The 144,179-nt window shown below is 38.6% G+C and overlaps 2 protein-coding genes across 4 annotated transcripts; both read right to left on the bottom strand.

Annotated features, from left to right (window-relative positions):
• Positions 1-23,206: 23,206 nt before the first annotated feature.
• On the bottom strand, positions 23,207-44,938 carry prrx1b (paired related homeobox 1b). Of its 3 annotated transcripts, XM_048539970.2 has the most exons (6): positions 44,476-44,938; positions 43,238-44,224; positions 38,922-39,097; positions 35,154-35,329; positions 27,679-27,782; positions 23,912-24,020 (listed from the first exon to the last, which is right to left on the bottom strand). In XM_048539970.2, exons 2-5 carry the CDS (start codon positions 43,485-43,487, stop codon positions 27,710-27,712), a joined length of 675 nt encoding a protein of 224 aa, XP_048395927.1. In that variant the 5' UTR covers positions 43,488-44,224; positions 44,476-44,938; the 3' UTR covers positions 23,912-24,020; positions 27,679-27,709. The 3 variants fall into 3 exon arrangements, with proteins under 3 accessions (XP_048395926.1, XP_048395928.1, XP_048395927.1); XM_048539969.2 differs by lacking the exon at positions 27,679-27,782 and having other exon boundaries at positions 23,207-24,020; positions 44,476-44,927; XM_048539971.2 differs by lacking the exon at positions 27,679-27,782 and having other exon boundaries at positions 23,910-24,020; positions 35,140-35,329; positions 44,476-44,936.
• Positions 44,939-61,735: 16,797 nt separating this feature from the next.
• Positions 61,736-97,749, bottom strand: gorab (golgin, rab6-interacting). Its single transcript, XM_048539929.1, has 5 exons — positions 97,571-97,749; positions 77,792-78,143; positions 74,279-74,380; positions 73,251-73,391; positions 61,736-66,233 (listed from the first exon to the last, which is right to left on the bottom strand). The coding sequence occupies exons 1-5, from the start codon at positions 97,626-97,628 to the stop codon at positions 65,813-65,815; spliced, it is 1,074 nt and encodes a 357-aa protein (XP_048395886.1). The 5' UTR covers positions 97,629-97,749; the 3' UTR covers positions 61,736-65,812.
• Positions 97,750-144,179: the final 46,430 nt, after the last annotated feature.

The following is a 144,179-nucleotide window of genomic DNA, read 5'->3' as shown; positions in this document are numbered from 1 at the left end:
CAATGTTCCCCACCCACCAACACACCCACAATCAAAATAACATCAATAAGGAGGAATCTAAATGAAAATCAAAATTACATGGAATCACTACAGTACAATTTTCACGATCTTAACACCTAAATAATACTGTTCTTTTGTTTATGTCTACGACCCACAAGCAGTCAATCAGCAATTCTTCTCTATTCTTTTTTGTAATCTTTTGATGTTGGATCTTCCTATCATTGTGATGCATAGTTCATTAAATATTATAGACATTTGTACAGAATTTGAATGTTACTGAACTAGGCATCTTTGTTGAAGCTTCACAATTTTGCAATCATCAGGACACCAACATTTATACTGCATAGGAGTAGAGAGTTGATTGGTTGGCATTCTTATACAGTATAAATCATGGTTTTCCCCTTTAAATTGATATTTTTGCAAATTGTCCTGAGGACTGCAAGATAAAAAGCATCAAGAAAATGGATTTTTTTTTCAGCAACGACTACACATTCATTCATTCGGGAACATAAGCTGCATTTAGATTTTCATGAGCTTTATTAGTTTCACTCTTAATTGCAGAGAGGACAGATAAGAGTCAATATCATAGTTGTGGATGCATATGTAGGCCAAATCATGTAAAATGTCCCTCACTCAAGAGCATTAGTGAACCAGAGTTTTTTCATGACAATTGACAATAGTTACTATTAATTAAACTAGTTTATAAGCATACAGTTATAATAAAATTTTCACAACAAAAATCACGTATTCAGAACAAAATTACCTCTTTGAATATTCAGTGGTATACTTCATCATTTTATGTAGTCGCCTATTTTTGAATTTAAATTCCAGTTGAAATAAAAAGACTTTAACTTAAATTTTCAATCTTTTGAATGAGGAAAATAAATCTATTTCTGCTAAATGTGTTATTGCCAATTTGAAGGGAAGAGGAAGAACAGAGCAACTACTAATCAAATTAATTAAATGACTGAGCACTTCAAAACCAAACATAACAACTTATATGTGTATACTTAAACTAATAAAGCATTCCATTTGTTTCACGGGAGTATTATCAAATAATATTTGACAATGAGGCATGTAATACAAGTATTGCAAGATGAGAAATCCAGCAAACTGAGAGGATGGGATTATATAACCTACATATCCTCCTTTTGAGACTAAAATTCCAGTCATTGCCCAGACATTTGAAGCTCACTCTGATCTGGCAAAAACAAAAATCTTACTTTGGTGGGCTTTAAGTAATAGTTTGTTTAAAAAAAATTAAAGACTTTTCTTTCCAAAAATGATGGAGAATGCAGTAGAATGAAATGTAATCAACAACACAAGTATAATATTTGCAGAAAGGGTTTTCTATATAAGATTTTCATTGCATTATAAATTAAGTTTCTAATCTTCCTTATGCTCCAGAAAGAAAAAACAGAATTGAGCTAGAAATATCAGAAAAACAATATGGGTTCACTGAAAGAAACATTGAAAAATTGCAACAATTGTTAAGAACTATCTTTGAGAGCAGTAGAAATCCAAACTGTATAACTCTGCTTCATAGATTTTACCAAAACATTTAAGTGTGAGGCAGGACCAAATGTTTGAAATGTTGCTTAACTTGGACATGGTAAAGAAATATTTACTTCAAAACCCTTCCTGGGACCGAATAACATTTTTCAGTATAGACAATGAATATGGAGTATGGATGTAAAAGATATGAAAAGAGGAATGTGAAGAGATTGGCTCCTGTCTCCAATTTCTTTCTGGGCTCCTGTCTCCAATTTCTTTCTGTTGTTGCAGTGAAAAGATTACATTAACATCAGAGTTGTCAGGAATTTCAGTAGTTAGTGTAAAAAAATGTTATGTGACACTTGCAGATAGCAGAGTATTTATGGCAGATACAGAGAAAAGTCTGCAAAGATTCTGAGACAAAATTGTAATAGGTATTGATTATCATAAAACTGCAGCAACACAAAATTCACAGTATTATCAATGAAAAGGATAACATCTACATACAAAATAACAGCAGAATCAACGGAAATAAAGCCTGTGCTATCATCATCTTATCTGGGAAAACAACTAAAATCTGATGGGGAAAGGTGATCAAGACATCAGGCAACATATAACGTTTGCAAACAAAATCCTTCATAGAAAGGACTGATCTCTTTAGAAATATGAACACTCCTGTGTAATGCAGAATATGATTACCAAAATACTCCATCTTTTCAAGGTTATTAAATAGATGCAACAGTTAAAATGTAGGCAAGATATTGTAAGATAAAACAAGGCTGCAAATATGTAGTTTATGTGATGTATGATGAGAATTAGTTGCACAGCACATAGACTAATAAGAAAGTTTTGTGGAAAGCAGACACACAAGAACTTCTGCAAATGACTGCCAAGAGACAACTGCAATTCTTTAGACATGTACTTTGGAAAGATAAACAGGAACATTAGTTAGTGACTGGTAAAATCAACAGTAGCAGAGTAAGAGAGGGAGAGAGACAAAGCATGAAGTGTACTGATGGCTTGGAAAACAAGCGATGCAAGATTTGAGAACAACACCAAAATATTGACTATTGTCAAGAACTGTAAAGATTGCTTGGCCATGACCACTGATATTGCAAAACATGAAAGCAAAAAAAAAGTTGAATTCCTGTGAAATTGCATCGGGTAAAGTGAGATCATTTAGTGTATTAGGGTGGAAAAGAATTAGACGGCAAGATCAGTAGTTATATTAAGGGAAGTGAGGGAAGGAGGCAAGGTGAAATAGTGAACAAACAGGGAGGGGTTTGGTGAAGGTTAAGAAAATAGGAATGAAGGAGAGCGAAGATAGGGAAGGAAGAGAGGAGTGAACTTGTGCAGTGAGAAAAAACAGGACATGGTGAAAGAGAAGGATGAAGAGTAGGGAGAAAGGTTGAGATGGAAAGAGGAAGGTGAGGGAAGGAATGGGTAGCAGGTGAGAAAAATTGTGGAGTAAAGGAGTGAATATTGTTAAATGAGAATGAGAGAAAAAGAGGATAGTAATTTGGTAGCAAACTGCCTTGTTGGAGTGGCATAACGTATGAGACAAGCAAAGAGATGTCACCATGATTCAAGTGTATCATAGCTGCAGCAATCCCTCAAAACAAGGCACCCAACATACGGTAAGACTTTGCCTATAGGTATTTTAGTCTGAGGAAACTGTGTTCTTGCAGCTACCACAGGAGAACAGGAGATTCTCGTACTCTTGCCACCTGCCATAGGCATATTAGAAAGATTTTGCAGGTTGGTAATGAACCTGTTTGGCCACATCATGAACACACTTTCTATAGCCATGAAGTTCCAGAGTGAACTCGAACCCAAAGCTTCTGGTTTAAAGACAGTGATGCTGCCTGCTGCACACAATACTTCACTCTCAATAAAAACAGAGAGAACTGCAAATGCTGTAAATCAGGAACCAAAACAGAAGTTGCTGGAAAAGCTCATCAGGTCTGGCAGCATCTGTGTAGAAAATCTCAGTAAACATTCCAGGCCTGGTGACCCTTCCTCAGAACTGACCATCCTTCTGAGGAAGGGTCACCGGACCTGATATGTTTACTTTGATTTTTTTTCTACACAGATGCTGTCAGACCTGCTGAGCTTTTCCAGTAACTTCTGTTTTTGTACCTCACTCATAATGGTAGAAAGCAAAAGAATGAAAGGCTTTTCAATATATATGTGGAAACCAAAACCAATTGGAGGAAATGCAGCCTGAAGGGTGTCTCTATGGGCTACAAAAGAAAAGTGAACATGGATGAATAATAATGGCCATGAGGAGAATGGTAGTCAGGAAATAGTGACTATGTGGCAGTGAGCAGAAAATGTCTGACATGGCAAATGTTGACACATGGCATCAAGAAATGTAAAACAAAAATGTCAAAGTTAAATGTTCATTTGCCAAAGAACTACTTTTTCTGCTGAGTCAGGGATGGTAGGATATCAGGGACTTCTACTGCATGATATTGTTGTGGGGGGGAAAAATGTCAGCATGGGCTTTACACAGAACACTCTGTGGATGTAGACTGAGCATTTAGAACAAAGAGCAAAGAAAACTACGTCACAGGAACAGGTCTTTCGGCCTTGCAAGCCTGTGCCAATCCAGATCCTTTATCTAAACCTGTCACCTATTTTCCAAGGATCTGTATCCCTCTGCTGCCTGCCCATTCATGTGTCTGTCTAGGTACATCTTAAATGATGCTATTGTACCCGCCTCTACCACCTCCACTGGCAATGACTTCCAGGCACATACCACCCTCTGCATAAAGAACTTTCCACACATATCTCCCTTAAACTTTTTCCCCTCACCTTGAAATCATGACCCCTGGTAATTGAGTCCCCCACTCTGGGAAAAAGTTTCTTGCTATCCACCCTGTTTATACCTCTCATGATTTTGTACATCTTAATCAGGTCCCCCCTCAAACTCCATCTATCTAATGTAAATAATCCTAATCTACTCAACCTCTCTTCATAGCTAGCACCCTCCATACTGTGAGCCAGCTAGTGGACATATTGTACTGTTGGTCACCTCAAACCTGCCTGCAGTCAAAGTCTACTTCAATGACTGATTACAATATTTGATACCTGCAGATGATAATTATTGTCACATTGTGTGATATATTAAATAAAGAGGCATCATGCTGAAGTTAACCAACAACTCCACTATACTGGCTGACATAAATAGAGTTTCACTGACCTCTGGTCAACTAGTTCTACACTTCTCTCCCTTTGTTTTATGCTCTTGCTGACAATAATTTCCGCAAAATGAGCCAAATATTATTGCACAGACTGGACACAACATCCTGGTGAACCTTCTCTGTGCACTTTCCAAAGCATCCACATCCTTTTGGTAATGTGGCGACAGAACTGTACGCAGTATTCCAAATGTGGTCGAACCAAAGTCCTATACAACTGTAACATGACCTGCCAACTCTTGTACTCAATACCCTGTCTGATGAGTGAAAGCATGCTGTATGCCTTCTTGACCACTCTGTTGACCTGTGTTGCCACCTTTAGGGAACAATGAACCTGAACACCCAAATCTCACTGTGCATCAATTTTACCCCGGGGTTTTCCATTTACTGTATGGTTCACTCTTGAATTGGATCTTCCAAAATGCATCATCTCGCACATACCTGGATTGAACTCCATCTGCCATTTCTCCATCCAACCCTCCAATCTATCTACATTCTGCTGCATTCTCTGACAGTCCCCTTCACTATCTGCTACTCCACGAATCTTAGTGTCACCTGCAAACTTGCTAATCAGACCATCTATACCGAACTCCAGATCATTTGTATATCACAACCAATATACATTTGTGTCCAGTCTGTGCATTAATAATTGGCTCATTTTGCAGAAATTATTGTCAGCAACAGCATAAAACAAAGGGGGAGAAGTGTAGAACAAGCTGACCAGAGGTCAGTGAAACTCCATTTATGTCAGCCAGTATAGTGGAGTTGTTTAACTTCAGCATGATGCCTCTTTATTTAATATATCACACAATGTGACAATAATTATCATCTGCAGGTATCAAATATTGTAATCAGTCATTGATGTAGACTTTGACTGCAGGCAGGTTTGAGGTGACCAACAGCACAATATGCCCACTAGCTGGCTCACAGTCTCAAAAAAGAGCCATCAGGCCTTGCAAGAAAGAAAACAAGACAGTCTTGGTAGCCTGGCCATTGAATAGACTGGAAGAACATAGTTTTTTGGGGGGGCTGGTGGGTATTCTTGAATTGTTGTCACTCCAGATGGTTTTATGGAGCTTGAGCAAGTCTGCATTCCCCCAAACTTACAAAAATGAGCAAGAACTTGCTTGCTTGGCTCCTGTTTGGTTGAACTGCCAATTGATGCTATAATAAGTGTGCACAGTGCATGTTATGTCCAGAAGTCTAAAATGGAAGCCAGGACGCTACGCAGATTATAGAATTGAAAATATTTAATGACTAACTCAAGCAAAAGTGTGCTTGTCCAAAAGGGCATTTCCGATAAGTTGCTGTGTGAATTTGGGGAAAAATGAGTTCACATGCTTTTCCTCAGTACAACAGGAATGCTACCATCCTGTTTCAACCCATGAAGGTGAATAAAAGTCTATCTCACTAGTTTTACTAATATATAGCTATATGGAAATTTTTAATAATGATGTTTACGGTTTTATTTGTAATAACTTACCAGACAATGTTTGTTGAGTTCCATAATACATCAAAACCTAAAATGGTGTCTTGGCACAGCAGGGTGCTCAAAAAGATTGGTTAATTTTGGATGTGATCCCTTTATTTGAATTGGTATCTTGATATCCTGGGTTTAGCTGTAAATCATGCCAGAATTAGCTGATATAAATCTTTGAGAATTTGAATCCCCTGATGCTTTGTATTGACATTTGTAGACATCATACTTTTGTGTCATATGGAGCATTTATTTATATCTGATGCAGTACTGTACAATATAACCTGCACGCCTGTGAGCTAGTATTGCTTCTGATCATGTCTTTATTTTTGTTTGTGAATAGGTTCTGATGAAAGGTCATCAGTTTGAGATATAAATGCTATTGCTCTTTTCACAGTTTTCTGTCTGACCTGATGAGTATTTACAGCATTTTCTGTTTATACTTGCACCAAAATGTAAGTATTTATTTATGTCACCCTCTTCTCTACAACAAACAGCTAGTTTATTAGGCTGTCATGTATCAAATGATTTGTTTACTTTCGAAAATGTAATTGAAGAAACTAAAATAGTTTGCATAAAATATAAGCTTTGCTAAACTGTGCAGACAGATGGCAGTGCAATTTGGGATGGATGTCAAGGCCTTGCAAAGGGTGCGAAGGAGATTTAGGAGACTGGTAGCAAAGATATGGGACTTCAGTTATGTAATAAAACTAGTAAAAATGTGATTGTTATGGAAGAGAAGGATAATAAGGGCAGTTTAACAGAACTGTTGAAAGTTCTGAGTTTAAAATAGTGTCTAATGACAGCTGTTTCCACTGGCAGGAGAGCTGGTAACCAGAGACAATTCATTTAAGATAATTTGAAAAATAAATCAAAGGAAAAGGAAGAAGGATTCCTTTGCACAGTAATTTATTATGATTTGGAATGCATGTCTGAAAAGATGATGGAAAAAGATTTAGGAGTGATGTTCAAAAAGTAATTGGATATATATTAGAAAATTTAAAAACAACAACCAGGGCCATGGGAAAGAGCAGAGGAGTAATACATTTGGTGGGAAGACTGAAGAGAGTTAATGTAAAATAAAGGATACCACACAACGGGTGCAGGAGCATTGTGATATAGGTTGACAAGACAAATGGCAATTGTAACCCATAGCTTCATAAATAGAGGCGTTGAAAACAAAAGGAAATTTTGGTGAACCTTCATAATGTTCTGGTTCAGCCTCAACTGGAGTTTTGGTGGAATTCAATAACTTCTCCCCTCCACTACCCACCCCAGATGTCACTGATTTGTTGATGGGACTCAGCTTGTGATCATGCTGGAGAGTGCAGGGTGGGGAGCCACTGCCTTCCTGCCTCCCTCCAAATAATTCTGTTTTGGGAAGGCATGTGGGAGGCCTTCTTGCCTAGAGACAATTGGCATTCAACTTGTGGCAAGCAGGGCCATTTGGGAAGGCTACTCAGAACACCCTGTTGAATTTGCAACAGTTTCCTTATTCTCAAGCACTCTGTGACTGTTTAACCAGGTAAAGAAAATTCAACCCCTGCCTTGGAGCTAATTCCCTTTCTTCCCCTCATCTTTCAACCCCCTCCACCAAGCCAGTACCCTAAGAGCCCCATTCCACTCAATTTACCTCATTACAGAAGGTGGTCTGATGACTGACTGACTGATGCTCTGTAAATGCCAGTGCAATACCAGCAGTGGCCATCACTTCCAGTGGGTGCTAGGGAGCAGTCAATCTCTGGTGGACCAAAGCTCATGGGGCAAGGATTTCACTCTCCTGGAGCCTGAATTTGCGAGAGTCCAAATGTATTATCCAAGTAAATGATGTATTGCACTGACTATACCTGGAAAGGTGACACAGGGTTCCTATCTGTTCTCCCACCAGTGGATGATACTCCTGTTGGCTCAATTAAATTCCATCCGTTGGACTGAAATTTTACTTTTTTGCTAAGTCTGAGTTGCATTGAGTTTTTAATGGGTTTTTCGCCACTAGACCTCAAGTATTCTCACCATATCTTATCAAACTTATCTCATGAATTACATACACCCCTACCATGTCTGATTCTGGCCCTAACTTAGCACGTGCTATTTCATGAAAAATTTATCACTCAGGTAATGTCCCAGAATCCACCAGCATCCCTTGTGCCCATGCCATCTTTAAAGGTCCCTTGTGCATTGGACACATGCTGTTAGTGCAGAGGTTCCTGACATTTGCCCTGGACAATGCAGACAGTTTAAAATCAGCACCCTGCTGTGTAGGATGGATCCTACTGGACAGCATGGTGCCAAGGCATGACTTCCTCCTCTCCCAGGACCAGCTGTGAAGGCCATATCACCACAGCAGGCCAGCAAAGGTCTGAGGTTGCCATCCAGGGTAAAGCAGTTGCAGCTCTCTGGCAAAATGCCCAGCAGTGTAGAAAGAAAGTCAATGTCCTTCCTCACTCTGTAAGGGGTGTTCCATCAAGGCTTATGCTCTACCACTTTCCCTCCTGCCTGCAACATCTTACCCAGCCATTTCCACTCACCCCAACCTCCAATAATCCTACATGATCAGTGCACTGTCAACTCACTAACTCTGGATCTCCCCATCTGCCACCCTTTCTCTGGCAGCAGGGGTTAAGCACAAAAAGATAAGGCAAGGTAATGCAAAGCAGGCATACTGTCAGAATCCAGATAAGGTTAGAATGAATGAGTGGTATGAAAACAAGCAAAGAGCCTGGAGATGCTGCTTGACCCAATAACTGAGTTGGGTCTGTGTCCCCTGAGCACTCAATGTCCCTGCTACACAATTACAATAATAGTTTTTGGTGCAGCCAAAGGTTGAAGTGCAAAAACATCCTGAATCGGAGTTGCAGCATAAGGATTCTGACAGGCTGGCACTTGTAAGATGCCAATATCTGTGGAAGTGGTGCGCTTGTGGCTGATGTCAGTGGAGAGTGCCCTGCAACATGATGCCCAGTTTCTAACATAGGATCATTCCAAGCAAGTGGCAAGAGAATCTGCCAGCTACTTGATCTGGTTCATCTCCTTGTCTAGTTTTATCAATGCTTAGAGATAATGGGAACTGCAGATGCTGGAGAATTCCAAGATAATAAAATGTGAGGCTGGATGAACACAGCAGGCCAAGCAGCATCTCAGGAGCACAAAAGCTGACGTTTCGGGCCTAGACCCTTCATCAGAGAGCTTAGTTTGTTTGAGTGTGGTAAGATGGGTGACTGATGTTAATGAGGCATTTAGCATGCAATGGTCACCATCAATTAGCAACTCATGAATCACACCATGCAATTTGTTAAGAGCATAAAGGATGATGCAAATTGCTCCTGACACTGAGATGGGCCTGCTGGACTTGTCACTCAATTCTGCCATCCACCTGTCCATAATTCATGTCATTCAACCCCCTATAAGATCCCACCCACCATGTCCAATTCTGGCCATCGTACTTTAAGAAAGCTGTGAATGCATTGGAGAGGATGTCAGAATGATTTATAAGAATAGCTCCAAGGATGATATACTCCAATGAATGGCTTAACATTTTGGCAAAATTCAGACAGTCAATTTGCATATAACGTAGTCAATGTCCAAAATGTTTCGAGTCTGGTGATCCTTCCTCAGAACGGTCACCAGATGCAAAATGTTAACTTTGATTTCTCTTAGATACTGCCAGACCTGCTGAGCCTTTCCAGCAACTTCTGTTTGTGCTTATGATTTACAGCATCTGCAGTTCTTTGGGTTTTACTTCAAAATTTTAAGTCTCATTAGCAGTGAATTGTGGATTGAATGCGGACAACAATAGGTTGCTGAATCAGGAAACATTACAAACTTGGATCAGTATTACAGGTTTAAAATTTATGCTTAGATGTGAAATTCAGTAGAATGGGATATGGCTCAGATCGGCAGAATTCTAACTGTGGTTTAGATTTTTTTTCCTGGATCAAGTTTGTGAAGCAGAAGAGAAGTACAAATTCTATTCTTGATAGCATCAGTTGTTTATTAGTTTTAAGAGTATGGCATTCTATTCAAGGAAAATATTATTAATGTAACATGTTTTGTTTCCATCAGGGTCTTGTAAAATATTTAGAGGATTTCTTTCCTAGGAGAGAGATTTCTATTTGTGTCATTCTAATTACATTCCGATAGACTATTGCTCAGAGCAGGTATTTTTGCCAGAAGCTGATGCTTAGTTTGGGACCCAGCAGAGCCACTCAGTTCCAGACTTCATTACAGCTGTAGTCTAAACATGGCAAAAGAGCTGAATTCCATTGGTCAGGTGAGAGTGACTGTCCTTGATAGCAAGGCCATATTTGACTAAAAGTAATAGCAACATGTACAATAATATTGAAGTCAGTGACATTCGGGTGCATAAAAGTCTAGTGGTTGGAGTCATACCGAGGGCAGAAAGATGGTTCTGGCTTGGTGAGCCAATTGCCTCAACCCAAGAGCATTGCTGATATCTTAGGCCCAATCATCTTCTGGTGCTTCATTAATGACCTTCTCGCAATCATAAGGTCAGAGGTGGGGGTGCTCATTGATGGTTGCACAGTTCCATTTTCACTCTCCAATCATGAACCAATTCATGCCTGCGGATATCAAGACCTGGACAGCATTATGGTTTAGGTTGCTAAGTACCAAGTATAATGTTTCACAAGTTTCAGGCAATGACTACGTCCAACAAAGGAGAGCCTAACCATCTTCCTCTTATGTTCAACAGCATTATTAATGCTGTGTCTCCTACTATTAATGTTCAGGGGTATTGTGCGCCACTATTGTTCAGATAGGTAAGTGATCCAACTATTGTGGCTGCCAGAACAGATCAGTGGATGGATATTTTGCTGCATGAAGAACCCCCTGACTCCCAAAACTTTTCACTATCTACAAGGTGCAATTCAGTGTGTGCTTTTTTTAAAAAAAAATTCCAGGGTGTGGGCATCACTGGCTGGACTGCATTTCTTGACCTTACCTAATTGCCAGTTAAGTGTCAACCACCTTGCCATCTGGAGTCACATGTAAATCAGACCAGATAAAGATGGTAGTTTCCTTTCCTAAAGGGCATTTAATTGAACTGGTGGGTTTTCTCCGTGACAATCCAAAACAGGTTCACCGTCATCGTTAGACTGTTAATTCTAAATATTGATTGAATTCAAATTTCACCATCTGTAATGGTGGGATTTAAGACAGGGTTCCCCCCCCCCCAACATTTTACCTGGCCTTTGGATTAAGGCCACTAGACCATCGCTTTCCCTGATGGAATACTTTCCACTTGCCTGGACGAGTGCAATTTGACAAAACTCCAAGAAACTCAATACTATTCAAGCAAAAGCAACTACTGGATTGGATCTCCATCCACCAAGGTAACCATTCACTTCCTCCAAGACAAGCTACTAGATGCACTGTAGCTACTCACCCAAGCTTCTTTAATAGCATCTCTGCAACCTCGAGGTGGTGGTATGTAAGCTGTTCACCTCCACCAAACAGAACACTATCCTGTAACAAACGCATATAATTCTGAAGTAATTGAACAGGTCTGGCAGCATTTTTCTGTCCACAGATGCTACCAGATTTGCTGAGTTTCTCTAACATTCTGTGTTTGTTTCCAATTTCCAGTATCCACAGTAATTGCTTCTACACGTCATGCTGATTTGGAAATATGTTGATGTTCCTGCAGCATCATTGGATCAAAATCTTGGGCATTCCTACTGAACTACACTGCAAGAGTATTTTTTACCATACAGACACTAGCTCTACAAGAATATAGCTGAACGTTAATCACTCCTGGTCAATTTGGTCTGGACGATAAATGCTGGCCTTTTCAATGATTAAAGTCAAGTGGAAATTTCCATCCTATTAACTCTTGATGTCAATCCTAGTACAACAACCGACTCAAATGCAACTGAGAGAAGAAAATCGAATTAAAACTTAGATTTCAACCTACACCAAATTACTCAAAGCACATTAGTGTTCAGCAACAGCTGCAAAAAGTACCAGACAGTCAAGACCTTTTTTTTCTGTATGCCAACACAACTAGGTGACCAACAAAATATCTCAGAAAATGTTTTTATTAGAACAGGAATGATGCACCAACATAGGAAAAACTGCCTAAAGTATAATGATTCAAATCAACACCACCTCAAGAAATGTCAAGCCCTTAAATGGCTTAAATGGCACTGCCTCCCCCTCAATCATGTAATGCATTATAAGTGCCATCAAATTCAATATATCCTGAAAATAGTGTGTAAAATGTAATGAAGTAAACTGATGTAATTGCTTTCTACTGGATTGACATTGCAGCTTCTGTTAGGCTGCTAATGCCAGGTGGGTGAGAAATCTGCTTCTTGCTATTTATAGCCATCAATCTTAGCAGGAAAGTAAGAAGTGGAAATGTCAGTAAAGTTACATTTATGCTCACTTTACTACTGCAGATATTCAAATGTCTGCTGATACATTTGTTTTGTGTCTGAGCCTTGACAAGTCACCTGAGCAAGGTACTGACGTGATAGTACCAGTGGATTTCCACACCAGCAAGTGGGATAGGGTGATAGGGCAGGCAGGAAGAAAAGATTCCATTTAATAATAAAACAATACTACAAATAAAGAGAGCAAAGTGTCATGGTTGTATTTAATGCTTATTTACTCAATTGAGTCACCTTCATTAATCTACAGCATTAACCGGGCATTGATTTAGAATATTGGACTGGTGCGCCATATTAGATAATGCAGTACCTACTTGAAGACTGCTTGATGCCATATTTGGGAAAAGAAAATATTTTGTGTTTTAAATTGTTTCAATAATAAAAATATTACAGTGTCTGATGTAAAACTGAATGAGAATGCTTTATATAACAGGATAAAAGCCTGTGATTTTATCAGTAAATAACATCAGTAAATACAAAAAAATTCAAAACACATTGGAATGCAAGAACAAACATGCTTGGTAAATCTTCATGAATTTAATTGGTTTTTTTGTGATGGGAAGACTGTATCTCGTGGATTCCTGAAGGCTCAATGCTGGGTCCCTTGTTGTCCATGATATATATCAATGACATACATTCAAGTATAAGTGGCATAATTAAGATGTTTGCAGATGATATAAAATTGGCCCTATTATGAGTAAGAAAGCTGTATATTTCAGGAAAATATCATCAGACTAGCAGAAAAATGGTATGGGGAATTCAAAGAGAGAAGTGTTAGGAAATACATTTGGGAAGGGAAACAAAGCAAAAAGAATTACAATAAATGCTAAAATCCTGAGAAGTGTAGAAGACCCCGGGGTTCTTAAAATGTTTGTCTATAGATTCTTTTAGGTTTCAGAAGTTAGATAAGAGTCAAGAAGGCAAATGGTACCTTTTACTAATTGACTCCAAGAGCAGTAAGGGTGCATTTGAAATGTATAAGTTATTATTTAGACCACAGCTGGGGGATAAAAAAGAGACTAATGCAGATGTTACCAATAAAAGAGAATTTTAAGTTTGAGGAAAGATCGGATGGGGGGGGGATATTTTTAAAACAAGAGGTCGAGGGGAGATTTAGAGATAACAAGGTGTAGAGATGGATGAACATAGCAAGCAGCATCAGAGGAGCAGGAAGGCTGGTGTTTTGGGCCTAGACCCTTTTTCAGAAAGGAATTGTAACATATAAAACTGACGAGGGTGTTTAGCTCAGTTGGTTGGTCAGCTGGTTTACGAGGCACAGTAACACCTACAATTTGGGTTTGATTCTTGCACTGGCTTAAGTTACAATAAAGGCTTTTCCTCTTAAAGTCTCCCTTTCACCTTAGGTTTGGTAACTCTCTACCAGTTGTTTCACTCTAATGAGACAGCAGCTTATGGTCTGGTAAGTCAATGGTGATTTTTACCTGTCATTGATGGAATGACTTCAGGAATTTCTTTTTCATCTAGAGGATAGTAGGGGTCTTGAACTGGCTTCCTAAAAGGGTGGCACAAGCAGGAACCCTCATAACATTGAACAAACACTTGATTATGAACTTAAAGTGACATAATCTGTTAGGCCTGTAGGATAAGATTGGGTGGTTCTTTTGAACATGCGTGAACACAATATACCTTCCATACATCTGTCTATATTTCTAACAAAGCAGAAATGAAAGACTCACATTTATCTTGTGCCTCTGTAACCTCAGGATACCTCAAAATACTTTCTTAGTCAATTTATTACTTTGGAAGTTTATAGTAATGTAATACAGCATATAGTCTATTTGCACTATCCGACCATCAGTAAAGTTACGATACTAAACAGTTATGTTTTGGAACTGTGGAATAAAAATTGGCTAAGACACTGCTAGAACTCCTCATTCTTTTTTTCTTGATCTAGTATCTGAGAGGGCCCTTTTTATACTTTTTCACATAAATACAACACTTCCTGCAATGCAGCACTCCTTCAGTATTGCAATGAGGAGATGAATGTTATAAAGGGCTTTAATACCTTCATGCCAGAACGAAAAGCAGAAGTTCATTTTCAGTTTTACCATAGGCATCTTCCTAATGAAGTGCCTGTGGATCCGCTGTCTGACAGAGCCAGCAGCCCTGAAGCCAGAACAACATCACTGGGAGTACTGATCACTCCTGAAAGTTGCAACAGAGCCAGGAAGGCATTGCCAAAAAGCCAACATCAATATAAAATTGCATGTGAATTATTTTAATCAGCTACCTATCACACAGTTGTGGGGGCGTGTGGTGGGGTTGGCGGTTGCTGATCCGGCCTGGCTTTTCACAGTATTATTGGTATCTGTCACCCATCTCTACCTGCCCAGTTCCAGTAAAATCCTACCAATGTGTCAGCCTGGATTCAGTACCCCAATCCATAGCATTTTACAAAGAAATTGGAGTGTGACTACTCAGCTAAGTGATACTTACATGAAGTAAGAACAATTTTGAGAATGATATGAATTAGTCTGTCAATTTGTCTTTTTTTAAAGGTTGGATTTGCAACTTCCAACTCCATCTTATGAACATTTTAGCATTGTTTTCTGGGCACTGACAACATGAACAGCAGAATCTACAATTTGCTGGAACAGGTCTCATCTGAGTTGCATTCTTGGGTTCTGGACACCTCATAAGTAAATATCAGTAAAATTAAAATTTATACCAAAGCTAGCCATGCAAAGCAATATATTTGTACTTGAAGAAATAAGAGGTGTACCAGATGTTGATGCTGTCGTAGAAAGAAATGGTGTAAGTCTATTAAAATGAAAATATAAAAGTCATTATCACGGACTTTGTCTTTGTAGGTCAGTAAGTCTATCACTATACTCTTTAGTGTACACAAGACAATTTCCACATTAATTTATTGACATAATATAAACAATGTTTTGGGATAATTGTAAGATTTCTTCTTTTCCATTATTGAACAAGAGAAGATCAACAAACTTGCCAAATTAGTGACATAATGTGTACGGACTTGAAGGTGAAATACATGCAATCTATGTTCAAGTCTGGAGACTTCTGTTCCTACTCAATGGAAGTAAGTATTGTCATGTAGTAGTGGGTCCAAGATTCATTCAACCTTTGTTTGTTTGTTTTATGTTATCATGATGTAATGTGGTCAAATGGTACAGTTTCAAAGCAAACTCTCCCTGAGGCTGTTTGTTCCAATACATTCTGCTTAGATCTTCAAGTGCTGTTATCCATTCAAATCTGTCAATAGTCTGTGTTTAAGCGGGACATTCAAGTGGGTGGGTATAACAAGTTAGATAGCACAGAAGGATGGTGACAGAGTATTGAAACAGAAACAAATAGACAAATAAAACTGAGGGAAGATAGAGGTAAGAGGGAGGATTTGGAATCTGATGCAGAATTGATTTGGGTTAGAAGCTGAAAAAGGGACTGAAATGGTAAAGAAGAGGGAAGATCAAGGTGGAGATAGAGGAATAAAAACAAAGAAACAGAGGCAGGTAAAGAAAGAAGGTGCAACAGAGAGTGTGTGAGGCAGAACGTAGGATAGAATAAGAAATAGGGAAAGAGGAGTACAGGAAAGGACAGAAAGAGATAATAGAAAAGGAAATAGTACGTATAAAAAAATACAGGAACAAAAGTGGAAAAGCGAAAGAGGCCCAGCCAGAGGCACAGAGGGACAGAGAGCAGTGGAAGATATAGGTTGTGGAAGAAATAATTTAATTCAGAAAATAAAGGCATAACAAACATGAGCACAAATAGACCAAACAGGCCTTCTTTGTTATTCAATAAAATCATGGCTAATTATATATTTCAATTCTGCTTTCTTGTACGTTCTCTATGTATTCCCTGAAATAATCTATCACTTGGTATTGAATATGCTCAGTGCTGGAACATCCATTTCCTCCAGTAGAGACAATTCCAAAGATTCACAATGCTGTTAATGAAGAAACTTCTCCTTATGCAAATTCTGAACAATCAATACCATATCCTGAGACTGTGTCTCATGTTCTATATTGTCCAGCCAATAAAAAGAAATCTCATCCTCATCAATTTCCTTCAAAATCTTCTGTGTCTCAATTATATCACTTCTCATTCTTTTTAAATCCTAATTTAATTAGATCCTCAGCATATGACAACTTTCATCCAAAAGAGACCCAAGCTAGTAAACATTCATTGTACTGCCTCCAAGGCAAATATAACCTTCACTGAGTACGGAAACCAAAACTGCACATAATACGCAAGGTCTGATTTCATCAAAGCTCTAAATAATTGCAGCAAGATCTCTTTTTTTATTCTTGAATCATCTGCAATAATATGAACATATCTTATTTGTCCAGGAGAACACCCAAAATACTCTGCCTCCAGTTAAACTTTTCAAGCCTATTAAAAAGTATCCTTTTCTATTTCCTTGGTTTTTTTCCGCCAAAATAAATAACCTCACACTTCGTCAAATTATACTCTATCTGCTATTTTGTTAACATTATTACTTAACATGATTATATCTGTTTCAGTTTTAATTTCAATTTACAGTTCCAATTAACTTTGTATCATCTACAAAGTTGATCACATTATTATAAAACAAAGAACTGTAGATGCTAGAAATCTAACAAAAACAGGGGAAACTCAACAGGACTGGAGGCATCTATATAGAAAAAGAATCAATGTTTCAAGTTCAGTGACCTTTTGTTAGAAATTTGGGCTATAGACTGTTCTGGCGAAGAGTCACTGGAATTCAAAACATTAATTCTGCTTCTCTCTCTACAGGTACAACCAGAGTTTCTCTAGCATTTTCGATTTTTAGTCACATTATTTGTTGTCTCTGCATCTAAGTCATTGTTATAAATTTCTGTGTGCCCCAGCATTGATCTCTATGATACCCATTTGTCATAGCCTGCCAACTTGTAAATGCCCTTTTCATGTTCCATATCTTGTGTCAATTAATCAATCCTGCAACTATGTTAATGTAGTTGCAACTCCATGAGTCCTTATTTTGTGTATTTACCTTTTGACTGGCATTTTATTGAGTGCCTTTTGGAAAACTAAGTATGCTACATCTATTAGTTGTCTCTTGTTAGTTACTAGTTACCTTCCAGTTATAGCCTGAAAACATCTCTAACACATTTTTAATCATGATTCCTTTCTGCAAAGCTGTGGAGACTTTGTCTGATTATACAACTGTTTTCTAAGTACATTGTTAAGACTTCCTTCATCATAGATTCCAGCTTTTCTCTGATTTGAGCACTGACTAATTGGCCGGTTTCCTCTTTTCTCTCTTCCTCCTTTCTTGATTGGTAGTGTTGTATTTTTTTCAAAACTTCCAATTCACAAAAACAATGCTAAACCGTAGAAAAGTTTAGAAAACCATAACTAATGCATCCTCCATCTCTGCAGCCGTCTCTTTCGGAACCCTGAGCTTTCAGTCTTGTGATTTGTTCCCTTTTAATCTTTTAGGTTCTTTAATGCAGTTGCCCTTCTGATATTAATCACCATAAATTCCTCACTCTTATTAGGCCCTTAATTATCTATTCTTCATTGTAAGCTTTTTCATAAATTGCATACAATCTGTTTTTGTATTCCTGGTTAATTTATTCTCATTTCTTTTTTGTATGTTCTTCCTAGTAGCAATTTTCTAGTCCCCCTTTGCAGGTCTTTGAAACACTTCCAATTCTCAGGTTTACTGTTAACATTTGCAATATTATTAGCTCCTTTCATTCTTATTGCTTTGCAGTAGTAGAGGCTTAGGTAGATAAAGAAAAAGAGGTGAGAGCTAATGAAATTAAGGAATGATTGCAGAGAGGTAGATGAAATAGATTTCAAAGACAGAGACTGAAGTGTAATCACCATGAAACACAACAATCATTTTTCACACAAGGTTGTATAAACAACAGAGTTAATAAACAGGTAATCTATTTTTGTGTTGATGCAGGAATAAATGTTTCCCAGGAAACAGTTAAGAACTCCTAGTCTTCTTGCAATAGTGTTATAGGACCACTTACATCTACCAGAAAGAGTGTGCAGCCACAATATATTGTCTCATTCAAAGAAACTGCACCTCCAATATACATAGCTCCATCAAGACTGCAGCGAATGATCAGCCTAATACTCAGACCCCTGGAGTGCAAGAAGAACCTACAGCCTTCGGACACAAAAGCTGTCCACTGAGCTAAAGTGAACCATGTAGATGAAGGAAAACAAGGTAGAAGAACAAATGATAATATAAGTAGGAAGAGAGAAAATACTAGGACATAGAAAGAAAATGGGCGATACAAAGGAGAATGAAAAGAGGCAAAGAGAAGGGGTTAAAAGCAGAAAGAGGTGGTAAAGGCAAAAACATAGGAGTGGATTAATGGAAAAAAGAGACAAACATAATCCTTCGAATAAATCCATGTAAATTAAGCTATTGCACCTCCAAGGGTGAATTGTATGGAAAATAGATATTGTATTCTATTTGTTTCTCTCCACAGGTGTTGCCTGATCTGAATATTTCTCACATTTTTAATTTTTACTGAAAATTTCTGGCACCTGCAGCAATTTGTTTTATACTGCTGTTGAAATGTCATTGACCTGAAATTTTAATTTAATTTCTACAGATGCTGGCTGACCTGAATATTTCTGTCACTTTTTTGTTGTTATAACTGTATTTACAGGATTGACAATAACAGGAGTGTCTGCAAGCAGCCAGAGGAATTTGTAAAATTCATTTTTTTCTTAAAATTAATGGATCAATGTCGTCTTAAAGAGTATACTATATAGGTTGCCAATTTATTGGGTAAATGAGTGAAGGCCTGATTTAACTGCAAGATATATGGTATTATAAAATATTACATTACAATATGGCATTGTTTGTGTATAAAGCGCAACTATAAATTCAGAAATAGTTATTAAAGACAGATAATGGTAAATGGCAACTAAAACTAGAGGGTTATATAAAGGGATAGAGATAGTAACAGACAGAATGCTGAGTTGAATAAATGCAGATTATTATTTTCAGGATAAAAGATAAACTTAAATATGATCATAGGTGGATAAATGAGAAGCATCCCAGAGATATATGGAAATAAACTATAGAGACAGTAAATGATAAAATGATAAAAGCCAAGGCGAACAAATAAAGAAAAAGTATGCAGGTTAACATAAACTGATAAATATATTTACATAGTATCTTGCATGATTTCAGAATGTCAATAAGCTTCTTTTGAACTCTAGTCACCTTTGTAATGCAGTAAACATTGCAGGACTATTTATGCACAGCAGGTTCTTATAGGCAGCAATTTGATAATGACCAGATAACCATTATTGTGATATTCCTTGAGGGGTAAATAACAAGTAAGCCAGTGAAAACTCCTCTCCCTTTCCATATAGTGTAAATAAATATCTTATATCCATTTGACAGAAAAGACTCGAGTTATTTTAATACCTGATAATATCTGTTGGCACTGAATTTGTCATTGAAATGAATTGAAATAATTATTTGTTAGTACAGAACTTAAGTGTTTGTGGAAAGGGACAAATGTTGCCAAGGAGTTTCATCTTGCAATCATCAGGCCAATTCACAAGAATACCAACGTAAAGGGAAAACCCTTGAAAATGAACCACCAAACAGTTGTCACCTATTTTGTTGAGATAAAGCAGACACAATGCAATGCCCTGAACTATCAGTCTCGTGCCTGCTTTTAAAATGTTCGCAAAGTCTGATAAGTTAACTCCAAACAGACATTAATTCGTGCATTCTCCATCACAATGCTCTACCAAGCTGTATAAATGTTGGTTTTCCCCTTGAATTGGTATTCTTGTGACCCTGATGGATGCAAAATAAAAAGCCTGAACAAAATGTACCTTTTTTTAAGCAATATTCAAAAGATAAGCAAAGTTAAGCAAATGAACATACTTAAGACAGTGTTACAGTCCTTCAAGAATGAACTCAAGTATCACCAAGGATTTTTATGCTTAGGTCTCTGAATCCACAAGCTGCGAGCTATACTCATTGAAACACAGTTGAATACTTCAAATGAACAACCAAGTAGACATACTGTAAGCAAATGTGCATATTGAAAGCTAAGTAGAATTTCTAGCTTTATGCAAAAGTAAACAATTAGTCATATTTTGTGGTCATCATTAGAATAAATGATATTTTAATAAGTCAGCACGAAGGACCCAAGCACTTCCGTGAAAATACGCCCTATAATTTCTGGTGAGTATCGCAAGCAGAGAGTTCTGAAGAAACTCAGCAAGTCTGGCAGCATCTGGGTGAGAGAGAGAGAGAGAAACAGAGTTCACTTTCTGGTCCAGTTTAGTTCTGATGCTTGATCGCTGGATCGAAAACATTAAATCTGTCCCTCTCACACGCACAGATGCTGCCAGACCTACTGTGTTTCTCCAGCACTTTTTTTTCCCGTTTCAGATAGCCAGAATCCGTAGTAATTTGTTGGCATATTACTCCTATTGTGTTCCCATTTTGAATGTTCCTGACCTGGACATTTTCCCCTCCCTGTCCACCGACAAAGCTGCTGCTACAACTGCCCTCGACCCTGGCCTCTCGGTTTACATTGGTTCCACATTGCACACAGCAATCAAGAGGAGGCCACGTGGTTCTGAGTGCCTCTGATAAATTCTCCAAACTTTTCAATATTATATCAAGAAGCAACTTCGATCATGATTATGCGCATTTAAAATAACGTAACAACGCGTTAAAGCCACAGTTTCAACATAAAAGAGATAATGGGAACTGCAGATGCTGGAGAATTCCAAGATAATAAAATGTGAGGCTGGATGAACACAGCAGGCCAAGCAGCATTTCAGGAGCACAAAAGCTTTTGTGCTCCTGAGATGCTGCTTGGCCTGCTGTGTTCATCCAGCCTCACATTTTATTATCTTAGTTTCAACATAAATCTCCTTTTTGCAACGTTGAAAATAACCATTTTGTCATAATAAAATTCATGTGAAAACAAAACGTGTCGAGACTAGTTAAGTTCAAAGAGTCTGCCACACTTTTCATCAATTTATAATTGTGAATGGTCATCGAGGAAGAAAACCTTAAACCAAACTCCACTCTGCTCAAATTGTCCCTCCCGCTTTCTGCTTATTTAGCTATACAAAGATTTTTTTAAAGAAGACAGCCGCTTTAAAAATTGAATGAAAGAAACACAGGAGCAGCCGAGTTGTTCTTAGGCAAGTTGGGAATTAAGGCAGGCAGATAGGCTTTGGGAAATATCTACCCAAAGAAATCCGAGGGTCAATGCCTTTTCTCTTTTCAACATGCCAACACATTCTGAATGGTGGACGTGTCGGGGTAAACCTCTTGGGATATTTTCTGAGAGATCGCAAGGGTCAAAGTACTGCGTGGAACAACTTTACAGCGGGTTCCACTTCGTTGTTCGGTGTCTATTCTAGAGTAACAAACATTAAAGCAATGACCTGTCAAACAACCCCTCCCAGGTTTGACTTCAAGAAATGTGGCGTTATTTTCAGTTTTCCTGGTAACTTCCCTCGATCTTGTAAGAACACGTGTCTCAAGCACAGACCCGATTCTTAAGAGAAATTGGCCTGCTGTCCCTTCCCAGTCTCCCAGGCAATCTCTTAGCCACTAACTGGTATTTTGTACTTTGAGACTCTCCATATATTTGGTGTTTAACACCTTGCATTCGTCTTCAAAACTTATTCGAAACATTAATTATTAACAGTAGACAGAAAACTCGCTCATGCAAAGTGAATTGGCATAGATGCATAAAGAGAAGCCAGAGGGAAATGAAATTAGAGAGATTTGATTACAGATTTAGATTAAGTAGTTGACGGAGGCAAATAACATAGGAAACATTAACAGAAACTACTGGAGAATCTCAGCAGATCTGGCAACATTTGTAGGGAAAAAGCAGAGTTAACGTTTTCTATATTAACTATGCTTCCTCTCCACAGATGCAGCTAGGCCTGCCGAATTTCTCCAGCAATTCCTATTTTTGTTTCAGATCTTCATCATCCCCAGATCTTTGTTTCAATATAGAATACAGTATCAGTTGCGCTGGATGGCCTATTTCTGTTCAAGAGATGACTTTTCCGTTCAATTTTTCCCACTTCCGATTCGATTCTTATATTCCCTGAAAAGACTATATTTAGAGGGGCACTTTCAATTAGGGGCACTGTGCCTTTGGTTGGTATATACCAGTCATTATATTAGGACTTTTTACACGCATTTCAAATTCTGCTTTAATAACATAAATGTTGGGCTGATGTATAACTTTACATTTCCCAGACAAACAAGCCTCAGTTGAAATCGCCCTGCAGTAAGCCAAGCGAGGAGCGTTTGTAGAATTACTTTTGGCTTTCTTTTAAATGGCCAATAAGAGATTTGACATGGGGTGCATGTGCACTGGGAGAGAGTTGGGAAAGGATAGAGTGTGGGAAAGGATGGCCGCCCTGCTCATTTTGTGTAATTATCTTCATATACGCTGCAGAACTTTAAAAACCTGCCATCAAAAAGCAAACAAGCAATTTGAGTCTCTGTATGTATAAAATCAAAATAGTTTTAAATGCCCAGTGTATCTTGTGTGCTTGACTCGTGTATATCGCATTATTATTAAAAAAGAAAATAAAGCAATCAGTTTTAAAAAAGACCCATTTGGCACCAACAATACTTTCGTAATAATTTATTGATGCATTTCTAGTCAGATATAAACCCACGTCTTTTGAGTGCTTGTTCCTTTATTGTACACAACAGAATCGTTTTTCCTTTAAGAATCGGTAAAGGCTGTTACAGACGTAGACAGAACAGGAAATCAGATTTGCCTTATTTCAAAAATAGTTTGGTCAACAAAAAGATTGCCTTATCAAGCTTGCCTCTATAGAAAAAAAGATGCATTGCTAACAATAACCTTGTCATGAGATACAAAATGTAAAATCTGTATAGAAACAATACAATATAACTTTAATACAACACAGTTGGAAACCTAATAAAAGCCCATTTAAAACATACACACAACAAAAAAAAATCTTGCAATTGGTCTAGCCAAAGTTTGACAGTTGTGTCCCAGTATCTTAAATCCAGGGTGGAAAAGATTTTGACAAAACTGGAATATATACTTACTCTTGTCGTTATTAAAAATCCACAGGGATGAAACGCATCAGCAATTCTGGCTCTATACAGGTCAAGTATTTGTGCGTGTCCTTGTTTTTGTTTGCCTGTTGTACTGGGATATTTGTTGCTGTTTATAGTTTTGTGTCCTTGTCCTTCCGTGAGATAATTTGCTGATGCTGTCTGGCTGCAGGGAATAGAAGGACCCGTGGTTGCTTCAGTCCATGAAAGACGCTCAGTTTACGGTGGGCACCTGATTTCTTTGTAAGCTGTATTCTTTGGCCTTGAGGCGAAGGTTTGCAATACTGTTGGCCATGTTCATTCCTTGAGTAGGGTTAGTGGTAGCACAAGAGGAGGAGTACGTGGCCATAGCACTGCGGGACAAACACACGGATGTTAACTAGCCATCATAAATATTTTCCTTTGTAAGATTTTATTTTACAGTATTTTTGTATATGTGCTAAAGTTTAACAACTTTTTCACATTACTGGTGGAATTACAAGCGTTATCAACAGTCTGCCTTAAGAAATTTTTAGATCAGGGATTTTTATATCAGGGTAAATAGAGAATGTGTTAGGTTCAGGTAGGCAACACTTATTGATAAAACAAATACCACAGCTATTTTGTAAAATATGTCACCCATTGGCAACGAACGTATTTTTAATACTTTCCACTTCCGACAATGATTTGCTAGTCTAAAACATTTCGAGTAAATAAGGGTCTCCGTTTGCTGTGCAAAGCAATATCCCACTTAAGCTGCAGTAACAATAAATTAACGATATGAAATAAACGACTTCTGGTGGTTGAATTCTTTAGAAACAGGTTGGTGTTCGCAGTGGTTCCAATCGCTTCTACTATTACATCGGGTCCGAGGGTGAAAAGAAGAGGCGGAAGCTCAGAATAAAACTGTAACAAAGCGACCTATTAACAATTTCTGGCGCTTAGCTGAATTAAGACCTGAAATGAGAAGAGCTCCAGAGAATGAATATACAGTGTACCCTCAATATTTTGGGAGCGGTATGTAAGAGATAGTAGAACTGCTGGAACAGCAAAGGGTGTTGGCCAAGGCCAAGTGAACAGAGTTTTGCTCTGCATTTCACGGTTTCTTAATCTCAGTTCAAATTCTGTGGTTGAGAGAACTACTCACCGTTATATCTAATTATATAGGCTCCTAAAATATTAAAATCTCATGCATACTCCCTGTAAGGTATTGTAGGAGTTAAATCCGCAGGTTACGCATTTTTTTTGAGCGTCCGGTGCCATCCGATCGGTAGGGGAATTTCTTTCTGCTCTTCCTAACTGTCCTCTGTAACCTTTCACTTATTGTCACCTATTAAGCCAGGACCATGGCATATTACTGCGGTTAGCATACGCATGGATCTTAGTCTCTCGAAATTTGTATATCCAGTATTTCACTACTTGTAATTTTAAAATGCACCCCATTCCAGCTCAGAGTTTTATGAAAAGGATGGGAGAAATTAGGAAAAGGTTTGGACTTCCGAGAGACACTGTCCAACTGTGTTTTTTTATATACAGATGAGCGATCTGATCGTTTGAAACTTTAGTTTTGAAACCAAATTTCAGCCGCCTTTAATCATTTAATTTTAATTCGTAGGTAAATTCCACATCAAACGCCTACACTTGCCTTATGGGTCATGTTGCATGTAGCCCTTTCAGCAATTTAAAACACTATGAAGGTCCCTGTGAAGCCCAGGCTCTCATATCATATCCCGTACACTTACAAAAGGACGGCCTTTGCACTTCAAAGAGACTTCAGTATGCTTATGGCACAAAAGACACAATACAAACTTAGCGTGGCTTATTGTTCGTCACACTCTTGAAAGGGTAACATTTTCTCTAAAGAAAACCGCCCCGTTTGGAACAGTGAAATTATGTACTTCACTGCATTAACTTTTACTTTAGTTATTCATTCTTTAATACCAGGAATCCTCATGAAGTTTTACACCGTTACAGGCATTTGCTTTAGATTGATGTGCGCTAGCATTATTTAGTTATATTTTCGTCTCTGCCCTGCCTACCGTAAACATATGTGCTCAAGTTGCATTGTAATATGGCAAAACCTTCACCATTCAGAGGTCGTTAAAGAAAATATATCATTTACTGAAGAGCTGACTGATCTGTTAGCGTATAAATAACATTAACATTATAGTGGACTACATTAATCATTTTAAATGTTATTGTTACTGTTTAAAACATAGATACCCAGTCAAGCCTATATGAATTAAGTACAAGTCATGCAAATTAAAACCACTACCATGTATAGATAGCTCTGCCTGAGTGATACATTACCCAAGGCACAAACAATCGCTTGCACGAGGGGACATCTTATTATCAACTATTTTGTGCCTGTGGGGAGAGGCTACCTACAAACCAAAATTAAATAATCAACAAATTACTAATCTATTATATTATAGTTTGCATTGAAGAAATGGAGGAGTCAATGTATCAATGCTGAGACTGTCATACATTTAACATTGAAGAGGACACATTTCAACACAACCAGTCAATACAAATGAAAGACATGATGTATAAACTGACAGGCACAGCTCCTAATCCAGAGTTCAGTGCAATATTTTACTTATTTATGCATTGCTCAAAATACTAGTAACTTCCTAGTTACCCAGATATAGCATTCATACCTTTGCACTTATCTTTTCCCTTTCTTTTACTACACAAATAAAATGTTCAGACAGGCTATTAGGTTGACTGACAGTGTTCTAAGTGATTCACAAATGACTCCAGGACATTTAAATGTTCATTGGATCTTAATAGCTTTTGTATGATACTTGACCCCAAGGTGAGTTTCTGACCACAAATTTATTCAATTACTGAGACAGGAGATTTCATCATCATAACATCTCCCAGCTTCATCCCTGTCTCAATTCATTCATTCCTTTGTTACCTCTAGCCTTAATTATTGCAATGAGGTTCTGGCTGGTCTTCCATACTTGGGCCTGCATAAACTTGAATTCATCCAAAATTTTGTTAACTATTTCCTAGTCTGCAGCCAGCCTTGCTCATCAACCACTCATGTGCTCACTTAGCTCCAGTCAAAAAAAACCAATACCTTGATTTTAAAATTCATTTCTTTGTTCTCACCCCTCCCAATCTCTGTAATCTTCTCCTACCCAGGAACCTGTAAGATAAATGTGCTTATCTAATTCTCTTCTGCTGAGCACCCCCAATTTTAAATCAGCAGCTCCCCTCATTTAGGTAGATCCTAAGCCCTGGAATTCCCTCTCTTCATGTCTCTGTCTGTCTAGCTCACTTTCCTCCTTTAAGATATTACCTTAAAACCTACCTGTTAGACTGAGTTTTTGGTCATCTGACCTTAAATCCACTTATGTGATTTGATGTCATATTTTGTTCTTTAAAGTGCCTGCTGAGCAGTTTGGGGGACACTTTATTACATTAAAGGTGCTATAAAATATATGCTGATGATGGTTATCAGATAGTAAAAATAATCATAAATAAACATGATTTGAAATGTCATGAAGGAAAAGAGACCTTAACTAAACATTTTAAATTCAACACATTTTTTCCAATTATAAGCCTATTTCAGCTGTTACAATTAAAATATCCTGTAGTAAACAATGGAGTATGATATATATCACCCAGCTAGCAATGATATTTCCTGTGCCTTTTCTTGTACTGTAGTAGCATATTTTTGTTCTCATTTGTTACTTCCCTTCAAGTTTATTAAATACTTCTATATTATTTTCTTGGAGGTAGCTGTGAGAAGCAGAAAGAAGATCTGCATATGAGAAAAATGAAGATTTTTTTGTGTGTAATTAAATATGTGTGTGAGTGGGAAAGAGAGAAAGAAATAGAAAAATCAAGGACAAACAAAATTTCAGCAGATGTGTTAGTCCCTGGTAACATATCCTCCTTGACAAATCTGAGCTACAGCCCTTATAAAATAAGTGATGTACATTGCTTGAGTGTTACTGATCAGTGCTATTTATATCTAGGCATATGGGTACATTGTATATGAATGTGATTGATACATACCCATTGTGTACAGAGGAATTGTGGATGGGACTTATGGAGTCCAATAGGATGTACGGCCAAAGAGACTAGCAGTAGGGTAAGGTTGATCCTCAAGTGTATAGAGTCTGTTTAGAAAGGTTGTGCACAGAAAATGTGGAAATTACCCTTGATGTACTGGTTATTGATAAGGTTCTATTGACATCAGATTATTGACATAGCAATCATTCCAAATGAATAACGTCAATTTCAAGTGAATAAATACATTTCAGATTGTGTTGCATAAAGTTAACATTAAAACAAAGTGCTTGTGTATGTATGTGTGCTGTGTGTGTTGTGTGCATGTGTTTTAATTATCAACATAAATCATTACTCCACATGTTATAGAGCTTAACTAAATTTATAAAGATTTAAGATCTATAAAGTCTGCAGTTTCACCAGATACCTTGCACAGTGCTGTGGATGCTGGGATAACACTGCCACCGATGTGTTTTTTTAAAATCTCTGACTAGAGAACAGGAGACGAAATATAAAACCTGCATGTGTGAATTACTAATACACATTCAGGTGGGGCAAAAGGTTTATTGTCATCGAAATGCCTGAGAACAAATCAATGTTGTTCCCAATAGCAATGACAGTAGAAGTGGCAATAATAGTAAGCAATAGTAATAGATTATTACTTTTCATGCTATTCTATTTATCACAGAGTCTGTATATAAATTATATATACACATATTAATAAGTGTGCTGAGATGAAGTCACATGAAATGTGTTGTGCATGACTAAAACACATCCTGCACTAAGTGATTATTTACACAGGAACATTTCCATTTTTATGGCTATGTTAGTAAATTGGTGGGTTAAAACAATTGCTCCTTTGTAACACCAAAATAAAGATGAGAACGCCACACGATTCATCCCTGGACAGTGTTCTTGCAATTGATATTGAGACATTGCTGTTGGCATTGAAACAAATGGCCTCAGCATCTCTAGACTTATGAAGGAGAAATTTGCTAGTGTTCACACGCTAATCACAATCACTACCTAAATGTCCATTGCTGTAGTTCTGTTAGGTATTCACTAATTCCTGCTACAAATTGTGTATGTTTGAGTGTCAAGTGAAGTCAAAAGCCAACTTGGCTGTGATGATTTTTACAGTTAAATTTTATGCCCAACATTCACTATGTAGATTCACGTCGGGATAACAGTTATTTGAGTGAAATGTTGGAGGTAGCATAAGTTGGTTGAAGGAAAGTACAGTGCAATAATTGGAAAAGAAAGAGAAAACAAACAGGCATGATAAAAATATACCAAATCAGACATCAAGTGTTTTCAGAACTTTGGTGTATAAATTTGTGTTCACAATTTTTCAAATGGTAGCTGCAGTATATATTCACACCATCAGAGTGAGGGCTAAATGGGGGCAGTGGTTTGTTTAAAAGGAGAGAAACCAGCAATCTAGTGTCTCATTCATTGCAGCAGCTGACTGGTGAAATATGGCGTGGAAATAGATCTCCAGTGTTCTTGGTTGTCAGGGATTATGGTTCATGGGGCCCATGTGAGCAAATAAGCCATAAGAAAAACTACAAAGACAATTGTGAAAGTTAGCTGGCAGGACAGATGGAGTGAAATAAATAAATGAAAATACAAATCCATTTGCTGTTATGGTACACTTAGAGGTGTAGAATGATTACTATTTAGTGTCACTTGTGTCTCATATAGGGAGCAACAATGGATTGGTTAAACTGAGCCATGAAAAGATTCATTTTACTGGGTCTAGCCTTAGAAAATCAAATAGATTTACTCTGGCATTGCCATTAGCTGCGGCACAGTCAGTGGAACTTCACACGTTGCTTAAAGCACTGTAAAAGCAAATTGTTGATTAAGTCACTGTGGGCACAAAATTTCTTCTCTCCATCCCAATCATACTCATAACACTAGTGGTAAAATAATCAGTGGTAGGAATGTCTGACAGAAATGTGAACTGTGAAATGGGTCTCACTAGTAGCGGTGGTGACCAGACTGATTAGTGAATGACATTTATGTGAAAAATAGCCATGGATAGGCTGGGCATATGATTAATGTCTTACAGGCAAATTATTAGCTGATATTTGAAATTAGATCTGAAACTATGACTGCTTCCTAATGATTAGAAAATAGATTATTAGGAATTTGCATTAGTTAGGTTAAGTCACAAAAAAGCTCATACTCCAAGACTCTGCCAAAGTTGAAATGAGTGGAAAAGAAAATAGAATAAGTGTAGAAGTACAGGTTAGAAATGTTGAATTTTGAAGCATGTTAGTTGTAGGAAAAGAAAACTGAAGAAAGTAAGGATTTTCACAAGTTAATTTCCAGGTGTATTTTAGTTAAACACTAAGACCAAGTAAGATACATGTACAATGACTGTATGGATCATGTCAGTCTATATAGAAGGATCAGTAATGAAGTATTAGCAATGATTATACACAATGAAATCCCATTCCATAGGTCAGATAGCATATGTTCAGGATTAGAGATGTACGGCTTTGGCCTGCTCTGGAAGTTTATACATTAAGCATTAATAAGGTGGAATGTAAACTGTTTACATAAAAATGACTGATGAATAGTTATCTAAAATTAATTTTGTCAGATTACATATCATTGCAATAATTTGATACAAATTTGTTTGTTCTAGAAGGGGAGCTAACATTTCATGACATTAATTCTATGGTCTAGGAGATAACTTTGGGATGTGTGAACACTTATGAAAATAACCTTGAAATTAATTATCTGTTCTGTATCACTGAACAGTGGAAAATGGTTATGTTTTCAAAGCCCTGTGGGCTAAGTTATGAATTTCAGCTGCAATACTGGAATGAACAATTGTTGCCCAAAGTGATTTTACCATCATCCAGTTACTAGTTTCAAAGCTATATTGTCAGAGGTGTAGAAGATATTAACTCAAATAGATATGACACATCATTGGAAAGTTCAAGCAGAGAAAGAAAAAAAGGGAAAAAATTAAAAGACACTATATATCGCATTTAAAGAAAATTAAGTAGGAATGTTTCTTTGGCAATGCTGCTCACAGGATTGTCCTCCCAATTCATAATAATATTTCCAAGTGAGTTAGATAATTAGAATCAGTGGTTTTCACAAAGTATGACAGATATTAGAGCCAAACAATTTTGAGAATGCTTAGTAATCATACTAAGCAAATTGTATTCTTAAGACACATGATCATTGCAGTGCCCTTAAATAGATCAATTTTCTGCTTTAAAGCTTGGCTAGCCAAATTAGTAATTATTTATGTAAAATCTATCCACAAAAGGTCATTATATACTGAAGTACTGCCTGGGGTAATAATAGGAACATGGCTTTCAGGTAGTAATGATTTCTGTTATAATTCACGTGTAAAGTGGGAAGAAATATTCAATGTGCATATAGCAAGATTCTGTTTTCTAAGTGTACTAAATGCTATATAATGATCAAGCAGCTTTGTTAGTTGAGTTTTGAAGATGGCACATTGTTTACTTTGATAAATTTTACAAACTATAATAATAGATCACAAAAATTTCACCTTTCAACCTGGTTTAAACTACCTTGCCCTTGTACATTTCAACTCAGTAGCTTGTTCAGTGGGCTTTCTTATTCTGTGTTAAATATACAAATTTCAAAAATATTAAAATAAAAATGTTTGCTGCACTGTATTTCCTATATTACACCATAGCCTAGAAATAATTTTACTTAATATTTAATAGTAAATGTCCCTTTCAATGTGCAGTTCTAAGTTGTCATAGATGTAAATACTTAAGGAAGATCTGTTAATTTGAGTCTTGTGCTTCCTAATTGTCAGATACTACTGGGCCAAATGTTTTGCGTAAAGAGTCCTTCTCGTGACATTTTCATGTTTCAATTCAGGAAAATAAATGTGAGAAACATTGTGACTGTAATAAGGCCAGTGAACTGATGAGGCTACTTTCCTGTAGCTTCATGATGGCCTAATAGATAACTCTAAATAAAATTTCTTCTTGCTGTCCTTTTCTGATTACTTTAAAGTATAAATCATAGCAAAGAACAGGACAGTGAGAGATTGTATTTAAATATAGAATTTTTATAATTAAGTGACATTTCCTTTTTAAAAACAGGACTTATTCCATATCTTCATTAACTCTAAAGTCATGAATACTGTCAACAGGGTAAAGGCCATGAAGTTTTAAATAAAATTGAAATATATTTACTATAACTAAAGTAAGATACTAAAAGAAGTTAGATATAATTTCAATAATGAATCTGATCTGGCTCTAAATTCCAACACTCCACAACAATACTTCTATTGCTTTCTATTTATATGGAACTATGACCGCCATGAGGAACACAGTCGGGAAGGATCTCTTTACTGAATCCACTAATTAGCAAAGGACAAACTATTTTAACAAGTAGCAGCTGGTCCCTGGCCAACATGAGATGAACCATCAAAAAGTTAACCACCTAATTACGGAATCTAATTACAACTGAAAAGACCTCTAGGAACTGGGATGTGTAATTAATAGCCAGTAATGATTGTTTTAAACGCAGTCTCTTGGATGCTATAAATAATAAAGGTCGAAATGTAATGCATCTAGTCCCAGTTTATTTACAATTATTTAACATAGTATGAAGGGTATAGTAATAAGTTGGAACAATGGTGAAGCAGGGGAAACTATTCTGAGTTGTGGAATGCTTTTCAATATTTTACCTCAGAAAGTGTTGCAAAGGCTCAGATAAATGCTTCCACATAAAAGCAAATGTATAACTTATATTTAAATAGTACTTTTCACAAGCACCAGACATTTCAAAACCCTTTGTAGCCAATGTTGGAGTGGTAGAAACACAATACCCAATTTGCACACAGCAAATTCTCAGAGCTGCTATAAGATAATGACCAGATAATCATTATTCGTGGTGTTGATGGAGTGATAAGTATTGGCCAGGACACCTGGGATGACTCCCTGCTCTTCTTTGAAATAGTGCCTTTGGATCTTTTGTGTCCACTTGAGTAGACTCTTGTCTAAAAGATGATGCCTTCCGCAATACCAATCTAGAATATCAGCCTTAGTTTTGTGTGGAGTCAATACTAAATTCAGAATCTTGTGACCCATAGACAAATCTACCAACTGAGGGACAGTTGATACACAAGAAGTGTTAAGGGTGTTTTTTTAATTGAAATTAAGTAAGACTTTAGGGAATATATTCTTAATAAAGGGCATTGTTTTAGGATCAGCTGAACTTCACAATAACCAAATCCAATCATATTGGAAGAAACCTTAAGTGTGAATTCAAAATACGTTTGCCTTATGAACAGTCATTGTTCCTTACAGAATATTTCAGTGCTCCACTTACTGCTGGCTATGCATTTGTAGAACAAAAAAAACAAGATCAATAATTTATTTAGTAATAAATACTGGAGGTGAATTAATGGACACAATTTAAATGTAAGATTCCAGTGATATCTATAATCTGAAATCTTATAAAGTAAAGGTAAGTCACCATAGTCTTACTAGGCCATTGAGCTGCTCTATCATTAGAGAGAGATAGCTGGTGCCAGTTTAACGCCCCAAGCAGGGGAAAGGTTAAGAAGGAGAGTACTTCATGATAATCTCAGCCAGTGTAGGAATTGAACCCACGTTGTTGGCATCACTCTCATCACAAACCAAACATCCAGCTAAATGAGCCAAGAGTGGGTGGTGTACAGTGATTATGTTACTGGACTAATAATCCGGAGACCCAGGCAAGTGTTTAGGCCCGAAACGTCACCTTAGGTGCTCCTAAGATGCTGCTTGGCCTGCTGTGTTCATCCAGCTCCACACATTGTTATCCCAGTGTTCTGGGGACTTGGCTTTGCATCTCACCATGGCAGATGGTGTAATATGAATTCAATAAAAAATAAGGAATTAAAAGCCTAATGGGGACCATGTAACAATTGTCATAAAAAATCCATCTGCTTCACGAATGTCCTTTAGGGAAGGACATCTGCCATTCTTTCCTGTCTGACCCACAAGTAACTCCAGACAATAGCTATGTAGTTGTCTGTTCACCGGCCTTTGAAATGGTCTTGCAAGCCACTCAGTTAAAGGCTAGTTAAGGATTAGCAATAAATGCTGGCTTGGCAAGCGATGCCCACATCCCATGAATAAATAAAGAAAGAGTTTTATATGACCCTGCTGGCCTTTAAATCTGTTGAGTAATGACTTAGCACTTGGATATTGCCTGTGGGTGCTCATTAGTGCCATGCCCAATGGAAACTTAACCCATGTTGATTTCATCTTCTGATTACTACAAAGAATAATGTAATTCCTTAAGTCCTCACTTTCTTGTTTCTCTTTCACAATTCTAAAGCCATGAATTTGTTTTATTATCCTGCCATTATAGACTGTAAATTTACCATTGACGTTTTGCTGCTAATAGGCATAGCTACTGAACTCCAATTGTCCACTGCAAGTACTGACCATCTGAAATAAATAAATTTTTTAAGTAGCTGGCTGACTACTGACAAGTCCAGACAGACAAAAAGAAAACGACACAGGTACAATTCTTTGTCATTTTAAATTTGTTCAAACACTCCAGTATTGAGGCCTCAATACTTACACATTGTGATGGGACTTCATATTACTGAAGAAGTAGTTGTATTGGGTTTGGGCCTATTTGGGGATGCTATAGATTTCAGTTGCTGGAGTTTCTTACTAAATCTTCTCAACAGTGTGAACAGGTAAAAATCTAAATGCACAGGATTACTTCCCAACTGTACTTAGATGAAACTGCCAATTCACACCAAAGTCATGGAAATCACTGCAACAGCTATGAGAACCTGCAAGGTTTATTAGGTAATGACCACAAAGCAGAAGTTCAAGGTTATTATCTTACTGTGGAATTCTAATTATGCTAATAAACTGATAATACTTTGCTCTCTTTATATCAGCCAGGTCTCAATTAAATTTCTTCCAATTGTTCATGTCTCTGTTTTTCTGCCATAACAAGATAATTTGCACTTAGATAACACCTTTCAGGTCCACTGATGTCCCAGAAAGGTTCAGAACTAATGGACTATTGGAACATTGTCATTGTTATAATGTCGGTAAATGTGAAATTTAATGAGATTTTCTCTTTCAGATATCCATTATTCTGTGTCTATCACCCTTTTCCATAAACTATTGCATTCAAATACCTTTATACATTACATTTGTACTTAGCATTAACCAAAAGGATATACCAGGACAATTACAGGTGACTTTATTGTCATTATGGCTTTTGTATTTCCCACATAGCCAGTTAATTTGGGCTGTGTGAGTTGAAATCCAAAGTTGCACAGTTCCCTGTAGCATTGTATGAGATTGTAGATAATATTATCTATGAAATCATGTTAGAAAAATTTTTGTTTGCCTTGGAGAATGCATTGAAGAGGACATTGTTGCATCTACATTGTGGCAAATTTTCTTGCATTGCAGTTAAAGATGACATTTATATTACCAATAAGAGATTACCCATATGGAGATGTCGTTCCCCAGGACAGGTAATCCTGGGCTCTGGGTGCTGGGCGTGGAGCCATGGGCTGCTCCACTGCCTCCCCGCTGTATGATTTGAGGATAGAAGCATTTTTACTGGCCAACAGGGCTCTCTCATTCCGTCGGAATTTTGCTCTTCTATTCTGAAACCAAACCTGAGAGAGAAGTGAGAATGAATAATAAATCCAGAACATTTGGTGTTCCATCTAATCTTAGTAACTGCTTCCTAATATAACTGGTATGCTGTCCAGCAACACCCAAGGTACATGACTCATTTGGTTATAATTATTTTTAATCGCAAGCTTTTCAACAAGATGGATTCAATGTTAAAGCAATCATCCCAGTAAAAAGACAGAAGGATTGCAACCAAAAACTTGATCAATGTTGTCATGGGCCCTCTGACATAGAAAGAACCTACACTTTGAATTCTTAGGTTTAACTGAAATGCAAATAATCTAGACTTTTACTGTTTATGCTATAAAGTTATGGACAGTCTCCCTTCTTTGGTTTAGTCAATTATAAATGTGCAGATTCCATTGGATTAGGTTCCACAAATAAACAGATTCAAATTTAAACACAGATGTTAAATTGAGATTCAACACCTACTAATACTTTAAAATGTTCATTTGAAAGATGTACAATCTACCAGATTTCCCAGGTAGTCCACAGTTAAATCAGGTCTTTTCACGTATTGACCACTTTCACTAAGGGTTCGTTACATGGTAGTAATGTAATGCCTGCTCAGAAAGGGAACACTGTAAGCATCTTGTTCACAATTAGGGACAGAAGTAAGGGGGAGTATCTACATAATGTGGCTAGATGAATGTCATAAGACTGAAAGGCCACTTGATAAATAATTTAGGAGTGATGTTCTTGGATTTTAAAGTAATAAATTTTGTAGCAATTTTTTAGTACCAATGGTAATTCTATTCATGGACCCTTCTGGGTCTGTGAAACGTTATAGTTTTGATAATGAAAGGTGAAAAGTTGTCAACTATTTATGGGCAGTGCAGTGTATAATAATCCATAAGCTCCCCTCCAAACAAACTAATAACAACCTCAATAAATAAGCTGGCATTACCCAATTTCTCCAATATGCAAAGCCATTCTTACACATTCTGGGCTTGATGAGTAGTTTTCTTTCCAAATTAAAATAAAATCACCCTATATTCTCACATGTGGACAGTTAACTGCACATATAAATAATGGCTTATTTTCAATTTTTCATCACTTTCTGAGTCAAATCCGTACCTTGTGAACTGCAATGGGACACAGATTTGGAATGTTATAGCATGTTGAAATTACTGTTTAGAGTCTAGTCTCTGATAAGATCAAAATGGCTTTGCCAAACTAAACTCAATGCCATAAACAAACGATGTCATGAATTACAGATTTTTTCTGGCAGCAAGGAATGCACTGAAGAGCCTCCTGTATAATGGCGATGATAGTGTACAGTACAAGTAGATAGAGCAGAAGTTATAGCTTTCGAGTTTGCTGAAGATACAGAGATAGCCTGGGGTCAGACAGCATTCTATGAAATGTGCTGATGAAAAATGACAGACCTGAAATGCCAATTTTTCCCACTCTTCAGATGCTGGCTGATCCGCTAAAAATGTACAAAATGTTCTACTTTTATTTCAAATTCCCAGAATCCCCAGACTTTTGCTGCTATATTCTACCAAAACAGTGTGCTTTGGACTCCTCTCACCTGTATGATATGGCAAAAATCACTTCTACCAAAAACCTGCTGATAGTTATTTTTTGCAAAAAAGCAATCTGAATATCTGTCAAACACACTGCGGGTTTGATGGCATGTTTTATACGAGGCCTTCCAAAGAACATGACACAATTGACCACAGTGGTGGAAATGGATCATACTATGGATGGGAGTGTTTCAATTTGTCGTGCATTTGTTGTTTTGATTCACTTAAAATCTTTTCCCATGTGGCTTGGAGGCACAGTTCTCAGTCTGAAAGTTCCCATTGTTCCAGGGACTACTCTTCCCTTACAGTTTTCTTACGTTTACACTGTAAATAAGGGTCAAAGTACCTCCAGTCCAACTATAAACTTTAATATTTAATTGTTTTCTCTCTGGCCCGAAACAATTAGCTACTCAGTCTTACTTTGCATTTTGTTACGTGCTGTGTTTGTGTTATGTGTACTGCCTGGGAACTGCATATTAACGTTTTGCATTTTCTGTTCGTACGCCACACGTATGCTATATGTGGGTTGTGTATTTTGGTCATGTGTTACATATCTACTCACAAGGAAAATGGGGGAGAAAGTTTCAAGTTTCGCTGATAACCGCACAGCAGAATGGTGAACAGTTTGGGGCTCACATATTTCTGGTCACATGTAAATAAATTGAGCTGTGACGCAAAAATGGCGATTTCTGTTTCATGAGGATCGGCGATTACTGAATAACTTATCCACCCAGCCCTGAGCTATAGCATTTGGGAAATCGTCACAGCATTATTGCGTGACACCATTGGGCTATTTCGACGGCGTTGAATGGAAACGTGAAGTAAATGAAGAGGTTCACACTGATACCCCCGTTACAGAGTAAATTTGCCAATCCGATGGAGAAAAGCATTTGCAGTGTCCTAGTTAATGGATGTGAAACGTGGCCTTTACGATGACGTCGTCACAACTTCTACAATTTATATCTGAGATGGCCCCTAGTTTCCTTGCTTTTGGGTCCGGCTTGATGCCGTCAAAATCGAACGCTAAAGCAGAAAATGTGCGTCAATTACCAGTTTTAGTAAACTTGTACACACAGAAACAATTATCTCAGTCGGAAAAACACTGGTCAATATTGTTCAACTAGGTTCAGACAGCAGGGGGTAGTCTGTCCTGAAATAAGATATAGTGTATCGGCGAAAGGAAATCGTGAGCATGCATCTTAAACTTCTTTTCCTGCAGTGCATACATTTTGCCATTTTTCATGTTTCCTGGAAAGGTATCTGTCATGCTTTCGGGTTCGAGCCAATGACCTAACAATGAGATAACTGGATATGTAGCCTCAGTCGCTCTGATGCTGAACCCCACTCTCTAGATGCTAATATTCTCGAACGTAACAGATCGACCAAGATTTCCCACCATTTATTCAAAACATGCGATTTCAAAAAGCGGCAATAGCGTGTATGAGACAATGTAACACAAGAATTTACCTTCGTGTGTGTAGCGAATTTGAGATTACTTATGACAAGCAAGTTCCGAATGCCAACATTTTTGGTTCTGTAGGCTTTAAATTAAAATTATAAACTAATTATGTGTAGAAGGGTTTGCAAAGATGTCAGTTTTCACGCCTAACCTGTCTGTAGGCTGGAACTCCCCTTATTTCTAATGTCAAGCATCCGCAAAAGAAAGCGTTCGCTTACCCCGAATGTACATTGCTTTTTACAATAGCGGAATGAATTACAACTTTCCATAATATTGAAGGTGAATACTTAAGCAGCGAGCAGCTGATTTAGGTCTTAAAATAACACTTCGAGTTACTTTAAATTAGTTGATTGAAAACCGAGAGTCGAACAAAGTTGTTTGGTGCTCAGCTACCATTAACACAGGCGCAAAACGCTAGCGATAAGCGCAGCATTGAGACAATATTTCTTACGTGGTTTGTTAGCAGTGAAAGACCTGGGAGAACAAACCCTTTACCCATTTTCCCAGTGAACTATATCAAATGGCGAGAGCTAAAAATAAACGGTAGTAAAAAACTAAATATTATCCGGAATAAAAGAAAACTACCTGGACCCTGGCCTCGGTAAGGTTAACTCTTCTGGCCAGATCTTCACGAACGAAGGCGTCCGGATAGTGCGTCCTCTCGAAGACTCTCTCCAGAGCCTGCAGTTGGCTGCTGTTGAAGGTGGTCCTGTTCCTCCTCTGCTTCCGTTTCTTCTTCTGCTCTGTGTTTATTTTATCACCTACACTCCATAAAAACAATTACATGCACCGTTTAATCAGTTAGCACTTGGAAAATTAAAAGAGACAAAAGATCTGCTCGAAGTACAGGGGACCTTGAACACTTTCCATTTGTGCACTACCGCAACTGGCTACTCATTTTCTCAGTTATCCGGGCAGCCCGTGCTCCTGTTGAGGTAAATCGCTGTCAATGCGCTAATCAAGAACAGCGACTATCCCTCATTCTAACTTTTAAAACGGATTGGGGAGGGGTCTGTGGAGATAACAATTTAGGCCCTCTTGTCCCACAGAAAGCTATAATTTCGATTTGCGCACTTAAGAGTTTAGATTTTATGTTGTCTGAAGAGTCTATCAAACATATTCAATGAGGAACAAATGTCCAGGAAAAAAAGGACCACTTCTCTCCTAACATTTATTAGGAGCACGCTTATTGTAGGTATCCCGTGTGTTCTTAGCCTTCTTGGTATGTGAGAAGGAACCAGATTATCAGAAGACTCTTTCCTGTTACTTCTTGAGCCCACTTGGAACAGTATTCGTTTATAAATCACAACTAGGGCATAAAATAAAGCCTTCGTTCTCTTACGTTTTCCCAATCTTATTACTTTCCTGAATGCCTGGGGCTACATCATTTTATTAAGAGAATATCCCATTTGTTTTATCTGTAATTCCCAAGTCCAAAGCAGTGCCTTAGCTTTGATTGATGCGAAGATTAAACCGGACTGAGCATCAATATTGTGCAAAGTTTTACCGGTTCCCTAAGCTATAAATAGAACTGAAACAGCGACAGGGAACTTCCTAGCACAGGAAACTTGCGTGGGGATTAGAGAAATATTTGGATAATATATTTTCTGTGTCCATTAACTGGTTTCTTGCACAACCACTAATCTGAAATGAAATGGCTACCTCTGGCTGAAATTAGGGTTCGCCACAAAATCGCCAAGCGACTCTAGAGTAGGGATGTTTTGCCATTGCCTAGTGAAATCGTTTAACGATGAATGCACGTTCCATAATGCATGCATCAATGAAATGTCATAACAGATCTGTGTTCCAATTACCACCTACACATGATGGATGTTTGACATGATAAACCTTTAAAAGTAAACCTTTTTCCAAGAGTCAATGTAGTGAATGTTGATTAAGAGTTTAGTTAGCTCGCACAATGGGCGTGTACTAGATATTATTTGGTGAAATTGACTATTGGGTAACATTGTCTGGAGACCTGTAGGGTTGGACCGCTAGGTATTTAGGCCGTGTGAATTTTGCTGGTTGATTCCCATTTTAGAATCTGTCTTACAATGTTGTTACACTATATTGCATGTTAATTAGCTTCTTTATCTTGTACACAAAGCCTCCAGTTTTCTTCATGCTAATATGTACGTTGTGATTTCCTTGGCGGCTGAAACGGATTGATTCAGCACGTAGTTCAGACCGAACCTCCAGCCATTCACAATCTCGGTATAAATCCACTGGAGACCTACCAACCTCTACCAAAATGATTCTTTTTGTCTAACATATGAAATAATTATTTACAGCTGGAACTGATAATTAAGGTTGTGAGTCGGGTTAATAAATAACATCTTTTCTTGATATAAACAAATTTCAAACGCTCTGCCTCTTGCAATCATAAATCGGAACGTTTGCCTTCTTACAGAGAAAGCAAAATCAGCCCGCCAGAAAGGTTTTAGATCTGTGCTGCTCTTGGTCGGAATGTCACTCAAACATGCCTGCGCCTTCTGCATCATTCATGGGGTGTCAGTTCTTCTCAGATCAACTTTGAGTAACTTACGCCCTAGGATTGTTCACGACATACTGTACAAATAAAAGGCCTTCCCTCTTCGCCAGCAGAAGAATACATAGCAACCAATGGTTCCGATGGTCTTGGGACTGGTGTCACGTTGTTTTGATTCTATTCACACTTCATTCTGCATTTAAGCCAAAGCAACCTTCCACTATCGGCATTTGGTGTCATGAGTGATCGAATATGTGAATGTGTAAATTGAATCATTGGGTATCTGTGAAAAGAATTTAAAACTCCCTCAAGTATGTTCTATCGGGAGTGACATCGGCTGATGGGACAAAGTGGCGTTAAATCGGGGATCAACTATCCTGCCATCATTTCCTCAAATTGCATTGTGAGGGGTTGGTTTAAAGTTGTTGGTTAACTGTATGAAATCAGTTGTTTCAAATTGCTGGACAGGGGATACTTATATGCCTTTAACCTAGAGAACCTTATTTGGAAGAACGGGCCTTCAGCTGAAAACAGATTTTAACTTGGTAGCCCAGGCTTCCTTCCTCTCATGCAATAACCTCTTGGGTTAATAAGTGGTCCTATGAAACTCATTATTGATACCAAAATGCCCTTAACCATCAAAATGTTTCATAATTAGGTAGTTAAAAAGTAGTGGAGAACTATAAACTATAAACTGTTAGTAGACATTTCCCGGGGCCTCCTCCTAAATGTTAAAGCTAGTTCTGTTGCTCGGGGCAGATTCTCAGACCAGAGGATCAAGGCAGATCTCCGGTCAGGGGCACATTGCCGGCGCCGATTCACATCTGCTGTGCTGTCAGAGAGATGTAAAGGGGGTGGGGGCCGATGAATTTAGGCTGAACTAGCTCCTTAAGCCGTATCTAATGGTCAGCAGAGGTCTCTGGAGGAAAAGAGAGAGAGAGCAAGGCACGCTCTGAACACCTCACATCAATCAGGCACAGCATCAAACTCACTCTGATGCATGGGCAGTCGGAAAACTTCTAACAATCTTTATCTTAACAGCATCAGGATGAAAGGAACTGAGAAATTTACACGCTTTCCCTTATCTTTTATTAGCAAACTGGTGCCAGCACTAAAAGAGAGCCTAATTAAAATGTTTCTTGTAAAAGAATTTGAAAAATAACACGTTGAAATAAAATTCTTTTCGAGGTTAAATGTGGTATGAACTTGCATAGTTTTCCCATGTGTGTACCAAAGCATGCGTGTATATGTAATGCAAGATGCAGATTTCAAATAATTTAGACTCATCTCTCAGGTTATACCGACTAAGTTTACAGAAAAAGCTAGAAATTCAAGTTACGCTAAAATTAATCATTGTTCTACTTCCAAAATTGATAAAAATCAGTGATTTGGTGCAAGGGTTTTGGCCGGCGTGTTGCCGTGGATAATTAGAAGTAAATGTTTCCTTAGCGTTACATGCTAGGCATGATTCATTGAAAACAAAGATGTCGTCTTTTATCGCTGATGCATGACAAATCAATTTATCAAACTAATCAGATTAGCTGTCATTACCATTGTTGTTGTCTGTGGGGACACTTAAAGCAGTTTTGTCAAATTCAGTCGTACACTTATTATGCCTACACATGTTCTGAGAGAATGAACTATCCAGTGCAATGTGTTCCTGCTAATGGAGGCGATACATTGCTTAAAAATGCACTTCTACATTCGCTCAATTAGCTGTGAATTAGCTCCTTGATTTTTCAAAGCAATACATTTAATGTTACTATCCATACGCACGTCCTTGAAAAGGTTTCCAGTGAAGTGATGAGAGTCATTAGATTATAGTCTACCTCTCTGTAGCCTCTCCAGTAATCACATTGTGCTGTAACATTATTGTCTGAAAATATTTGACTTCCCGACCCTGGCGACTGTATGTGTCTTGATCATTTATGTCTCCTTTACATTTTTCAACATATCTGCACTTGTTGATTTCCTTTATGAAATACTATTTATTAGACCTCACCACATATTAGTCGAACGGTACTCGATCTTGATGCCGGTGAACATTCTCCACCACATCTCAGATGTGAACTTTGCGTGAAGCTATATTACACTGGGGGAGTTTTTTTTAAAATTCAAAAATATACTTAAAGGGAAGCGAAATGTGGCCTGTCCTGCTTATAAAGGTGAAATCCTGTGTCGCCAACTTTTAAGTGATTGGTTCTACGCTTCTTTTCCCCAAACTCTTATCTCCAGCTGCCTCTCAATAGTCGCCTCGGGACTCTGCCAAGCGGTATCTCCACGTTCGGTAATATCAAACGGCTCCATGACATTTACACGTACGTGTTAATGCGATGATCCCTCTTTGCGCCACAGTGATAATCCTGTTAGTAACCCCTTGTCCCCTACTGTATTTCTTTTTGTTCACACTTACTTTCTTGCTGTGGGGTGTCACTGCCGCTGGTCACCGCCGGCGACTCGACCAGTTTCCTGCCCGCCTCACTCACACTCTCGTCGGCTTGTTGGAGGTTCATCTCCCCCACTTCTTCCAGATCCAGCAGGTGACTCACCGTGAAATTCTTTTTAGACTGTAAATTGTCCATGCTGGCCGTGATAGTGTTCTCCAAGCGACTGGGTACTGAGGACGTTTGCCTGTCCATTACATGAGGATAACTCGAGGTCATGGCTTAGATGTTTAAAAATCTTTTATTTTAAACAAAAAATGTAGGTGCAAACTCTAGCAACCTTCCGAGACTCGACGCCCTTCGTCTCCAGTTTAGGCCAATGTTGTCAGAAAAGAGAGCTCCACACTTGAACCGGACGCCGGGAAACTCAAAACTTTTTTTAAAGTTAAAAAATGAGCAAACTTCCCTTATAGAGAGATGTTCCAACGCCCATGTAACAGCAGCACATAGCCAACTTCAGAGGAACTTGAAGAAAAGTTGTCCTTCCTTCTCCTTGACTCACATAGGTGACATCAGTTTAGAAAGAATGATGTTTTGCAGATGTACGAGTGAGCTTTCTCAACTTACTCTGTTCTCAAAAGGAGACACACATACAGGAGGGGGAAAAGTTTTTTTGCTGGAAGACTCGAGGCGGGAGGAACTCTGAAGTGTGTAGTACTTCTCCTTGCTGAGTAAAAAAAGGCCTTTCTGGCACTTCAAAAGCCAGCAGAGTGCCGTCCAGGGATTGTTTTGCGCCGAATAAATTAAAATTGGCGACCCCAGGGAGACGAGATTCTGCTCATACGCGCCTGTAATTACGTGGCAAAGCCCCTGTGTTCTGTGCCTCTGACGTTCTACAGACCCCTCTCCATCACAGCACTCCCACCACTTTGATTAGAGCGGGCAAATGAAACCTTTGCTCTCTTGTAATCTGCCCTGGGATCCCTTTGTATTTCGTAATAAGACGTAATTATCATCTGAAAAATATATAAAAAAGAAACTGACAGCCAGAAAAATACATCAAAGAGCGAGCTTGTTTATCTATCCCGTCAAGTCAGACAGACTTGTTTTCTATTGCGGTTAAAGAACTAATTTGCATGTTTTATACCAATCGCTGTTCTCTTCTCCCACCCTCCCCCCTCAAAAAAATACGCTTTCCCGTAGCTTACTGCTATAAGTAGTTCCTTGCTTCAGGCAAAAGAAAATATGACAAGGGCCATGTACTCACCTACACGAGCAGCGCCAAATCAACGTGAAGTGGCGAGTAAAAGGCTAATCCGATGACCCTAACTTTCATTTCGAAACTGTTTGAAGATCTAAAAACCGAACCCCGTTATGTCTTCAGCGTCTTTAGGTACTGGCGGCGCGCTGTGGGTTCGGGCGATACACTGCCATTACTGGAGCCTGTCTGTGTGCAAGCAGCCCGGCGAGGTTTTTTTTCTCTCTCTCTCGCTGCTTTTGTTTCACTTTTATAACTGGACGTACAGAACGCAACAGCGACCAGAGAGACACGGATAAGAAGGGGGAGGGGAGAACGCCATAACTCTGAGGGAAAGGCAGATTTATTTTTTGGGTTTACCACTTTCTACGTGCTTTTAAAAACGCGTTGCAAAATAATATATACATTTAAAGATTCAGTTGGAATCCATCTCTTTTGTCATTTTAATTAAAATTTGACTTAAATATATGAGGGAATCGGGATGAAGTCATTATTTTTTTCAATGGCCTGCACTCGTTACAAAGATTGCGTGAGGCTTCAGAAACAGGGCTCAACGGGAGTGGAGGGGAGCTCATGTGTGCAAATGGCAGGATTCTGGACTCCACGCTGCAATAGACATCCCATTATTTGCAGCGGCCTGATATGGGAAAAGAACACTTGATGCCATCAAAGAGATCCATATTGAAACCAGATGTGAGCCTCTCAGTTCTTTCCATGCATTTAATTAAGGCAACTGAGACGGAGTAGACTTTTTTTTTCATCATTAGTTTCCCTCCAGACCCTTTCCCCAGATTTGGGCGGCCAGTACGGTGCCAGCGCAATATGTCTGTCTTTTTCATCTACAAATATCATTGAATTGAGAGTTCTATCAACATCTGTTTGGAGAAAACTTTTCAACCCCTCCCCCCTTCCTCCTTTCCCCATTATTTGCTGAAGTCGAACTCATAGTCGCGGAAGGAAACGTCAAATGAACTCGCCAGGAAGTTTATTAACCTGATATTGTATGCTTTCTAATTGCTCTTCCAACGGGCGTGCGTGTTTATTTTTCAAATCGCGTTAAAACCTTTATTTTGAAGAAACTTGCCAGATGTCATAAAGCCCTGTTTCTAGTTCGGCTGGCGTCGGAGCCTTCATGGAACCGGTTAAAGCACCACAGTAAAGGTCCAAAGATTTATCGACACCACCACCCGACTTCCCGCTCCTGGGTTGTCCCCCCTCTCCCCTCCTCCCAAAAATGTAACTACATCTGGTTCACGAAGCTCGATAGATTTAGAATGTAGTCATACTGATTTTATTTTTGAATTGATGCATAATTAACGCACAGTCCCATTTAAGAGGGATGCTCCAAGGGTAAAAGTTACCTTTTACTCATAACTTGAAAAATGATTCGGAAATGCAGGCTATTAAATCGCGTTTTTTTTGCATCACTGACGGGATTTATCTGAGTACTGCTTTATGTGCTCTATCCAATACGAGCAGTGTCAAAATATTTCAGTAAAGCGCCAGCTTCAATTCCCCCCTGTCCTTTTTTACGCGTTGTTAAAGGAAAGATAAAAGTGTACATGTTGCTAACCGGTCAGAATAACTTCAGTTCTTGGCTTGAATTTCTCCTGGTTATATCGCTGTTGACAAGTTTTGTTCCAGATTCCTTTTTTTAATCAAATGCTTCTAATTATGGCAAGGGCAAGTAAACATTCCGCAGATTCTGGAGATCTGAAACCAAAACACTGAATGTATTTATCGATCCAATCCATTGCCAAGCATCCACTGCACTCAGAATATATTTGTATATATTTGTGATCGATTGCTCATTTTGTTCATTCTTCGGCTGGTTGTAAATTAAGTACTGAAATAATACCGTTCAATTCCAGGATCACTTTATGTGGGGTCTGCCATTATTTTCAGGAATGCGGATGTTGCAAAGGAGCTTTCTCGCTTCCATAAAACGAGGATTCCGTCCGGCCCCTCTCCTAAAGAAAACTAGATAATGAGGAATGGACATATTTACTGACAGAATTAATTCCTTCGTTCATAATACCGACTACGCTGGGATTGTTCATTCTGAATGTCTTATTTCGCTGTTAAAGCTTTTGGATAAAACTGAGAGGCATGTGTTTATATTCACCAAAGGATATTGGGATATAAATTCAACTGGATGACAATCCTCGTGTAATATTGCCACGCGTGGGGAGTTGCGTGGATTAAAGTATCAAACGACTGTTTCGTGCACCTGACCCCTAAAATCTGGTACTCAGCAAAGTAAAAAGCATTACGCCTCGTGTCTCATGGATATGATCCTATTACCACAATATTAAAAGCTGCGTCAGAGCTATAAGCCAAATAATGCACGGAATTAGTAGGTGGATTCGTACCTCGAGTACTATCACCCACGAATGGTTAAATTATCAACGACTCTGGGGGCACACCAGAAAAACGACTTTTTCATAAATCAGAAGAATTGGTTGTACTTCTCAGTCACATCTCAATGAGTTTAATTTAAATGCCGTTGACAAATTATACGTAAAAATAATTCAAATCATTTCAACATTAATGTAGACGCGGCAGCCTGCCATGAACTACCATGACGGATTCAATTTTTCCCGTTTACGATTCAGAGATGACAATTAATGTAGTTTTCTTTGACAGAGCGCAGGGAATAATTTGAACCAAAGGCTTAATACTCAACGTACGCAAGTACAATAACGCCTCTTTTTCTTACCTTTTGATTTTACAGCATACCTTACAGAAATGAGAAACAACATTGGTAATGACCATGTTGAGAATAGAGATGTCTCCGAAACAGTATGCATATAAAGGGTATGCTTATTATAATGCTCAAATTAAAAAAAGAATGATAGAGTGGTGTAAATTTGTATGGTTTATACAAAGGAGGTCGGTATGGTATTAATCTGTTGTTACTAATGGTCTTTGACTAAATCCTGAAAGTTCCATCACATATAATGTAACACACTACCTAATGGAAACTGGCATGTTCTTTGTAATTTGTTGGAAAGTTTTGTCAAATCCAGAAATTGAAAGGTCAATTTCTGGTGTCCAAGTATAATCGAAATGAGTTATAAACTTCTAATATGAGGACATACCTCTGATAAGCGTTGCAGTCGCGGGGTTTGAGTTAATTCTGTGCAACATGTACACAAATCAACAAATGCTGCAGTATAATCATACAATTGCTGTTCTTTCTATTCGGAATCTGTTGAGGATGTAGTCAAGTTGTACCGTGTAATCATCGCAAGTCGACATGCCTCTTCATGGCCGTAATACATAAAGCAAGTTGAATTTATTTCACAACATGCCTCTATTGTCTATATTTATCTCGATCGAAACCAGGCATCGTGAATCATAGCTTTTTATGATCTATCTGGTTGCCTTGCTAAATGTGTAGACACGAACAAAAAAAAGCAGGAATTTATATCATGTTAGCACGCTGTTTTTAAATTAAATACTGACAAACATGAAATTAATAAAAATAAAGAATATACAGAAAATCTGTTAATATCTGTAAAGAGCAATGAGAGATTAATAAGTGGGATGCGCCCCCTTCATCGGTAAAGTTGACAATTGCAGTTCTGTGCCATCCTTATGCCGTTCCTTATTTATGAAATGTGTAATGAATACCTTTTCTAACGACAGAAAAAAAAGCTTTCTCAGGATTTTGCATTGACCAGCCTACGTTTTATTTTGTTTAATTTAAACTATTCAGAGTTGATTCCATACCATTCGATTAAAGGCTGACTACATTATATTAACACCTCTGTACATCGCCTATACATGCGTAAATACGGATTTTTTTTGTAGTGGATTTGCGAGCAGGCAGTACACCATTTTATCTACGCAGATCCTCTTTCTCGTAACTAACTCTTATACATTCTCTCTCTCTCACACACACATACATACACGCATACAGTATAATCTCTCCCTCCCAACGACGCTAGTAAAGTGCCCTGCAGACCAAACTCTAATTAAGATAAGTGGTAATAGCAGAGTACCACTAAAACCATAATTTATTATAAATGAGGGCAACGGAACAAAGTGGCGGTCAGGCGGTTCTTTAATAATCACAAGAGGTCATTGCCCAGTACTTCAACAGAAATGTTGCTGAAAATGTGCGTGTCAGTCCCTGCAAAATGAAAAAAAAAGCACTAGGATTTCAGCTCAACTGTTGGTAAAATCCATTTTATTCAAAAGAAAACAAGCCGATCCAGTTATTCATTCAGTCTCCTAAAATGCTATCATTTCAACAAGGGAAACCGCAAAAATCTACTGGAAATGTAGCCAAGCACTTTAATCACAAAATGTTTAAGGCTGGGTCCCATTCTCGTCTCAGAGTAGATATCAGATAGCACTTTTTTTCCCCCGGAGGGGAAAAATTCCCACGAATTGGCTCACCCTAAAACCCTTTGTCAGAAAGTCAGGCTAGCGGCAGACGGATTGGCACCACTGATTCTGAAACGAAATGATGGTCAGCACAATTTCACATCTGCAAAATATTGCTTTGTTTCTGAAGTTTAAACTTCTCAACCAGCTTACTGAAGACGCAACTCCATGCCAATAATTGGAGTGAACATTTAAAATGACAGTGCAAAAACGAGGGATTACTCTTTGAAAATAAATGGTATTGGTTCTGTTCCAAAGAGTAACTATTGTTCTTTTGAAAAATGAATGCATCTACAGGTTGTAGTTGATTGTGTTGGGTGGGTATCCGACACCAGGTTATACATCAGCTAATACATTGAACACCTACTCAAAGTCTCAGGAGCTACAGCTGCCCTCTGCCCTGGATTTACCGACCTTGACCGCACGTATACAGTATTCTTGTGAAATGTGAAAAGGAAAACAGAAATGGAATTGACAGATTGGACAGTTTGGGTCCCAAATGATATTTGAAATGGTCTCTTTAAATCAACCAAGTGGCAGTAATTAAAGATTTTTATTCCACGCGACTTCTCTGCAACCAACAACATGGATCATGTTAGAGTATGGCTTTGATAAGATACGATTTCTTTGGCCGCCAATGTGAAAAGCAGACGTGTGGTTATTGCAATAATCCACATAAAATCAATCGCGTTTCAACAATACACTACATTTTAAATTTTAAAAAAGTCTGCGTTAAGTGTCTAATCGGGGTTTAAATTAGCTGGTTGGTTAAGTCCATTTCTAAACAAATCGTTATTAGAAACAATTTCAGCATCAAGAAAGCATTGCTTTGTATTTCGCATTCCCTCTTCGGTCATAATTTGCAAATTTGAGTGAAGTATTTAAATCCATTACAATTAAACAACATAAAGTAATAATTTAACTTGCAAACGCTGCAATCAGTACAAAACTTGATCAAAAAAAGGTTGCGAAAGCGAACGCGCTTGTATTTAATAAAACACTGTTGGCTAGTTCCAAAAAACAGTATTTTGCTTCGTCCGGCAAAAGGCGTGTCAACATTTTTATCGTTCAAGGTGTCCGGTCTATCAGTTTTACCTTGACGCGTGCCTAACTTGGACATGTGTGATGAGTGCGGTGTATTTCCCATTAACAAGTTGAACACGGCTATGAAGATCTCTAGGTGCCATCCAAATAATACACATTAAATATCAGGTTTTGTGCTATATGTTTAACCAGTACGCAATCGAAATGTTACATTTTCTTTGAGTATTTTTTTGCTGGAACCCGTAATATTCTAAGCTCATGTTAAAAGTACCAATACTTTGTTTTAAAATTCAATTGTTTATTTGAATAGCCTCTCACCACTGGTTGAGGGTTTTCCAACTTAATGATCAGTCTGAGATTTACAGACATGGTTTGTGAGGGGCAATTGTCTGTGGAGTGCGATATAAACTATTCTCGATGAATACTATTCAATCTTAACTTCTTAAATACGGATATACAATTAATCTCAAATATGTACTTTTTTTCGCATTACTTTCCTAGAGCGGCTGAGCTATGTTTAATTGCAACTCAACAACATTCTGTTTCGCTTCCATCAACATCTCAGATATAAAGAGACATCAGATGTAAAAGGGTGCATCGGACAGTCATCTCCTTTCGATTCAGTGAATAAAAAGACCGCCGCCTGTACCCGGTTGTATTCAGCGTTCACACGTGCACTGGAACCTGCAGATTCCATAAAATATAGAGGCTGAAAACATTGCAGATGCTTATGCGTGGACTTCCGATGTATTTAATATTCAATTGCAATAGATTTTTGAGGGGTGAACATTTGTGCATGTTTTTGGCATTACATGAAATCACCAAAAAACGACAATAGTTGAGGTGCTCCGCGAGTGATTAACGAAGTGAGCGGGCTATTACGGGCCTGCAAATTGTGTGTAACCCTTACCATTACCTACGCAAATAACTCGTAATTCCGTTCGCTGCAGTGAAGACAGATAGTGACCATATATTCTCGCATGCTAATATGTCTGTATATGTAAATTATTTAAAAGCTTAGGCATAAAAATAAAACTCTTCAGTTGCGAGGATAAAATAGTTTCAAATGATTTCAAATCAAAAATAGCACATTAAAATTAATATTCCAAGCGAAAAGTCGCGTGGGTAATATGTCACGTGACCAGCATTGCCATCTGATTAATATCTCCAATGTCCCAGCCCAATACATATGTGTCCCCATCTGCGCCTCACGGATCATTTCTTGGGCTCGTCTCACTAATAATTTCAAACGTCTTTTTGGAATGTGTCTTCTGTGTAACCACACAGGATTATGACAGAGGAATTCTTTTTAACAGCGATTCACAGAAATTTGTAGTGACAGGACACATATGAAATTGGCATGATGCAAACGGATGGCAATACCGAGCATCAGATTGCTTAGACTCGTATTTGAAATAAGCGTAAATGGGTAGTTCAAAAATCACTGCTGTCATCTTTTAAATAAATTATTTGCCGACGTTAAGGTATTAACAAACGCAGTTTTAATTGTCACCGTGCACGTCGAGATGCTTAGAAACTCCAGAATTGTGGACTAACAGGCACATTACATTTAAATTTACTAATTATCATCCCTTCCTACGCATTTATTCAAGCTGATTTTAAATGATTTTATTGACTAGCAGGTTAAACTTAATTGAATTCCATAATCAGGTCGCGTTCTTTTGAGGGTTTTTTTTGGTTGGCACAGTGCATAGATTGCATAGACTTGGATATGTTGATAGGTAAAAGAAACAACCAATCCTCTGCTGATGCATGCCACATGAAATCGAGAATGAGTTTTGTTTGACCTAAGATCACATAAACACGCCTCCCCATTTAAGCGGCGGTGTGCAATGTCAATGATAGATCTATGTCCTTTGATCAGCGCATCAGGAAGAGCATACGTACTGTGCATTTGTGAACACTCGCATAGAATGAATACATACTTACGATGTTTTACATTTTTATTTCTTAAGTCTTATCTCAGCCGAAAAACACAAGCCGAAATTGTTACCAATTGTTACATTTCTTTCCTGCCTAATGTGCTTTCCAGATTATTAATCGAGAGAGAAAGACAAGCCACAGATTGCTTAATTTTAACGCTGAAGATGTTTTGCTGGTTAGGATGAAATAAAACTTAAATTTACTTATAAAATGTTAGATTTGTATGTTGCTGTGCTTGGGTATGTAAGAATGTACTATCTATACATGTGGCAATGTGTGCACGTGCAGATCTAACTAGCGGTGTCAATATGTTCGCATCATTGCCTGCCTGTTTATATGTGTGTGTATATCTTTGGGTCAATATGACAATAGAATCCATGCTTCTATTTGTATGAGCGTGTGTGGGGTGGTATGAGTATGGAGGGGGATTGCGCTTACAATCTGACTATATTATCAGCCTTAAGGTTCTGGTAATGATTTAACCCTGATAAAGTGATTTATTTAAAATTATTTATGTTTTAAAAATACATTTTTTTTGCAAACCGTCAAACCTTGAGGCGCTGGCAGGAAACAAAGTGTTTCCAATTATAGTATATCCTTCGTAATTTTCGTGCAGAGCAAAGCAAGCCAAAAAGGTATACTTTCACATTCATCAGGCTGGATCCAGATCAGAGCCACGATTCTTGGGAATCCAGTCAACAGACAGTAATTTGTGGTCATCGGTCGTCCGCTCAGGTCAAACACGAAAAAAATCAAAAATCCATCCTCACTACGTTTTAGGGGTAACACTGTAATTTACTCCGAGACTATGCAAGGAAAACATTGAAACCAATTAATACCAAATGTGAGGAAATAATACCATTTAATGAGAATTTCGTGCTGCGCTTCTTTGCAATTCATAACTCTTCCTAAAATAGCCATGGGATTTAATACTATTTAATATTAAGTTGATGTATGCAAAGTTAAGAACCTAAAATATCATCGTAATGCTAGAGGCAACGTTTTCAGAAGAAAGGTTGAACTCACAGTCCGGCCACTTCTCCGATTACATAATTCGTTCCAACTTGTCTGGAAAAACTGGCTCCACAGAAAAAAAATCAGAATGACATTTAAGGGAAGATTGTCTGAAGCACCAATAAAATGTTGGGCGGAAAGGTACCTAACTAATTTACTCTGGCTAAACCGTCCATGACACCACTGCATCAGTCAATTATAGTAGAGAGCTTGGAAAGTAATACTGTTTATAGATAGAAATGCAACATCACAGTGCTTATGGTCATTGTCTCTCCCACGTGTTTAAAACAAAACTGTTTGGATTAAGTGTGATTGCTTGACCCCTGAAGAGCTCGTCACTCGAAGAATGTATGGATTTGATTTATTTAACCATGTTAACTCAAAGACGTTGCGCAGATTGTTAACGGTTGAGCCCTCCGAGGAGCAGTGACTGGGAATTATTCACTTAAAGATGCTGCCCTAGACACAGGAGGTTTATTTACATCTGTCATTACCTATGTTTATTCGGCTACTTTAAAGTTTGCGACCTTAACTACAAAGCTGAGTCTGACCTGGCAGAACTAGATTTTATGACGTGGCTGCCAAGCCACTTCTCAGGACCGTGAGAGAATTCTAGGTTTCCATTCGCGTACATATTTCTCCTTTCCGCTTTTAGAAATTAAATGTTTTGTGAGCGTCACTGATGGGCTGGCAAACATTTTATGTAATTCCGGGTAAGTTCCTGACGTCCGCGGTAGGTATGAGGAACTCCTGAATGCTAGTTAAACCCGGTTTGGCACTGCTACGTAATTTTAAGCCCCCTTGTATTTGCTAATTTATCGTCTCCATCGACAATTCGTGTCCTGATCTGGAATTAGCCCTTGGAAAAAGTAGAACTTTCTAAACTTTATTCTAGTTTACTGGTTATTTTATAGACAGTACTGACATTTTTTTTGATATTGGCCCCAATATATATTTGGAAGGATGTTGATTCTTCCACTCATAAGACCATTCATACCTGCTGTTAGCCCGGCTGTCCGATTACCATTACCTCTGAGTCACGAGTGGACTGAATGAACTCCCTTGTAGTTTATCAGGCCTTGGATTACTGGGTTCACCCGTGCAGTATATTTTAAAACAAACCAACCGAAACCGTATTACTTCACAATGGCTTCTACAAATATGACAATAAACAGCACGATCCAATTCTAAACAATCACACCAAGTTACCTCGAAATTAATGCATTTTAAATATCCACTGAAATGCATCAAAGAACTGAAAGCTCCTTCTCTCTGGACTCCTGTTTTTTTTTATCATTTACAAAGCCCTCACACTGTGTCGTTTAAAATTCTCAATGCTAATTTGGATTTAAACTGAAATAGTTATATACGTCCGGTTAAGTAGAATTTGATCAGCAATAGACGGCAAATGGGCGGGATTGAACAAGAGGTTATATGACGAAAATAGATTTTAAAGATCCAGTTTAGCCCGTATGTCATGTCTTTAGCACAGATAATTTCGAAATTAAATCTGGAAAATTATAGTTCCCAATCACAGGAAATGTGATAGAGTTAGTATTGTTACGGCGAAATATATCGCAATCCCGAATTCCCTTTCACTTTAACATAATCAATCGTGACAAACTGAGATGTTCTCATTGGTGATATATTGTTGCTTTGCCAGAACCACTGAAATACCACCTTGTCTCATTACTTAGGACAACTGCTATCCTGCGATTAAAAAAAAGATTCTGTATAAAGTTCTTAAATCTGTTGCTTGATCAATCTGAAACACATTTCAATGCAATCTCATTTACTAGTTCAAAAAACTACATTAAAGTAATATCTAAAACTGAACGGAAACAGTCAGGACTTCTGAGAATCGTTGAATATCGGCCCTTGAAATTAAGCAAAACTTCCAGTTTGGGGCCTGGATTTATCAGATGTATCCTGGAGAGCTGAGGTGGAGACGTTACAGTAAACAATGATTATGTGCTTATCTGTTTTTGAGAAATAAATAAATCGACCTCTTGTTTGGTTGACATGAACTAAAGTTATTTTCGTCGTACAACTATCTGAAGATTGCTCGCCACTCTCTGATGACTGACCTCTAATTCTCTGATGGGTTAGCTGACGCGCACTGTCAATTCGTCCCTTGTTTAATTGGATTGTGCAGTATAATACATTTCATGTGGTTCTCGAGATCTTCGCCCTGCTCTCGGTTCTCTGCCAGTAAAGTCACTGCTTTTAACATTATTCTCCAAAACCATTAAAAAAAATGTTGACAGTCTCAGCTCAGTTCACAAGCTTTTTAAATAAGCGATGAAAATGCTGGAGAAACTCAACAGGTCAGGCACTATCTGTAGAGACAGTTAATATTTCAAATCCGATTTGACTTTTTTTCAGAACCCCGAAGAAGTCATATCACAGCCGAAATTTTAACTCTGAAGCCAGCAGACCTGCTGAGTTTCTCCAACATTTTCTCTGTTTGCTTGAGATTTCCAGCATCCCCAGTATTTGACATTATTTTTAATGCTTGACTCATTCAACCCTGTTATCTGAGTTTAAGGTACACCTAGGCAGATAATAAGAAGTCTCCTCTCTGATGAGTGTTCAAATACCTGGGTGAAACAAATTTTGAAGGGCACTAAGGAAGACTCATGACAGTCACTTTAGAGTTGAGCGTAGCCCAAAATACTTTCCACAATTCTCTATTATTTCGTAGGCCTCAGATAGTCTAAAAGGATAGTTGATGTATGGAATGGAAGAAAAGTAGGGGTGTTCTTTTGAGGCTGTTTTATTTAAATATTGCTGAAACAGTTTATAAACCAGAAAAGGCAGCGACTACCATGTTTAATATAATTACCGGTTCAAAAAAGGACAACAGGACACAATTGTTTTACACAAATGGTGAAAGACTTGTGTCCCACTGTAGGATTAAAACAAAAGGTAAAGAGGGATACTTTGGAAAACAATAATTGAGGGTGTCAGGATCTCGGCTGATAGTACTACTGGACAAGTCAGATTCCAGTGCAAAAGCTGATTTGATAGACCATATGAGATACCACAGTGAGAGCTGGAGGAGCACAGCAGGCAGGCAGCATCAGAGGAGCAGGGAAATTGACACTTTGGTTTGGACCCTTCCTCTGCAGGGTGTAAGACACAAATCTTCTGAAGAAGGGACCTGATCTGAAACATCAACTTTCTTGCCCCCTGATGCTGCCTGACCTGCTGTGCTCCTCCAGCTCCACACTGTTATCTCTGTTGTCTCTGACTCCAGTATCAACAGTTCTTAGTATCTTTGATAGACCATATGTTTCAGTTTTGCAATTTGGTTGCAGTGATTATTATTTTTGATTGAATGATTTATTACCACATGTATTTAAGGGAAAATACAGTGAAAAGCTTCAACTGTCACTATACTCTGGCACCATTTTGAATAACGTCAAAATAAAAACGATATGACTGAAAAAGAGCCTTTGTTCTTTATCCGTTGCTCCAATTCAAGGCTTCACCCTCTGCCACTGAACCTATTCATACAAGGCTGCCAGTGTACATTTCATAAATTTATTGGTCCATATGTCGCTATTTCTAATGCCTGCTACCATTCAGGACAAAAAACCCACTTAATTGGCATCTCTGCCAAAAATATTCACTCACCCATCAGTGAAACAAACATCAGAGTATGTCATCTACTAAATGTACTGCAAAAACTCACAGAGACTCCTTAGATCATTACCTTTGAAATCTCAACCACTACAATTCAGATGGACAAGGGGACCAGACACATTTGAACACCATGACCTGCAATTGCATCTCCAAGCCATTTACCATCTTGACCTGAAAATATATTGGTGTTCCTTCACTGTTGCTGGGTGGAAATCTTTTTTGAGAACATTGTCAGTCTACCTACTCAAAATGGACTGCAGCAGTTCAGTAAGATAGCTCAGAACCATCTTTTCAAGGACAACTGGAGATGGGCAATAAATGCTGTTCTAGGCAGGAAATACTGCATCCCAAGACTGAATGAAAGAAAAAGAAGCGTAGCCAGTCTGTGGTGGAAAGCCACATTTCCCGAGATTCACCTTCAGGTAGTCCTTGAACCCTAATCCTAGTTTGATCTTGATCCTATTTTCAATGTTTCTGCCAGCTTTAAAAACAGGCAAGTAGTTACTTGAGGAGGGAAAAGTAGTGTTCAGGAGTCAATCAAAATTACTCATGTTTTGTTATTCAGCAGAGACGCAAGATTCTCTGATTGTTTGATCCACTATGCGTTTCATTCAATGCAGTTTTAATTGCAGCTTCCTTTTTTGTTCTCCTGGAGTGATTTCTTAGTAGTATGTGTATTTTGCTTCTCAGCCATACTGCATTTTTGTGCTGTAACAGTTGCTTGTGGTCATCATTTTCATCAAAACAATCTCAGTGGTTTCTTGTCTGTGATTCCAGGACATGATTGGCAGCTTCCTCAACATTGATTTGGGGGTTGACCATGCCACTCCAACTTCATCATACAGGTTTACTTCAGAGCAAAATGTACCTCAGCTTTGAGCCTGATATGTTTGCAGTTCTTCATGATGCAGTTTCAGCACATTTGGCTCTCTTGAGATCCAATACACCAGCTCTTTGAATGAACGTTATGACTTAGTGCCATTCTCCGATCTTTCCCCAATAATTCTGCACATTATTACTATTCAAATAATCATTTCATAAATGTCTCAATTGAACCTGTGCCAACTACACTTTTACTCAATGAATTCCTGATCCTAACTATACACTTCTGTGAATAAGTTCTTTCTGACATGGTATTAAATTCTCTTGAAAATTAATTTAAACTTGTGCCCCCTCATTCTTGATCCTTTAATATGTGGGAACAGTTTCTCCTCTGTCCAGACCTCTCATGACTGAAAATTTCTAATAAATCTCTTTGTATCCTTGTTTTCTCCAAAGCAAAGAGCTCCAATTTATGTTCATAACTGAAGTGATTCAACCCTTGATGTTTTCTACGCTATCTCCAATGTATTTACATCTATCCTGAAATGTTGGCACTCAGCACTGAATACATTCCTCCAGTTAAGGTATAACTAATATCTTATACACACATAGCATAACCTCTTTGCTGAATGCCCTTATTAAAGTCTGGATACTGCATGCTTTATTAACTGTTCTCTCCACCTGTCTTGACACTTTCAACAATCTGTGCAAATGTACATCCAGGTGTCTTCCCCCTCAATATTCTTCAGAGTAGCACTCTTTATTTTCAACAGTTTTGCAATTCCTTTTTCAACCAAGATACTCCAGTTGACACCTCTCCGCATTGAATTTCATCTGCCTCCCCTACCAAAATGTTAATGTTTTTTTGAGTTCTATACTGCATTCCTCAGTCTACAATGCTCCCAAGTGTGCACTGTCCACAAATTTTGATATTTCTCTTTGTACACCACAGTCTAATCCCTAATATATATCAGCAAAAGTAATGGTCTCAATACCACTCCCTGAAGAACCCCACTCAAAGCCTTTCTCTAGCCGAAAAAAAATCGTAAGTCCAAATTTCCACGAAATAGTAAGTTCTACCTTGGAACATAGCATTTGATGATCTTTAAAGCACTCGACTGCTCTTATAATTCTAGCAATCATAAAACCTTTTATGTTGCATGCCAGGCGATAGTAAAATCAACTTTAGTCAAAGACAGCATTTAGCTCTTGAGTACATCCTGGTGTTTTTCACTGCTTTTTTTCTGAATGTGCTGATGGTCATAGTCCAGCAGATACACAAACTCAGAAGCATGCAATGCTTGGATTTTGTTGCATATTGTTTGTCCAGGACATCAGCCCAAGCCTGATAATCAACCTTTGCATTGAAGTCCCTTCAATACAAGTTAGTCTACCATTGAAATAGTTGCAATAGCTCCATCTAGGTCCTCAGAATTTTACTTTGACATCTTCAGGACTAATCAGTGATGGAGCATATGGACTAATGCTTTTCACTTACTTGCTGTTTACAACTGATATGTGTATCATCACGAGGTGACTGTTTATGGTCCTATCAACAGTAACTAGACTCTTTTTGCAGTCAGACTTGATTACAAAACTTTACACCTGCCTCTCACCTCATGCTCTTAGACTAACCTATCTAGAAAGAATGTAAAGCCTACTGATAGCTGGCCTCCTTTGCTAGGTAGATTTCAGTAATAGATTTCAAGCAGTAATATTACCCAAAATCAGTCCAGCTCATCCCTGCCTCCCTAACCTGTTCTCCCTCTCACCCACCCCCTTCTCCCACCTCAAGCTGCACCCCCATTTCCTACCTCCTAATCTCACCCCACCCCCTTGACCTGTCCGTCCTCCCTGGACTGACCTATCTCCTCCATACCTGCCCACCTACACTCAGCTTTACTGGCTCCATCCCCGCCTCTTTAACTTGTCTATCACCTCTCCATCTATCTTCTCCTCTATCTTCGATCCACCTCCCACTCTCTCCCTATTCATTTCAGAACCTTCTTCCCATTCCCCATTTCTGAAGAAGGGTCTAGGCCCAAAAAGTCAACTTTCTTGTTCCTAAGATGCTGCAGGGCCTGCTGTGTTCATCCAGCTCCACACCTTGTTATCCATGTTAAAACTGAATTGTGATTCTTCACTGACAGAGTTGTTATAATTAGCAATAAGATGATAATAATTAGCAATAAGCACCTTTCAAGCTGCTAAGAAAATTTCCAGTTCTTCCCTTTTGTTTGACCTGCAGTATATCAGAACATGTAGACAAAACGTACAGGAATGCATATTCTTTTCAGAACACAACAGAACGTGTGGAAGGAGTCAGCAAGGTATGCACACAGGGACCTAGCATGCAGATGAAATGCACTTAATGAGCTCTAATCCCAGTCTTGCACACGTGCTTCCAGTAGTTTGGCATGTCAAATTGATGGAGATGTGGTTAACTGCAGTATCTTCAGCATTTATGTTCATATAGCAGTGTTGTAACTACAGCTTTCAAGTTAGTTTTTTAATACACTTAATAAATGGTGGTTGGCAATCAGCACTCTCACTCATATGTGCTTGGTTTTGCCTGTATAACCAACAATTTCTGGTATGTGGCCACTACCTCACTTAAGTAGCACGGGGAGACTATCAAGGACAAAGTAATTATTCATCTAGCTATAAACTAGGATATGGCTAATTCTATTAGAAGAAACTACATCTGATACACTCCACAGATCTCAAACAGTGCAAAATTTTGGTCTCTTTATTTGCAGGATGACATAAATACATTGGTGACAGTTCAGAGGAGGTTTAGTACAACACTGATACATGAAATTAAAGTTTTGTCTTTTGGAGGTTAGGTTGGATAAGCTGACTTTGTTTCCACCAAAATTTAGAATAGTGAGGAGTAATTGGACTGAAAAGGTACAAGATCCTGAACTCTCTGAACAAGATAAAAATGAAAATGCTGTTTCTTGTGTAAATCAGTAAACCTTTTAGCATAGAATTCTTTTTCCCAATCTGTGCCACTTTATTCATTTATGGCAGAAGGCACATCTATTGAATATTTTTGAGAAAAACAGATGGATGCTTGCCAGGCAAGGGAATTAAGGCTTCTCACGATAGATCAGACGGTAGAATACAGAACACAGTGTTTTAGCTTTTATTAATAGAGGGATCGCGTTCCGGAACCAAGAGGTTATGGTGAAGCTTACAAAACTCTGGTGCGGCCGCACTTGGGGAGTATTGTGTACGGTTCTGGTCACCGCATTACAAGAAGGATGTGGAAGCTTTGGAAAGGGTGCAGAGGAGATTTACTGGGATGTTGCCTCGTATGGAGGGAAGGTCTTACGAGGAAAGGCTTGAGGCTGTTTTCATTAGAGAGAAGGTTGAAAGGTGACTTAATTGAAACATATAAAATAATCAGAGGGTTAGATAGGGTGGATAGGGAGATCCTTTTCCCTAGGATGGTGACGGCAAGCACGAGGGGGCGTAGCTTTAAATTGCGGGGTGAAAGATATAGGACAGATGTCAGAGGTAGTTTCTTTACTCAGAGAGTAGCAAGGGAATGGAACACTTTGCCTGCAACGGTAGTAGATTTGCCAGCTTTAGGTACATTTAAGTCGTCATTGGATAAGCATATGGACGTACATGGAATAGTGTAGGTTAGATGGGCTTGAGATCGGTATGACAGGTCGGCACAACATCGAGGGCCAAAGGGCCTGTACTGTGCTGTAATGTTCTATATGCACAGCTCAGGCGTGATTTTATTGAATGGTGGTCTACTTCTGCTCCTATTGCATACGTTCACACAATGCAGCACTATATAATTGGAAGGATGTTGACTTTTCCACTCAAGACCATTCATACCTTCCTTTAGCCCAGCTATCTAATTACCATGACTTCTGGAGGCCTGACTGGACTAAATGAACTTCCTTGTAGTTTATGTGGCCTTGGATTACCACGTTCACCCGTACAGGATATTTTAATTTAAATTTCACAGGGCCATTTAAAAAAAAAACTGATATAATACATGTTGATTTTTAATTCAACAGAACATGATATTGAATTTTTAAGAAAAATAGAACTACCTCATATCTTCAGATCACATTTTCTGATCCAATTTCTAATTGCATCCTACTTGTATGTTTTTAAAATAAACCATACATTACAGATTAATTTCTCCAAAACCAAAAGCATAATTTGATTTTATAGGGACAATACAATAGACTTTAAGCTTCTCTTGGCAACTGGTAACTGGAAATGGGAAGAACCAATCAGGGTGCTGCTCCTGATCAAAACACTGACTTCATTAGAAAAATGTACCTGTGCGTGGACATTTGATAAGACCAGGTTCAGGAGGGTGCGCATTATTAACCAGTTAACATGATGTGGACTCTGACAATATCAAGAGACTGCTTGCACTAGTAGGACCATATTCTAAGCAAGGTAAATTTTCTTCTGAGGAAGGAAGAAAATTACGGAGGTGGACGGTGGATGTTTGGCAAGAAAGTTAATATTGTGCTTGAGACTCCCAAATTATAATACATTTTAGAATGAAAGAATCCAATAACCACAATAATCTCTTTGGATTTAATTTCACAAAATACATTTAGATGTGTCAATTTTGGATCAATAAAATCGATGAAGCAATGCAGATATACAAAAATACAGATTTAAAGCGCCAAGAATTAACAAAGTGAGCTCAAATCTAGTGTAAATCCATCATGTATACATTCTATAATCAATATTAGTGTCAATATTCGCTTATATCAATGGAAACAAACAAGAATATAGGGTTGGATGAACAAAATACAAGTTACTCCATGTTGGTGCAGTCAGTCAAACCAAATGTGACAACATTTTTGTTCAATGTGTTACCGTTAAGAATACAGCAATGGACTTAATGATCTAAAAATACTGTTGTTAACAAAAGGATGTTATTAAACTCTAAGGACACAATCTTTTTGAACCACATTATTTGCACGTCTGATTTCGGTTTTAATTGATTTTTAACCATCCATTTCATTTAGCTCCTTTTGGAGTTGGTAAAAGTACACTGCATATAATACCTGACCTTCTAAACTTTATTATAAACATTTACAGTTCAAATCAAAGTGAAGTTGGTATATTGGTACAAACAGAAAAAGCTGGAGAATCTCAGCAGGCAACATTTGTAGTGAACAAACAGTTAACATTTCAAGTCCAATAGGACTTTAAGAAGTGGTCACATGAGACTTGAAATGTCAGCTCCATTTCTCTCTCCACAGATGCTGCCAGACATGCTGATTTCTCCTGCATTTTCTGTGTTTGTTTCAGATTTCCAGCATCCTTGGTATTTTGCTTTAATTTAGAAGCTACTACTGCAGCAGGTTTTGACTGCTGCCATGGTAACAAACGCCAAAAGAACCCAGAAGAAATAAAAGACTGAAAAATAAATTCAGAACTACACAAAGATAAACCATCTCATTTTTAAACACTTAAGCCACATGATGTGGTCCCATGAAAAAGTTTGAATTTTTTTTGAAGTTTTAAAATATAAAGTACAAAGGTAATCACAGATAACAGTCTAATATTCAAAACAAAATGCCAGTGATATTTGTTTAGGCAAGTATCTATAAAAAAAATTGCCTAAAATTAGAGATAATGGGAACTGCAGATGCTGGAGATTCCAAGATAATAAAATGTGAGGCTGGATGAACACAGCAGGCCAAGCAGCATCTCAGGAGCACAAAAGCTGACGTTTCGGGCCTAGACCTAAAATTAGATGCTGTCACGGGTATCTTCAATCAGTCAACTTTTTGACTGATCAAATTTTAAGACATCATGGGGAAACAAACTATATTGCACAAATTATAATTTAAAAGAAAGTTAGTGTGATAGAAGAATTAATTAAGTGTGGGAACACTTAAAAGTGAAAAGTTTAAATCATCAGGTCCAAAATACCTCAATTATATTGTGATCTGCCTATCAGTCAACCTAAATGTTGTCAAGGGTTGAGATGGTGCTATGGTCTTGTTGCTGGAGTACTACTTCGGACACCCATGCTCATGTTTTGGAGACATTATGGTGAAAATGTGAATTCAATTAATAAATATGGAACTAAAATCCAGCCTAACAATGATAACGAAACCACTACCGATTGTCATACAAATCCAATCCTTCAATGCCCTTTAGGGAAGGAAAATCTACTATCCTCACCTCAACTGTAGGACATGACTTCAGAATTATAGCAATGAAGTGACTTTCAACTGCTGGTAGCCACTGTGTATTACTCCACTACAAACAGATAAAAGACTTAAAACCAACAGATTAGTTGGGGATCAACTAAGGCACCAGAAATGACAATGGCACACAGTCATATCAACCTTGCAACATCCTTCTCACGAACATCTAGGAACTTGTGCCAATATTTGGAGAGCTGTGAGATTAGCCAAGCAACAATCTAACAGAATTTAACCTTGAAGATAACGTCTCAGACATGACCGACACCAACTGTGGTCATCTCCTGTCCCAACCATTGTAGGAGTGACCACCACACAAGTCTTTGTGGGAAAAAGTCCTGCCTTCACAGTGAGGATACTCCTCTGTTGTGTGGCATTAATATGGTGAATGAAATAGATTTAGAACAGTTCTAACCATTCTAGACTTGGTATTCGAGGCATTGTGGGCCGACAGCTGAACTGTATTCCACAACAATCTGTAACCTTCACCCAGCATATTGTCCACTTTACCATTATTGCCAAGTCATGGGATCTAGCCTGGTTCAAAGAAGATTGCAGCAGAGCATTTCAGGATCATCAGATGTACCTAATAATGAAATGAAGCAGAGGATACTAACCAGGGTTAAGCACCCCATAAACTATGGATCAGATCCAAGTTCTGCAGTCCTAACACATCCAGTCATACATAACATCAGACAATTAAATATCTCACTTTGAGGCTCTGGAAATATCCTTAATGATGATTCAGCAAATCACAGGAAAAGACTATGCTGAAACATATGCAACAACTGTCAGTCAGAAATGCCAAGTAGAAGGTCTATGTTGGCCTCCTCTTGACATCCCTAAGTATCACAGACGTTAGCCATCAGCCATTCCAATTCTCTCTCTGTGATACAAGAAGTGGGTGAAGACACCAATTAGTGTAAATGCTCTAGACTCTGACAATATTTGGGCAATAGTAGGGAAGAAGTGATCTAAAAATGACAAGCTCCTCATCAAGCTATTCTAGAATAGTTATGAAAATGATACTTAACTAGTAATCTGGCAAATTGCTCAGGTCATTTCCCATTAAAAAAAAACAGAACAAATACAACCTAGCCAATTAGCACTCTACCAAGTCTATCCACAATCATGAAAATCTTGGAAGGCATCAGTGCTATCAAGTGGCACTTACTCAACATGAACTGCATGTCAGTGGGCAGGCTGTTCTGCCAAGTCCGCTCTGTTCCTCATCTCATTACACCTTGGTCCAAATATGGACAAAACAGCTGAACTCAAAAGGTAACTGAGGGTGACTTTCCTGGACATCATAACATCACTTAATTGAGTGTAGCATTAACGAACTGTAGGAAAACCAAAGTCAATGGGAATCAAGGGAAACTCTTCAATGGATACACTCATGCCACGTACAAAGGAAAGTAGTTTTAATTATCCAAGGTCAATCATTTCAACCAAACTGATTTTCAGTTTTTGGTTACTGGGGCAGAGATGATTGACTGAACAGAAATTAAACTGGACTAGTGTTACAAATATAGTAGTCACAAGACCAAAATGGGGGCCAGGAATTCTGCAGTGAGTAAGTCAGCTTCTGTTTCCTCAAAATATGTCCACCACCTACTTGGCACAAATCAAGGGTGGGATGGATTACTAGCCATTGGCCTGGATGAGCACGGATCCAACAGTGTTCAAGAAGCTCAATAGCTTGCTTAATTAACACACCATCTAACACCTTTGACATTCACTCCATTCACCGTAATGCACAGTGGCAGTAGGGTATACCATCTACCAGATGCACTGCAACAATTCAGCAAAATTCCTCCGACAGGACCTTCCAAATTTGTGAACTGTACTATGTAGAGGGACAAGGGCAACAGATATGTGGGAACACCATCTGGAATTTTCTCTACAAGTCATACGCCTTCCAGATATGGAACTACATCACCATTGTTGGGTCAAAATCCTGAGCCTCCCTTGCTGACAGCACTGTCGGTATACCTATAGATGGGCTGCAGCTCTTCAAGATTGGCAGCTCACCACACCTTCTCAAGGTTAATTAGGGATAGGTGATAATTGCTGGCCAAGCCAGGGAATGAATAAAACAACTTATACAAAAAAATACTCCAGAAGAAAAATACAAAAGTCTCAAATGCTTGTATTTTCTTAAATAATTGGTGGTGCTGATTAAGCTTAACAAAAGATAAATGATTTTATATCATGAAAACCAAAATCAATCTCACCCAAATCCATTTTTGAAACACAAATATACAAACTCAATTCACAATCTTCTCTGATATTCTATCGTTTAAGTTCTCTGACTGAGATTTATTTTGGTCCTTTGAAACTTTTTCACCAGAGATCTGTTTTCCTTCAACCTGCTTAACCATATGATTCAGATGATCTGCTTGAACAGTTTGCTGTGCTGACTCATCACTTGAATTAACCTGATCAGTTCCCTGGAACATTTCCTGTTGCCTTAGTAAACCGTCCACTTCAATCTCCAGTGCCAGCCGCTCCTCATCGGTCTCTATTTCCAATTGCTGCATCAGCTCCTCCAGTTTATTGGCTTTGCGTAACTCATTCTGCTGAATTATGGTGCACAGATGCTCAGTCAGTTGCTCCTTCAATTCATTCTTCTTGTACAGATCTAGTTTTGCTGCAACATATTCCACTTCTGCCTTATCATACCTCTTTCTGAGGGCAAGGACAGGACATACAATGAGCAAGAAGAACTTTGTTCATTGTTCAGACCAATAGTGTGCAAATATAATTGCAAGCCATTAAAATCATTACTAAGCAATATACACAGCACAGTTCTGAACAACCTTTCTTTGCAAGGGCCCCTTTCTGTTTTTGCTCCTCAGGGCAAACCAAAATGCAACTTAGTGGATCGCTATCAACTAACAGCAGATGCACAACAGTGGTCTGCTGACTTACAATTTTTATTTTATCTCAGCAATTTCACTCCTCCATGCCTTTAGGTGGTGCACCAATGTTCAGCTTTCTCTCTGCTATACCAGAAGGGGAAATACCTGGTTTTGAAAGAGCTGTCCAGCAAGTCAGTGAGGAGCAGAATGAGACAAAGGTTGAACGAGTACTCCAACTATACTGTTTGAAATGTGGTTTGAAGTGAAAATTCAGTACAAAAAAAGGGAGACAGAGGGGCTCTCTTGCTACAGGGAACTATTCAAGTGAGTGGATGATGTGGGAATGCCATAGCAGTAGGTAACAGTATAATCAATGGGATAATGTTCTCTGCAGCAGTGAACTGTAGTTCTGAATGCTGTGTTACCTGCCAGGTGCCAGAGATTGGAGCTGGAGAAGAACTGAGGAGAGTGAGTTGAGGGATCCAGAAGTCATTGATCACGTCAGTATCAATAATTTCTGGATTGCTACGTCAGTCATGGGCAAACAAACATAGGGTAAATAAAGTCAAAGAGTTAAATGTGTGGTTCAAAGATTGGAAGGGGTGGAATGGGTTTCAGTTGTGGGGTACGGACACGAATATATGGGCAGAAAGTGACAGTTCTGATGAGACAGGCTTCCCTTGACCCATGCTGGTAGCAGTGTCCTGGCAAAGTGAATAACTAGGTCTGTAGAGATGGCTTTAAAGAGGAGAGAAGAAAGAGGGAAAATATAGATTTACAAAGCAGGAGGATATGGCAGAATTATTTGGTTAATCCAACTGGAAGTGTGACAAGAAAGGACAAAGTACATAAACAGAAGAACAGGAGTAAGTAGAGTCAAAGGAGAGAAAATGGTCAAAAGGCAAAATTAATACCTCTTCATTTGCATGTGCACAGCATTTGGAAAATAAAAACAGATGAATTACCAGTGAAAATACAGGTTAATGGGTATGAAAAAGGTACAAAGATAGTGGATGCACTGGTAGTAACATTCTAAGAATCCTCAGATTCTGGAAAGTCCCAGAGGATTGAAAAACCGCCAATATTATACCTTAATTTGAAAATGGAAAGAGACAAGAAACAGGTAACTATAGGCCAGTTCGCTTAATGTCTGTTATTGGGAAAATGCTAGAGTATGTTATAGAGGATGCAATAGTAGAACATTTAGAAATACACAAAAGTGATCAAGCAAAGCCAGCACGACTCCAAGAGGCAGTCACACATGACAAAATTACTAGAATTCTTTGAAAAGAAAACAAGCAAGAAAGGTGAAGGGGACACACTGAATGTAACACACTTGGATTTTCAGTAGACATTTGACATATCTCCACACATTTATCAAAGAGGGTGGTTTGTATTTGGAATGAACTGCCAGAGGAAGTAGTAGATGCAGGTATAGTTACAACATTTAAAAGATATTTGGAAATGGGACAGGAATAGGAAAGGTTTAGGGGAATTTGGGCCAAATGCAGGCTAGTTAATGCTGGGAAACATGGTCAGCATGGACACGTTGGACCGAAGAATCTGTTTTTGTGCTTTGACTCTATGAGGCTATTTAATAAAGGTTACAGCCCATAATGTTGGAGTTGGTCTATTAGCAGGGATGGAGGATTGGTTAATTAATACAAGACAGAGACAGTTAGAACTGCCAATGATGGAGTCAAAGACAACACCATGTGGAACTGGAAGAACACAGCAGGCCAGCCAGCATTACAGGAGCATCTCTGAAGAAGGGTCCCTCCTCGGATGCTGTCTGGCCTGCTGTGTTCCTCCAGCTCCACACTGTTGTCTAATACAAGACAGAGGTCACTTCCACGATGCAAACCTGTAACAATGGCGTGCCACAGGGATCAGGGCTGGAACAAAAATAATATGCAATATATTAGTGACTTGCGTGAGGAAAGTGAACAGCAAAGTTTGCAGATGATACAAATGTAGGTGGGAAAGCAAGTGATGAAGAAGGCATTCTGCAGAGTGATACAGGCAGGTTGAGTGAGCAGGGATAATGCAAGAAAATCTGAGATGATGTACTAATGGCACAGAGAGTTGGGGGAACAGAATATTACTTAAATGAAGAAAGGGTTTTCGGTATCCTCATCCATGAATCACAACAAATATCCAAGTTCAGCAGGTAATAGGGAAGGCAAATGGAATGCTGACCTTTATTTCAAAGGGAATACACAAGTAGGGAGGCTTTTAAAAAGAACACAGAGGTACTAATCAGAGCACAGGTGGAATACTCTGAACAGTTTTGATCCCCTTATCTAAGATAAGATATACTGGAATTAAAGGTAGTAAAGATGATTTACAAGGCTGATACCAGAGATGGGAGGACTATCATATAAAGGAGAGGTTTAGGTGTTTGGGTCTGTACTTGAGAAGAATGAGAAGCAACATTATTGAAACATAAGATTTTTTTTGGGGGTGGGGTGAGGGCCTTGACAGTGTAAATATAGAAAGGTTGTTTCCTTTAGTGAGTGTGTCTAGGACGAGAGGGCATAGTCTCAGAATACAGCGGTTGCATATTTAAGGCAGATGAGGAGGATTTTCTTCTGTGGACAGTGACCTGTGGAATTCTGTACCAGAGTGGGCTGTCAATACTGAGTCATCAAATACCTGCAAGGTTGAGATAGGCAGATTTTTAATCAGTAACAGAATCGTGGGTTAGAGGAAAATGACTGGAACGTGGAGGTGAACATTATCAGATCATCCATGTCAAGAGCATCTAATGGGCTGAATGGTCTAAATCTGCTATAAGCCTTACAAAAAGAAAAAATTACATATTTGAAGAACAACAGGTTTTAACTGTGCAAGCTTTAAATTCTAAAATCTATTCAAACAAACACACTTTCTAAATTTAAAAATGACATGATTCACTACGGGCAATATGGACTTAAGTCTGAAACCCCTTTTACAAAGGGAAACATAGAATTACCAAGTTTATTAGATTCTCTTTCAGAACTACAGCTTTAGGGTGAAGAAAGAGTCAAATGATCTGTTCTGAAGTCTGCCTGATAATAAGAAAACAATCCAAGTGTATTAAGAGGCAGAAGAAAGCATTTATGATTGGAGACAATATGTAGTTCCTGAGGCAACCATGAATTGGTCCTGCATCCCCCAAGTCCCAGAAATGTGTTATAGGTTGCAATTTGCAAACAAAATTGCCATAAACTATGTTTCACTTCTCAAAAGAAAAGAAGAATCAAAAATGAGCTTTTCTACGTAGGAACCAAGCTACTGTGTTCCCTCTTATCATGGACAAAGGCATTTTAAGATCAGTTTTCAGGTTTCCCCATAAATATATCGATATCACACAAAACAATTTTGTCATTTGTGGCCATCAGCCAACCAGGAGAGCAAGAGACAAGGTGCACATCTTCTAAGCAAAACTGCTAATTCTTTGTTTATCACACAAAACATTGGTGGGTAAGCATGCTTAGACTGAACATCAAATTCATGATAATTTCAATTGCAATTTTTGCTTAGTTTGGAGTTAAAAGGGACCTAGAACATAATCTCCTTGAAAGGCAGATCTTATACTAGATATCATCCGCGTGGATTAGTAAAAGGAAAGCAAGTCAATGGTAGCCAAGAACGAATTTACAGTAGTTCTTGGAGGATGAGGTTTCCTTTGAAGAGAGAAGTGTAACATAAAACCGAGTGGAAGATTTTCAGTGAAGTTAAATGGGAAATATCTTTTCTGTATCTTAAAATAAGTTACATATGAAGAGAAAATAGTGTTTAGTCATTAGCATTTCAGTTATTTTGTTACCGTAAAAGTTTAAAATTTACTTGTCATTCTTACAGTTGTTAACTTTTAACAAGGAATTTAATGTTGAGTTATCAATCTCTCCAGAGATCATAGCACAGCCCAAAATATTTGGTACGTAATTTATTCTAATCTCTTGCATATACAAATGTGATAAACTGAGGCCAAAGACATTGTATTGTATTTCCTACAAGTTTTAAGCCTGTGTTTTTAATAAAGCTTCTCTATTCACATTGCTGAAATGAAAAAAACTGTTCCAATTTCCATCAAAAAAAGTATTCTGAAATAAATGAGAGTCGCCAATCTTCTAAGTTTGAAATACCACTTAAATCAATCCAGTAGGCCTGAATTGGTGTGTCTGCTGCCACCATAACTAGTTTGAGAACATATCACTTTGACCATCTGCTTTAACGAAGCAAGGTGTGCTCTGTGTTGTAATTCCTAATTTGTGTGGTACAGAGCAGAAAGATCCAAGGGGACTATAGTGCAGTGGGTAGCATCTCTGCCCCTGACTCAGAAGCTTTTGGCTCAAGTCTCACTCCATGATGTGATGGCCATAAAAGGTGCACTTATTTCTTGGGCAAACTGGGATAACAACCGTAAAAGCCTCCGCTATGCCTACAGCAACCAGTGAAAGTGGAAGAGTTTCCTCAGCAGCCATGCCTGATGCAAACTGGCACCTATTGAGCTGTAGTTTCAATGAACAGAATAGTAATCTCCAGCAGAAGAACCCCAAGAATGGAAACAGATGTAAGTTAATGCCTTGTCTGCTACATAAGCCCCAAAGTGTGAGAAATAAATGATTACAAACATGCAAAAGAGACAATCATCTTTTCATGTAGATATTGCAGTCCAGCATTATTTTGTTTTAAAAGTCTGAGGGTTCAAATTTATTTGTTAATAATCTACAGCTGGTTTTAGGTTGTAGAAGATTGCATTAGTAACCAGGTTGACAGTACTGTAAATTTTCTTTGAACAATAAAAAGTAATTCCATGCAGGCCTACTAATACTTAAAGGCATAAACAGGATACAGGATTCCCTGATTAGGGAGTCTAGAACCAAGGGCACAATTTAAAAAGGGAATATCAGTTACATTCAAGATGACGTTTCTTTTTCAACTTAGAGGGTTGTGAATGTTTGAAATACTCTACCCAAGAAGGCTGTGGAAACTCAGTCCTTGATTATGTTTACCGGTGGTGTACAGAGTTACTGGGATCAGTTGGGAAAAGTGTTTGATCAATCACAATTGTATTGAATGGTGGGGCAGGCTTAATGGGCTCAGTAGCCTAATCCTGTCCCTGTGTTCCTCTGCTCCCCTTCAATCAAATCCAATGTTGTCTGAATTTGCAACACCTTTCTCTCATGTTCAACTTTAACTTGATAACTTGCTAAAAAAGATGGCAAATCTTTCTTCTATCAGAGATAGAAAAACTGACAATTCCTCTCTGAACTATGTCCCACCATTGAACATCAAGCCTAGTTGAAACAAAAAAAAACAGAAATTACTGGAAAAGCTGAGCAGGCCTGATAGATTCTATGGAGAAAAATCAAAGTTAAGGTTTTGGGCTGAGTGACCTTCCTCAGAAGTCGACAAAATGTTAACTCTGATTTCACTGCACAGATGCTGCCAGTACTGCTGAGATTTTCCAGAAATTTCTGTTTCTGATTTACAGCATCTGCAGTTTTTTCAGTTTTTAAAATCAAGCCTAGTTGGTTTGACGACTGCCAGTGACCTAATCATCTTTGTAAATCTTCTTTTCAGTCTCTAATCTTGTGCTTTCTTAATCCTATAAAGTTCTCTTCTACCTTCCACTAAGATTTCATTAACAGGACTGTCCCCGAGAAAACCACTGATTATGTACGTTCTTGCCGCACAGAACTCGCTTATCTCATCTTTGTCCACCCCATGTCCAGCCTTCCCAAATCTTTTGCTGTTTTAGGAGTTTCCACTTCCCTGGCTCTAATAAGTTGTTTCACATGGCCATTCAAAACCTCCACAACTCCGTCCCTCACAGGGATTGTCCAAGGGCTTTCTACGTCGTCCTAGATCTGGAAAACTTCAACTAGCAACTTCCATCCTTCATTTCATAGTCTATTTCAGTCCCCATTTTCTTAAACAATAATTTGATTATGCCAATTCTTTCCTTCAATTAAATAAGGTACAAATTTTTCATAACTTTTTAATAATAGTTTTAAGTGATATAGTTAATTCTAGGCTCCACTTGGTACAAAACTGATGCGATAATGTTAACTTCAGCTACGAAAATGATCATTTAATTCTGCCAGAGTCCACAACCAGACAACGTGCCTACAACTAGAACTTGGAATACATTATGATTGAATAAAAATGATGGCCTGATTCAGTTAAGCTTAGTAGTTTACCCAAGAACAGTTACCCCCTTAAAAAAAACCCACTAATTGCTGGGCAACTATTGAACTGACTACCAAACCGTACCCCTCCCTAGATACAAATCACATCAGATCCAGCAAGCTGTGCAACCCTTGCCCACCTTATATGCCTCACCCCTCTAACCACATGGCATGTCACACCCACATTTCAGCAGTCAAAGTTATTGACTATGCTGCTAAATATTTAAAATCATGAACATAGCACACTTAGTGCTGCGAAAGAAAAAAAAAAAGTGTGTGTAGTTTCTACAAAGATTATCCACATGCTTGATTTGTGGACTCCTGAACAGACTCTTAACAAGGAGGCCCCTGGCCAGGAATCTCCAGTGCAGAAGTCCTCTGAAGATAAATAGTAACTTTTAAAACATGGTTCCATGACCAGATTAATTTCAAAACCATGACATTCTGCTTACAGAATCTGTACCGCTACCTGCCTGGTGTGTTAACTGTTCTTTCTGTAGTTCCACGTCAATTATGACCCAACCAATCAACACCCCCTTCCCACTCTGGATAAATAATGGCTCTTGCATTGGTTCTGATGACAGCAAGATGAAAAGATTAAACATTGCTCAAAAGGAGATTAGAAGTGGAGATCAACACTACCCAGCATGTACTTATTTTCTTACTTAGCCTGATAATATTCCAAGCTGGTCTTTTCAATCCGATCCCGTAAGATGTTAACATCATTCGATAACAAGTCATCCAAGGTCTGAAGTTCCTTTTGGATTTGCTTCAGTTTCATAGTTTCTTCCATGGTTCGCTTTGATCTAGAATGATTAGTATAAATGGATCAAAATTGCAGACATATAGCCACTAACAACTTGTCATAATGAAAAACAATTAAATTTATGTTAACTAAAAAAATTTAAGTGAAAAATGTAATGATTGTTATGTATAGGCATACACTCTTAATGAACTCCCCAATCTCTCGGGTAGACAACAGTTCCTTCTCTGGTGTTTGTGCACGGTTGACCACTCTTCCACATCCCGTAAAAGTGGACATTGTTAAAACTGCAACGAACAGCAAGAGCTGGTAGGTTTAATGGCTGACTCAGATTTTGCAAATGACACTGATGAATACTGCATGAGTTTTTTTGTCAACCTGGAATCTCTGGCAAAGTACTGTGCTCTAATTTATCCAAATTAATGTCACAATTTTATAAGAAAAACAAACACTCATGCATGAAACGTAGACATTGTTGACTCAGCCAGCATTTATTGATCATCTCTAGGTGGTGAACTACCTTTTGCAGTCCATTTGGAATAGGTAGACCCACAACACCATTACATGATTTTGACCCAACACCCTGAAGGAATGACAATATACTTCCAAGTCAGGATGGGGAGTAGCTTAGAGAGGAACTTGCAGGTGGTAGCATTGTCAAGCATCTGCTACCTTGCCCTTCTAGATGAATAGTTGAGAGTTTGAAAGGCACTGTCTAAGAAGCCATAATGAATTTCTGCAGTGCACCTTGTAGACTGCTCACAACGCCGACAACGTTGGAAAAAAACAACTAACCTTTTTAATTGCTTGAAATTTAGTGAGAAGTGACTCTTTTGAATATTAGTGCTGAACGCATACAGTAATATAAAAACATGCAGGCATTGTGGGTAATTTAGTTCGTCAGTTTATCCTTCTAAGAATATGCCCTACCTTTCTGCAATGGCTTTTGAGAGAAGAGCTTTCTTGCGTTTATTCTTCTCTTCCATTAACCGCTGCTCTAGTTGCAATTGTTCCAGCCTTGATCTCTCGCGTCTGCAGAGGAATAAAATTGACTTTATAACATTTCTTTTCCATTTTACTTTTTGAGCTGAACTCAACAATAATTCACTGATGAAATTATCTTGTTGAATAGAGTATGTACTGATCAAACAGGTGTAAAAATGCCATTGCTAAGTACATTCAAAGGATGATTCTGACACCTAACTTGCTTTTCCTTTACAGATGTTGAATGACTTCATTGAGTACTTTCAACATTTATGTTTACTGAAGATGGATCAATTACTCATCTAGAATTTTGTGTTATTTTATACTCCACAATATTTCAATATTAGGTTTCTCACTGCTTTAACAACTAGTTACTTATCTAAATTTAAATAATGTTGATTGATTTATCAGCAGTCAAAGAACAAAATTAGCAGACTGGTGTGTCAATGTATATATTAGAGTGGCATCATCCACAATTTCCCGTAATTCAATCAATTTTCTTTTTACACAAAAGGGAGTTATATTATAGTTCAAACTAAGCAAAATGGAACAGGAAAACGGATATTGAATACTAATAATTAAATTATTAACATTAATTAGATTAGGAGGAGATTTGCATGCCTATCATTTCTCTCGAAGTCGCTAACTAAGAATTTGCTGCACTGGCTATATATTAAGCAGGGCAGATTTCAAATCTTAAAAAGGGGACTGGAAGGTGTTACAGAACAGCACGATCAGCAGCTTTACTGTGCAAAAGTTTGCAAAAAGATTGGAGTGGAAAATGTCAAAAAAAAATTCTCATTCTAGCCAATCATATGGTACATCAATAAATCCAAATTCAAAATACATAGTCCAGTCCGCAAAGCTCCCACTGCTTATCCTAAGCATGTGCCTTGATCCTAGAACCTACTAAGCCTTGTTCCAAGTCAAGAAAGAATAACCTTATAGCTGTGTAAAAATAACAAAAGCATCTGTTTGCTCAGGAATATCTGTGTTTAAAAAGAGAAGTGAAAGCATATAAAAGAAATGTTCATTCAACTTTATTATAATTGCAAATCTTTTTCTTGAACTTTTCACTAACTGGCTTATGCTTCGTAACTATAGAGCTGAAAATTAAAAATTAAAAATATTTTTATGGAGCTTCCATCACACTGAGGCTTCAGATTTTAATCAATATCAAACAACCTGTTCAGAAAACTTTGCTTATGTTTTGAGTGCTGTGGCAATTTCCACCATGGGAGGCGAGGAATTATTTCAAAAATTCCATGACAGGGATCTATTACATTTGTTGGGACATACTATACAGATTAAGTTATGAAATCAGTTCTTAAGTTTAGTTTTTAAATGGTAGATTGTTCTTCTGTAAACAGACAAAAATATCACCTCACCTACTTCCAATGGTGGTGGTCAAAATAAACCTCATGCATCTACTGGTAGTTTCTTAATCTGAATTAGTGGAGGAGTGAAAGTTGAGAGAGAATGATGGAAAGAGAAATAAGTGAGATGAAGTCATGTACTCTCCAGTTTGTTTATCATGTACAAGTTGTAAAGATTGTATACCTCTCGTGAGGCATTGAGAGCACACTGGATGATCATTTAGACTAAAACAGTGTGCAAGGGTAATGGGGAGAAAGCAGGAAATTGGTACAAGGTAATGATGCTCATTTAACAAGTTAGTGAAGGCATGACAGGCAGAATGACTGTCTCCCATATTGTTAACACTTGTGATTCTGTGATTATTTTACTTTTGATTGTGTATGGAATTGGGCAAATTGCCTTTTATAACAATGGACTCAGGAAGGAGTTGCCATACTATTTAAAATCAAGTTAGTGAAACATATTTTAAGTCACATTTGCCCTGTAGCTTTGCAGGTAGTGGTGTGATGGTGGTAGGGGTGTGAATATGCCACTGGGGGAATGAGCACAAAGGTGAGATTTGGCCAACATGTAGCTGCTTTGTTTGTGCATTACAATCAGTTGATGATTATAGTTGTTATCAGGCTGACAACCTTTATGATTGGCTCCTGGGTAGGTGAACAGCTTGTGGGTACGAATGATATAGCGAGAAACTCCCAGACCTCAGGAAGGTGAGGTTTTGTATGTATATGCATGTGTGCGCGTGCGCGAGAACTCTTGGTCTTAAATCAATAAGTCAGAGACTTTAATTTGTGAACAATCCCGTGAAGAAGCAAAAGAACTTGATGGAAAAGACAAAAGAACTGAGTGCTTGGGAAAGAGAAGGAGTATTCTGTCCCATGGTGCCAGTGGACTGCTTTCTCAGCATCTTCATTTTCTCCTTCACCCATTACCTACATGTTGTTTGTCTCTGACTGAGTGTGTGGGGTGATATTCAGAAAGGGGTTAGAGTTTTAACTAGTTGACAGTTATATTGTATGACACTTCATAGCTGCATTTTTGTTTAGAACTTATTTATTTGTAATCAGTCATCCTTGTCAAGTACAGAAATTTGGTCTGTGTTTTCTGTTAACTCAAGTCAATCAAAATAAATACATCAGTGACTCTGCATAGTTTACAAAGTTTAATTCATGGCAACTCTCAGCATTGTGGGGTTTGATTTCCAGCTCTATGCCAGACAGGCATAGTGCAATTTACTTTATTGTTAAAAGAGAAAATACAGTATAATCAAATCTTTAATAGGACCAAGTTTGCTGTCTATTCAAAGCAGGGACTTAAAATGCAAGTCCAAAATCCGTGTAATCCTGATTAGTTCAAAGTAGTATTGTATGGACTTCTTGGTTTCAGAAGCATGACCTGCTCCTTGGTAGAGACCAAGAGCTATGGAACAGCTTTCTCCTATTATCCTTTCTCACATCTGCATCTTCCTCTATATGGAAAGATCTCTTGGCTTGGGGAGGGGTCAGCACAGATGTAGAATGCCAACAGGACTAAAATGATTAAGTTTTGAAAGTTGCAGAATTTAGGCCTGAATCACAAAGAATGGAAGCTGAAGTGGCAATGATTAAAGATACGATAGGTTGAATGGAGTGAGAGAGACAGGACGCGACAGAATTTCTTTTGGTGGAAGAATCCAGAAATAGGGGCATAAAATTAATGTTAGATTCAGGTTGCTCAAGAATAAAGCAAACAGAATAGAACTTTAATACATTCTTCTCCAAAAAGACATTCAAGGTATAAAAATTCCAGATTTCAAAAATAGTTTTTTGCAATTTTTAAGTAGGTACTGAGGCACATGGAACTACCACAGGTCAATATAAATCCAGATGCACATCAATCATGTAACTAAGCAGCAGAATACTTTAAGAGTTTGAATAGCTTGCTCCTGCTAAGTTAGAAAATTAAACTTGAAACCATTTTACACTGATGTAGTTAACTCCTCTTCTAATCAAAATGCTATGCGGAAAGATATTAACGAGACAGTTTAACTAACCTACCAGTATTTCCAAGGATTCTTTTATAATTATTTCTAGACTTACTAACAATTCCACCTCTTTGATCTGTTCTGTCGACAATTCTTGAACTGAGGAGTCTTGGCATGCAGACGATGTTTTGGGCCCACTTGTGTCCATCTGACAGCTTATTCTTGTTTCAGTTTGTTTCTTACTTTCATTCTGACCATCCTTTGCCTCTAGCTTGGATAATGATGGCTCTGTGCTTTCAGGTGGTCTCATCTTTAGTGTGGACAATTGTTGATCTGGATCAATTTGATTATGCTCCGTTGATCTGCGACTATGCAGCTGCTGTAACACTCTTTCCCTCTGAAGCTGCTGACGACTTTTGTTTGTTGAGGGTGTTTGTTTAAATCTTTCTGATTTTTCTGAGATTAATGGACCTGAAAAAGAACATTACATTTAAAAAAAATTCACCCAACATCTATGGCCATCTACAGCAATTTGACTAACCATAAAGGTGAACTCTTAGTCTCTGTTCAGAGACTAAGAGATTCAACTGCTTCTTAATACCATTATACTTGAATATCACATTACATGATTCAACTCATTGTACTTCAAATCTTGACCAGTGAAGAGTATTACAATTTTCCTGGGCTCTAAAAACATCTGGTCTCACGGTATACAGAAGCACTGAAACAAATCCTGGAAGATATGTGACAAAAGCATCTGAGCATGTAAATAAAAGACGAGCAAGACACATCCTTGATCCTACATTCAAATGTTTTAAAATGTACAATATGCAATGGTTGAAGTCAAACTCTCACTTGTCGCTCAACGTGTAAAGAAATAAGCCAATCTCTTAGTACTCACTTTAAAAAAAGTTCAACTTGCATTCGTTGTATTATAATACAACGAAAGGCTAAAGTGAAGAGAGGACCTATATCAAAACCTAGTCTTATTTTAGGTTCTGATGGCCACAGACTCCTGCACAATCCCAGAGCTGAATTAGAAGCTTCAAAACCAAAACGCGCTCTACTTGATTGCGCACAGCATTCACAAGATACATGATCTAAAAGGCACAAATGGTGGTAACGGTCAAGATATAATTGTCATTCCAGAAATATGGCTGCACAGTAACTAGGACTGGGAGCTAAAAATCAAGGACATTATGTTTAGCAAGAATAGATGAGCTTGTGAGGGAGTTGGGAGTTGTACTCATCAGCACGCAAGTAAGGAAGGGAGAAATTTAGGTCAGCAGAATAACGTGTCAAACGTTGGGTAGAAGAAACAGCAAAGGGTAGTTGACATTGGCTGAATTGCTTATTGGCAACCAAACAGTAGTAGTGTGGGGCATTATATAGTTTAGAAGATGAGAAAAGCTTGTAGCATGTGCACAGTAATCACAGGTATCTTTAATCTACAGACTGAATAAATCAACTGAGCATTAAAGCAAAAGACGATGCATTTCTCGAATGTACTAGAGATAGTTTTCTAGAGCAGAATGTTGAAAAACTGACTACAGGACAGGCTACAATGGATGTGATTTGTTTTGAAAAGACCTAATTAATAATCTTCTTGTGAAAGAATCTTTAGAGATAAAGCTTGATCATATTGTGGTCACTTAAGTTATGTTTGAAAGTGAGGTAGCCCCATGTGAAACAAAAGATATTAAATATGAATAAGGAAAATTATGAAAAAAACCTCAGTGGATTGGAAAATACATCACTGCACATAGCCAATGGACAGTCTTCAAAAAGAACCATTACAAGGCATACAGCAACCATACATTCCTTCAAAAGGTGCAAAACATCAATAGAATATGAATGCAACCTCGTAAAAAATGAACCATAAAAATATTAACATGTAGGTAAATGTTTGGTTCTGATAAAAGTGGGTCCATTAAAAGCAGAGTCTGAAAAATTTTAATGTGGAATAAAAAACATGGCAAAAAAGCTAAATTAATACTGCGTGTCTGTTTTCACTGAGTAAGATACAAAAAAAACCTCCTAGAATTAGAGATCCAAGTGACTAGGGAGAATGAGGAGTTGAAGGAAGCTAGTGTTGTCACAAGGATGTACTGGATAAATTAATGGGCCTACAAGTTGATAAATCCCTTGCATCAACATTCTGGGATGTTGTCCATAGAGACAGTCAATGCATTAGAAATCCTGTTCCAAAATTCCACAGATTTTGGAAAGATTACTGCAGATTGGAAGCTTACAAAATGTGACCCCATTGTTTTGTGAAAGATGAAGGGAGAAGACAGGGAATTACGGTTTGACTAGTCTCACATCAGATTCTAGCATTTTCTCTGTTATCATTAAGCACAAAATAAACGGTCAACTGGACGAAAGAATGATATAGTTGGGCATTGCATTGATATCCTGTGAGACAAAACAGAAGTTTTTTGAGCATGTTGCTACCAAACTTTTTAAAAGGAGTCATATATGGATTTAGTAGATTTAGATTCACAGAAGGCTTTTGATGAAGTCCTTCACAGGAGGTTGGCTTGCATAATTAAAATACATAGTATAAGAGATAGTATACTGGCATGGATTAAGGACTGGCTAACAAGCAGGAACAGAGTTGGGACAAATTAGTGATTGTTACATTGGTAGACTTTGTCTGCTGGGGAACCACGAGGGTCAGCATGTGGGCCCACGGTGCACAATATAAAATCAATGATCTGGAGGTGGGAACCAAATATAACGTATCCAAATTCATGCTAATATGTGAATGTGTGCTGTGAGGAAGATACAAAATATTTTCAGGAAGATTCAGACAGGCTTAGTGATTGGGCATGAATGTGGCAAGTGGAATATGATAGGCAAAAATATGTGGCAATCCACTTTGTTCAGAGAAACAGATGTGGAGAGTATTTCTGAAATGTTGAGAGGTTAGAAAGTCTAGTGCAAAGGGATTTTGTGTCCATGTCAATACATCATTGAAGGCTAACATGCAGTGCAGCAAGCTATTTAGATTAATATAATGTTAGGCTTTAATTGCAAAAGGATGTGAATAATGATGCCTTTCTTCGACTTTTACATGGGAGCTTGATTAGATTGCATCTACCATATCGGGTAGATTTGGTCTCCTTATTTCAGGAAAGATACAATTGCCATCTGCAGAATGCAACAAAAGTTTACCAGAATTGTTCCAGAATGCAGGGCTGTCCTATGAAGAAATAGTGAACTTGGTGTTCTCTAGTTTTGTAGAATCAGAGGTGAAGCAGAAACCTACAATAGAGAGTAGATGCAGGTAAGACGTTTCCCTTGGTTAGGAGTCCAGAACAAGGCGGCACAATTTAAAACTAAAGTGCATGCCATTTAGGATTGAGATAAAGATAAATCTTTTAGAATGGGAGGGTGATGAACATTTGGAATTCTCTTTCCCCAGAGGGCTGTGAAAGCTCAGTCTTTTGAATACTTTTAAATTAGAGGTTGATCATTTTTTGATTATCAAATGGTGGAAAAAGTGTTACAGACAGAGGGCGGGTAAACAGCAAAGTATTCCATCAGCTATTCTTGTACCAAATGGAATAGCAGACTTGATGGGCAACTTCTTTTTGTAAACTGATTATTTTACTTGCTTTGTAATGGGGTTGGACTCTACAGTTGTAGTAAATGCAGTTTACTACATGGGCCTTATAATAATAAGTTTTACAGGCCTCATACGATCAATCATCAAATAATACAGCACAGAAATCATCATGTGTCCCAGCGTGGCCCTTTAGTGGAACTATGCATCATGCTTCATCACCTTGCAGTTTTCTGACCTCCTCAATTCTCTTTTGAAAGTTACATTAAACTTGCTTGCAACAACATTTCAAGTCATATATTCTAGATCACAACTTCAGTTGTGAAAATTTTGCCAGATAAAGTAAGCCTGGGTCTTCTGCTAAACGAAACTCTAGTAAAGGGAGATATAATGTACTCATTTCATACCTCAGCTATGACTGCAGTTTCCACAAAAGAATCAGGTCTTCAGTCGTTATTCAGCTATACCCTTCCTTTAACTATCCTTTTGCTAGTTACTTTTGTAAGAGGCTTTTTGGTTCCCTTTTATTAGCTACTCATTTTTCTTTTTCAGATCTCCTCTGCACTTTCTAATAATTGTTTTGGTCCTCCCTATATTCCGTATCCATATTTGTGATCTGCAACTTTTTCTGCTTCTAGTGGTAGCTCCAATTTGCATCATTGCACACCATACAATATGTATAGTGTATGTACATCAAAACAAAGATCTTCATAAAATATTTGTATTTATTAATATATAATTTAAACCAATGTCAGCTCACTCTAAATTGCAACATTAGTTAGAATCAGGGTAACTAAGTATGAAGCTGGATGAACAAAACAGGCCAAACAGCATCTCAGGAGCAAAAAAACTGATGTTTCGGGCCTAGGCCCATCAGAGAGAGGGATGGGGAAAGGGGTCTGAAATAAATAGGGAGAGAGGGGGTGTCGGACCAAAGATGGATAGAGGAGGAGAGTATAGGTGGGGAGGTAGGGAAAAGGATAGGTCAGTCCAGGGAGGACGGACAGGTCAAGGAGGTAGGATGAGGTTGGTAGGTGGGAAATGGAGGAGCGGCTTGAGGTGGGAGGAGGGGATAGGTGAGAAGAGGAACAGGTTAGGGAGGCGGGAACGAGTTAGGCTGGTTTTGGGATGCAGTGGGGAGGGGGAGATTTTAAAGCTTGAAGTCCACATTGATACCATTGGGCTGCAGGGTTCCCAAGCGGAATACGAGTTGCTGTTCCTGCAACCTTCGGGTGGCATCATTGTAGCACTGCAGGAGGCCCATGATGGACATGTCATCTGAGGAATGGGAGGGGGAGTTAAAATGGTTCGCGACTGGGAGGTGCAGTTGTTTATTGTGGACCGAGCAGAGGTGTTAGTTTCAGTTTGGGTTTGGAACCGTTTACTGGTGTTCTTTGCATTTGATTTTAAAGAGAATAATAATTCTGGGATGATATCTGTGTGTTATAGTAAAAATGTGTGTGGTGGGAAGCTATTTATTATACATATTGCATTTACATTTCTATAAACTAGTGTGCATCATTAAATATCATGATCATTATAATCCAAGACTGTAAAGCAACAAAATCCACTATTGCTGAAAAGATGTTAATCAGTTATCTTAAACTATCGATTGGAAAACTTACTATCTGTTACAAACCAAATGCTTCTGAAATGAGTCTGAGGATACCTCACAGTTAGAACTTGCATCCAAATTTGCAGAGCAATAATTCCACAATAGAATTGGAGTAGCACTAAAGACAACAATAATCACTGAAATCTATGGCAAGTGCATGCAGGGGAGGGAGATTTATTTACTCTAGTATCTGCAGCCTATCAGTCTTCACAGTTTTTTAGTAGATGCAAATTTTCCAAGAAAATCCTATTGATGTTTGGGATGAAGTTGAGACATGGTACATACAATACCTCTCCAATACTGAACTATTGCTACAACAGTTTATGCAAGTTTAAAACTGGTCTTTCACATAGAAAAACAAATTCTATTAGTAGTCACATTACACATCTGGAACAAGACAAAACATAATGCATGTTAAAAACGATCTAGCACCTGCAACAGTATTACACCTAATGAAAGTCGAGAGAGTGTTGAAAATTGAATGAATCACCCAAAAATAATCACTTCTGCAACAGCCTTTTAAAAATAATGCCTACTTTGATATTCAAAAGATATTTCAATTCATGGTACAAGCCAAATTAAACTTAACGTTAAATCAGGTGTACTATGATAGCTTGAAATTCTGTGCCTTTTACCTCATTTATTCTATTGCAGTGCACAAAATTGCAGCTGTCCAACACTTGGATGTTTTTTTTAAAAAGAACAGACAAGTAGGAGGCAGCCAAGTTAATGACAATTTCAGCAAGATCTCTTCTCGCAGAAACTTTATGTCTGTAGATTAAATCATTAATGGTTGTTTTTTTCTAAGTATTAAATAAGCAAACTGGTGACATCTGGTGGTTGAAACAAGTCTGTCCATCAACATCAGCTTATAGACCAGATGTAAAATATCATGGTACCTGAGCAATAATATGTAATTTAGTTCTGTAAGCTACAATCTGGGAAAAAAAAAGCAACAATAAGCCACATAAACAATTATATTAAAGGTAGCATTCTGATGATGTTTGATGTGCCATTTCATTTGAATCATAGTAATCCTACTAATTTGACGAGGCAGATTTATAGGAACAAGAATATAATTATTCAACATGGACCAAGTGAAAGGCTTAATTTACTATTATAATTCATGAAAGGTTATCCAAATCTTAAACAATAATCATCTAAATCTAACACAACTAAAGTATTTGGTCAAATAAGCCAGGGCATTTTAGTTAATATCCAAGTAGATTTCTACCAGATTGTATATTAATCTAAAGTAAAGGCAAGAGGAGAGAAAAGTAGTTGAATTCTTAAATAGTTGGATATTAATTTGAAACATATAAAATAGTGACTGTCCGTCAAACAAAGGTGACGTGAAACTGGTACAATGGTGCCATTTTTTCAGTAAGAATTCAAACAATTCTAGCAAAAACTTACAAAATTCATCATTGTCACTTGGTTAAAATGCTTGTACAAATCATTCCAACAGGAAAACTTCATGGAAGCTTCCCAATTTTTATTATATAAAATTTACCTGCATTAGAAAAATAAGTTGGTTAAAAATCCACTGGAGGACATTCTGGTAATCAAGGCAACAACAGACAGCCCGTTCTAAAATGTTTTCATTCAAAACAAAACAACAGTTCCAAAAATTCATTGAGATATTCCAACAGCGTTCTGTTCTCTCTAAACCTGGCTTAGTATTATTTTTACTACACACCAGGATAAGCATAGTTTCCTTCAATGGAAATTTTAGTCAAAAAACACTTAGCGAGACTACTAGTCATTACTTTCAAGAGAATGCCCCATGCAAGGGTCTATTCAGTTTTCATAATCCTAAAACCCTAAATTAGTCCTTAAAATGTATTAATACTGAAGTTGCAAATTGCTTTCAATTGTCATCACTTGTAACACAAACCTTCAAAGTCTCTGGAAACTACGTTCTCATTTATAATTAATTTTTCCCCTGCCACAACAGCGACAAACACAATGACTGTGTTTTCTCTAAGTTTCATTAGAACTAGTACTGGAAAAAAAGATTTAACATTTCAGCACTCCTCCATCCTTCCCTCTTATTTAGGCATGGAACCCATTCAAAAGTGAATGGGCTACTGATAACACTGTCGAACCGTTTTTTGGTCTAAGTGAATACCGATGCTGAGCATACAAGGAACACAGGGAGGGAATATTCACAACAATGAAGGAATGGCAATATATTTCCAAGTCAGGATGACACGTGGCTTGCAGATGGTGTTTCCATGCACCTTCAGTTCTTGTTCTTGAAGTGGTAGATGTTACAGGGTTGAAAGTTCTGTTGAAGGAGGCTTGGGGACTTGCTACATTGCATCTTGTAGATGGCACATTATACTGCTTCTGCACATCGATGCTGAATGAAATGAACATTCAAGGTAGTAACTGGATGCCAATCAAGCAGCCTGCTCTGTCCTGGTTGTTATCAACTTGAATACTGTTGGAACTGCATTCTTCCAGGCAAGAGGAGAACATTTCATCACATTCCTGCCTGTCTCTTGTTGTGGATTGGCTTTGGGAGACAGGTGAGTTACTTGCTACAGAATTCTGAGGCTGAAATTTATGTACAGACACACACCAAGTCAACGGTAACACCTGCGGTTCTCACTTGTTGGAGATATTCATATTTTGCCAATGACTATTGCTTGCCACTTATTAGCTTAAGCCTGGATGTTGTCCAGCTCATTGCATTTGGATGTGGTCTACCCCTGTAATGGAGAAGTCGTAAATGGCGTTGACTAATGCACAATCAGCAAACATCCTCACTTCTGACTTTACGACAGAGGTGAGGTCATTGATAGGTTTAGGACACTACCCTGAAAAATCCCCTCAATTATATTCTGGGGCCGAGATGATGGACCATTAATAATAACAACCATCTTCCATTGTCCGAGTCCTAGATATCACCCCAGATTCCCATTGACACGGTGGGGTTATAGTCAAGGGCCTTAAAGTACAACTGCAGTGGAAAAAAAAATCATTAATCTCTCAGAATTACATGGGGATACGCATGGGCAAAAAAATAAAAAAGTGGTTAGTGTGCAAATTTTGTTGTTAATTCCTGCATTCTTCCTTAGCTTTGAAGAATATATTGAAAAGACTGGCATTTACATGTCATCCTTTTCATGACCACCAGACTTCTCAGATGGCTTTAAAGTCACTGAAATTCTTTTGAAGAGTAGTTGTAATTTTATTGCAACATAGCTGAATATGCAAAAAGAAAAAGCAAGGCTTCAGGTGTTGAAAATATAGGAGATTTTTGCACTATACATGACAAGGAACTCAAAGATGCAAAACTGAGCCCTAATCATGGTTAAAGGTTTATATAGAAAATAGTGTGATACTCACAAAGTTAACAAAAATGTAAGAACAGGAGGCAATTCTTTAATGGAATGTGGGCCACTGCTTGCAAGGCCAGCAAATGTCCCTATTTAAGTGCTGTCAAAGAGTGTGGCTTACTAGACAGTCAACCCTACTGCTCTGCGTTTTTTTGTCACATATAGGCCAAACTGAGGCAAGATAGCTGATTTCCTTCCATAAGTTACATTAGTGAACAGGACTTTTCTAGAGAAACAGGTAGTCATAGCCACCATTGTTGAAACTACTTACTGAGTTTAATATCCCAAATATATTAACTGAATTTTAATTTTAGTAGTTACCTTAAAGGGATTTAAATTGTACAGTATTACTTTGAGCCTCTGAACTGCTAGTCCATTGACATTACTATAATATTACTATGCCACTACAGTCTCCCCACAGGAGACAGAGGCAATATTTTGAAGGTAGCAAGTGCTACATATGCAGATATTAGAATGTTTAAACATATCACATGCTGTGTTCAAATACACTGGAGTGGAAGGGCAGCAAAAGGTGGGGTCAGAGTGAGGAGAAGAGGAGGGGAAGGGAAGAGTGTATGCTAAGATGGGGCAAAAATTTAACAAGGGCTCACCATAGGTGTGGGACAGGTAGCTAATGAGGCAAGCTTGTAACAAAGAATAAAACTGATTCAGTCTCCTGGCATTCCCTCCAAAAAAAAACCCAAATACAACTTGGACTTGGAACAAAATATGTAAAGTTCAGCCCTGTATGTTTGTGTCGCTGTTGTCTCTATTGCTTCAAAACTACTTCAATCTTTATTCCTCTTCTTTGTCTACATCATTGTAATCCTTACACTTGAAAAAGTGCTCCATTAGCTGTGAAACATTATGGAACAATTACAGAGTAAGTTGGAGAATAGTCATTTATATTTCTTTCCTTGTAGGTTTTTTATTTCTTTATTTTCCTCAGTGATTTCTTCAAGTTGACAGCCAGCTTGGTATGTCAGTGAAAGGAGCCACTAATGAATGGTTGCAGACACTATGCAAATGTGGGAAGCATGAGGGAAAATGCAGGCCCTCAGCAACGCCTTTCCCATTCCGATCTTCAGTTATTCATGTTTCCTTCCCTCACTGCTACCTCATTCCACCTACTGTAGGACGCACAGGAGGACATTCACTTTGAACATATAGTTGTTAAGCCTATATTCACTTCAGGTCATCATGTAATAAAACATTTTGATTCCACTTCTTACCCATACCATGTTCCTTTTGAAACCACCTGCTCAGTCTTTATACCATTCAAGCCTCTCAATCTTTCTTGCGTGCTCTTTGCTTAACTCTATTTTCATTCCCTTCAGTTCCCCCAATCAGATTACAAGAACCTAAAGTTTACTTTACCAAAATTTTCTATCTATTCAACTACCTCAATCTGTTTGGTTTTCAAAGTTCAACTGAAACAAAAAATTGCTAGCTATTAACAGTAAGATGTGCAATGACATTCCATTATAGATTACAGAATTTACATTAAGTTTTGAGATTGAAGCTGCGAATGTTCTTTATCACTTCCAAAAAAAATTAAAGAAGTGGTCTCAAACCTCAGCTGTAGAAGCAAAACATTTTTTAAAAAATTCTCTAATTTTAGTTTCCTGAAAACTTTCTTATTTCCAACATCAGTATGTGTCACTAGCATTTATTTGATAAAACTAACCCAAATTTTTTTCTGAACCGAAACTAACATTAAGGCACCACAGTACAGAAAATTGAAAGGCTTAAAACAAACTGCAGCAAATGTTAAAGCCACTTGTGAATATAACAATATTTATTCCAACAATTTTTGGGTTAAGTAAGAGTTTTAATGGTTTCCAAAGTTTTGAATTAATGAGTCAGTCTGCATAAATGAGCCTATATTACAAGAGTGTCAAACAAAGGTGTGCAAAATTGAACTCAAAGGGAGTTAAGAAATATTAATTGCCAGAATAAGACCACAAAATTTCACAAATGAATTCTAACTAAATAATATCCTATCTTTTTCTAATGATTCTACAAGAGTAGCTTGAACTGAAATAACTGATTTTAAATTCTGACAACTTAAAATGAGGGCAAAAGGTTGGGAGATGCACGCAACAAAGATACATTTGACATTCTTTTTCTCAAGAAAAAGTGAATTACTTATTCCACATATACCTAGGGAGATAAAGGGAAAAAAAGTGTCCTGTCATTACAATCCAGTACCATTTTTGAGGTACAAGAAGAAAAGAAAGAAAGTACTTAAATAGAATCCATCTTTAAATCAGTCAGAGTCCCAAAATGTGGCTCTTGGACTACTGCTTAGTCTCCACCCCAGGCCTACCACAACCAGGAGTCCCTGCTCTGTCACCACTGCAGCCATACATAGTCTGCAGTAAAAAAATCTTCCAACCAATTTATAATAGAAAATAAAAGAACCGTAATGATTCAATTTGCATGATACAAAGAGCCAAAAAAAAACTGCAAATAGTGGAAGTCAGAGTTTAAAAACAGAAAACGCATGTCTATCAGCAAGTAAGAGAGTCATGCCCAAAACATTAGCCTCTCTGAAGAAGCTGGAAAATATCCAAGTTATTTTATGAGATTAACTAGAACAATCTGCTGCATACCTTTTCTCTTTTTGGTTCATTCAATTCTCAATGTTGTTATGCATATTATGACTTTTCTGAAACAAGATTGTATCTCTACTCAAATTTGCAGATTTTCGGGAAAAGGCTGGCAGAAGTAGCAACTTCAGATTTTCTGTCAGTTTCAACTGTGTGAATGCCGAGCATCAAGTAAAATACATGGGTACATCATTCATGGCTTGCAGTTAAAGAAGGTTCGTAAACATTTGCTAGCCAACTGGCTTCTTTGAGCCATTTTGTTCATTTGGGTAGGTATCTTTATTTTAAAAATTAGTTGTTTCAATACAACATAGAGGTAGAGTTGTTGGCACCATTTCTGGATTTTGCTGAACCAAACCCCTTCATAATATTTATTCTACAGTGGAGCCATGATGTCGCTAAGAATTACTTAAAATTTGTCGCACAGGTGTAGTATGGGAGACAGACAGCCTGGCACCCCATTTTTCATGATGTGATGCCAATCTTTTATCATGCACTAAAAGACTTAAAAGACAGTAAATCTACAAATACAGGTTTGTACTATGAACTATTAACCCATACTGCACCATACAGTATTATTGCTTTAAATGTATAACCATTCCTTGGGCAAAGAACTTCGCTCTCAAAGCATTACTGGCCAAACAAGAAAAGTTTGCAATGTTGTATATTGCTTTTGTACTATTTCTCACCCTATGCGAGGCCAGCTTTCTGTATTCTGACACTATTTTCAAACTGAACTAACTTATGGCATCTTTTAAATGCAGGTAAGGCATGTACCATCTATGCAGAGAAAGTAGGAACTGCAAATGCTGGAGAATCTGCACCTTGTTATCTCAGAGCTGGATGAACACAGCAGGCCAAGCAGCATCACAGGAGTAGGAAGGCTGATGTTTCAATGCACAACACAGCAAGTGAGCTTTGTGCTTTAAGAATGAAGCATAAAATCAAGTGATAAACACAGGTACAGTTACAATATTTGAAAGACATTTGGGCAAACACATGAGACTAGGACCCATGGGCACAGCCTTAGAATAAGAGGAGGTAAATTTAGAATGGAAATGAGGAGACATTTCTTCAGCCAGAGTGTGGTGGGCCTGTGGAACTCATTGCCACGGAGCGCAGAGGAGGCCAAGACGTTAAATGTCTTCAAGGCAGAGATTGATCATTTCTTGGTCTTGCAAGGAATTAAGGGCTACAGGGAGAGTGCGGGTAAGTGGAGTTGAAATGCCCATCAGCCATGATTAAATGGCAGAATGGACTTGATGAGCCGAATGGTCTTACTTCCACTCCTATGTCTTATGGTCTTACGGTTTCAAGGGATATGGACCAAAGACAGGAAAATGGGACTGGTTTAATTTGGCAAACCTGGTCAGCATGGGCGAAATTGACTGAAAAGTCTGTTTCCATGCTGTAGGACTCCTATCACCAAGTCCTCTTGTCACAAAGACTACATCTCCATTTGCCTTCTGAATTGCTTTTTGCTCCTGCATGCTAGTTTTCAGGTGACTTTGAAAGGAGTAACTTAAGTCACTTTGGCCATCACTTCCCAGTCTCTCAAATATTTAAGAAATACTCCGGCCAAAGTAGATAACCTCATGCTTATCTGCATATTCCTTCTGCTATGCTCTTGCCCAGTCATTCAGACACCTATAATTTCCTTGCATCCTCCTCAATTTGCATTCCCACCAAGTTTTGGATCATCTGCAAGCTCTGAAACATTACACTGGCATCCACATCCAAATGTTGATATCGATTTTGAACAGCTAGGGCCCAAGCACTGGTCCTGGGCTACACACCGGTCATAATCTACTAAACGAGAATGACCCATTTATTCCTGCCACTCTACTTTCTGCCTGTAATCCAAGCTTCAAACTATTGCCATTTTGATCCCAGTTGATAGCAAGACTAGACATTTCAGATATCAGTATGAAATCTGGTTTGATAAACTCATGTTTTATTTTTGAAATTTGGTTCATGTCGATCAGTCACTGAATATACATCGGTGTCAATCCACTTCTTTAGACAAGAGTGGAGAAACAAAAAACTTTATATGAAGCCAATTTGTAAAGCTCTTATAAAAATAGTGAAAAGAATGATGCACCTTTTTTTTTCAATAATATCTTTAACAGGCACTCAGCCCCAGTGAAGTACAAAAGAACAAGTGAAATACAGCACAGGAATAGGCCCTTCAGCCTTCCAAGTCTGTGCCGATCATCATGCCCTAACTATGCCTTCTGCATTTATCCAATCTGTATCTGTACTCATTGACCCTGTCTGCTAAAGACATCTCATGGTCCCTTTCAGCCTTCCCAATTCCGCATTTAAGTTCCCTCCTAATTTCTCTATGCTCCAAGGACTTCATTAGTTTGTAGCTGCCAGGACCTATAATATGCTTCCTTTTTTACCTTTTGGCTAAGCTTACAATTTTCCTTGCATTCCATGGTTCCTGAATCCTGTCATTCTATCCTTCAGTTTTACAGGGAGATGCATGTCTGCACTTTAGTCAATTGGTCTTTAAAAGCCTCCCACACGTCGAGCGTAGATTTGCACTCAAATAACTGTTTCCCATCCACATTCCTCAGTTCCTGTTTAACTTGTATGTCATTGGCCCTTGCCCAATTAAACACCCTCACTCGAGGCACTCTTGTCCTTGTCCACGACTACTCAAAATCTTGGTTACTAAGCCCAAAATGCTCTCCTACTGAAACAATGATCACCGGTCCCAGCTCATTTCCTAATACCAAGTTTAGTATGATCTCCTGTGTTTGGACTGTCAACATACTGCCTCAAAAAAACAACCATTTTGGACAAATCTAAAAGACTGCTCTCAATCTGTGCCCCTGGCTCGAAGGGAGTGCCAGTCAATAAGAGGAAAGTCAAAGCTTTCCACCACAACTACCCTGCTTTCTTTACACCTTATCAGTCATTTCTTTAAAATTTCATTCTGAATTGAAGAAGTTACTGGCATTTTCTTTTCCTGACTTTCTGCACATGCACCAGAAATTCTCTTCATTACTGCCTCTCCCCGAGACCACTTCCTCTGGCAGTTCATTTCATCTATAAACCATTTGGTATGATAAAGTTGCCCTCAGGTCCCTTTTATATCCTTCTCTCATCTTAAAAATGTCCCCAAGTACCGAAATCCCCTACCCTCAGGAAAAGGCCATTTCTATTCACCTTATCTAGGCTCGTCATAATTTTATAAACAGCAAACAAATCTTGCTTCAATTAGAATTAGAGTAGAATACAAAGACTGCATCTGAAGTATTGTGTGCAGTTCTGGTTCCCCATGCCAAAGGAAGAATGTACTTGGCGGGAATGCAGACAGTGTGCAACACAAGTTCACCAGACTGTTTCCTTCAATAGTGGGAGTTTCCTTTAGCAAGGATTAGGGACACTAGACCAGTCTTCAAGAATTTAAATGAGAGGTGACCTCCTAGAAAATGCCGAAATTCCTCAAAAAGGATTAGACGATAGATGCAGAAAAGAGATTTCCAGGGACAGTGGGATCTTGAACAGAGGGACATGACATCAGAATAAAAGTCAAGCCATTTTGGGGCCAAGAAGGGGATGAGCTTCTTCACTCAAAAGGATAGTGAAACTTCAAAAATCTCCCCTCCAGTGGGCTGTGGAAGCTCAGTCATTAACTAAAGTTCAAGAAAGATTTAGAGATTTGAAGTGACTTATTACATCAATGAATATTGTGTGGGAGTATGGTGTTGACGATGATCATCCACGAACATGCCTGGCTATCTTCTGGTCTAATCCCCACAAACTTGAATTAATCCAGAACTTTGCTTCTTGTGTCTTAATTTACAGCAAGTCCAAACCAAGTGTCTTATCTGTGCTCAACGATCTAAACTGACACCAGTTACCCAGTGCTGTACTTCAATTTTCATTCTTGCTGTTAACTCCCCCCAATGCTGGGGCCTCAGTCCCTGACCTTCTAGCAACTTCCAATAGGGCCCGTTCTGCCAATTCTTGCCTGAAGGATTCAAGATTCTAATGAGCCCATTAGCAGAGCTGCCAAAATCTCCTTTCTTCTCCTTTTTCCATGACTTTTCCCAAAAGCTACTTTTATTGACCAAGTTCTTGGTCACCCTGCACAGTATCACTAAATGTAGCATGGTGTCAAATGGTTTTCGACAAACTTTCTAAAGCACCTTGGGCCATCCATTATTTTAAAATATGCTATAAAAGTGCAAGCTTTTGGTCGTCAAATAAATTGATTTAATGTACAGCCTTTTACAGCTTAAGCAAGTCAGATAGTACCCATGACAAAACAGCCATGTTTCTTTGGACAACAGTTATTGTGCAAAAGGATAGATAAATAATGGAAATTCTTTACACTGAAAATCTACTCAGCTCAGGTGATCACACTTGCCTTGCATTCAGAACATTTAGGTTAAATCTGCACTACAGCAACACATTGAAGTATCAAGCTAAACAATACAGATCTGTAGGATCATATGACTGAGATCCCAATGAATTGCGAAACTGCTTACTCAGTCACAAAAAATTAAAGTGGAGGATCTCAGACTTTGACTGACATTTCTTTCTCAAAAAAATGTCAGACAAATTGTTTGTTTATTCAGCCACCTGCCTTTTGTTTGGATCACCTTATACACAAATAAAATACTTTGATTCGCTCAAAGATAAGGTTTCATCCATCGTATGTAAAGCAATTTGCGGTGTGCCAAGAACACAAAAGGACTACTTGAATATAAACGTGTTTGCCCTTGCACTTCAGGTTTTGCAGTAAATCTCAATGGGATGAAAAACCATATTCAGAGTCTGTAATTGCATCTCTTCAATTGACATTCACAGCTTTTAAAAATTAGGTGGTGCGAAACCAACGGCAGATAATTTTAAAATGAGGTTTCAAAGCTCTCAGGTGATGTAGAAACAAATGTTACTTTGTTTTTTCTGTTCAACATGTTTCAAGAAAATCGACTGCTGCAGAATTACATCCAGTACTTCTCCCTCAACTTACACCAGAAAATATTTGTAGGTCTCTCTCAAGACATTGCATGCAGAAGTGATGCTGTGCTTGTTATAACTTAATACATTTCAAAAGTAAGTGTTTAAGCCATAAAACCCTTATTGGATGAAGAAATAAAATCCCATTCCAGGAATTTAAAACACTATTTCAGCACTGACAGCACAGTATTTTTCAAAATTTCATCATTTAAGTTAAAACTTAAGCTAAGTTAAAACATGTCTGTCCTTTAAGAGCTGCTCTTGAGGTAGGGGTGATTGTTAACAAAGCAGAAATACTTCCTGGTCAATGTCTGCACTTCAAATGTCCTTCATTGGCTGTCAAGTGGTATGGTGTATTGTGCAGTCATGAACAGTTCTATACAAATGGAAAATCTTTCAAGTTTCCCCTTTATTACCCATTGTCCTTTTATGAAGTATCATCTACTTGTAAGCAGGCCTACAACAGCAGATACTTTCCCAAGGATATTAGGAGGTGAACTTGTACAACATTTGAAAAAATACTTTTTCTGGTGTTGTTGTAAATTCAGATTTAAGATTAATTTTACAATCATTAGTACACCATATTCATTCATGCAGAACGCTGTGATGCTATTCAAAGATGTGCGAGAAAATTCTAGCCAATGGTTACAGCATGGCAAACCTACAAAGTTTTAACTAGGTGATTCATCTCAAGGCAGATTATGAACCCTCACCATGCACATATTCTTGTGTCCTGTTTACATGAATTAGTGACCACACTTCAAAATCACCTAATAAGGACTTTGAGGCCTGTCCTTCATGAAACAGGCTATATAAATGCGAGCTCTTTCTTTCTAGAAGTAACTAATTGAGAGCTATCACATTCAGGACTTCAGTGATGCCAGACCATCCAACTTATTCTTAATCAATCATATTTACAGTTTGCTTTGCTAGCTATGGAACAGTAGAATAATGGCAACGGATCCCAGCCATACCATCCTGAAAGCACAATAAGCAACCTCTATCAGAGCTGATGGCCAGCCAGACAGACAGACCAAGGAAGAAAACCTCTAATAACAGCTATAGAAATATCAGAACGGTTATAAAAGACAGATGGCTTTTGGTATGTCATGTTTGTGTTGGGCCTCTGAAGGGGCAATTTACTTCATGTCACTTCCCTGCTTCTTCACTTAGTCCTGGAAATTTTACCATTTCAGATATGGATTATAAATATGGGCCAAGTGCAGGCAGGTGGGATTAGTTTAGTTTGGGATTATGGTTGGCTAGACTGGTTGGACCAAAATTTGTTTCCATGCTGTAGACTGTGATTCTATCACAATCTAATAATCTTTGGAAAGCCTAATTTGCCAATACCTCCAGAATACTCACAGGTAAGGTAATCCACAGCCTAGCCACTCACTACAGGATTAAGGTTTTACTCACGTCAAACATTGCTTTCAGTTATCTTAAATCTGCACGGTTTCTCAATCCTGCCATTGGAAATGCTTTCTCCTCATCTACACTGGAGAGGGCCCTTATGATTCTGAATACCTAATATCAAATCTCCTCACCTTCACTTTCTCTTAACCAAGGATCCTATCCAATTGTATCCAGTTCATCCAACTGAAGTATCTCATCCCCAGAGCCATTCTTGTAAATGTTCTGCACCCTATCTAATGCCTTCATATCTTTTAAGTATAGTCGACACAATTCTACAATTGAGGGCAAACCAATGTCTTATATAGATTTCACATAACCTCCTGCTTTTGTACCCTACCCTTTTGATAAACCCTAAAGGCATCATAGATATTTTCTAATCATAGAACCATCACAGAATCACAGAACCCCTACACTGTGGGAGCAGGCCATTTGGTTGACTGAGTCCAAACCAACCCTCCAAAGAGTATCCCACCCAGACCCAACCTCCAACTCCGCATCCCCACTGCCAATCTATCAAGCCTGAAACATCAAAGAAGCACATCTTTGGACTGTGGGGAAAAAAAACAATGTAGACATGGAGAGAACGTACATACCTCACACAGACAGTTGCCCGAGGGTGGAATCAAGCCTGGGTCTCTGGAGCTGTGAGGCAGCAGTGCTAACTGCTCAGTCACCTGCCGCCCCATTCAATCAACCCATTATTACATATAGATATATAATCACTCATTCAATTTTACACAGTCTTTACATATGTAGACAAACAAACCCAAGGCACTTCTCACTTATTCAAGACTATATTTACATGCATTTGAGGTACCGGGAGGGTCCAATAACTAAATGTACTTCAGCAGAAAAACCTTAGACAGCAATGTTTCCCCACTGCACTTTGGCAGCAGCTGCCCCAGGCTTTAATGCATCCCTTAGCATGTAGCCCTGGACCTTAGAACATATGGAACATGCCAGTTCACACGTGGGCAAGGTCAACTGCTGCTCTGGAAGCCAACAGGTTATGGGCAGACCAAGGACAGTCTTTCACCAAGATGACAGTTCTCCAGGTGCAGTCAACGATCACCTCAGTGTGTGTCCTGGCCAATAATTCATAGTGCACATGATTAACCTTGACAAAAACCACTGCATCTCTCTCCAGACTTTCTTTGTCCAGGCACATTCCAGTAGATGCATAACAGTCTCTATTCCAAACAGCTGCTTCAGGGGCAGTGTGCAGAGGCACAGACAGTCCAGGCATACATGTAGGATCTCACAATTAGTGCCCCTAACATACTTTTTGGACAAATACAATGTGAACCCCAGCTTTCTGGCTCAGATGTAAGGATATTAGCAATGTACCACAAGTGTCCATTGAGATATAATGGGCTTTATCAGCCATTTTCTCAACCTACCTTGCTATCTTCCACAACTTATGTACACCTACATCCAGGTCACCTTGCTTCTATACCCTACTGAGAACAGTACTCATGTCATTGCTCGACCAAAACGATTTACATTATACTTCCTGCATTAAATTACAACTGCTGCATACTTATATGAAGTTTTTACCATGATGAGATTTATGTAAAATCATGCAACTGATCACATGATTGACTTCAGTAATCAAAGAACAAATACAGCACAGGTACAGGCTCTTCAGCCCTTCAAGCCTGCACTGTCATTTTCAGTACAACACCAGTTTAAATTGAGCATGAGACAGTCTCAGTTTTTATAGAAAATAGCCATTTTTGATAATCTAAATACACAAATCTGCACACAACCATATTCCATGATACTTAGGAGGTACCTCAATGACAATGTAGCCTTAAAGCACAAGATCAAGTTTGCACCATCCTCCAGGTGCTTCATACTTTCAAGCTGTGTATCATTTGTGTTCTGTAGCAACAGTCTCAGTCATTAATGCATCAGGAGGATTATGAAATCCTAACAACCCACGGTGGAATCGCCTTCTAAGCGTTTCGCCAGTCTTACAGGAACTATTCGCCATTAATACACCCTTTGTATGTCACTAAGCCAATCTTGCACCCATATTAATACACACATTTATAGTTTAAGAGAGTCTGATGAGTAGGAGTACACCAAAACAATGTTGGATATCCAAATACACGACATCAAGATTATCCTCCATCTCTTCGGTACCTCTTCAAATAAAAAACCTCCAAGCTCGTTAAACAAGACTTGACCTTGCGAAACCCATGCTGACTTTTTAGCTCATCCACACTTATTCAGGTCATGATTAATTCTGGCCAGCGTTTCTGTTTCGAAAAAGTTTCCCCATCACTCTCCTGTAACTGCACCCCAAAATCAGAATCATCATTCAATTCTTACATCACGATTCCTTCTTTTACCTTTTAGTTGCTTTATGCGTGTTAATTCCTCATCCGAAAATCCTGCCCAACCAGCCATACCTTACGCAAAACAAATAAACTCCCCCGCCCACCCTCAAAAGGGACACCGACTACAACGCTAAACAAGGCCTACTCTCTCCGACCGACAACAGTACCGAACCACTACGCATGCCCACAGGTGACACGTGGCACCCAAGCTAATACGCTTGCGCATTATCGGCTCCTCCTTCTAAAAACCACCGGTTCGCTCCGCCTGGCGACGTAAAGGCGGGGCTTCTGGGCCAGACCTGCACGTGACACCGGCTGTCAACCAGCGACACGTGATAGAGCCGTTGATGGAGGTGCATGTCATTCGTACTACCTTTGATAAGCTGAACGGCGAGGTGGGAGATAACAAGAACTGGAGATGTCGGAGTCGAAGTCAACACTGTGGAGCTGGACGAACACGGCAGATCAGGCAGCAAAGGAGATGTAGGGTTAACCAGCCCAGTTCGTACCCTCCCCCCACTGCATCCCAAAACCAGCCCAGCCTGTCTCTTCCTCTCACCCATCCCTTCCTCCTATCTCAAGCCGCACCTCCATTTCCTACCTACTAACCTCATCCCACCTCCTTGACCTGTCCGTCTTCCCTGGACTGACCTATCCCCTCCCTACCTCCCCACCTATACTCTCCTCTCCATCTTCGGTCCACTTCTCCCTATTTATTCCAGAACCCTCACCGATGAAGGGTCTAGGCCCGAACCGTCAGCTTTTGTGCTCCTGAGATGCTGCTTGGCCTGCTGTGTTCATCCAGCTCCACACTTTGTTGACGTTTCGGGTCGGGACCCTTCTTCACAAATAGGGAGGTGATAGGCCACTTCTGTACTGCAGCGGGTCTGGCCGACCAATCGATGTGGTTAACAGCTTGAAAATCATGTGAGAAGGCTGAAATTTTTTAAAAAATGCAGAAAGTGCTGGAGAACTCAGCCGCATCTTTGGAGAGAGAGAAACAGAGTTAACGACTTAAGTAGTATCAGAGATAATGATAATCTCCCCTTCCCCTACTGCATCCCTAAACCAGCCCAGTTCGTCCCCTCCCCCCACTGCACCACACAACCAGCCCAGCTCTCCCCCCCCCCCCCCCTGCATCCCAAAACCAGTCCAACCTGTCTCTGCCTCCCTAACCGGTTAATCCTCTCACCCATCCCTTCCTCCCACCCCAAGCCGCACCCCCAGCTACCTACTAACCTCATCCCACCTCCTTGACCTGTCCCCTCCCTACCTCCCCACCTCCCCACCTACACTCTCTCCACCTATCTTCTTTACTCTCCATCTTCGGTCCGCCTCCCCCTCTCTCCCTATTTATTCCAGTTCCCTCTCCCCATCCCCCTCTCTGATGAAGGGTCTAGGCCCGAAACGTCAGCTTTTGTGCTCCTGAGATGCTGCTTGGCCTGCTGTGTTCATCCAGCCTCACATTTTATTATCTTAACGACTTAAGTACAATTTCCAGTATTTGGCGTTCGTTTTATAGAACGGATTCGGCTCAGAGGGCATCAATTCAAACCAGCTTAAAGAAAGCAAACCTAACATTATGAGCTATTTTCTGAGTGATCTCGCCCGAGAATTTTAAAAACGTAACGCGTGTATATCTTCGATAGCTGTGTTAAATATAAAATGGAACAGAATAGGACTGAAGATGCATGCCGTCGTACTACATCTGGTTTAAAGTAAAGTACCTAAGTGATGTGAATGTTTTAGTGATCATAGGAACTGCAAATGCTGGAGAATCTGAAATAACAAGGTGTAGAGCTGGATGAACACAGTCGGCCAAGTAGCATCAGAGGAGCAGGATGCCACCCTGTCCCTGTAAACCTGCATTTCCCATGGCTCATCCACTTTCAGCAAAATCCTGGACACTATGGTCAATCCACCTAACCTACCCATCTTTAGACTGTGGGAGGAAACCAGAGCACCCAGTGGAAACCCAATCATGACTCCATCGTCTACTCCCCGCTCCCTATCAACCCTACCACACCTGGCACCTTTCCCTGCGACCACAGGAAGTGTTACACTTGCGCTCCCACTCCCTTGGTGATCTGTCCATCCTGGGTTGCCTCCAGTGTCATAATGACACCACACGCAAACTGGAGGAAGAGCACCTTATATTTCACTCTGGAGCTTACAGCCCAATGGTCTCAACATAAAATTTGCCAGTTCCAAAATCTCTCCACCCCTGGCATCATCCCATGTCCAACCCTCCCTTTCATGCCTGCCTCTTTGACCTGACAAAACCTGTCCATCTTCTTTCCCACCTATCTGCACCACCCTTCCCACTGACCAATCTCTACTACCCCCTACTTGCATCCACCTATCAGCAATCCACCTAGTTTTCTCCAGCCCCACCCCATTTCCTCTTTTTATTTCTGAACTCCCTTCCTCATCCCCAATCCTGGTGAGGGGTGTAAACCCAAAACGTTGGCTTTGCTGCTCTTCTGATGCTGCTTGACCTGCTGAGTTCCTCCAGCTCATTGTTTCCTCAAATTATTTTGGACAATGAGGAAGTTCTCAAAAATTGCGATACATTATTGAATTACCTTCCAGAGGGAAGTTGAAAAGACCTGAGTTATTACAATTGCATTGGGACATATGTGCATATAAACTGGGAAGTACTAATTTAACAATGCATGACATGGAAATGGCATTCAATTCCAGCAACATCTTTATTGACCTAACACTGTAAATTTGGCACAGATTCAAAAAGAGATTGAATGCTTGCTTAAGGACAACAAAGTCAAAATACGTTGCGGCGACTGGAGCCCATTCACTGAAATGGTGCTAAAACCAGATGGTAGCCAAGAATTATGGGTAGAATATTGTGAAGTCAATGCAGTTACAAAGCCTTATTCGTATCCTATTACACATTAGGAAGAATGTATTGAGAAGGTGGGACATGGGACTTATATTTCAAAGTTGGACTTACTCAGAGAATACTGGCAGGTACCTTTTATCTGAAAGAATGAGGACTATTTTGGCTTTCGTGACCCTGAATGGATTGTAGCAATTTAAAGTCATGTCATTTGGTATGAAGAATTCTCTGGTCACATTTCAAAGACTAATGAATAAAGTTATTTCTGGATTACCTGATTGTGTGGTGTGCATTAATGATTATTAGTCACACATGGAAGGAACATTTGCACCATTTATCGGAATTTTTCAATCGACTTCGGAGGCAGGCTTGGTGATAAACTGGACTAAGAGTGAATTCACAAAAGCTGAAGCCATTTTCCTGGGCCATGTTATCAGACATGGACAGATGCCCCCATGGGGTGTGAAAACAAAGGCTACTGGCGAGTTCCCTTACCATCGACGAAGACTGCAGTACTATGATTCCTGGTTTTGACTGGGTTTTATGGGAAGTTTGTACCAAATTTCAGTAGTGTGGTTGTAACACTGACTGACCTAATGAGGAAGTGCAGAAAATTTCAGTGGAGGACGGACTGTCAGAAGGTATTTAACAGCCTGAAAGCTGTGTTAGCCACTATCCCAGTGTTAGCCACACCTAATTATGCAAATCAATTCAAGGTGGTTATTGATGTGTGTGCTGTGGGTGTTGGTGCTGTATTCTGACAAGAAGATTGACTTCTTGGGTGTTTTCTCCAGAAAATTGAATACCCATCAACAGAAGTGTATCATGACTGAGCAGGACACCTCGTGTTAGGGTCCAGGCTACCTTCGTAAAATATTTTGAAAGAGTCTGGTCTGGTCCATAATACCGTAAAAATACGTGTCCTGTAATGTGCAGATAACTGTTGTCATTGATTATCGTAGACCATACTTGTAAGCCACTTTGTATCTCTTCAATTCTGTATACTAGTGACTCAGCCTGCTCTTGAATTTTGCTAAAACATTAGTTATATTAAGTAGACCAAATTAGTTAAATATTCCTATTAAGGGATAGACTCTGGAATGTGTTGAGCATATTCCATACCTTTAAAGGTCACCATTGATGAGATTCAACACTGGAACAGTTAAAAACCAAAAGAACTGCGGATGCTGTAAATCAGGAACAAAAACAAAGTTTCTGGAAAAGCTCGGCAGGTCTGGCAGCATCTGTGGAGGAGAAAACAGAGTTAAAGTTTCAGGGCCCGTGACCCTTCCTCAGAACAGTTAATGCCAGTTCAAACTGTTCTTCCACGAACTATTGTTTTGAGAACAAATAAATGTCAGAAAATAAACAGTAGTCTTCATGTCGAGAACAGCAATTACCATTACATTTGTATAGTGCAGTGAGAGAGACCTTGACCATGTAACAGTAACAGACAATGTCCAAAAGCAATATCAGTGCATTCTCTAGATTCAATGACAATATTGTTGACCAAAACCTAGCGTCATCCTTGCAGCCAGCTCATAAACAATCAGGCAAACACATGCAAAATCAACTACAGTGGGCTGGTCATCATGTTTGCATGGTTGAAAAGCACTTCATCTGACTGGTCCATCATTCCATGGGAGAACCAAGAAAGTGCTTCAAATATGTTTGCGAGTACTATTTGAAGTGCAACAGCATTGACATTAATGACTGCATACAGCTTGCTATCAATCATTTAAAATGGTGACAACTTGTTCATGAGGTTCCCTTGTGCTTTGAGGCAAAGCATCTTGTAACAGAGAAGGAAAGAAGGGAGCAACTCCTGTATTCCAGATCCTGTTAACGCTTGGAATCTCACACCTCATGTGTTCTGTTATAATCTCAGTTGATATTACTATTGGACAAATCAGGTCTCAGATAGAAATCTGGCTTGGTAGATCATATTTTGATTTGTTTTGGTTTTAACAAAGTGATCTCTTGCTAGAACATAAACACGCATTGCTGCAGATTTGCTTTAACAATAAAACAGATGTTTACTAGCAAAACAAATTAAGATGTAATAAGATGAACCAAAGCATCTACTTCTAACATCAAATTAAAGATTTTTAAACATAGTCAAAATATAATCCCATTAATCCCAAACCTCTCCTTCATAAATTGAAAGAAACAAAACAGCTTTTGCATAGTACCCTAAATACCATTTGTGCAATGCTAACTCCAGAGTCCTTACATCTAAAACCTCGATAGTTTTAAGTCACTTGTGACTCCAACTTTTAGACGGAAACTGCAAAGGGATCCAGGAAGAAGTCATTATACACCCAAACTTCAATGTACTCCACTTTAAGTCACCTCTTCAGGGTTTTATCTTAACACTTCTAATCTGGCATTAACTCTAACTGTTCACCTTTAAGGTAATCTAGTTTACTATATACATCCCAGGAGTACTGGCCTGTATAGCTTTCCTATTCAAAGGACTGCGCAAAACCGCTCAATACTGGAACTAGAAGTATCCCTCTGTAAAGTACGGGTTCTTTCATTAAGCTTTAAAAGAAAGATGTTCTAGAAATTTCAAACAAACCTTGAGGCCAATGTTCCCTCTTAGCTGCGTGACTGCACATGGATAACGAAATGTGAGGCTGGATGAACACAGCAGGCCCAGCAGCATCTCAGGAGCATAAAAGCTGATGTTTCGGGCCTAGACCCTTCATCAGACTGCACATGGACCTTGGTGGCTCACACAGCTAAAAAGAGAATTAGAGGGAACACTACTTTGACATCCCATTATCTATCTTGCTGGGTCCCAAAACAACCTAAGATAGATTTTAAAAACTCATTACTGGTGCACACAAACACATTCATTTGAAAGCCAACCTTAAAAGCTGTTAAAAGAATTCTCAACTACAGAAATACTTGCATGTTAATTATTAACTTGAGATGCACAGAAAACTCACAGGTTATTAACTCAAAAGCCAGAACCCCAAACTTGCAACATAAACATTAAATATCTATTTATACATCCATAGTTTGTATCATTGCACATATATCTGTGGATTGAGAATCAGCCTATTCAGTTGCATGAAGATCAAGGGAAGAAACTCATGTCCCTAAATAGATGCCATCCTGGAATCAAGAAATCACTGATGCCTGCCTCTCACAGTTTATTTTGTGAACATAGCAGTAAGAAGCTTCCCCATTCCACAGCATATAGGTATAGACCTGGTGTTGCTGATGGGGGGTAGTTCTCATGTTTTGACCCAGTGTCTGTTCTTTTATTGAATAATTTGCTGCTACACTGAGTTTGGGTTGGACACAGCCTGGCTGAGGAGAAGGGAAAGTCAAGAACTATCTTAAGGCATGGAGTTAAAAGTATCACTTCTTATTCTACATTCATTCTAAATACTGCAATATAGGATAATTATAGATACATATGACTTAGATTACTCATTACCTAGTTTATATATGTTCCTGTATATACAAGTCCACGTACTTATGGATTTTCTAGTTTTGGTTGCTATTCTAGTAATGCTCTTCCAGAGTGTTCAGTGTGTTCTTATGGTATCCACACTGTGCTTTTTATCCTTTTGATGTGCAGCTCCATGACATCCTTGCAAGATTGCTCCAAGATCCCGAAGCCATTACACGATGACAGTGAGTATTGTAACCCATTTCACAAGCCAAGATGTGTGATTTGGAGGAGAACCTGCACATATTCAGGTGGTGAAAGTTTTAGGTTTAGAAGCTGCTGAAGAAGGAGGTTTGGTGTGTTCCTGCTGTGCATTTCATTGACAGTCAACACTTCTTCATTGCATTGGTAAATAGGGTGCTAATCAATTTGGTTATTTATGTTGTGCTTCTTAAGTGTTGTTGGAACTGCAGTCATCTACAAGTGGAGAGTATTCCATTACACTCCTAATTTGTAACTTATAGCTGTCAAGATAACAAAGTGTGGAGCTGGATGAACACAGCAGGCCAAGCAGCTCCTAAGATGCTGCTTGGCCTGCTGTGTTCATCCAGCTCCACACTTTGTTATCTTGGATTCTCTAGAATCTGCAGCTCCCATTATCTCTGATCACAATTTTAACCTTACTGCGAAGCCTCTTCCAGGATGCCTAACCTGAAGAAGTTACCCTCCTCCCTCCGGACCAACCTCAGGGGATCTCTCTCCACTGCAACTTCTCCTCTATCCATCTTCAGTCTGTCGCCCCCTCTCTCCCTATTTATTTCAGAATCCTCTCCCCATCTCCCTTTTCTGATGAAGGGTCTAGGCCAGAAACGTCAGCCTTTGTGCTCCTAAGATGCTGCTTGGCCTGTTGTGTTCATCCAGCTCCACACTTTGTTATCTCGGATTCTCCAGCATCTGCAGTTCCCATTATCTCTGATCACTTATAGCTGTCGGACAGGTTTTAAGTGGTGAGTGACTTGTTGCAGAATTCCCAGTTTCTGACAATCTTTGTAGGTTTTTTGGATTATTATTGTGCAGGTTCACTTCAAGTTTACTCTTGACAATTGATTCTAATATTTTGCAAGTGATAAAAGTAAGATTCGTTGTTTTGGAGTAAGTTTGTAATATTGAATTTTTAAAAATATGGTCTGTTTACATCTTTCCCACTTAAAATTCTTACAGATTTCTTTACCCATGTCTGTACACCGAATTAAATGCCAACAAATCCTGGGGATTAATTTACTTTTAATCTTTTAACTGTTTAACTATCATGCCCCATTAATATCAAAGCCTACATTATCTAGGTTATGCATCGCACACATATAACATGAATGCTTCGGGAAAATAAATGTGCATAATGTTTATCCCATGTTCCTTCTTAATTTCCAGCCCATTGTAATTTTGCAAGATATTAAATTTTCATTGTGTCTCTTTTTTGATGCCATGAAATACTGCTCCATGAACTGATTAATTAGTCCTGCAAGTGCCTTTCTGATAGAGTGATGAAGTGAAAATTCTAGAGATATTTGTATGCACTGATAGTGCTATTGCAGACTTATATGGGAAGTTGAATTACACAAACCAAATAGCTTGTCTCATTTATACATGTATTTCTTTCTAACATGCTTTTTTATAAATACAGTACAGTATGAAGCCACCATGTAAAGTGTCCAAGTGATTTGTTCAACGTGGATAGTCAAAACCTTTGAATCTTTTACATGGGAAAGGAATTGGCTTTCCAGTGATTCCGCTTGATGTTAAAAAAATGGGGAAAGGTTGTTCAGAATGTATGACAAAGTTTAACCCAACAAAGTGAAAGGGCAATGAAGCTGAGGTTGTTTTTAGGAATAATTTAAGGTGAAGTAGTTTTTTTTTCCCACTTGGACTTTGAAGATAAAGATTGGCTGTTACTTTGTCATTACAATTACAGATTTTTATTTTTTAAAATGAGTTGCAATTTGTAGCAGTGCTTTATCATTGCTAATTGTGTGAGCATTGTGAATTTGGAATTATTTCAAATAAAATGTTATATTCCTAAGCAGCAGTTTCCCATTTTAATACAATGTTGTGTTACAGGCTGTATTTACAAATTTTTTAGTTTGAAGCAAAATCTAATTGCTATTTTCAGTTATATATATTACCCTTGAAATATATTGCTCATATTACTTGAGGGTGGACAGAACCTGTCGGGAAATATGAAGGCGTGAAGTGAATAGTGGTTCGGGATAATTTTACATGAGCTAGCTGTCAAAGCTGCCCCGTCCTGTCATTCCATTCTCCATGGAGAGCATTCTTGTTTTTCAGGCACTGTATGTATTCCAGTTTGTCTTTTTTCAGACAACTTTAGGCAGGAGGTGTTAATGCCAAAGACAAGCACTCCTGGTTTCAAGAACCTATCTTTAAACTTATTACAGAAAATGCTACAGTTTGCAAAGCGCTAACTGGAGGAAAAGCCTGGATTAGAGTGCAAGTTTATTTCATATACACGGTTGCTTTGTGGCAACAATGTCTTTATTTTGTCTATACAAGAAGTGCATTTACTTTTTAATTGCTTGAGGGGGTTCCTTTACATTTTGCTGCATTTCTTCCCAATTCGACTTGTGAAGCTCACCTACTGCATGCAGTGAGCAAATTAAGGGTGCTTCTGGTTGGTTTGTTTCAGGATTCAGCTAATACTGTTTAAGTTCAAAATTAGTGGGCAAGCTTACTGCAACTGGTAGCCCACACTGAGGGAGATTGGAGCCAAGTGTCTCTGATCAACCTGCAAAGATTAGGTATGAGCATTGTTAAGCATGACAGCAACCAGCTGGGACTTTCCTCAATTCCTGTTGACATCAATTTTGCAAGGATTCCTTGGTACAATGCTCAGTCAAATATTGCCTGGATGTTAGGAGCAGTTTCACTCATATCAGCTCATCTTGAAAATTCAGCTCTTCTGCCCATACTTGAGCCAAAGCTACAATGAGAGAAGGTGTCAAGTGGCCTGTTTCAAACTCAAGCTGAGCATGGTTAGCTTATTGCTGGGTAAGCAATAAGAATGAAGATTTACTGCTTACAACACAAACTATCACTTTGATGATTGACAGCAATAGAAGAGGAAGCAATTGGCTGGATTGGATTTATCTGACTTTTTATATACAATGCATGACCTGGACAGTTTTCCACATTGTTGGCTAGATACGATGTTGTAGCTGTGCTGAAACCAGAGTCCATGAGACGGCCTTGCAGATGGTGCTAATCACCAGGGCCAATGGTAGTTTAGACTCACTGGGTGATTAGGCCTGTCCTCAAGGAGAATTATTTCACAGAGGTTTTGTGTCATTTTCTTTGATTCTAAGATCTCACAGCCAGTCATCAAAACAAGTAGCTCAAGCCTTTCATACTCCTCTTACATTTGATCAGGCCATTTCCTAAAAGTATGGAATTTCTGATGATTCTGATGCTAGGCCTTTGGTAATAAACTGTATGCACTTAAAGTAGCTCATTTTGATGGTTCATAGTCAGTGGCATTTTCCTCCGGCAAGAGATTCAATCTTGTGAGCTTTCCTTGAAAGTTTAATCTGCAGAAATTGGGAGCAAAATTGTACAGGCTGATTTGCCTGCTGAGCATTGCCAGCATTTTGGGTTTTATTTCAGATTTCCAGCATCAGTAATGTTTTGCTTTTGTTATTTGTTAAAATTTGCTCCTTCACCTCCTAAGATGCTATCCAGCTGGGAAGTTCTTCCATGTTCACCTTCCAGTGGTAGCACTTCTGAGTCTGATCTAGTCTTTGAATATAAAATGCCAATGGTGCCTGCTGAATCGTGAATGAGAAGCCTGACGGATTCATGGGCCACTGGTGACAATTATGAAACTGCTACCAATGCTCTGGCTGATATCAGATTTGTTAGCACAGAACAGAGATTGAACTTGGAACTTTCCTCATTTATATAGCCCAGCAGCTAAATAGCAGTTCATTAATATTTTCCACACAGAAATACTGTTTTACCGCTTAAAACAGGCCTGTGTTCTACATAATTGGCCGCCACTTGCAAATGTTCCCATTACAAAAGTTTGTTATTCTAACTAACAGAAACATAAGAGCTTAATCAAGCTCAAAATTCACATTGCATTGGAATGCCAAATATTTACTATAATGTAATTACTGTGGAACAAAATATTTTCATGAACAGCTGATCTACATTAATTCATATTCATAATTATCTATGTAACATACTAAATCTATCAACACAGAACTATTGAATAAATATAATAACACAGCAATCATAAGTCAACTGATGTAAACCTTGAGCTTTGGGCACCACTAATTATGAAATGATCTGCCTTGGCAGGCTGACATAAAAATGTTTATACTTCAAGCAAACTACTGGTCTAAGAGATCCAATGAAATGAGATCATCTCAAAAAATTAACTATTGTTTAGAAGAGTAGTATGCCTGGGGCAGGACTTGTTAGGACGGAACAGCTAATGTTATGTTTGACCACTAGCAAATTGCCAGATGATCTTTAACATTCAGTTTTGTTTTAAGTTCTATTTATATTTTTTTCTAAAAAAGTGGAGTGTTAGCTGGTTGCTAGGTTGTTGGCTGGGAATACAAGAAGCAGATGTACTGCGAAATAAAAAGACATTCCTGTTTTGAGAATAGTGTGCCACTCTCTTTTTAATGTTCTGATGTGAAACCCATATTGTTACAACGTGTAACAATTGCAAGAACACTTCTCACATTTTGCTAGTTGCAACAGGGAATCAATTTGACATCAAACCTGTTCACTCCTTTGTTTACATTCATGCTTAGAAAAGGTTACTGTGAATCTGCAGCTGCTTTCAATCCTGTAATGTAAAAGTGCTTTCTAATATTGCTATCCTTTACATCCACCAATCTGACCATCTTCCTTGTCAATGAGGCATTAGAAGAAAATTGTGCAGCATCAAATAATAAGAGAATGTTAAAGGAAGCTGATTTGAAGGTATTATGCTTTTGTCAGAACTTATTTAAAATGAAAAGTTCTTAAGTATCAATATCCTTAGGAAGTAAGATATACAATATTAAACACACTACGGCCATTTTAATTAGAGTTTTGATGAGATTGTAGTTTGCTTAGTCTTTGTGTTTTCAGAATGTCATTTTAGTTGATATTGCTGAAGAACTGCTTTTGTTGGGGACAACAATAAGCTATGCACATGCTAAGAGACTTTATTTTTCATACTATCAACTTAAGCTTGATACTGTATTGGATGCTCCTTAGCTACTCCTTGAAGCATGACTTTGTCTTTCCAAAGTTTCTCTTGATTGATGAAATCTCACAGATTTGCTATTCTGCTCTGCTGAATTGATTTTTTTTGTGGATTATTAATGAAATTGATGTTGAAGCAGGATGTGAAGTCAACAAAAAAGGTTTTTGGTGTAATAACCTGAAGAGGGATTGTTAAGGACATCGATAGAAAGATAGCAAAATGAACTACTGATGGACCAGTGATCTCTTTAAATGTGGTTCATAAAAGATTAATTTAATGTGGAGAGAAGGCAAAGGGACAGGGCAAGACTGATTGTAATTTTGTCTTGTGAACAACTATACATTACCAAAGATATAAACAGCTGACATTGTAGGTGAGTAACCATGAGCAACATGAATAACACTCCCTGAGAATAGCAGCTGCAATTCCTTCCAGATTCTTACAGCAAAGGAGTAAAGACTTAAGTGAAGGCATAGTACAAAGGATAATGAAGGATACGTTTGGTATGCTTGCCTATATTGGTCAGTGCATTGAATATCGGAGTTGGGAGGCCCTGTTGCAGGTGTACAGGATATTGCCTAAACCACTATTAGAATATTGTGTGCAATCCTGGTCTCCCTGTTATAAGAAGGATGTTGTGAAACTTGAAAGGGTTCTGAAAAGATTTACAAGGATGTTGCAAGGATTAGAGGGTTTAACTATAGAGAGAGGCTGAATAGACTGGGCCTACTTTCTCTGGAACATTGGTGACTCAGTGGTGACTTTACAGAGGTTTATAAAATCGTGAGGGACGTGGAGAGGGTAATTAGACAAAGTTGTTTACCCGGGGTGGAGGAGTCCAAAACTAGAGGGCATAGGTTTAAGGTAAGAGGGGAAGGATTTAAATGGGATGTAAGGAGCAACTTTTTCACACAAAGGATGGTGCTTGTATGGAATGACCTGCCAAAGGAAGTGGAGGAGGCTGGTCTAATTAAAACATTTAAAAGTCACCTGGATGGGTATATGAATAGGAAGGGTTCAGGGGGACATGGACCATATCCTGCAAATGGGACTAGATTTATTTGGGATATTTAGTCAGCATGAACAAGTTGGGCCAAAAGATCTGTTCCTGTATTGTATATCTCTCTGACTCATGACTGTAAGAGTTCTTTTGAATTGGTTTGGACATGATTGGTACAGAATTTACGGGGATAAATAGACAACCAAAACTATATGTTGTTACCTGTTAGCAATAATCTAGTGATAATTTTCCAGAAAATTGTGGGAGATACCAACTGTTATATGCTAGGATATCAACCACTGCCAATTTGTGACTAAGTAGGGGTTTGTTGCCACCATCCATTTTCCTTGACTTGATCTAAAGACCTTCCTGATAAATAATAGTTGAGGAAAATTGCTAGTGCATCTTAATGAGAAGAGGCCCCTGTAGTAAACAAGATATATCTGATTGCTGTCATGCAACAAATGACATTATATTTGTAAGCTTGACATTGTTACTAAGACTGTGATAAAGCCTCAGTTACAGGTCTTCACACTGTGAGATCTTGGGATGTTCTACCTTTTCCCCATCCAAGTGTGTGTAACATAAGCAGATTGGATGGATTTTAATGCAGTCTCCAATGTTAATCCTTTCAGACCTACTACTATATACAACATCATTTTCCCCAAAGCATTAATCCCCAAAGTTAAATACATGGATGTATATATGTTAACCACATTTGCTACTACCCTATTTCTGCCATTGCATAGTCTCTGACTTCGCAAATTCAGACAGTCAAGAGGTTTTTTTACTTATTCCCGAATGGGCTTTTTTTGGTCTTGGAAGATTGATAGATGTTTGAATTGAGAGCTGTAGATCTTGATTCTGTTACTGAGCCTATTTGGCTTCTTAAGCCTCTCCACATTGGAAGATCCTTTTATTTTTTAGATGTTCTTCACTAAGATACTGTTCTTTCTGAGTAGGTAATTGGTCCATTATTTTATCTGGAAGATACAAACTTTCTGAATTTCTTTCACAGATGAACTCCTCCCTGCTGAATCAGATCATTACCCCGTCATTAATTTCATGAATTCCCCCATGGGAGATGGTTGCTCTGTCAGAAAAAGTATTTTCTTTTTGCAGTATTTTGGATTTCTGGAAGAGGCAATTTCTTCTTGCCAATATCCTGGATCTCTGTCCCAGAGATCCTATATTTTGACTGTGTCCTGGATTTGTAGGTGTTGATTGATCCATTCTCAGCGTTGGCCTCCCTGGAATCAGATGCAACCTGCAGAATTTCTGATGTAGCAGTCTCATGGGAAAATGGGCACTGAATTTAAGATTCCACTGAGCAATTCCTATGTCCCTGAAATTCTCAAAGTGTCCATCCAAATCTGAGAATTCTTGTGGCTGTGGTGATGTTGGAGATGTTGTACGTGGTCCCCACTGCCGTTAAGTAAATTGTCTACCTTTTTCCAAGTGACCAACAAAAGCCAAGTCTCACTCCTAGGTAACTATTAAACCTACCACCAGCCAATTCCCAACCCTGGGACTCAACAACACCCCTCTTGGACCTGACAGCCCACCCATCATCATATGACCTGATACCTCCTGCCAGCACTGTAAATTCCATGACTTACCTTGTCCCTGGCACCCTAATTCACACATGCATAACAAACGTGCCCTTGGACAGGAGATGTCAAACTGGCTGTAATGCTAGGCATTTCAATCACAGAACAGCATTGATTGCTGTGAAAGGGGGCACAGTTTACCTTCCTCCATCTATCCTGCACAATGATGGACCTGTCACATTTAATTATAGCTCAGCATTTCTGATGAAGTCCTGATCTTAATGTAAAAACATAGAGGGATGGCAATCTGAGTGTGATTGTCACTCCTTGGAAAATCTGACACACGCTGGAGACCTAGGGTATAAGTCTTTACAAGTTTCTAAGCTGTTCTGTTTTTCCTCATCCAAGTCCTTATGATTTGTCATCAGATTGTGTGGAATTTACAGCAGTCTTCAAGATACATCTTTTCAGAACCTTAAACAACACCAAATAGTGGGAGGGATAGGGATGGAGAAAAGCAATTAGACCAGGAATGAACATAACAGAATCCTATTGACTTGTTATACCTGAGCATATCTATAAATTTAACAAAGCGTTAGTGACTGAAAGTCAGAGATGATGGTGACATGGCTGTACTGAGAATGTGTTATACATTCAAAAAAACAAGAGGCAGCATTTGATTTTACTTTACTTCCTTTCCCGCCATTGATTCTGATTTCCCATTGCATTGTAATTTCTTCCCATAACTTGAAAACGTCATAAAATCTGCCAGTGTATATTGGTGCACATTTAAGCAGAGAATATTTTTTGAAATACACTGAAGATCCATAGGACAAGATTATTTCAGCAGGAGTGAAATTTAAGATGTCTAGAAAACAGGTACATTTCCTTTGGTATGAGTGAGACTTGGAACATTCGCTGGTTTATAAACAAAACTAAAATTATCAAAAATGAGGAAGAAAATGAGGAATACAAAAGGGTTTAGTGCCAAAATTAAAACAAAAGCAGGTTAAAAACTACAAAACAATGTAGATGGTTACTTAAGTGACAATGTAAGTTCAATCTGTAACTGATATTTAAAAAGGTTTAGCAAAATTCAAAGCTACCGCTCCAAATTGCTTGTTCACATTCTAAACATGCTAGAAATTTAAAGCCAGCTCGCATAATTTTCAAGATTTTATGGTAGATTATTTTTAAAAAAGATTATCTGTTACCTAATTTAGATTATTTAGAGGTCCTACTTTAACTTTTACAATCTTTACTGGGACCTATTGCCTCTTCTTGTTTTTTAAAGCAAGAGCTTTACGTAAAAAAAACATAAATTAAGTAATCAGGGATAATGGGGACTGCAGATGCTGGAGAATCCAAGGAAACAAAGTGTGAAGCTGGATGAACACAGCAGGCCAAGCAGCATCTCAGGAGATGCTCCTGAGATATTGCTTGTCCTTCTGTGTTCATCCAGCTTCACACTTTGTTATCCTGTAAATGAAGTAATTTTGGTTTGATTATTTTAGAATTCTAAAACAATATTGTACAGAATTTAATTTTCTGAATTAATTTAAATTATTGTGCTAATATTATTAACTCTTTGTGGGTTTTCAAGATTCCAAAGTATTTCTCAGCTTTTTTATAATTTTTCCAATCTAATAAAGCTGAATGTAATATGCACAGTCATGTATTTTTAAAACTAAAATGCCCAAAAATATTATTTAAAATCTCTAATTTGGCTACTCTACTCTCCTTATCGGGGTAGGGAAAACCAGGGGTTGGTTGGAAGTACTTGGATCATTCATGTATGTTTTTTTTCTATTCGGTAAAACAAGGTTTAGTGGGTTCAAGCCTAGGCATAAGTTATGTTTTTCAATCATAAATTGGTGAACATTTAAAGAAGGGGAAAGCCTGTTCTCTACTTCGCAAGAAATAAATCACTGCTCCCTTGACAGATGCATAATGACATGGGCTAGAACAATACTGGACTTGGCGTCCTCATGAATACTTAATTAGCTGATACAGTCATAGTGTAATACAGTGTGGAAACAGGTCCTTTGGCCCAAACTGGTCCAATCTGACCAATGTACCCACTCAGCTAGTTCCAGTTGCCTGTATTTGGTCCGTATCCCTCTAAACCCTGCCCATCCATGGACCTATCCAAATGTTTTTTAGATGATGCTCCTGTACCGACCGCAAACATTGTCTCTGGCAGCCCATTCCATATATTTACCACTCTTTGTGTGAAGAAGTTGCCCCTCAGGTCCTTCTTAAATCTTACCCGTTTCACTTTAAACCTATGCCCTCTAGTTTTCAATTCTCCATTCCGAGGAAAAAGACTATACACATTCATCCTATCTACGCCCCTCATGTTTTTATATACCTTAATAGGATCACCCCTCAATCTCCTATATTCCAAGGAATAAAGTTCTATCCTGTCCAACCTCTCCCTAAAACTCAGGCCTTCTAGTCCCAGCAACATCCTCATAAATCTTCTTTGCGAACTTTCCAATTTAACTATGTCTTTCCAGTAACAGGGTGACCAAAACTGTGCGCAAAATTCCAAGTGTGGCCTCACCAATGACTTATACAACTCCAAAGTAACGTCCCAACTCCTATACTCAATGCCTCTACCGATGAAGGCCAGCATGCCAAAGACCTTCTTCACTGCCCTGTCTACCTGTGACGCCATTTTCAGTGAACAATGGACTTGTACTCCTAGGTCCCTCTGTTCCACTGCACTCCTCAGGAACTTACCATTTACTGTATAAGTCCTACCTTGGTTTAACTTTCCCAAATGCGACACCTCACACTTATCTGAATTGAATCGCACTTGCCAATCCTCAGCCCACTTTCCCATCTGATTAAGGCCACTCTGTAATTTTTGATAACTTTCTTCACTATCAATGATAACTCCTAATTTTGTATCATCTGCAAGCGTCCTAGTCATGCCTTACACACTCACATCCAGATCATTTATGCAAATAACAAATAACAAAGGTCCCAGCACCAACACTTGTGTGACACCACTAGTCACAGGCCTCCAGTCCAAGAAACAACCTTCAACCATCACCCTCTGCTTCCTACATTGAGCCAATTATGAATCCAATTAGATAGCTCTTACTGGATCCTATGCGACCTAACTTTCGTAACTAGCCTGCTGTGCGGAACCTTGTCAAAGACCTCACTGATGTCAGCTGTATGGTCCTCACACTTTGCCTCAGCACTCGTAGGCTGGATTACAAAAAGAGTAACAGGGATTTCAATTCCTTATTGTTATTCAGCAACCTTTCCACAAGGTCAAATGTTCAGACTTATGGAAAATGGAAATAGGCTTCAGATTGACACTCTTTTGAATATCCTGCCAACAGTCACTATCAATGAATGTTATTTACTCTGGCAAAACAGACTAATTTCATTCCCCTTAAATAAGTTAATGCCTTTAGGAGCAAAATGAGGAATGAATATATGAAAAAAAACACTGCTTATATTTTGCATAATATTATAGCCTGAGATTATTCCCTAGCATCTCACTGTGGAATCTGGACTGCCAGGGACTCTCAGATAGTAAGATCTGCATATACTGGAGTCACAGCCAACACAGTGTGGAGCTGGAGGAACACAGCAGGCTAGGCAGCATCAGAGGAGTAGGAAAGTTGATGTTTTGGGTCGAGACTCTTCTTCAGAAATTGGAAGGGAGAAGGAAGCTGGGAAATAAATAGAGGGAGGAGGGGTGGGGCTAGTAAAGGTACATGGGATAGTGTTAGGTGAATGCAGGTAGGGAGTGGTGGGGATGATACCACAGGTAAACTGATGGAGCAACACCTCATATTCCACCTTGGGAGCCTACAGTCCAAAGGTCTAAACAAGGAATTCTTTAAATATATGAACTTCCCTCCATTTTACCTTCCGATCTAAGCTTAACGGAACATTAAAGCTGTCATCCCATTCAATGTTGCACCTTCTCTCTTGCAAGAGCTCCCATTTTCTGAAAAGCTGTAATTTTTAGAGAATTTATCGAAATATACTTGCTGGACATGCACATGGACAGCAGTGAATTGAGGGGAATGTAGGTTAGGTTATTTTATTTTTGGATTAGGATTAATCCACGGCACAACATCGTGGGCTGAAGGGCCTGTACTGTGCTGTACTTTTCTATGTTCTATGTTCTATGTTCTATACTTGGGTCTTATCTCAGAGAGGTGCAAAGTTGCCTACATGTTCTCCACCAGAATTTGATTGCTGTTGGCTAATCATTTTAGAATTGTCACCTCATCAAATTTCTCCTTTGCTTGCAAAAATCTAAACACAGTGTACTATTGTGAATTGGGATCTCTGCTTTGCCCCTACTCATTGGACTAGATTTTACAGTGAACTATGACACCTGCTGTTTGCTCAACCTGCTCTACGCAAAAGACATCCCATGGATTTAAGTAGAAACAATGCTGTCTTGAATGTCTCAATTGATAATGCCCCTTCCAGGCAATGCATTTCAGATGCAAACCACTCATTATGACCTCTGTCACCATGGCATGAATAGCATCCACCTCCTTGACAAAGACAGCTGTAAAGTATTCATTTAACACCTCTTGTCTCCCGATATAAATTCCCCTTTATGGTCCCTAATCAGCTGTAACTTCGTTTTACTACCCTTTACCACTGATGTACCGATAGAGGATTTGGGGATTCACCATTATGTTGGCCACCATGTTTTGTCAAAATCACTCTTTGCTATTCTAAGATATAGTAGGAACTGCTGATGCTGGAGTCTAAGATAGCAAGGTATAGAGTTGGATGAGCACAGCAGGCCAGGCAGCATCAGAGGAGCAGGGAAGCTGATGTTTGGGTCTGGTCCCTTCTTCAGAAATTTCAGAAGAAAGGTCTAGGCCCGAAACGCCAGTTTTCCTGCACCTCTGATGCTACCTGGCCTGCTGTGTTCATCCAGCTCTACACCTTGTTATCTTTGCCACTCTAAGGTGCTTTTTCATAGAGTTATAGAACCACACAGCACTGGAACAGATCCTTCGGTCCAACCAGTCCACGCTGAACCCAGTCCCAAACTAAACTAGTCCTACCTACTCATATCCCTCCAGACCTTTACTATTCATGTACTTATCCAAATGTCTTTTAAACATTGTAATTGTATCCATATCCACCACTTCCTCAGGAAGTTCATTCCACATGCAAACCACTCTCTGGGTAAAAAATTTCCCCCACATGCTTTTTTAAAATCTTTCTCCTCTTATCTTAAAATACACATCCCCCAGTCTTGAAATCCCAATCCTTGGTCAAAGACAACTACCATCAACTCTATCTATTACCTTCATTATTTTATAAACTTTGATAAGGCTGACCTTCAACTTCCTACACTCCAGTGAAAAAAAGTCCCAGCCTATCCAGCCTTACTTTATAACTCAAACCTTCCATACTTGGCAACATCCTGGTAAATCTCTTCTGAACCTCTTCAGTGTAATAATATTCCTATAACTGGACAACCTGAACTGGATGAAATATTCCAGAAGAGGCCTTACCTATGTCCTGTACAACCTCAACATGATGTCCTAATTCCTATACTCAAAGGACTGAGCAATGAAGGCAAGTGTGCCAAACACCCTGTCTATATGTGACTCAAACTTCAAAGAATTATATTTCTGAACCTCTAGGTCCTCTGTTCCACACCTTTAGCCAAGGCTGTGCTGTTAATTGTATAAGCCCTACCCTTGTTTGTTGTACCAAAATGCAATACCTTGCATTTATCCAGATTGATCTCCAACTGCCACTTTTCAGCCCATTGTCCCTTCTTATCAAGATTCTGTTGTAATCTTAGAGAACATTCTTCACTGTTTTTGAACTTCTGCACTCCTCTTGGTTCTCAATTGTATTTTATTCCTGAATCCTGTCAAAAGCACTTTATTTTCAAAATTTTCGTTTTGATCTCCTTTTTCATTCATGGAAATCTAGATTTGTATGTCCGCCCTTTCCTTTTTGAGGGCCCTTCCTTTTTGAGGGAATATACCTTGACTGTACCCAAATCATGTTCTCTTTGAATATAATCCACAGTGCACCTATCGCTCTTCCAATCAACCTTTTTATTCCAGTTTATCTGCCCCTGAATTCTTGTCCAGTTGAAGTCAACTCTCCCCCAGTTAATTATTCTTACTTTAGATTGCCTGGTATCCTTTTCTCTTCTCATCCTAATCCTTATGATATAATGAATGCAGTCTTCAAAATGTTCCCCACTGACACTTGATCTACTTGGCCGACCTCATTTACAAGAACCAAGTTCAACAGTGCATCCTTTCCATATAAACCTGATACATGTTGAAGCATGAATTTTTTCCTGAACATTTGACCTTCAGCCCTGAATAATATCACAGTCTCAGTCTAAATTCAAGTACTTAAAGTCTTCAATTATAATCACTCTATAATGTTAATATCCCTCGATGATTTCCCTGCAGGTTTGTCCCTCTACATCCTTGCTACTAATTGTTGGTCAAGGAAATGTAGTGCACAATGTAATTGTACTCTTTTTGGTCCTTAGCTGTAGTGAAATTGATTCTGTCCTTAAAACCTTTGTGATGCCCTCTTTTTTTTCCATCTCTGCAATGGTCTCCTGACAAATTCCACAACATCTCCTTTCCTATCTTTTTTGAACAACTTTTCCCCAAAAATATTTAACACCCTGTCCTGCCCTTCCATGAGCCAGGTCACTTTTTGTTTTTTAAGCGGGCGTATTGCTTTCAATGGGCATGGAAATGGTGTGATACACTTTACAAAGGCTCTGGGATATCTGGGAACAAGGCAAGTATGTCTCCTGAACCAATCAGCTTGAAGAACTGTTGATTAACAGCACGGAACCTGAACCAGAAAGTATTAGTTCAAATATTGACTTCAATGCCAAATGAGCTACAAAGCTCAAAAAAGTAAGTGAAAGAACAGTTTATTTAAGGAACAGTTGAAAGACAAAGGACAAAAAAGATTTTATTGGAATTATTAAAATTTAAAATAATGAAATATCACACTCATAACAGTTAACTTTCAGTGTCAGAGTGATTGGCAGTAATGCTTGCCATACCATTGAAAAAGTACTTAAACTGGAATGACTAAACCTTAATTTTTGCAATAGATTTAGTTCATATTCATGATATCAGTACAGGATATCATGTTATTCAATACAAATGGTATTTGCATGCAATGTATGGAGTTGTGGTACATTTTGGTCAGCAATTTTCAGAATTTTGTGTTTGACTTTGCATCCTCACATGCTGGGAGTGTGTAGCTCATGGATAATTAACAATAAAAAACATTAACCCTTCAATTATTTTCATAGCAATTTAAGGGCCAATGCTATGAATTTTCCAGAATCTGGATGTTTCTATGTATACCTTTGGTAGGGCAGGCATCAGTTCAAATAATGAATTGTGTACAGACAACCCACAGATCTGAATTAACAAGTGCAGCAAGACACAGCTCAATTTTGAGTATCAACTTAAATTACTCTGTACCAAGCAAACAGTTTTAGATCCAATCTAAAAGTTAATTCTTCTTGACATTCTACATTGGAAAGGGGACTTTAATCAACTAAAGTTTCAACCTACTAGAATGATTATCCAGACGATGACAGATGATTCTTGATCTGACCCTAGGAGACCTGACATGATTATGGTTCACTTTATTTTTCTCAGACATTGACCTGAATTCTCTTGAGTCACTTTGTGTTTTGGGGCTATAAACAGAACAGTTCTTAAAACTTCCTGCTTTAAAATTACCAAAAAAAGTCAGAATTTTTCTTGTAAAAAAATCTCCAATTTCTTAATGGCCAGACACAAGACATTCTCTAACATTTTATAAGGGTCAAAAGAAAGGAAGTTAATCTCTCTATCCTCTGTTTCCATCCAAACAATTACTACTGCTATTACATATGCTGCTATATCCCTGAGGTGTTTACCATGCAAAAAAGGTAGTTTAGAGTGTTGCTGCTGAGGGTTTAAATGTCTTTGGATGCAAAGCACTGATTTTAAAGTTTTAAGAGTTGTTAGTGTGTTTACTGCAACTTTTACTCTGCTTAGATTACGAACTTTACAAATTCTTACCAGAATATTTTAAATTCGTTGTTATAAAGAAGAGGAGGCTAAACACATGGGAGAGGTAAAGCTGGAGCATTGTAAGAGCACATATCAGATATACTTCTTTCCTCACAGAGTAATACACATAAAGCTTGTGTTTGGTATTCCAAATGTGAAAAAAAAGGAGATGGAATAGGACGGCAAGCAGTATGCTGTTGGAGTAGTGGTATTCAATCTGTTTTGGATTGTAGAGAATGTGACAAGGTCAGCCAGGTGGACCTCATAGAATATGAGTTCCCTGATTGGGGCTGTTAATTGGATCCAGTCAGGGAATCTTGGCTAACAGCAAAGATCAAGAGTATCAGAACCTCTGTTCAGTCTGAGAGCTTGTTCTGAGGGAGCTGGATCAGTGTCAAGGATTTTTCATATTAAATAAAGGGTGACTTGGTGATGGGATAATAGCGTTTATGGAGTTATTTCAGGAACCCCATAAAAATTGTGAAATTCAATGAGACCAACTTTCTCCCCTTCCTCCCTATAAAATGCAGTGTAAAACTTAATTGAATAAAAATGGCAATAAATAGATGATCATCATTATAATTCAAGAGTAGTATATCTTTACAAATTAGAAAAATAAGTTTCAGTGTGAAATTTGAGATTGACAACTTTACTATTTTCTTTGATTTTTGGATATATTGTGGATAAACGGCCTTGCATTTCTTTTCCATCAAACAGAAGCTTTTTTTTGTTCTAATTTTGATGTTGATAAGAGGTGAAAATTTGAGTTGGGACAGATATGTTTTTGAAAATTGCAGCAGAATTCTTGGATCCTTCTTTACAATTTTGCTGTATTCAGTTTTGAGACTTATCAAAATGAGTATAAAATTAATTCAGCTGTGGTTTAATTTCAGTGTTTGACTATTTTAGAATATCTTTCAACTTTTATGATTGCCCTGCTGCCAATGGTATTTCTATGTACGGGTTTCTAATACAATTTAAGTTACCAAAGAAAAAATTCGCAGCTGATACTTTCTTGTAATTTTATAACGTAAGCGGGAGACTTTCTCCACGTATTATTCTGAGCAACCAAAGGGAACACCTAGCTTCCCATCTGAGATATTTATTTCCTACTTCCTAATTTTATTTTGAAATGTACAAATTTTGCTCGTTGAACTCCGGATATTTTCTTTTCCTCCCCACATGTTAGTGTTCACTTTATTATAATGCTAAAAAGTGTCAGCTAAGTATGCCCAGTTTGAATATCCTACTGAACAAATTAGGAAGCACAGCCAGATTTTTTGATATAAAGGAAGTAACTGTTCTAACAGTGATTTCCACTCTTTGGAAAATCCAGCCCATTATCTTTACTAGTGCTCGACAAATGGGTGTGCTTTTATTTCTCCCACAATCAGCTCTGCCACCAGATAACTTGCTTCTTGAGGATTGTCACTTATTTTATGAAATCTGAAAGAATTGTGGATGCTGTAAATCAGAAACAAAAACAGAAATTGCTGGAAAAGCTCAGCATTTTTGGCAGCATCTGTGGAGAGAAATCAGAGTTAACATTTCAGGTCCGTTTGCATTTGTCTCCCTTTGCAAAACGTAAACATATTCTTATTGGTGTGTTCAAAAGTAACTTGAAATACTTTATGTTTTACCTGGTATGCAACTACCATTTGTACACAAAGCCATTTCAGATTGTCAGGTAACATGGTAGTACATGCCAACTTTTGGCCGCGAATAATGGAGTCAGGTAGAAGACAATTCATATCTCCAGTCCAAATGAAGGCTATGCTAGATAGATAACATTATATTTAAAACTGTTGTTAAGTTGTACTATGGTGCCGCTTGTACTTGATTTCACTTCATGTGAGTGATTTGCAACATTGTGATGTTATCGTCACTATTTCTCCCTTCTTTCGGAAGATTGGTCAATCAGACTTTTAGAAATTTATCCATATATCAAATACATTTTACAAAAACCCTGTTGTAATATTAAAATCAATTTACTCACCTGACAGAAAGAAAGATTCCTTGATCAAACTGCAGATTGTGGAGCTAATCACAATACTAAATAAGCTAATGCATTTAGATGTATTATGTCTAAGGACCAAGCACATATATTGGGCTTTGTCATGGATTAGAAATCGCTGAAAATAATCTGTAAAAAACTAACCAAAGCAAAATTAGATTATCCTGTTACATTTCATTTATTTTATGAATTCTGTATGGATAATTGATTAGTAATAGAGATCTTCCCTATTGTAAAACAATTGCTGTAAACTTTTTTGTCTTACAGTCATTAGGACAGTTGCGAAAATACCAAATTACAAAGCTACCACTTTTACTGCACAAGAAATGGGTATTGATTTGTTTGCAAAAATGCTCTGATTGGTTGAGATGTCATCATAGAAATGCTTCAAGGAATTATTATCCTCATTTTGCACCCTTTGAAAGGCAAAGCAGTAGTGTAGTCATAATGTCACTGGACCAGTAATCTCGGACACCAGGCTAAAGTTCTAAGACATGGGTTTGAATCCCACCACTGCAAATGATAAAGTCTGAATTCACTTAAAACCTGTAATACAGAGTTGGCCTAGTGGTGACCATGCAACCACTGTTGATTATTGTAAAAGGCACCTGATTCACTGAAGCCCTTTAGGGAAAGAAATCTGCTGTTCTTACCTGATTTGGCCTACATGTGACTCCAAACCAACAGCAATGGTATTATCCTCTGGGCAATTAGGGATAGACAAAGAATGCTGGCCTAGCCAGTGACACCCATATCTCATAAAAACCATTGGTATTCTTACAGCCAATGCACAAAATTTTTTCTTTTATTGCGATGGCTCACCTTGACAGCCTCTTCTCATCCTTGGAGACTACTTTTTTATCCTCACTACTGTGCAGTCACACTGTATCAACACCTTCGGCATTTGCATTGATATAAGGATATCTGGACTTGCACAAAACAAGAAATAGAAATATATATCAAAATTCTCACTAGTTATCAACCCCATTACATTGTAAACCTCAACACACAAGAGAAGTGTTTGTTTCCTTGATGCCATAGTATTGCGGTTAATGAGACAATCATCGCGTATTAGCAATTGTTTTTCCAAAATAACTGACACATATTTCAACACACAAACACCCATTATCCTAAACAAAATCTTGCAGACAGATGTGGTCGCAGCTAATGCATTTCATTGCACATTCCCGAAGGTAGAACATTTTAAACATGCAATTATTATCCTTTTCATTTTACTGCATTTCAGATGTCAATCTTAATTGTAAAGTCAGCAATTCTCAACATCATAACACATTAACATCAGATTTTTCTCTTTTTTTAGACTTTAGATATGGGCATTGCTAACAATGTCAGCACATATCTTCCCTCCTTGAGAAGGTGGTGGTGAGTACTTTCATAAGCCATTGCAATCCATATGGTGTAGGAGTTTCAATTTTGATCCAGCAACAGTGAAGTAATAGTAAGATAATTCCAATTTAACATGGTCTATGCCTTGGAGGAGAATTTGCTGGTAGTGGAATTACAATATGTCTCCTGGTATTGTCCTGCTAAGTGATAAAAATTGCAAATTTTGATGGAGCTTTGCAAGTCGCTATAAGGAATCATTTTGGCAGATTAAAAAAACCTGAGGAACTGCAGATGGCTGAAGTCAGAAAAAAAAAACAGAATTTTCTGGGGGCGTTTGTCTGGTAGCGTTTGTGGAGAAATATTCTGAGGAAGGGTCACTGGACCTGAAATGTTAACTCAGCTTTCTCTCCACAGATGCAACCAGGTCTACCGAGTTTCCCAGCAATTTATGTTTTTCTTTATGGTAGATACTTCGTCACTGTGTGCAGGCAGCGGTGGAAGTAAACGTTTATAGGATGGTGTCAGTGGGCTGCTTTCACCTTGATGGTGTCAAGCTTCTTGAGCACTGTTGTAGCTGGAGTCCTCTAGGCAAAAGGAGAGTATTCCATTGCACCCCTGACCTGTCCCTTTCAGATGGTGGCCATTACAGATTCAGGAGATGGAATCACTCACTGCAAAATTATTAGCCACTGATCTGCTCTTGCAGTCACAGCATTTACATTTCTAGGTCAATGGTAATCGGTATAATGTGTTATGATGACTGGTTAAAAATCTGAAAAGCCATGGGCATGTGTAGTCCTTAATTCCAAAGTATGTTCTCTGAAAGAGATCTACTGCAGAGACAAAGGGCTGAAAGTTTTTTTTTGGTTAGGTCTCTGATGATAGAAATAGAGTGGGCAGTTAGGAATCAGACTGATTCCTATAAATTTTGAAAAGCGCCTTTTAATAGATTACAGATGTGAATGATGGACTCTATCCTTTATCCTTATATGGAATGTGAGCATTGCTGACAAGGCTGGCAGATCTTTTATCTCCAATTGCCTTTTTACTGATTGACTAACTGATTCACCCTTTAAGGTACTTGAGGAAAATTAAAACCCAGCCTCATTTTTGCGGATCTGGAGTCACATATTGACCTTCCTTACATGTTTATTATCTCAATCATATATGTGAAAACTTTTTCCAATGTGTCCACACAAGTGCCATGCTTCCCAAATTATTGTTCTGTGAAAATTGGATTCCTGATATTCATGCCCATAAGCTCCTCCTCTGAGGGGAATTATTTCTGTCTTTTCCATGGAGAAACAATATCTGTTTCCTCCAATCCTACCCCTGTTTCACTGCTGCTCGGTGATTCATTTGGTGAAAATCCTTCTATCCAACTAATTTTTGAGAGTTCTAATCTGGGCTGATGTTTATGCATTTAAGATGCCAACTTGTAAGAGTATAAGAAATGGGTGCATGAATAAGCCATTCACACCTTCAAGCATGCTTCCTGATTCAATAATATCCTCTACTTCAGCTGCACAGACTCAAACTACCTCCATATGCCTTGATTATTTTAATACCCAAACACCTATTGACGGCTGATTTTAATATACCTCACAACTGAGCATCTGCAGCACTCATAATTACTAAATTCTGGGCTAGTTAATGAAAATGCCATTTTTCCTCATTACAGCAATGACCAACTTCAAAAGATTAACTCTTTTGGATGTCCTGAAAAGCAGTATATAATGCAAGTTGGTCATTTAATCCTTCTGTCCATCCTTTCTTCTTTCCTTTTCCTTTTCCCCCTGTGACTGGAGATTCCCTTCTGCCTGGCACTGAGAGAGAAAGAGTGTATGTAAAGGGTTGAATTAAGCTGTCTAAGCTATATTGAATGCATACTGGCGCCCAGTCTTTATTTATCTTCATCCAATCTCTCTGAGTATAGTTCAACAATTCTAGATATAATGAATTGAGCACTTTTCCAAAATTTTCTGCCTCTGTGCTCTTGAGGCATGCTTTTAGTCCTTATTTATGCTATTAGCATGCCACTGTTTCATTGGAAAATCTGGGAACCCTTCTAACTGATTAGAGTCTTTTGTTCCTTTTGCCACTCTGCTCATCAACAATGATGCCCTTTAAAAACCGAAAGAACTGCCGATGCTGTATATCCTTAGACTAAGTGTCACCAGATCCAGAACGTTGACTCTGACTTTTCTTCACAGATGCTGCCAGACCTGCTGAGCTTTTCAGCAACTTCTGCTTTTGTTCATGATGCCCTTTAATTATCTTTCAGCCTATTGAAAGCTGCCCCAGACTGTAGTCTCTTCTCTCCCAGTGGTGATAAACTAATAAAGGAAGACCTCCTAAGATCTAAAGCACTCTGAGTTCTAGTTCAAAATTACAGCTGGTTAATAATAGTTTCACACTGACAGGTATTCAGAGCACTTACGACAAACACATTAATGGAAAGAGATAACATGTTCCCGACATTCACGGTGAATTGGCAGGGAGTAGGTGACTGCTTTTGTGGGATGGAAACTCAAAAATTCCAGATGTAATGCTTTTTATTTTGCCTGGTGGCCTATTTGACAGGCTGACCATCTGTCAAGTGGGTATATCAATAGTCAAAGGTCGCAACTGGAAACCTTTGGAAATGTTCCCCATCAACTTAGAATGAATGAGGGTGGTTGAACTATCAATTAGGAGAGACAGAGCTGTGTAGATGATAGGAATGAGTGTAGGTGGTGATGTGGGAGTGCAGGGAGGAGGATGAGGTTGGATGGTGGGGAATGGCATTGTCAGACTGTCAGTTGGGAGGGACAGAATAAGTTTGGAATGACTGGTTTCGGAGAGATGGAGTCAGTAAATCGTGGCTGAAGAATATTTATGGGGAACAACCCAGCCCCTATTCACCTATAAGCCTACAACAGCATGCTCTTACCTACTATATTAGAAAACTAACGTCAATATATATGATGGTTTTTCTCCCTTTAGCTTCTGGGTTTATTGAGGCCTGGAAACCCAACTAGAGTTTAATTTTAAATCAGGCTTGCTACTGCACTTTAAGATCCTATTTCTAATTTTATTAAAACAGGAGTAACATAATGCAGAGATAGTAGGAACTGCTGGAGCTGGATGAACACAGCAGGCCAAGTAGCATCAGAGGAGCAGGAAAAGCTGACGTTTCAGGTCTAGACCCTTCATCAGAAATGAAGGGTCTCGACCCGAAACATTAGTTTTCCTGGTCCTCTGATGCTGCTTGGCCTGCTGTGTTCTTTCAGCTCTACATCTTACAGTAAAATAATGCAGATGCCGGACATCTAAACTAAAAGCATACTCAGTATTTCTGACAGCACCTGTGCAAAGAAACAAAGTTAACATTTGACATTATGACTTCTCATCCTACCACAGATGCTGCGTGATCTGTTTGATGTTTCCAATATTTTCTGATTTTATTTTAAAGATTATAATATTCAATCAAAAATAATTTATAATGTATCTTCATACAATGAAAAAAACACAGTTGGAAAACCTGCAGGAGGTGTGTGAACTATGGATTGGGATCGCTTTGTTGGTCTTCTCCCTCCAACAAATGTGTGAACCCTTTCTACCCTTGTTTGTAGTTGAAGTAATACAAAGGAAGCTCACACAGTATTACAACCGAGCGAACTGATTCCTCTTTGTGACCTGTGTTTGAATTTTACAGAAGTTTGCTACTGTCAATTAAATGTGAAGTGAGCCAGCCAAATTCCTTGAGCTAAGAAAGAGATAGTTTTAATAATAAAACGAGCTTGGGTAAAGATAAAGAAAATTATTAGAAGATAAAATATAACCCAATTTCCATAACATGTACACAATAGACAAAAATGCAAGCTACGGGATAGGTTGATAATAGCTAAAGTTCGTAGGTAAAAGAAACTTGCGATCAAATGCTCCTTTGATGATTTATTTTACTGGTTTAATCATATGGCTGTTGTTGTCCTGGAGATGGGTGCTGAGTGACACCTTCCTTTGAAAATCTCTGCAGCAGGTATGCTTCCGGTTGATTACATCAGAGTGCAAGTTTTGAAAGAGATTTCAGGGAGAAGGGGGTAAGGCCATTGCTCTTCTGTCCCTAGTTGATCTCATGTGATATTTCAGGATGGTTCTGGAGGAAGTCCTGTGATCTACTGTCACTAGCAGCTGGTCCTGCTTTTTCTACACTAGTACTCATTACTGTTATGTGACTTTCAACTGCAAAGTTCATTGTCTCAAATAAGAGATAATCCCATGATAATCCCATCAAGCAGATGGTTTTCCCCTGACTAGAGTAAAGATTTTTTGTTCTTTAACTCGATTCATAATCTATTATGATGAAGGTGTCAGTGGAGTTTTGTTTACTGGATTTCTGACAAGCATTGAGTCAAATCAGAAACATGTTCTCAGGGTTTGTTGAGTATTCCATGATGTGACTAAAGTTCCTCAGGGTTGTCTTGACTTGTCCCTTTGTAGTCCATTTTGAAAACGTCAAGAGACTTGGTAAACTTGAATTTGCAAAATAAAATCTCACGGCCCTCTTAGAGTCCACAATATTCAGTCAAAAATAAATGCTTAAAATATTAAACAATTCTAAAGTTAAAGATTTAGAATTCGATACAACAAATCTTCATAATGTAGGCAAAGAAATAATTAGAGAAAACCACTGCAGAAGAAGCTCTACATGCCTGCATAACATTGTTTGGACTCTAGCAATGATAAAATGAAGTCAGATTGAGGATGTAGTAGGGACTGTTGATGCCGATGAAGATGATAAGTTCATGAACATTCTGAATAATTACTGCTTCAAGTGCTCAGATGGAAAGAGGTAAATAGCACGCCCAATTTGATCAAGATTACCAAAGTAAAATCAACATTTTTTATACACAGAATAACTATTCAAGACAGGCATGAAAACTCAAAATTAAACAAATTCCGAAACAATGATATTTAATCAGAATACTAGGATAGACTAAGGAGGAGATTTGAGTAGCAGCTATCATTGTAAGGGAGACATTAGAGATGATCCAATAGATTGGAAATAGGCTGATAAAATGCCTACATTTTCAAGAGGGGATGAAAGATAGCGGGAGCTGCAGAACAATTAAGCTCTTTTCAGTAGCATGCATAGTAATGGAATTGAGTATTAAGAAGCAATTAAAAGAGTAACTTGCAAATGTAAATTCAGAAAAGGAAAATCTAATTGATCTCATCACTTCTTTCAAGAAAAACATATCCCGATTAGAGTGTGAAAGGTCCGATATTAAGCTCAATCAAAGCTCCCAAAAGGTATTTAACAATGCCCTCATGAAATCTAATTGTGAGACTTAATAATACGGGGAGACATGATAAACTCTGAGAATGGGTACAAAACTGGCTTAAGTGTAGGAAGCAAGGGATATTTGTTAGAGGAGTTATGTTGGAGTTTAGGGAGTGCCCAAGAGTATTCATTGAGATATCCTTGAAGTTCTCTGTTAGGTCAAGTACTGTTTTCAGACATAATTGGTAGCTTCACTTTTATGGTTCTGGATGTTGAGCTAAAATGACTTGAGAAGTTATCTTCATCTGTAAATACTTTGTGATTAACAGATGACACATTCTGGCCCATCAACCCCACTATCATACTGGACCACCAGGACATTGCCATATTAATAATCCAGCAATGGATAGTACTTCTTAAAATCCCAGGGCCTTGAAGAAATTCAGTATAAATTCCAATTATGCAATGAATATTTGATGCTGTTTTCCTCTCCCCAGTAGGCTCAGACTGTGGTAAAATAAGTATCGTCTGGGATTTGTAGGAGTACAAAGCAAAAGAAAAAGACAGGGACCAAATCATTCAACCTCCTAAACCCATCCCACCAGTACTGTAACAGTCTCATTTATTGTGTCCAGCTGTATTTTGCAGGTCTCTAGAGTTATTGATTCTGTCAAATATTTAAGAAACATTCCAAATGTGTTGCCTGATCTCTGCTTTAAACCTTAAAGAATGTTTTTTTTTGTTTTAACTCCAATATGAAACTCTTACAACTTGAACTTGATTGGTTTTTATTATATTTCTCCAAATCTTCTCTACTGCTTACTTTTAATGGCAGGATTAAACACTGTACTCCAATTGTATGTTAATCAATGCACTTTAAAACTTCAGTGTAGCATTTGGATACTTCTGTTACTTTCTGGTTGTAGAACTTGGCATTATTTTTGTCTCTTAAGTTATATTGCCTCATCCTCTAGTTATTGAGTGTGATGAGTTTAGCATAATTCCTGTTCGACTGCCCACTGTGAGTTCCATGCTTTCTTGTACATTATTTACAAATTTTTAGATCAAGTAATAACATAGTTGATAAAGCAATTGTGATTTGAGAACATCTTCCACCTCAAAAATTGCATTTTAATTAAGAATTCACTTCTTCCTGCTGTCTTCCCATGGTTTTTCAATGTGGTTTAGTAGATAAGTTGCTTTTGACTATCAACTATTGCAAGTGTTGTGGAAATTAAAATAATCAGACAGCTTTATTTGTGAAAAAAGTTGGGACTCTTTAGTACATTAAAAAGTCTTTATGTAGGCAAATAGATCAGCAACATAATGAGCTTGATGTTTTCATAAAGTAATTCATGCAGCATTGAAAGTTGATGTAATTTCCTCCATCATCCCAGGACCATAAATGCGAATGTTGACTTCATGATTAACATGATATGCTCATTTAACTCTAACAATTCAAATCCTCGGGTGCTGATTTACACCCAACTTGTAAAATCCTGTCGAGGGCACCAACACAAAATTTTCGGAGGATGTATGCTAAAGGGAATATATCAATTTTACTAGTTTTCAATGGATTTCCAAACAAGAGGAATTGGCCCAATGCCTATTATAAGGCAACAGGTACTAGCAACAACAATTCAGTTGTTAGTAGATGTATTTGAGAGCTTTAGATGTATATGGACATTTTCCTCTCATTAAGAAGATTTTAGGAGATAACCATCCGGGAACATTTCGTGGTGTCAATAGATTCCAGTAAGACTAGTTATGCCATTGTGCTTTTTGTTTCTAAAATATTGTACCACACTGATTCTGGTCTGTTAGAATATGTATATTTAAACACATTTTCATCAGATTTCCAAATGATTTATTGCTAGTCAGTGGTGAGAGGCCTATTAATGGAGAATATTACCTTTTATCACACTCATTACTACATAATCACAAGTTATTAATATGCAGGTGCTATTTTCCTACCTGTTGGATCAAAACTAGATGCTGAGACATCGCAGCATGAAAATCAGAGTAAGTCCCCGGTGACTGCAGCTCACCTACTGCTCCTCCAGACCTCCCTCGTGGATACCTGACACCATCGTCACAGGGTGCATTCCATGGGCAGCAGGCACGCACACCCCATATTGATGCATACTGGGATCTGACACATGCCAGCCTCACTGTATCATCATGACGCATCTTTGTTTCACCCCTGCTTCTGCACTGCCAAGTTGCATTTTGAGTGCACCAGAACTGCTGAGACTCATTGTAATTTGTCTTCCTTTTTAAGCATAGACACAAAGTCCTGCAGTCATTAGACAAGAAAATAGACATCTTGTAGTAAGTCACCATGCCACCTCAATCTCACACTGACATCCTGTGCCAGTGGCTTACATGGCAAACACAGTGTATATGCTGCAAGTTAATGGCCTAAGCAAACAATTATGTGGTGTAGTCTTTAGTTAAGTCCAGGAGGCATATATCAGTCAGGGCATCTCAGTTCAGTAAAACAAAGGAAGCCTCAAATACCAGTTCATGGGTCTGGACATGGCCAGGTGTGTGCTCAGAGCGGTCTTAATCAGGGATCTTCTGCAATCCAGGGAATGAGTCAAGGTCACCCTAGTTTGTCCAGTGCCACCGGGCCAGGGAGTCTGGGAGCATAGTCAGGGATCCATATAGGTATCAGTCATAGGTCTGGTCAATCGTTGCTCTGGATGTCCTGGCAAAGTCACTCTAGTGGGTGGGCCATGATCAGCTGGGGGAGTGTCCACCAAATGTCAATGGTAGGGGTATTATCAGGATATCAATGCTGTGTGTGGAAGCCTGAGAAGCCTAATCATGGGAAATGAAAACAGAATGCTAGTGCACACAGAGGTTGGGACAAAACTGAAAGGAGGATCAACTCAATATATGAGGGGGGGAGACAACAAATCACAGCAGGGTAATGGGTTATATGGGAAGAAGGCTAATCAGTAGCAAACAGCATTCTGGCTTCTTGGGGATGACAGTGCATTACCAGATCTGGCATGTTCACCTGGTAGGCCTGGTGCTAATGGGAGGTAAGTGGGTAGATGAAGACTTTGATAGATGGGTTGGGTGGGGACTTGAAGGTTCAAATCCTACAGGGTTGACAGAAAGGGCTGCCAGGGAGGGGATATTTATATTTAGGGGCTCACCAACATGGTGAAGTGGAGCCGAAAGCTTAATGTTCAAAGAGTGGCACTGTTGTCTTCCATCATCCTGTAGACAATAAGAATGCATTAGAAATAAAATTGGCTATGACTGAAGTGGGCAAGATAAATGCCTCTTCATTCTATGAGGGAGGGGGCTGCAAGTTTGAGTGATGTGAGGCCCTTCAAAAGGCAACATTTTTACAGATATCCCCGTACATAAAGCTGAAACATCGGTGCAAACACATTCCTTGTGACTCTTCAGCATTAGTTTACTATGTGGCAACTCATTGCCCTGAGCATTTCTTACTATTTCAAATGATAAGAAACTGAACCTCACTAACGCCTGTGATGCACTAGCAATATTTGTTGACTGGGAAAGATGGAGCATAGCTGCCAGAGGAGCAATTGTTTGTATTTCCCCAATGCCGGCACATGGTGCTGGAGCTGCTCACCTCATATCTTGGATCATCAAACATTATGTTGGAATAGTGTGATTGGAGTAGGCCAGTTGGCCTTTTAAGCTTGCTGCACCATTCAATTTGATCATAGCTAATCATTGAGCTCAATACCCTGTTGCTGTTCTCTTCCAACACCCTTTCAACCCTTTAGCACAAAATAAACTATCTAATATCTTCTTACAAACATTTATCATTTGGGCCTGAGCTGCTTTCTGAGGTAGAGAGTTCCACAAGGTCACTACTCACTGGTTGAAGAAATTTCTCCTCATCCTGGACCTAAATAGTCTACCCCAAATCCTGAAACTGTGACCCCTTGTCCTTGTTATTAGGAATATCTTTCCTGTATTTGCCTTCTTAGCATTTTTCTACTGAGATTTCCCCCGTCCTCGCCCACATTCTTCTAAACTTCAGTGAATTTAGTTTTGACTGATCCAGTCTTTCTTCTCCTGCCATCCCAAGAATCAATCTAGGAAACATTTGTTTCACTCCAGCCATAGCCAGAACATCATTGTTAACATGTTAAGATGCACATTGGGAACAAATGGGAGAGTCACAAAATATTGGCCAATATTTCTCACTTATTTGCTGAGATATGAATGATTCTGCATCTCCACAAGACCAATCCCAGTCTTTGCCTGCCAGGGCCAAGATCCTCTCCTCAGAGGAAGTGGATGCAAAAATACCAAACACGCCAGGTGATGCTTTTGGTCATTTAATGGTCTGTTTTCTCCTGGAGTGAGAAATAGAGGGATTGAGTGAGATGAAAATGGATGGCACAGCTGTTACGGCTGGTGTAAGTGAGGATAAAGTGGTGAGGTGCCCTACATACGTAGGCAGTGCAGAGGACTTACAGAGTTAGTAGTAAGGGAAGTTGGAATGGGCATGAGGGAGTGAAGGAAGATGTTGAATGCACAAGTGAGCATGGTTGAGCGCTATTATTCAACATTCAATGTGAATTTCTGAAATACATGGATCTTTTTTGTTGTGTCTTGTTGTTGAGCTTGGAGCAGTTTTCAATTGTTTTCCCAATTAGCCAACATCAAGAGGTAATCATAGAACCCCTACAGTAAGAAAGCAGGGTCATTCAGCCTATCAAATCCACACTGACCTTCTGAAGATCATCTTGCCCAGATCCCCTGAATTCCATCCCTGAATTTCTAATGGCTAATCCGCCTAGCCTGTACATCCCTGGACAGTCTGCGCAATTTAGCATTGCCAATCGACCTAATTTGCACATCTTTGGACTCTGGGAGGAAACTGGAGAACCTGCAGAAAACCCATGAAGACATGGAAAGAACATGCAAACTCCACACAGACTGTTGCCCAGGGTGGAATCAAATCTGTGTGGCGACGGTGCTAACTACTAAACCAGTGTGCTTCCCTTTGTTCCGCTAAGTTAATACTTTTTCAGCTGGGAATTTTGTGGCTCCTTTGTATGTGCATTGGGTTCTTAGGAATCCAGAAGATCTGAAACTCTGAATATCAGCAAAGCAAGAATTCCTCAATTCCACCCTCTTCTTAATTGGCATTATACAGATTCCACCTTAACAATTTTTACCCCTTGTAGAATTTATTGAGTTACAGAAACAAAGGAAATATTGAAATGTTAAATAATAATTTAAAAATACTGCTATTTCATTCAATATATGCATAAATAAGAAACAATGGAAATAGAAATTTTATTTAAAAATTAAGACTTGGTATATGTAGGTGTATTGGATAGGGATCTCACAGAGAGAAAAGCCAATAAAAAAAAACTGCTCAAGATAAATGTAAAAGCTTTAAACTCTTAAGCAAAGTTCTTTTGACTAAGGCTCATGTATACTAGTAAGACTGACACAGCTTTGTCTAGACAGGGTTTTAATGGGACAGGAAATTCTCATTAGTACACATAACCTAATGAAAAACGTACTTTCATTGTTCTACATTCGTTAAGTTAAGGTTTGATACCCTTTGTCTTTGTTTTTTTATGCTTTTTGATTGGTGAAACTCATCAGAATAGCTCATTTTATCACATTCTCAGACTCCCTCAGGGTTAACTGCTTTTTCTGGCGCCAGCCTTAGTCTTACATTAACCCTTGATCTATGCATCCTCAAGGTCAGAGGTCAGATGTTAAAACTAGTAGCAGTGTAATAACTGTTATCGTTTTTGTTATTCCCACAGGATTGCATATCTCATGCTAGAACGGTGAAAACTTTATTTTCTTAGGTAAGGCATTCATTTACAGTTCTAATATTTAATGTATTTTAAAGAAAAAAGAGAAATGTTGTGGGTTAAGTGGTATCAATATATCTGAGGCCATTTAATATAAGTGAATTAATTAATTGCTGTTTCTAACACTGTATGCATGATAGCTTCTTTACCTTAGGCAGTCCATTGGGATTGAGGATAACTTATTTCCACTCTGGTTTGCTGGGTTTAGAGGTAGTTAGTAAGTCTGATGTGTGATCTGCAGACTCTTAAATATGTAGGGCTTAAAGGGTCACGCAAATGAGTTGAGAGGTTTGTGTACTCTCTTCAATGTCTTAACTTCACCTTTGAACTTTCCCAAAGTAGTGTCTCAAATGTCCTCGGTGTCTTCCTGAATGAACCTTCTCCATTTTGATCAGTCGTTGCCCAAGGATTCACATGAGTTGACAGGGATGTTTGACTCTATTCGGGGTGCTCTGAAGAGATACATAAAATGTTCTGTCTTGCTAGTGGGAGACTCCTTACTTGACTGAATTCTGTATGAAACAATTTCAGAAGTCAGGTATCAGGCTTATAAAAGGCATCTATACCTAGTGAAGCTGGTTTGTAGGACATAATACCTTTGCTCTGGGCACATTGTCTTGAGAGAGAATGTTGATGTTAGACCCTCCTTTCTTGCCACCTAATTTGCAGGGTCTGGTGAAGACACTGTACAAATGCTGCTTCTCCAGTGCTTTGAGGTGTCTGCCATAGGTTGTCTAAATCGAATGTTTATATTTATGGCAAGGAGAATGGAATGTGAAGAGCTGCAGCTACACATGTTCTCATTGAGACAGGCTTGAATACTGTATTTATTTTTTGTACAATGAAATAAACATCCTTATTTTAAAAAGGTTACAATTTCATTCGAAGCATGTCAGAGAAGGTTAACCTCAGAATGAATTGAGTGAAAGAGCTTATCTCGTAAAGATAATGGAGTTTAGAAGAATGAGGAGACGTTATTAACATTTAATACATTGAGGGAACTTGCTAGAATAGATATTGAGAGGACATTTCCTCTTGTGGCAGAGACTACAACAAGTGCACAGAGATTAAGAGGTCTTCCTTTTAAGACAGTAATGAGAAGGATTTTGTTTTTAAGGCTTAAATGCTTTACTACGGAGAACTATCAAGACTAGGCCATTAAGGGCATTCAATGCTGACACAGATTTTTAATCAGTTAGGATATCAAGGGTCGGGTTTGTAAGGCTAGAAGGCAGACTTGGGGATGATCAGATTAGTCATGATCTCATTGAATGGTGAAGCAGGGTCAATGGGCAGAATGGTCTACTTCTGCTCCTACATCTTGTGGTCTTATGTGGAATTCTTTTTGCCAGAAGACAGTTGTATCAATTTATTCAAGGTAGAGTTAGATACATTTTTGAAAGACATTGGAGTAAATCATTATGGGGTGGGATGGTGGGGTTTGGGGAGGAGAATGGTGGGGTGGCAGACAGTAAACACTAAATTTAGACCACCACAAGATCTTATCCATGATCTTATTGAATGGCAGATGAAGATAGATGGGCTGCTAAGTTCCTCAGTCTCCTAAGCACATAAGGGCATTTAGTGCTCTAAAGCAATAGTATTGTGTATGTTATCTTCATGAACTTTACAGTTTCTTCCATGGAGAACCCCTTGCAGCACTTAGTAATTTGCACGAACCAAATTTGTTTAATTACTTTTTAAGTCCTGAATTGTATGCAACATTATCCGCATACGGTACTGGTAGTTGTCACAAGTCTGGTTTTAGACGGTAACCTGGATAAACTTCAATGGGAACAGATGTATAATAACCATGTCAGCTGATATTACCTATAAAAATATAATGAGAAAAGAAAGCACACAATCCCAGTTGATATATAGGTCTAATAATTAACTGAGTTCCTTTGAACATTGGGCATGTGGAAAAGTCTTATACACAACACAGGGGCCTAAATGATACTGTTAGTTCAGCAGTAGCCTTTTATCCTGGTTCATAACCCAGGCCAGGCTAAGGAATGAACATCCTTGTTCCTAACAGTTTCAGTCCTGTTCCCAAAAGTATGAGACAACAGCATAAAATTGGCACCTACTGCCAACAAATTGACAGTCTGACCTAGAAAAGCAGGATGATAGTGCAATCCTCTGCATTTAAACACTGGAAGACAAGTAGAATTATTTTTGTGTCAAGAATGTAATTTACTAATTGGTGGCTTAACTGAGATCCTTTCCATTGTATTAACATTACACTTCTGATTGCCTTGACCATTCAGAGTGTGGGCAGGCTGTAATGGCTATTCTGCTAAAGGAAATAATTCTAATTGGGTTACAAAGACTCACCAACTCTAAAATTTGCGTGGCTTCAGCAGCCAGTAGAATGGAGAGCAGATCTGAAAATGCTGCACACCAAACCTCTCACTCTTTATTGGAGATCCTGCTGTAGGAGCTATAGCGAGTTGACCTCTCCCAAGGATTGGAGAAAGAAGACACCCTTTCTGATCAAATCTAACCTCCAGTCTGGCTCCCCATCCGAAAGGTGATGTGCCAAGGGAATTCAGAACCTTAGGAAGATGGGAAAGCTGTGTGATATACTTTCAGGTGTGAAGCCCCACACTCTGACTGGCTGAGCATTCTGCATTTCTAGCATTCATAGCACTCTGCTGAACATACTTTGCACCTCCACCAGTTTCTCTCTCTTGCTGGCTAGGAACTTCACATCACAATCACCCTTAGCCTATTGCCCTCTCATGCCCATCTAACAATTACTGTTCACAAATAATGTCCATGTCTTCTCTCCACACAAATCTTTATAACACACATAACAGTCTATTTTTACACCTCATAGAAGAAAAAACATAAGACCATAACACCGTAAGACATAGGAGTGGAAGTAAGGCCATTCGGCCCTTCAAGTCCACTCCACCATTTAAATCATGGCTGATGGGCATTTCAACTTCACTTCCTTACACTCTCCCCGTAGCCCTTGATTCCTTCTGAGATCAAGAATTTGTAGATCTCTGCCTTGAAGACATCCAACGTCCCGGCCTCCACTGCACTCCGTGGTAATGAATTCCACAAGCATGACTTGTTATGACTTTGTATGAGGCAGGGACCAGGGGCATTGATGGGTAGTAGTGATCTTCTAGTGATAGGCATCTTGTCACCCTCTGCAGTATAGATCCATTCAGAAGTTGGTGCTGTTCCAGGATGCTGCCATTGTCAATTGCGACCTGACATCAACATCTAAGCCTTCTGCAGTATCAATGCTCAGGCATGTCGAGCGAACTGATCCTCTTATTATAGATTCTGTTTTAGTGTTGATGACTGCTTGTTGGCATCCCACCTTCGACCCTGGAGCATAAAGCTGAAGAGGAGGTCTTTTGTGTTGCTGGTAATGTTGTTGTTGCTACTTTTGGTGGTTTTAATTTGTTGTACAATCACATCCTTCCTACAGTGCAGTGACCGGAACAGCACACAGTACTCCAGTAATGGCCTAACCTAAATTTGTATAGCTCCAACAGAACCTTCCTGCTGTTATAATCTGTGGCATGACTGACAAAGACAAGTGTCCTGTACGCCTCCTTAACTACCCTCTTAACAGATCCTGTTGCCTTCATGGACCTGTGATCAAGCATTAAGTCTCCTCTGAGGGTCCTAGTGTTCTGCCATTTACTGAGCACTCCCTTCTTCCAAAATGCATCATCTCACATTTTTCTGGATTAAGGCCCATTTATCACTGATTTGCTCATCTGACCAACCCGTCTATATCCTCCTGTAATCTAAGACCTTGTTCTTCACTGTCAGCTTCCAGGCTAATCTGTGTGTCATTCACAAACTTATTTATCAACGCGACCCCCCCACCCCACCAACCACATTTTCTTCTATAAAAACTGAAGGAACTGTGGATGCGGTAAATCAGGAGCAAAAGCAAAGTTGCTGGAGAAGCTCAGCAGGTCTGGCAGCAGTGAAGGGAAAGACAGAGTTAACGTTTCGGGTCCGGTGACCCTTCCTCAGAACTGGTGGTGGCTGGGGAAACATCAGTTTATATGCAGAAAATAGGGAAGTGGGTGGGGTAGGGAGTAAACAATAGGATAGAGCCCAAAGAGACAGAAAGACAGTTGGATAGACAGAGGACTTGCTAATGATCAGGCTGGGAGATTGAATACTTGTTCATGGGAGTGTTAGTGACTAACAACAAGGGGTGTGTAATGGCAGGCTATGTGGTAGCAAACCTGGTGTGTGGGGTAAGGGGCTGGGACATGGGAGTGTCTAGGCCCTAAAATTATTGAACTCAATATTGAATCCAGAGGGCTGTAGGGCCCCTATGCAGAAAATTTTAGAGTTGGTGAGTCTTTGTAAGCCAATTAGAGTTTTCTTGTATATTGTTTATATGTAATTCAGCTATAACACTTCTTTCATTAATGTGAATTGGCTGGAATGCAATTAATTAAGACTGGACACTGTTTGGATAACACAAACTTTCTGCTGTACAGGTACAGCGATTTTCTATAGCAATCTCCCTTAACGTGATTTTCTAAAGTGTGATTTTCTATAGTGTGGGGTCATGCAAGAATGCAACTATCACGTTATAGAAGAATTACCTGTATTATGAACAATAAGGAATCCAGCACCAATCCCTGTGAAACGCCCAGTGTATGCTGAGCTCCAGTCACACATACAGGTTTCCGTCAGCATCTTCTGTCTCATACCTCTAAGATAGTTTTGCATCCAACCTGCCAAATTATCCTAGATCCCTTTTGTTTTTACCTTTTTATCAGCCTCTCATGTGGGATCTTGTCAAAGGTTGTGCTGAAATCCATACAAACTGTATCAACTGCACCAACCTAATTTACACACCTGGTCATCTCCTTGAAAAATTCAGTCAAATTTGTTGTGCATGACCTCCCTCTGACAAAGCCATGTTAACTATCCCTGATCAAATTCTGTCTCTCCAAGTGAAGATTAATTTTATCCTTCAGAATTTTCTCCAGTAGTGTCTCTGCTACTGATGTGAGAGACTCACTGGTCTTTAATTCCCTGGTTTATTTCACCCACCTTTTTGAAAAATGAAACCATATTGCCTGTCCTCCAGCCTAGTGCATGCACTGTGCAATATAACCTGTATGCCTCTGTCTAAGTTCTTTGCGATCTTTGATCTGTATACCCTTGCCTTTACTACTCATAAACAAAACTTTTCACTGTACTCGGGTACACATGTCAATAAATCAAAGGAAGAGATATGGCATTGATATTTTCATGAGTCTAGTTCAAAGGGCTTCAAACCAATTATTTTTGAATCGTTATCACTCATGTATGAAAACGAGGCAATCAATTTGTGAAAGTTTGCCACGTACAATGTGAGAAATGACTCAACAAATCTTTCTTAATGGGAAAATGTTGATCAGGACTGTGAGACTTTCCCTCCCCTACTTTGTCTAATTACAACGAAATCTTTTACATTTGTTTGAGATGGGGGATGTGTCATTTGGAAGATCCAGTCATTTGGCAGACACGTGGTCTGAAACCAGAATTTCATGACAAAAACACAGACAGTATTCTTTAATAAAAGATTTCTCTTGTTCACCAACTATATCTGTCACCGATTGCCTTTGAACTATAGAAATATCGTAATTCATTGCATTACAAATTGTAGATGCTGTTGGAGGTGATTTAGCCTCTTGAACCCTCTTTGCAGTTTATTATATTGTGACTGAACTGTTCCAAAAATCGCTTCACCCATTCCTGCTCCATAAACCTTGACAACTTTGTCTAACAGTATCTACGACAGACCTGAAAGTTACAGCATGTTCCAGCGAAGCTCAATGCAAGCTGGAAGAACAATATGCATTTTCCGCTTGGGGACCCTGCAGCCCTCCAGACTCAATATTGGGTTTAATAATTTTAGGGCCTAAACACTCCCATTTCCCAGCTCCGTACCCCACAGACCAGGCCTTGTTACCACGTAGCTAGCCACTACACATCACCTGTTGTTAGTCACTTATAGTCCCCATTAACAACTATTCACCCTCCCAGCCAGATTGATATCAACCCTTTGTCCAACTGCACTTCTAAGCTCTATCCTATCGTTTACTCCCTACCCCATTCTCCTCCCTTTTGTCTGCATATAAACTGATGTTTTTCCTAGCCACCACCAGCTCTGAGGAAGGGTCACAGGACCCAAAACGTTAACTCTGTTTTTTCCTTCACAGGTACTGCCAGCCCTGCTGAGCTTTTCTAGCAACTTTGTTTTTGTTCCAATCAATCAGTCCTTTGGCAACTTCCCATGACATGAACGGAAATAAAAATTTATGTCAATACCCCTACAATTTTCATTTCATTCTCCCACTGCAGCCTGGGATTCAACTGACCCAGATCTGGGGTTTTAAGCACTTTTTAGCTGTTCAAATCTCCTCATTCCCTATGTTAAACTGTTAAGAGTCTTGTGGTCTCTCTCTTCCCAAAATGTATCCCCACATCATCCTTTTCCAAAGTCAGATATAAAGTACTTACTTATCACCCTACCAATGTTCTCTGGCTCCATGCATAGATTGCCCCCTTGGTCCCTCACGGGCCTGACCCTTTCACTGATTTTCCTTTTCCTGTTGAAAAACTTATAGACCATCTTAGGATTCTCCCTAATCTTACCTGTTCATGTTTTTTCATGCCTCTTCTTCGCTGTCTTAATTGTTTTCTTAAGTTCCCCGCTGCATTTTCTATACTCCACTAGGGTATAGGTGTTTCCTTTCTGCGCTGCCATGGAATTTCACATGCGGCTTGCAATGTCTCCTTCTAATATCTGGGCAGTACCACAATTTGAAGAAAAAGAATTGTCTATTCTTCAGACACAGGTTTGTGAGGATGTCTCCATTTCATCAACAGAACTCTGTTTTAACATAATAAGAGTCACGGAAGTGTCACTGTTCAGAAAAATGCCATGTAGCCCATTGTACCTGTACCAGAACACATTTGCTCCAAACATCTGGAACTCCTTCTGACCCAGCTTCAGTGTGAGCTTTCTGTGCTAACTTAAATAACTCTGGTTACACTTCCTGATTCTTGATTACTAAAGACATGTCAAATACTTCTTTTGAACCATCCATATTCTTGAATAGAATTTCAGCTATCCTAACACCTCTCTGTGACATTACTGCGATTTCTGTGATAGTTTTAATTTAGCCATTGTTCCAGTCATTACACACAATGGAAACGTACCCAGAACCAGTTCTTGCAACTATTCCACCTCTTTAGCCTCAGTTGGACTTTACATGTTTATAGGCAAAACTATAACTTTCACTGTGAATAAATCATTTCTCAGGAGTAAATCAATTGTGTCCACAGGTAATTTCTTAACTTACTTAACTACGTCTAGTCCGGAACAAGTCACACTCCAGCTGGACTTTTGTCAAATGGAACTAGAATATACTCCCCACCTATTCTATTGACAAACACTTTGACTTTCATTGAACAATTTCGAGGGAAACTAAATCATTTTACAGCATGAGTTTTTGAGTATCCCCTCTATCTCTTTGTATAATTATGGGCTTAGATGCTTCATTTGAAGGAGAAGAACTTGTCCTCCATTTAGCTAAAAACCTTTCATATTTCTTATTTACTCTATAAACTTCTACACTCACAGCAATGTTGTCCTCTTGTCTCTTAGTTGTAGTCAAAGCAACAAACTGATCCGTGGCCTTTTCCTTCTGAGTTTGGGTTTCAGACGTGTTCTTATAATCTCCAATAAGTCTCATGGGGTTCACTCAATGCTTTTAACATCTGAACAAATGGTTCCAGTTCTCACCTCCACTCTCAGAATGTTCTCTTCTGGTCTGAGGGGGAGAATGGGGGCATTCCCAGCTATCTATTCTTTATCTTGGTACTTACCTTGTTTTCAATCCAACTTACCTTCCATTTTCTACTCCTTTTGAATTTATGATGATGATGGAAAAAAGTTTAGCATTAAGATTTGGAGTAGATTTGTAGCTCAGGTTGTTGTTGTGGTTGGTTGGCTCGCCGAGCTGGTTCATTGTTCCGCAGACGTTTCATTACCCTGCTGGGTAACATCATCAGTGCAACCTCTGATGAAGTGCTATTGTGTTTCCAGGTGGGAAATTTTTCAGAATAATCTCTTTAAGAGCTTCATGCATGGTTTCAGTTGCTAATGCTCATATCCACATGCCAAAATTACTTTATTTACCCTTCTCTAGTTCCTTATAGCTTTGCCTTGTTGTTTTTCCCTTAAATTCCAGAAGCTTTGCCTATAGGTAAAATCTTACACCATAGGTCTGCTTTTTCATTATAAAGAGAGGGGACTACATTAACTTAATTTGAGGGATATAAGGCCTCAGGCAAAGTGAGGGGTTGAGGATGAGAGTCCTTCATAATAATCTCAGATGACATGGGAATTGAACCCACACTGTTACCATCACTCTGCATTGTAATACAGCTGTACAGCCAGCCAAGCTAACTGACCCCCAGGGTATTGGGTGCTAACACATATGAAGTTATAATCCGTAGAAATCTCTTCTGACAGTAAAGTGTAAAATTTCTTCTGCTTTCCTGGTACACTTATTCTGCATGAGCAATTTCCTGCTCTCTTTTGCCCGATACATTTTTCAAGTCATTTTTCAAATAACATGAAGAGTCCCTCCACATCCTTTTACTCAAATTGTTGTAGGGCCCATGCAAAGTTAAACATTTCTTTACTAGATTGCAAATTATGTTCAATATTTTTTGTAACAAGGGTTGTATCAGTGTCTAGCATCTGCTGTTTCAATTGTATCCTTTTAAGCTGATTTCATGTTCCCTTCTTTCTTAATTTTGCAATTCTGGTTTTCTCATTTCTATTCTTTTCAATTCTATTTCCTGATTTTCCTTATCTTTTTCTGCTCTTCCTCTGAATTTTTCTGCCATCTCCAGTTTTCTCATGTCAACACCACCACCTGCAAGTCCCCGTCCAAGTCACTCATCATCCTGAGTTGGAAAAATATCACTGTTCCTTCACTGTCACCAGGTCAAAATCCTAGAATTCGCTCCCTAAGGATTTTGTCGGTCTATCTACAGCATGTGGACTGAAGTAGTTCAAGAAGGCAACTCGCCCACCATCTTCTCAAGGGCAACTAAAGATGATCAATAAATGCTGGCCCAACTGGCAATGCCCATGTCCCATTCTCTCCTCAGCTCAGGCTGTTTTAACCAAAACTAAATATCACCTGATTGTGATATTTCTCTACCTGGATATTTGGTCTGTCTTGTATTTCCTCTAAACCTACATGCTGTGCCGGTATCTCAATTATCTTTGCCTTCTTACCGCTAACAGTGCAATGCTCTTTCCAGTTTAGTCACCAACTCAAGCAGCCTGGTCTTTGTAAGTTCCCTTAAGACTGCCAGGGACAACTGTGCCATCTGGAGGAAATTGTTCGCTCTCGAGTGTCATGTCTTGACCATAGAACAGAATCTGGTGTCTTCCTACACCTGTGTTATTTGTTTATGCAATGTGAAAATCCTTGTTCCACAGTTTCAAGTCAATCACAGATGAAACTCAAACTTTGATATGTTTCTGGGATAGCACACTGGACATCAAACCCTTCAGTTCCTAGAATTTTCACAAAGTTAAAGCTTTTTAACAGGATGCAGTATTCCCTAATTCTTGTGTTTTTTTTCAGACCCAAGCTGACAGAAAGGACAGACCAGATTTCTTTACTTAACAAGAATCAACATTCATTACAAATGAATGGTTCTAACTCCACTAAACAAATACGAACAACCAACATATAATACTAGTGGTTAAAACTCTAATCCCTTTAAACTGATGCACTACACACATATTATCAGGGAAAAAAAGTACGAGCATTGTGGGTGGAGGGAATGACTGTGAAAACAGTTTACTGGTTCTTACCCAAAAGGTTTGCTGAGATAATTCTTCTGCTGATCACAGCATTGCTTTGATATCTTCCTCCTCCATTCAGTAGTATTTGTTTGCGAGAGGCATAGGTTGATTGGT

This window comes from Stegostoma tigrinum, chromosome 8, assembly GCF_030684315.1.
Source record: "Stegostoma tigrinum isolate sSteTig4 chromosome 8, sSteTig4.hap1, whole genome shotgun sequence".
Taxonomy (NCBI): domain Eukaryota; kingdom Metazoa; phylum Chordata; class Chondrichthyes; order Orectolobiformes; family Stegostomatidae; genus Stegostoma; species Stegostoma tigrinum.
Note: the sequence above shows the minus strand (reverse complement) of the source record. Positions and strands in the feature narration are given on the sequence as shown.

Coding starts and splice junctions, on each gene's coding strand:
- gorab (XM_048539929.1), bottom strand. CDS start 97,628: ATGGCTGGTTGGGCAGGATTTTCGGATGAGGAATTAACACGCATAAAG. Junction 73,392..74,278: donor TCAAAAGCCATTGCAGAAAG/GTAGGGCATATT, acceptor TAATCATTCTAG/ATCAAAGCGAACCATGGAAG. Junction 66,234..73,250: donor TTGGAATATTATCAGGCTAA/GTAAGAAAATAA, acceptor CCTTGCCCTCAG/AAAGAGGTATGATAAGGCAG.
- prrx1b (XM_048539969.2), bottom strand. CDS start 43,487: ATGACCTCGAGTTATCCTCATGTAATGGACAGGCAAACGTCCTCAGTA. Junction 39,098..43,237: donor TGACACCCCACAGCAAGAAA/GTAAGTGTGAAC, acceptor TATGGAGTGTAG/GTGATAAAATAAACACAGAG. Junction 24,021..35,153: donor GGAACGACATCTCCATATGG/GTAATCTCTTAT, acceptor TTTGTCCCGCAG/TGCTATGGCCACGTACTCCT.